This window comes from Thermobia domestica, chromosome 8 (genome assembly GCF_964235325.1).
Source record: "Thermobia domestica chromosome 8, izTheDome1.hap1.1, whole genome shotgun sequence".
Classification (NCBI taxonomy): Eukaryota; Metazoa; Arthropoda; class Insecta; order Zygentoma; family Lepismatidae; genus Thermobia; species Thermobia domestica.
The window spans coordinates 239,628,637-239,772,815 of record NC_137461.1 but is presented as its reverse complement, the minus strand read 5'-3'; positions in this window follow the sequence as shown (position 1 = coordinate 239,772,815).

Sequence of the window (144,179 nt, the reverse complement as noted above, 5' to 3'; positions counted from 1 at the left end):
ATGGGACTCGAGAAATTTCTAGTTTAGAAAACAGAGACTTTTCTTGTTGTATTTTTTGTCTTTCCTCAATTTTAAAAAAGGTGCTTGTTGTATCGATTTCGAGATGATAATCAAGAGCAAATAAGAAATTTCTGGTCTCGTAGACACATCTACATTCAGAATAGGATGAACTAGTGGACTTTCTTGGGGGTGTTTCTGTAGGGAACAGTTAGCAACGATAAGTATGAGCGCCAAATAGAAAGGACCCCGCTTAGAGCTTATGGAAATCCGGATTTCGTTACATTCGCTGGTATTGCATTATGTTGTATATTGTGCTCCCCTGATGAATAGTCTCAATGGGCACGAAGCCCTAAAACCTCGAGTTTTTGAAATATCAGCTGATTATTATCGTCATTCTAAGGCACACGCTCCCTTGTAAACTGAAAATAATAATTACGACGACATTTTATCTATGATGTATGAATGAGTCTAACTAGGGTTACTAGAGTTTTCTAGGTCGCTGATTCTAAATCCAAACTCATTTAACGTCCATCGTGCCACTTCCCCAAGGTCATTTGATGCTTAAAAGCGAGAAGGAACTTTGCAAAACTTGAATCAAGTAGAGCTCAACTAGAGTGTTTGATTGGTTGTTGATGTGGAGCTCATTGTTCACTCACTATATATGCACAACATCTAATGTCCTAGCACAGAACTTACAAATGAAATAAATATTTACGACAATTCGTCACTATTCACAACAAAGTCTATCCAAAGCTGATATCGAGTTGCGTTTATAAATCTTCAAAAGATTCTGAAACTTAACAATCGTGGATCAAAACTATTTCTATCGAATTGAAAACTGTGAGTACCTCCATATTATCAATAATCTTGTACACACGAAGGTGCTAGTTCAGTCTGATAAATCCCAACGTAATTAAAAAAAACGTAAAATCAAATTGAGGGAATTGCATTTTGCTTCACAAAATTCTCTGCTTTTACTCCAACCTGCATGACATTAACAGCATAAATACGATCTCGACTTTGGTGTGCCATTTGTGCAGTCTTATCCACCATCATTAAATAACTTTTAGATTCAGACTTTCAAATTTTTCCGACGTTTCTTTTTTTAATTCCCACATTGAATTCACCATGCAATTACCTTGAAATGACCTTGTTTGCGGTCCTTTGAGCGGGGCCTTTCATTCAGTCATTATGTAAACTAGAAATAAAAATATACCTTTCGAATTACATTCCGAATATCGTCTAATACTGACAAGTAAACCTTACGTTTGGGTGAATCGAGTTGCTGACTGAGACACATATGAGAAAGCAGTACTAAATGTGGTCAGTATTTCAGTGAAGTTGTAGGTGCGAAGCTCCAGGGGTTTAGGAGATACAGCTACCAGAACATCACATGGAAGTACAGAATAGTCTTCATACAGTTGGAGGTAAAAACTCTGTAAGACTTCTTTTAACCACAAAAGGTGAATAATAAATATATGGGTACATATTAGGACTAGGGGAAAGTCATATAGTAAGGGTATACCTGACGGCGGCCATCTTGAAATCCGCCATTTTGAATTAAGGTTAAGTTTTTAAAATAGGAATAGGGTCATGTGATACATGATTTAAGGTGGAAATTTAATCAGAAGAACAATGGTGACGTTAATTTCGATTTACGCGCAATTGATAAAAAGTTACAGGGAAATTAAATATTGTTGCAGCATATGTATTAGTCCTTTACCCCACCTTGTAAATTTTGTGTTAATGATAATAATTAAATAAAAAGCAGGTAGATAAATATTAGGTCTATGGTAAGAGTTGCCTTGATGGCGACCATGTTCAAATCCGCAATTTTGAATCAGACAAAAGTTTTAAACAAAACGCATAACAGTGACCCGTATTAATAGCAAATTTTACCATAAATCTAACGGTATAACCATTTTTGCTTTATCAGTAACCAGAATTTGTTATCGCATAAACAAGTTGCTAATTTATGGAAAATGACCAAAGTGAAATTGAGTCATAATTGAACTTGGGTCTTTCTTCCAGAAAAGTCTTCAATTAGTACAATCAATATGTAGTTCAGAAAAGAGTGCATGACTTGCACAAATGCTCTGCTCACAGTGAGCACACCTGACTGATTCAAAATGGCGGATTTGAACATGGCCGCCATCAAGGCAACTCTTACCATAGACCTAATATTTATCTACCTGCTTTTTATTTAATTATTATCATTAACACAAAATTTACAAGGTGGGGTAAAGGACTAATACATATGCTTCAACAATATTTAATTTCACTGTAACTTCCTACCAATTGCGCGTAAATCAAAATTAACGTCACCATTGTTCTTCTGATTAAATTTGCGCCTTAAGTCATGTATCACATGACCCTATTCCTATTTTAAAAATTTAACCTTAATTCAAAATGACGGATTTCAAGATGGCCGCCGTCAGGTATACCCTTACTATATGACTCCCCCCTAGTCCTAATATGTACCCATATGTTTGTTATTCGCCTTTTGTCGTTACAAGAGGTCTTACAGAGCTTTTACCTTCAACTGTATGAAGACTATTCTGTACTTCCATGTGAGGTTCTGGTAGCTGTGTCTCCTAAACCCCTGGAGCTTCGCACCTACAACTTCACTGAAATACTGACCACATTTAGTACTACTTTCTCATATGTGTCTCAGTCAGCAACTCGATTCACCCAAACGTAAGGTTTACTTGTGAGTTTTTGCTTTTCTTACTTCGCAGAGAGATATTTTCCAGTAAAACTGCCAAGGCGTTTGTAGATAGAGATGATAGTTTCAAATGCAAGTTAACAAGTATCTCTAACACTTTCATTCAAGTGGTCAACCCTTTGGGAGTTTGTTTGACAATACGACTCCAGTTACTAAAATCTTATGTGTTCTTACGTCAGCTTTAATTTAGGTTTGAACCTCTTATAAAATATTTCTGCTTATAATATTGATTCAAAAGCTAAAAAACAGCAGCTCATGTAGGAGATTGTTTCGGGTGGACGGCTTGAGAACCAGTACGAAGTATTTGTATTGTACGTACAATACGAAAAGATAATGAAATTATTCTGGGAGCTTGAGCACGATAGCCCCCTAAATATTCCATCGATAAAAACATAGTTGTTATTAATTATTAGTGCATAAATATGAAATACCATTCATAATGTAACTAAATACATATGCTCATTATATTGACAACAAATAAAAATCTGATGGTGATGGAGAAAACGTTCATGTGGAGTATTTAAGTTAAATGGGTTACACGTTATCCGCCTATATGAATAAGTTCTTCGTTTCTGAGTTGACAAGGTTTCCCAGTAAACTTCCCAAAAAAAGTGTCACTACATTCTTGATCCGCACCCCTTTTTAATAAACGTATATGATGAGCTTGAACGACGAAGATTAGTTTCCGACACAAGTGTTTTAAGCCAGGAGCTAACTTGTTATATATCTTCCTTTTACTCTTTTGAAAATCACTTATTACATTCTGTCTTCTATTTTATTTTTTAGATAATTGTTATCATTTCCCATGTGCATAGTGAAAATTTTAAACATTCTGCACAGAAGAAATCGCTAATACAAGATTTGGTCCCGCGAATTTTAAGTTTTCAAGTTATATTCCGTTAGTCTCTGGCCGTGCTAGATTTCGACCGGCAAGATTTCGAATATGCGAGATTTTTGTCTGCGAATTTTCGAGAATGTGCGCCACATATGTTTGTTACCAGGTTTCGGCTCCAAAGCATGAACAGATCAAGTATTAACTCTGTTGTAATTGATAGTAAACTAAAATAGAAGTATGGACGAATGTGTATAGATGGACTAATATAGCTTTCTGGGAAACTTTTTTTTATTTATTCAGTGCGATTACAGATCATTCCAACTTGCAAATAGGCCATTACTCTTCATGTATTGGCCAAATTGGATTGAGAGTTTGATAATATTTCTCAGCCGAAAATAATAATTTTCGTTATGCAACAAACCGGTAATTGTTTCTTTAAATGAATCAGAAAGTAGAAATGATACACGTTGTCGGGTATTTTCCCTGAAATTATGAAGTGTTGTGAACTACGTAGGAGGAAAAAGGATAAACGTCTTTTTGTTCCGAAGTCAAGCAATTGTAAATTCGTAAGACTTAACGTAACGTTGGTTAGGAAACTGAGTCTATCAAATACTACAGTATTTAACCCCCTTGTCAAAATCAGGTGAAAAGAATTTCACTCACTTAACCTTGGAATACCAATGTTCGTTCCAAATTATCTAAACTCCCAGAAATATTATAATATTTATTTATTTATTTATTTATTAGTGTTGTGTATTACTGTTAAGCACAGGCCTAAATGCTATGTTTTGTTCTCTCATCTTCCCAGCTATTTCCCCACATATTTCTTTTAAAGTTATAAATTTTACTTTTTAAAGTTTATTCCTTATTTGAGATACCAAAATATTGATGATAATACTTTTAGTTTCTCTATCGTGTCTCCTTTTTCAACAGAGAATCAAGATTTAGGATCAAAAATGGTTGGAAAAATCAAAATGGGGAAATTGCTCACTGTTTGATAGATCTTGTTATTAATTACAAGTAAAAGGGTGTGTAGGTATATAAGGTTATCTTATTTCTGAAAGCAGACAGCCTTGCTTCTCGCAACAATTTTTTTTCTTTCGAACTATGTGTTCATTTTGTCAACATACTTAACTTCCAAGATATTCATTATCCACATCATTATGTGAACGATGTTTTCTCATTTCGTAACTTATTACCCTCATATACCAACGTTTTAAAGATCAGTGAGAAACAATGGTCGTGAATGAATCTGCACCTCGACGAGCAGGAAATGAAATGCAGCTGATTTTCCAATACTTAAAGAGTGTATATATTTATTTTCTTTCCAGCGTTATCATATTTCATTATATAAAGTAATATGAATGAATGATAAGAGCTAGTCTAAAAATTGAAAAAAAAAAGTTAACAGGTATAGGTTTACACCAGGTGAAATTTTGAACTATATAACATACTTGGTGATGTCAGCGGAAAACGTTAGACACGGACCTAACGTTGAACATTATGCAACGTATAGGGAAGTGATTCCCTCATGTTGAACTGTTGCGTATTAAGTAACTTTTGTGAGTTGTCTGCTTCTACTCGATAGCAACGCTTAAGTAAATAATATATTTCAATACAAGGAGAATTCTTTTGATTTTCCTCACTTTCTCCCATTAAAAATAATATTTCTTGTCTCTATTTTTCTTCCTTTCCTTTTCTTGGTGTCTCTTTCATTGTAATTTGTTTTCATTTGACTGGTAATACTTGCATTTAACCAAGTGTACATTGATAACCGCCATTTAAAATGTATATCTTGCTTATTAAGGAAATGAGCGAGGTAAAGAGGCGTCCCCATTTACTTTAAATGAAAGGGATTTTATTTTTCAACATGGTTTAAACGTATTTCGCTCAGGTAATTCGAAGTTCGCCATGGAGGCCGTCGAGAATCTTGCATCTTCATGTCAGCTACTCTGTAAAACCGAGTTGTTGGGTTAAACCTTTTTTTCTGTTGACATGCAAGTGATATTTTACCTTACTAACGTACCTCTTTTTAAATCCTTATTCAGTGCACAAAATTATTACATATTATTTGTGATTGATCCATTCTAAGTAGGCTATTTTTTTTATTTAGTTACTCCGAAAAATGTTTTCTAGTGACTGTGTTGACTAGGTTCATTGATCAGGATATACAATATAACTATGTTTGTCGCATAGTTGCATAACAATCTATTTTTTTTCCAGGAGGAGAACACGATTGTCCACCGACCGAAGTGTTTCAATTTTTTTGTTACTATAGAAAGTGTTAAATATGCCTATTTCTCAAACACAGAGGTAGGGAAAATTGTTTTCGCTGGCCTTCTCAAATAACACCATATGCGGTGCACTACATAGTTTATTGTACATCACTTTCGTGGGAATATTTCAAGTCATTTAAGGTATGTCATTATTTCCTGCGTACTCAATTTTCCAGAGATATGCAGATTTTCATTTCCATTGACGAATACGTATACTTGCCTTTCTGAGTTTCATCACTGCTGTAGTTTTTATTATGTGAATAGTTCTTTTCAATATTTGATCTATTACACGTACAACTCTTTCTGCATTAGAGGTACAGAAAAATAAAAAATGATCTACTATATACAGGTAGCACTTTGGTATACGGTTGCCTACTTTCCATAGCAAAATGTAGAAGCAGGAGAAGAAACGCAGCGGTTCTTTCTTCTACAATAATGTAATATAAGTCTCTCTGGTGAACAACTAATCGCATTTCTGGAATTGATAAAAAGTGTAATAATCAAATATGCATTATTCTAGATAACGTTAAGGATATTACCAATTAATATAGTATACTGGTTATGTAGGGCTATATTTTACATACCCAAATAAATGCAAGGCTCGTTTTTTATGCAAAAAATTGTTATTTTCCAAAACATTATCTATCTTTCCATTTGCTTCCTCCAAGAAATTAATGCTGGCGTCATACCTGCTATACCTGCCATTAAAGCAACGAAATTCTAACCCATAACTCATACTTCCTCTTTACAATCATGAGGTAACTAGCATTATTATTATTATTATTATTATTATTATTATTATTATTATTATTATTATTAATAATAATAATAATAATAATAATAATAATAATAATAATAACTACCTTCATCAATAAACATATCAGTGATAATCGATAATCAAGATATTTTAGAATCCTGAAAGAACCAGTTTGGAACAGGGAATAAAATTTCTCGTTCCCGTCGTCACCAGTGTTCTGCCTTATTTAACTCGCAGATGTATTCTGTTATACATACATTGTGAATATGTGCTCCATTCTACTTTGCTCCAGGGAACTAGTGTATTTATGGGCAGGCCTATAAGAACAAAACACACTTCATGTTACCGTCTCCTTTAGCCTAACTGGCATAACCGTAGGACGTAAAAGTCGAAGATTTCTTTTTTTTTCACTCTGCATGTAGCATAAAGCAGACAAAAGTTGCATCGAGTTAGTGTAATTACAGTATAAACGAAGTAATAAGGCAATGACAAAAATATAACTCCCTCACTGCTCAAATCATTCATCAGCCTCTGGGAATAACCAAAGTCCCCTGGGCGTCGGTAGCCAATGGACACTTGTTTTTATAAGTGACTAGAAATTGCATCCTAGGATTCAAAGGACACGCATTGTACATGTGATATATACAATACTATTAACTTAAAACTGTACATAATAAAATATAAATAATTGATTAATATTTTATTGTTCTGTGACTTTTTATTCTTATTATGTTATGACTTGTAAAATAACACTTTTGTAGTTTGTTTTGTGAATTGAAACGTTATTATAGTTGATAATTCTATAGAATTTATCCGATGTCTCCTGGAAGCGAGTTCAGATTTCTCGTTTCCCTGAGATAGTTGAATATATCATACATAGGCAAGGTTTAGTATTCTGGTTTGCATAGTATTGACAGTGTTGTAAGTTTAATTGATTGTTTAATAACATAAATTTAAGAATTGCCTTAGCATTGGGAATTAGAGGGTAACTGCTTGAATTAATGAGGCAAGATGGATTAAGTGTTCACCTTCAGCCCTTGAGAGTGATGTACTTACTACGGTCTCAGCTTGTCCCATATGGACTGTTTGTGGACAAATACAGTGTGTGTTTAATTTTCTCTGTTTTCTCACGTTTCCTCCAACTTCCAGTATTTTATCTTTATCATCCATCTCACTATCACTATTAACATTAGCCTTGGTGCATAATTCTAGGACGTTAAAGGAAAATATAATTTATTTTTTTATTTATTTATTTTTTGATTTTAGAATTGGGATCTTCACTGTGGAAGCAAGCGCTAAATGAGCTAAAATTCGTTCAAATTAACCTTATCTGTATGTACATAGCTCAAGAACTTTCTCCTTCTTCCAAGTAATACCTTATAGTTTAGAAGACGAGGAACATGCAAAAGAAAGCCAATGTCGCAGTTGTATCAAATATATATTTTTTACACATCGCAGAGAAAATGAACATGAAATTATTGCCAGCATAATAAATTTAGATTTTCTGCCTGGAGGTCAAATCCTAATTTCTTCTGTAATGTCATTGCGTCGAACATGCTCCCCCTAAGGATAAAATGAACTCCCAGTCACAGATGGTAAAAGGAAACCCAAAAATCAGTATGCAGTTGCAAAGTTTAATACCTCCGTGTGTAATACCAATAGAAAGCATGAAATAAAATTTGTTTACAGAAAGGCACCATGCACACAAATAAGCCAAAGGGTGATAAGAGCGCACATTGCTCGACACTACTGATAAGCAACCAAAATGTAAAACTACTGATAAGCAATACATCAAGTATCTGACACCTTAATATAGAACCATGTCATCAAATTACACAATGAAGCAATACTGCAAACTTACATTGTGAAAATACCAAGAAACTATGAAGAAACTTTCACGAAAGGAAATATAAATTTATTTTGTTTCTCTTTGTAACAAAAAATGAACTTCTGTTACCACTGACGTATTTTTCCTGTATTAATTAATCATGAACTTCAAAATCCTTTCTTCAAGTATTATAACTTCTCACATAATCACTTGTGAAGTATAACATGAATTGAACAGTTACAAACAGAACACTATCACAGGAAAGAACACTATCTTACTTGTTGCACTGATCACAGACAAAGAAGATCACCTCTTAGGCACATATGCACGAAAACTGAAAACACAGTGCGCATATGTTATAAAGTATCTATTATTGTGCGTTGTTCTGCGTGAGAGTGTTCATTACAGACACCACAATACTTACTTTTCTTACGAATTGACGATGATGAATGGTCCTGTCCTGCAATATTGTTGGGTGTTTGGGACTTTCCTATTTTTCCTTTCCTCATTTTTCGGTAGAAATAGCTTTACTAGAAGTTTTTATCAGACGTAGCAAGTCATAGACTGATCAGACTTTTTCTTCATGTAGTAGCAGGAGATGATGTCTCACTGTGTGTATATGGATACAAGTGACGTGGTTGGTGATGGTTATTGAGATGTGGAGCTGTTGTCATCGGACACACATGAAACATTGTTGCATAACACATGGAGTTCATTTTGGGGCAATGATAGATCCTCATTTTTCACATTCCGTACAAGCTGACTCTCTTGATGGCATTGCCGACTGTCCTCTTCTATTTTAGATCGTAAACCCGCAGATGGACTGTAAGCATATGCAGGAACAGCATTTGCGAAAAATATCAGTCTCACGAAAAGCGCTGAGTGCCGTACCAACAGTTGCAGATTTCTCCCAGTAACTATATGTACAAGAACGTAATCAAGTCCCTTCCGCCAATCGTACAGGCTGAAGTATATTCCGACTTTTGTATATTAAGTAATATATTATAGATTTGAGTGCCACTTACGTTATACGAACTGTTTTGAGATCTAAGTACCACGAAACGAAAAGTTACGTAGATATTTTTTCTCGGAAATTATAACATGCTTAAGACTGCAATAGGTAATATTTCTTTCGAAATCTGCCTGGAAATATTTTAATGGACTTTAAAAGGTTAATTCACACCTCGTACTGCTTACAAATTAATTCTCCAGACAAATTCTGTTAAGTAGTTCCATAGAGAAATATGATCATCTTATTGTTCTGCAGGGTGTGCGTTTTCCCCCAAGGAAGACGGGGCCCTTATTTCCCCAATCACAGTACACACACATATATGTCGACTTGCTGGTAGACTAGCATGCTGCTCCGAAATTGTAAACTCCCTGTGTAAGCCATGAATTGCTTTCACGGCGGCTACCGGAGTAACAATCCTCTTTGCTTTTATTTTTCTTCTAAAGCACAATACACAATTCCTCAATATTATATCAAGCACTTTTTTTGATGTCACACATAACATTCATGTAACAATATACCTGTAGTTGTGATAGAAATTGTCTTTTTTGTGCAGCAATGCGTACGAGAGGTATGAACGTCCTACTATCTGCGGAGACCAGCAACTCAACAGAGCAGCTTCTGCCATATCGTTTTCTTATAAATTGTGCGTTTTCCTCCGGGTCGCATATTCGACGCAATGACCTTATAACAAGAGGAATGTCTGGTCTTTGGGAATATCTGGTCTTTGAGACAGGGAACGTTGTAAAGAGCCAAGTGCTTTCCGTGACTAAACACAATATTTTGCATCTATAAAACATTTTAAACCACTTTATTTTATTTTCACCACAGTCTCAAATAAAAAAAAACATTTATGAAGGAACCACAATACTAAATGAAAGCCGAGGCAAGATAACGCTGGCGAAGATAAAAACATTGATTTCTTATTGTGGTTTCTTATAGTTTCATAGTAAATAAGTGGCATTATTATGAAATTCAATTTCCCTTAATTTACTACGTAGGAACTAAATTGTTTGAAACGCTTCGGGCAATCAGAACCGGATCAAACAATTGTAACAGCTTTCGCAAATTGAAAATTATTACAGAAATGTACAGAAGTCTGGCAATTTAATACAAAGCAAATTTGTCTGGAGAATTAAGAAGCCATCGGAAACTTACATAGAACAAAAATTGAACGATAAAAGAAGAATCATAGAAAGGACATATTGCAGGGCTTTACATTCCACTATTGGATAATGCAATGTTTCTTTCCAGAAAGATATTGACTACTAAATTAAAACATAATTTTGAATAGAAAAAATCTAAATTTGTGCCTCTATCAGCACTACAGGAAATCACTATAAAGTCAACAAGGATACAAAATTTTGTCCCATATATAAACATTTAAAATATGAATATGAATTGGGTTACAAACACAAAATAATTTTGAAATTTTACTTGCATAAAATGATTTTGTAGAAGTTCAACCAAGAAGATAAGAGATTCGCTTTTCATATCTCATTCAGTTGTCTATGTTGGGTAAAATCGAGATGATTTCCAAGGCGGAATGAGAAACTGTAAAATGTATGTAATAGAACAACTACCAAAATAATATTTAACCAGCATATAATTAGAAAAGGTAAAAGACAAAAGTAAACGAAAACATGCAGTTTTACGTTCCAGGATTATGACTTTATAGACCAAGAGAGGTTAATGATTAAGGGGAGTGAATAATGATGGAAAAATTGATGAGTTGAGAATGTTGGTGATACGGGAGTACCCCGAGGAAAAGCGCGAATAGGATGTTGCCCACGAAACATTTATTTGGTGGGGGAACGAACCAGCAATTCCACGCAATAGATGAGTCATCTATCACTGAGCTACAGCCTCCATTAAAGGAATAATCTATCCGTGACTACGTTTGACCTATGAAATTGATAAAAATTTGCAGGGTTTCTGAATTTTGGTCTGTTCTCTATTATTTGTTAGAAACCAATGCAGCTAGTTCAGATATTAACGTAAAAAATATAAATGTAAAGAAGAAATCATAACCCAGTAGGCAAGAGCGCCGATTTCTCTGTAAATTTGGGATGGGGGCATTCAGTTGCAGAAAGTATATTTGAAGATTTTAAAGCAGATTGCATTCAAATTCTGCAAAATATTAAGTATTCATAATTACAGTGTGGAGGCCGTCATGAGCTTTAACGGCGACCTCGAAAATGGGATTTAAATAGAATAAATGCTAGCTGTATAAAATAACGTATAAAAAGAATTTGGAGCACAAACATAAAATCATCTTAAAACATTACTAACAGAACATGTTTTTGTACAAATTCAATGGAGAATATAAGAGAAATGATTTCTATGGATCATTCACTTCTATATACGGTGTCAAATGGAGATGATTTGCAAGGCGGAATGAAAAATTGTAACAAATATGTAAAAGCACTAGTATTGTAATTACATATTAGCCAGAATATAATTAGGAAAACCAAAAAAAAAAAAAAAAAGAGAAAATGAAATGTCATATTTCAGTTCACCGTTCTAAGATAATGCCTTTTAGACTAGGAGAGATGGATTGTTAAGGCAAGTGAATTATGGTGGAAGAATCAACAGAATGAACATGTGAAAGTAAACATGAATATGCCGAGAAAGCAAAAGGACACGAAGTTGTCCACCGCAAACTTGATTGGCAGGTAATCGAACCACGAACCCAACGCACCAGATATAAGCGTGTAACCAACCGGGTGTTCGAGGTCTCTGTTCGGGCGGCCATTTAATTGTAACCACTTCGTGTAATCTGGTCGCTGCTCATGGTTCGTGGTCCTACCAATATGTATTCTCCTGAGGCCTGAACTTACCTTGATCGGACAATGAAGGAACTCACCAAGAAGGGTTACAAATTGTTTCCAAATCGCTCGTCGGTCTCAATGATGAGATGAGCATTAGGCGCCGAGAGGTTCGGGTTTCTAGTCTCGGAAACCTCACGGACGATCAAACGGTCATCCAGACCATAACGCACACAAACATCATTCACACAAACAACGAAAACACCCTGGATTAAATAACACTATATTTATTTATTAGAATACTAATATTAAAAAATAACGAAAAGAAATGAACACAACATTTAACACAGAATATGTGTGATAATTTTCATCACAGAAATCACACTTTGCTTTATTAAATGCACTGTAGCAATTTATATATATATGAGATTATAATTCAGATTTCACTGCAAATGCTTCTCTCACAAACTCTCACATGACAAGTCACAAATTCAGAAGGTAACAAGTACAAAAAATATCATAAATACGTTATTAGTATTATAAAATTCAAATCCAAACAATGCACTGGATTTTCTCTGGCAACATCAAAATTAGAATGTGTTAATGTCTCCTTTATTATTTCTTTTCATCTTCATATTTTCCGAACTTAACTTATTAACTTTTCATCGGAGAACAGCTATTGCTATACGCTGACTTCCTTATACTGTATTAGTTAATATTTCAGAATCTCAAGTACTACTGCTAATGAAAGGGCCTCTCAAATTATTTTATTAGATGATAAATTATAAAGAAATAAAGTAGTACTCTATCTTATGAGTGAACGAAAGGGAACTATATTGTCCGTGAGAAGTGGCACGAAATTAGAACCAATTGCTCAAACTATTTCGAGTAGCTAAGAATTCTGAGATTGTTACTGATTGTAAAGTAACAAGTAATAGATTATTTAAAAACGAAGGAAGGTTTCAGGATGATTCAAAATTGAAGTAAATAAATATTTTTATGTATAAAAGAACTATGCTATCGAATCATTCCTGTAACAAGTGTGTATTGTGTTACTATTGATATGTGTATATTATTATACAAATAGTAGAAATGGATAACTCATCGTCTCACAGGCCATACATATTAACGTGAAATGTAGAAGTAAAACTCTGTTTCTCAAGAAGGTAATTTATGAGGAACGATTAGGCAGAAAGCCCAGTCTACGAGGGATAGAGAAGATACACATTTACCATTAAAATTGTGTGGCTCAATTATCGCTGGAATTAGAGAGTTGAAATCCGGAATATACTCTTCATTAAAAATCTGGGGAGAATATTTTTTTTTTTTTTTGAAATTTCCGCTCCAAAGGAAGGCTACTACCTAAATTTCTCGTAGCATACGGCAATCGCTACTTCAGTTTCTGTCGTAAAGTGTATGCAGATAAGTCTAGCATGTGGATTGAAACGTGGGAAGCAACTGTTGTACAATTACTCTCCTTTTACATCTTCAATCCGAGCTCGCGTAGTGTGGACCTTGTGGTGGACAAACACCGTGCTCGTGAGTTTTCCCGCAGATTTCTCTCCCATTTTTCATTCCACTATTTCACTCATTTTTGATCATCACCATCTCCTTTAGCCTTACCGGCATAACTGTGGGACGTAAAACTTAAAGATTTCATTTTTCATTTTATTCATGAAATGTTCCAAAGAAATCTAACTTTATACGTTTCAACAGTTAATTTAAAATATACAAATAATAATAATAATAATAATAATAATAATAATAATAAACCTTTATTTGAAGACCGGATATATTTTTAATTTTCTAACCCAAAGGAGCGGCGAGATCATTGCTAATCACAGCATGGCACGCAAGACTCCCTGATAGTTGCTTACTTCTTCTTCTTCTTTTTTTTTGCATGAAAGTAAAAGCATACCTGATGTAATCTCAAATATAGAATACTTTCTTTGAATTGGAAGGTGCAATCTTACTTTACGTATTTACTGACAAGAACGAAATATTGGAAAGTCAATACAATATTCAAAAAAATTAAATTCTTAGATGAACTCAGGCTGTACAATTAATAAAATCAACAGTAACTTGTGACTGCCTTCAATACTGCAGCATGTAGACAATTTTCGTTATCCTGATTGTTCAGGAGGACATTAGAGGATCTGTTGAAACAAGAGAAAAGGGACCCGTGTTGAATCGATCACTAATCAATTTCAAACTGAGTAATGTAGCCTTTTCTTACATTAATTCTTACTAATAGTAGCCGAAATAAATGGTAAATACTGGTTTGCTCTTTCAACACTACTCACAACCCTTCGATTTCAGAGCTATTTGTAGCAATTACAATACATTAAAAAAATCGAAGGGTATTCGTTTTCTATGCAAGTATTAAACAAACTTAAAAGTCACTTTTAATCAACTCGTAATTGATTTACAAGGAGCCAAAATATTTACGTAATTCAACTTTTCTTATAGATGTTTAATTTACAAACATTATATATGTAATAGCAAATATACTTTTAATAAAATACATCTCAAACTTAAAAGAATTGAAATGAAATCTTTGAGTTTTATGTCCCACAGTTATGCCGGTTAGGAGAAAGGAGACAGAGTAATGACTAAAAAGGTGGAATGAGAAAGTGGTCCGGAAAAATCCCACGGACACGGTGCTTGTCCACGACAAAGGTCAATTGGCGTTCGCTGGGATGAAACCCGGTACCCTAAGCAGCAGAGGTGAACGCTCTACCACTAAGACACCGTAGAAACCGTCAATCGTAAAAGAAAGCAATTTAGTAAGAACTATGGCTTCATACACACCACATCTGTTAATAATAATTATTATAAAAGTAATAATAATAATAATAATAATAATAATAATAATAATAACCATGCGCTGTTTCGTATGTAGAAAATCGCAAAGAAACACTTTTAAAAATATATTATTATTATTATTATTATTATTATTATTATTATTATTATTATTATTATTATTATTATTATTATTATTATTATTATTATTATTATTATTATTATTATTACTCAAAGCTCTATTTGTAGTCCCAAAAGAGGAAAGACCAAATAATCGTATTGCCAGCAAGAAGAAAGAACGAGAAAGGGGGGCGTCTACAGTGGGCCAGAGAAATTCGTGATGTACAAAGTCGGCGAGATAGGCAACCCAACTAACACCTAATAGAAGATTAAATGCGCCTGGTAGTAGCTAGTGATGGGCGGTGGGAATATTCCCGGTGGGAAGGAATTTAAAAATGGGAATATTCCCGGGTTTTTCCCTGGCCCATAAATTCCCGGGAAGGAATTTATTTCAATTTCTTTACTTTATCTTCCAAATTATAAGAACCATATGACTAATTACTTTATTTTAATATATTATGATTTACTTTCAGGTTTTAAAGAGTTTGGAGGTTTAAAAAAAATTAAATTATTTGACGATACTTTATATAACTAATAATATGATTTTTAAGTTTCATTTCCATTTGCACTAAATAGTAAGGTAATTGTATAGTATTGGGGGGCCAAAACTAGCAAAAAGTAGGATGATTTATGGAAGAAATGAGTTGATAGTGATGTTCAAGTGGTCAAGAGAGTATCGAACGTTTTCTTTTTAAGGCAGTAGGGTATTTATACAAAAGGAAAGGTAAGTGGAAGTGATTTATGCGAGAAAAGAAAGTGAATTGTTGGTAACAAAGATAGAAAACAACGTGCCATACGGATCTCTAACCCGCCTTCATTCGCTAACGCTCGCTGTGCAATGCTGTCTGAAGTTAATGTTGGTAACGTAATTTAACGTATGAAACCATAAAACAATCGCATCGGAATAGAATATCGCAAAAAAGTAGGTGCAAAAGCTGGCCCCCAATGCTAAAGAACAGCCAAAATTAGCAAAGTACTAATTTACAAATGATGAAAACGAACCATTTTGTAAAGTAATTTAGAATTATGTAGAAATAGAGATGAAGTATTATTAATAAACCCTGAACCACCATTAGTAATAGACATCGGTCTGTCTCCTCTCTCTGACTCGAATTTCTGAAGAGGTTCTCGGACTTCTTTTACATGTGAATTAACGTATGGAATTTCGAAAAATAAGTAGAATGAAAGGTCGTGTACGGCTATGTTACGTGCTAAGATATAAAGATAAGTAAGTATCTTGCAAATTTTTTGAACATAAATATGTATGCGCAAATGTTGATAAATTGGTGAGACATGTATCTTCTAGCATTTACCCAATCTAATTGCTTCATAACATTTATAAATTTAATGTGTTCATAATATCAACAATAGAGTCAAGTTGAGCAAATCCACTTACATATAAATTGAAATTGATAATACTATAATTTACTATACAATTTTTTCACACACACTTAATTGATAGAACATATTATAAATAAATATACATTTATGCTACTGTCTAAATATAATAAAGTGTTAATAAAGTAACAGAGTACCGTTCGCAATATACATTTTAAAGAATCCTCTGGGGACAACAGTAATAATATGCTGTGATATAAACATTAATTCAACTTTGAAATCATAATATATTAATAGAATGCAATTTTCTTTCTCATTGAACATAAATTCCCGGATAAATTCCCATTTTGGGAATCTTCCCGGGAATATTCCCTGGGAATATTCCCGAAAAATATCTTCCCGGGAATTTACCCATCACTAGTAGTAGCTAGCACAGTAGCGTGAAGTTGCTCCCAACTGTTAAAAGCACAAATCGTAGTGATTTCGTTCAGAAGTGGAACGAAACGCTGACTGACGAAACGACAAAAGGGAGTCTTTAGATACTTGTACTCACAGTACTTCTTATTTCTATGATACATACGTTAAACTATGCACAGCCACTTGAAAAAAAATACGGATATCAGAGGCGCTGATGAGAAGATAACAGTCGAGGGACTTAGTTAATCTTATAATTAACTCAAATGACGATTCTATAAACAAGTTTACTTAGTTTAAATAATTACACGTATCCGCGTATCAAATATTATACGGATAGATCATGCGGTACATATGGTAGTTTTTTTTTAACTAACTCAAAGCTTTGTGCTGAGTTTTGAAACTATTAACAATAGCCTTACCTGCAAATCAATTAAAGGTACGGATGGATTACAGGGGGGGACCCCAATCCCGAATGAAAATTTTGGGGTCTAACAGGGCCTGAGCTCCTAGGTTCCGGCGCTACTGATTCATTTGTAATACTACTTCGAAAGAAGAAATTGTTGATTTCGTTATTCGTTAAATAATTTTTGAAAATGCTAACGATTATTAATTTATTTGTAAATATTAAAAATACAAAATTCGGTAACACTCAAACGAGTTGTAGAACTTATCCGTATTAAAGTAGGCCTATTTCTCGTTAACTTGCAAATATAATTGACGGTTCATGATTTGCATAATATTTGTAAAATTTTACACATTGAGACACAAAAAGGAAAGAGGATAATATAGTGTCAATAAACAACACTTTAAAAATATACGAAATTAACGGTTAAGATCAAATAGAGAACCATTAACTGGATTAACTCTGTTGGAGGTAGTTTTCTCCATTAATTTTCGTTCTTTATTTTCAGGATTACAATATCACTGAATTTCTCCACTGGAGATTACCTTTCATTTAGAAGCATCCAACTGGAGCTCAGCCTTGTAAATGAAACATTTTAGAAATGGTAAACTGCGAATGCGGAAATCGAACCTGGACCGCCAAATTAGAAAACTACAACTCTTAGCACTCATTCAAAGCTTTACTTCTTCCCGCTCGCCTAAATAAAAAGCCATTTTTGTTTGTTCAAAACCGTAAGTTGCTAATAGTCATATTGAATGGGAAAATTCAGGAATATGTAATTGACTTGGAGGGCATTATATCACTGTGTTCACTAAATTATCAACATTGCAGATTATTTAGAAACAAAACAAAACTCATTTATTTTTAGTGAAATACGGCGAGTGTATTATACTCGTAAACAAACTAAAGACAAATTAATTACTGCGTAGTAATCGTGCTTAAGTGGTCAAGGCGCTCAACCAGTAATCTAAAGGTAGTCGAATCGAATCGGATTCACGAACGACTAGTACATTTTTTTTTACTTTACAATTTTTGATGGCGATTGACCTGCGATGACACAAGTTTTATTTTCATCTGGTATTTGAATACTCGAATGTTTCAATACTTGAACTATCAAATCTTCAATAATAATAATAATAATAATAATAATAATAATAATAATAATAATAATAATAATAATAATTATTATTATTATTATTATTATTATTATTATTATTATTATTATTATTATTATTATTATTATTATTATTATTATTATTATTATTATTATTATCTCATAGAAGATTAAAAGTTAGGATATTATTATCGCTAAGTGCATAACATTACAACCAGATATGAAACATTTGGCAAGAATATTTTGGTTTTGTTTAGTGTTGCTCACCAGAAGAGGAATTTCTCATCTCGTTTCTGAAACAAAATAAACAAAATTGAGACGAGAGTTAACATTTTACATTCAAGACGAGACAAGGCTAACTGAAATTATGGTCTCTCTTTGGAAATGGAAATCGAGACGAGACGAAAAGAATCGTAAACATTTCTCTTTTTATCTAGATTCTCAAAACAGTGTATGTCCATTCTTTAAGTAACAATACTTATAGATCGAATATTATACACTATTTTGTTACTTTGTGTTACGGAGCTCATTGAATTTATTATGGTCTGTGTAGGTACTTTTGCAGCAAAGCTTTTATAATTACTTCTGCATATATTAAAATTTAGTTTATTATATGCCTTACTGTTCCGTTATTCAGTTATTCACATATTCAGTTATTTTTATTACGCTTATCATTCTCGAAACGTACAGCAGAATAATTTCTACATGGATCTTCTGTGGAACGCTTTGGTTTAAAATTTTGCTAGTTGCAGGCTAGTGTCCTGGAGGTCTAGATACAATGAGAAATTCCGATTTATTTGTACGTTTTGCCTAATTTTAGCGAAACTTAAAAGAATATTATTATTACTATTATTATTATTATTATTATTATTATTATTATTATTATTATTATTATTATTATTATTGTTATTATTATTATTACAACTGAAAATTTAAGACCTGAATATTACGTATTAGTGCAATGTAAATATACGTACTGAAGTTGATAAGAAAATAAAAAGAAAGGATAACAGATAGTGATAGAGAAAGGGTAAGAGAGATTGGCGTCCGAAAGTAACCGAGAAAGGAGAAATGAGGTGTCAGCTCCTGGACAACGTTAATATCGAAACTTCGAATGCCTAAACAGAAATTAAGTAGGATTTGTCTTCACCACAATACATAGTAACACATTTTCGTTACATGCTTTCGTTTATGTATGTTATATGGATATTTAAAAAAATAAACATAAAAATATAAAAAAGAATAGTTCCTATTTACAAATTTTGGTTAAACAGATATCTGGAATGTGTTGGAAATGGCGGATGAAAATATTATTTTTTTGTAGCCGTCGGAGTAATAGTTAAAGACGTTCGGAATAATTGATCGGAAACAATAACGTTTCAAACACATTTGTGACTCATACTAGGACCTAAGCATTACCCTTAGGGGTCGTATAAACGAAATGTTTGCTAAACACGTTACGTTTTCCACCACAGTATGAACTAAGGTTGTAGACAGACATGTGACATTAGTTTGCTAGTATTTCCTCTAAGAAGAAAGCCGTCTCCACTCTAACTTGTAAGACTGAAAGAAATTGAGTATTTTTCATTTTACTACACATCAAAAATATGAATATTCTAGTTCATAAAAACAACTTACTGCAGCGAGAATCGAACGCGGTACCCCTGAATACGAAACGAATGCTCATGCCAAGAGGTTAAGACTTCGCTGTTAAGTAAGTGTCAAAAAACAGTTCGTTTATGAACGAAATTGCACACGTTTACGATAACGACGAAGCACACTGATTTCTGTCATGATATAATACTATAGTCGAGAGACTTCAAATTTAAATTAAAAAAAAATTGACATATAGTACCTAAGACCATTTTCTTTCCTGATTCACCGAAATAATCTCCGTATCTTACTACTATTGCAATTACAAATATCAATATCCAAAAATGTCTGAAGTTATCTTTTCCTTTACAAGAAGAAAGCAGACTTTGGTAAATTAACATGGAGGCCAGTTTTTGCAAGGTCATTGTGAACATTTAAAGTGTTCATATTACAAACTGGGAGAGCGCGATGGCCTAATATAGCATAGGAAAAGAGTCTTAAAGTTTTCGACTCGCCGCATATGTCATACGTTGCGCAAATATATTAAGTGACAGTGTGGCAGTGTCAGAAGCATTTGTGACTCACGTTCCAAGGGTTACGGGGTCGATTCCCGCTGTTGTGAACTTTCTTTCTGTTTTTTTGCTTCAACCATTAATGTAGGCACTTGTACCTACAAGCAAAATGTAAATTATCCATATGTTTATAATGAATTAAAACAACAGAAATATTCAAATCAGTTAATATCTTTCAATACTTCATGGTAACTGGCAACAAAATATTCGTAAATATATTGATATCACGAGTTATATTATCGTTGCCACAGTCATTGTGTAAATAATATTCTTATGCTTCGTGTCTACACCTATTGCCTTTATGTGTATTACAAGCACTGGCACATATGGCACGAGGGGATGAGTGGGACATATCCCTTCCAATCTTGGAACTAACGGATTGTGCCCCCAATAATCCGATTTGAAATTTGTTTTTGGGGAGAAATTTGATGAATTGTGTCCGATTGCCACAAAGGAAAATGAGATGAAATTCATATCCCTCAAATCTTTCCGTCTCACAATGTTGAAAACTCTGCACACTGATTCTCCACATTATTGTTTTTCATCATCATAAATATTTTGAACATCGCTTTAAAAAAATATGGGAACGGTCTTACCCGTCATTCCCCCCCCCCCAATATTGGAGACATATTTTCACCGCTTAATAGAAGGGGAATGAGGGGTATTCTGCTTTGGTTATAGTAACATTCACTATTATCAAAAGGATTTCCTTCTCATCCCATTTGTAATTTTCTCACTGTCAACAGATGCAGTCATGCAGCGTCAAGAATATTTTTTACACAACGAATGTGGTAACTATCATATAACTCGTGATATCAATATATTTAAGAAATAGATTACATAGTCACAATTGGGAAACACGAATTGCCTTATTTTACATATACAATATCTACACACAATTTGAATCACTTTGATCCACTCCAGTGCAATTTGTCATATGTCCAGCGCTATATGTATAGTGCAATTTGTCATATGCCTAAATACATGTACATAGAAAAAGTAGAACTTCTTGTAACCTAATTTTAGTGCATAAGGGCCAAGAGGTTTAGTATTTCGTAGCTGGTGAAATTAACCCTTCCAAAACTCTGCTTGCAAATCATCTACTTCGCCAGATGATTGAAAGGTGCGACCTTCAGAATGTTGTTATGAAACTTAAATACTTTAAAATTATAATTTTCATTCTGAGAAATGAAAATAATATTCCTTAAAACATATAACTGCTCCTGCGTTTGTTTCTTGCAAGAAATTAAACCAGAATAGCATTGTCTCTCCTACGAAGATAACAGAATTCTTACTAAGAGCTCAGACTGTCTTTTGAAGTCTGTGTAACCATGAGTTAACTTATGCAATAATAACAATAATAATAATAATAATAATAATAATAATAATAATAATAATAATAATAATAATAATAATAATAGTCACTACCTTCATCTGCAAATATACGTGTAGAAGTCGTAAATTTTAATATCATGACAGAACCAGGTTGGAACAGTGAGTGAAAATTAATATTTCCGTACCCATCTGTATTCTACCTTATTCAATTTCCAGACGCACATGAATTACATAGTATGAATATATGTATCATTCTACGTTTGTCCGATGGGTCTAGAGGATTTAGGAACTGGCCTATAAGTACGTAACATACTATAGTTTGCTTTGAAAAGACAAAGAAAATAAAGTTGTATCAAGTGAGAACAACTATAATACAAAGTAGAAAACAAGGTAAAGACAAAAATATAATCCCCCTCTTTCTCAAATCAAACATCAGCTTCTGAGGAATAACAATCGCTGGAACAATTGACTCTAAATTTTATACCAGAGTTCAAGGACAGAAAATCCGGAAGATATGCATCCTATAAAATAACTTAAAACTATACATAGTAAGATGTAAACAATTAATTAACTTTTTTATTCTTCTGAGACTTCTGTTCCATATTATATTATGACTTGTAAAATACACTCTTGTACTTTGTTTTGTGAAATGAATCATTATTAGGTTTGATAACTCTCTAGGATTTATTGGATACCTCCAGGAATCGAATCGAGATTTCCTGTCTCGCACAGATAGTCGAATATGTTCTAGATAGGCAAAGTTTAGTATTCTAATTTGTATAGCGTTGATAGTGTTGTCTGTTCAATTGATTGCTGTACCACAGAATTTTAAGAGCTGCCTTAAAAGGGTAACTGCTTGAATTAAAGAGGTATAGTGGAATAAGAGTTGACTGTTAAGCCCTGATAAGTGAGATCATTATTTCCGTACCAGCTTGTCCCATACGGGTTATGTTTATGGACAAACAGAGTTTCCTCGGTTTTCTCACATTTTCTCCCACTTTCGGTATTCAATAATTATCATCCATCACACCATCACTATCAACGTTAGCAATGGTGCATAGTCCTACGACGTTAAATGATAAATTTCATTTCCTTTTTTGGAATTAAAGAACTGTGGAATATGATCAAACACGTTCAAATAAAACCCATCTGTATGTACAGAGCTCATGAACGTTCACCTACTACTGGAACAGGTTGTATTTTAGAAGGCAACTAATATTTTTTTAAAAGCCCACCTCTCATATAGCTATTACTTTGATAGTGTTTAAACTTGTATATCTTTAGGTCCAGGAACTTTCCTCTAGGAATGCAGCTCACAGTCGAATCAAAGATATTATTTTGTTCGAAACATAGCAGAGAAAATAAATATGACATTATGCCTGCACAGTAAATTTAGATTTTCGGCGTGGAGGTCAGTCAAACGTTTATTTCTAATTAATAACAAACGGAATATATGGAAAATATTTAAAGATATTTAATAACGTTTTATGTTTTGAAAAGAAATGTTGACGTATCGCTCCCTTTCTTCTTAGAAAGCAAATTTTCGAAAGCACTGATACCTTTAATCATAAATAAAATAAATAAACCAGCAAAACATGAAACTAACATATACATTCTTTTTCTAAATGTTCTGAGAACACTTTTCTGCTAACATTATCCGAATGATTCAACACTAGTGATCAATGCAAAGGTCGTTTGGGATGTCATCACTATTTACATACCAGCCTTGCTCAACGTTTGCCAGAATATCATGCACTTTCTCTGATTGGTCCCCACATCCAGAAACATCTTGGAAATGGAATTTCAAGAATGAGAGCGAATATATTATTCATTTTTGTACCTATGGTTTCTTTTTGAAATGATTAAATATCAGTAGCACACTACAAACAGTTCAGTCCTTTTGTTTTCTTAGTCACCATATGAACATAAAATTACATATAAGGATTTTATTGAAAATGAAACAATTTCCCCTTTATAAGCACAATTTTGAAATACTTTGCAAATGTGTCTATTTCTTTTGTAATGAATAGCTTATATATTTCATTTCATCTGTTTAACTTATAAATCATGTGCAGTGCTATATTTTTATATGCATTTTAAACTCATCTCATCACAATCTTATTTGGCCAGAGTTAAAACCATGTGCTCTACCACGTAGCCACAGTAGCTCCCATACTTGTGCGCAGAAAGTTATAAAATCTTGTTTCTTTAGCCTGCGTTATTCTTTCTTATCTCAATTTGTATGGTACCTACCACAGGTACACTGCCTGTAAAATTTCTTTATACACAATTGCAAGCATGGAATTTAAAACCATCGAAACTGAATGTCAACAAATAAGCAGATATTACATTCGGCACTTTGAGCTATGGGGAAAGCACGGAATAATTGAATAAACTACAATAAATGATTGAACATTATGTTATCTCGAGAGCCGTTGCTTGCACTTCAATACGGTTTCTACTAATGGAATGTACTATTCATAAAAAAGTTGTACGAATACACATTTTTAAAATGTCATGATTAATTGATTAAATTATCAAATAAATTCTTAAAAACCCAATGAAAAATATTTCCTAAAGTTTTAAAAACACTTTTCTGCTAACTTTATCCGAAGGATTCAACACTAGTGATGAATGCTAAGGTCGTTTGAGATGTCATTACTATTTACATTCCACTCTTGCTCAACATTTGGAGGAATATCATGTATTTTCTGTGATTAGTGCCCCCCAGCGAGAAACGTCTTGGAAATATAATTTCAAGAATGAAAGCGACTGTACTATTCGCTTTTGTATCTATATTTTTTGATTGAAATGAGTATATATCAGTAGCATACTACAAACAAACCTATTTGGAGTCACAATCACTGTCTGAAGAGTCTTACATCTCGTTTCAAAAATCATGCACTTTATTTCATGCCATGTTTGTTTGTGGCATAAGACAGAAAGTGTATACATATTATAATGAAATTATAACTATCTGAAGCATAGCAAGAATCATAAGCTGTCAGTAAAGCACGTTGTATCACACACATAGTTCTCCAGTTATTATTAAGTTATTTTATTGAAGCATTAGATTATTTTACAGTGAAGATGCATCTTAAAATATGGAGAGTGGAAAAACCACTTATCCATGCAGGAAAGTACTTGATGAACTATGTTTTCTTCACATATCTTGACAATATCGAAACTTTGGAGGCACCAAGACTGGAAATATATTTTTAAGTGTATATGTTTCCTGTTTGAAGTTCCTAAATATACACAGTCTACTAATAGGAAAGCAACAGTCACGACTGGCCATTGATAGAACGCTTAGATCTGGTACCAAGAGCAGGCGATTTTAATCCTACGATATGTAAATCCATGGCGAACCACATTTGGTGAAGGAAGGAAAAAGATACAGATTTGAGCACAGACACAAATATATTTACATATGGAAAGTTAGAACGAGAGAAACAAACTTTGGGGCTACAGCCATACTCTGAATAAAATTGTCATTCTGAGAAGCATAAAAATCATACCCTCCCAGTCACGCATATAGAAGAAGTTCAAGCAATGAAAGGTATCAGTATAATTTCCAAAGATTTTCTATTATGTGCTAAAGGTGGGTGAGTGGTTAGCTTATTCATTTAACCGAAAGGTTTTTGCTTCGAAAGTTGTAATTGTGAAATTCTTTACACAGCAGTCATTAAGATCTTTCTGTCACCGAACATTACCTGGTTCTACCAAAGAAGGAAACATAAACATAAAAGGCAGTGATTCGTTCTGAGAATTCGATCTCCGAGATGCTTCTCACCCTTTTGGCAACTAACCGCAGAAAGCGTATGATATTTTGACAAACTTTGAGCAAAACTAACACGTAAACAGTGGTGACTTCACCAATTACCTAAACCTCCATCACCAGTTAAATTATTCGTATAATGATGAATTCTTCTTAGTTATTGGTTATACTCAACCTATCACACTTTGATGAATTTATGATAGCCGTATATTTCCGGATAGTATTTTTAAAGTTTTATAGTAATTATAGCTTTTTAAAGAAATAATTAAGTTAGTACTTTTCTCAATTTTTATATGTATAAACTTTCCTTGTGAACAGTTTATAAGATTAGTTTAAACCGCATCTAATTATGATTAATGGTTTTCGAAATATTTATGTATAGATATATATATATAAGTGCAAACATAAAAATACTGGTCAAATATATAGCTCTTTTAAAAGTCGGTTTGAAATAGAACATGCTTCTACTTACCGATTCATGCTTAGTATTATTGTCGGTACTGATCCGAAGTTCAAACGTGAAATGAAAGGAGCATATGAGCGGAGAAGGAAGGAAGCCTTTAAGATGGATTACAATGCATTTTGTTGGACCTCGAATATAGAAAGTGATGGAAAACAAGTAGAAGCTTTTGAAATTGGGGATGTTGAGATTTAGGAAAATTAGCTGTATCGAACAAGTAATCATTCATAGGGCATTATAAACGGTGGGAGATGAAAGAACAACTTTAATATAATTGACAGGAAGTAGGCTATATAGATTGTTTCGCAAATTCGCTAAGAAGAGACTTTATCATGACATACGTTCTAGAGAATATGCTTTCAGGAAAGAGAAAGAGGAGCAAAGGAGACTAAAATTCATGGACATTCTCTAAACAGAATAAGTTGTACGTGAAGACGTAGGAATTTTCTAAAGACGTAGGAATTTTCTTTCATAGAGAATGGAAGCTTCTCAGTAGCGAAAAGCCACATGTATGATGGTAATGATGGGTGTTATTATGTACCAAAGTAAAATACATTTATAGTTTTTAGGGACGAGAAAATGAGAACGTCAGAAAAGGTTGCTTGTTGCATTTAGTATGAATTTCGCATATTGAGATTTGTCGCGTAGCTTCAAACATCTTGGAGTATCCACATTTAGGATGCAATCAGAATCCAGTATCCAAATTTGAGATACTTACTCATTTGAATAACCTACAGATTTTTACCGGTAGTTACGTCTGCCTCAAGAACGGTGTAGCCGATGGCTTGAATTTGTATAAATATAAAAAAATAAAATTGACAATATGTTTTATATATGATGTTATTTTGTACATTAATGAAGAGATACATTCACTAAGTGTAGGTTTCGAATAATCATTCTCAATACTTTCTAAACAAATTACATGTTAAAGTTGCGGAAAACCTTGAAACTTCACATGATATTCTAAGAAGTTAAAATCCTTAGTTGCGTGTCTTCGGAATAAGTTCTTCTACTGGAAATTTAATATTTATTCCATTAAGGACTTCTTTTGCAAATCGATTGAAGTTCGCTTCCAGTAAATCTGAGAATTCATCGTAAAACGTTTTCCAAAATTTGTTGACTAATTCAAGCAGAGCATTCACTGAAATGAAAAGAGCGTAATATTAAGAACTGATTAAAAATACTAAAACAGTGGGTCTTTGATGTTTAAGTACTTACCTGTTTAATTAAGAAACCTGTTCTTGGAAACACACATGATCTATCTATTGGATATGATCAGGTAGTGACTTCATTATCTAGTCTGTGTAGTGGTGTGATAAACAAATTCCGTCGTACGTGGAGATCGTTGTAATGGTAACGTACAGTAATCCTAGTAGACATTGTCTTCTAAAAGCTGTGATTACTTTTATTTCTTTAGTTGGGCGATTATGTGCTCTAATTTGCAGTGATGGTATTAGTAAAATAACAAGTGCGTTGGATGTGTTGCAAGGTAGAGTGTCCAATGTGAGGGCTGCCTATAACAGTCACGATGAAACAACATCGCAAAGAGGAAACATATTCCGAAAAAACCCTGTGAAAATCCCATAACAGGAATAAACAGAATTGAAAATTAAAACCATTGTGTGAATATGGAACAAGGAAAAAGCTGAAGCAATATGCATTGTTTAGCATTAACATGTTTTTCTCATGATTCTGCCCTAACGATTACCACTCACGTAAAAGACAAAGACTGTATTGCCATTGAAGTTGGCATTTGCGTCTAATAGTTCAAATATAACTATTCACCTTGATGACAAATTCCAGGATAACGCTACTACATGTAGAGCTGTACCCATGGCTGTGTAATTAAAGAAATATAGGGATGGAATGAAGGTCTTTTTCTGCTCGACAGAAACCCCGGAAATGAATACAATTCAATTTCTTCGGTCCAACTCTGAGACTAAAATGTGACGAAGATTTATACTCCCATCCTCCCTCATGGACCTTAGGGAAGATGTAATAGGGACCATATAACAAGTGGAAAGATGTAATACATTAGTTACCCCTATTCAGTACCTCTATGAATCTTATCTAGATCACATCAGAGTTTCTGCGATAAAGATCACAGTATTAATCCCGTACGTTTTCAAGTTCTTTACATTTAATTCGTAAGTATTTGTCTTTATTTATTCATTAATAAAGTATTGTGTTTCACGAATAAAAGGAGGTAGAGGCTAATGAGAACTAAATCAAATTTAAGCAATTTTACGCAATTTAGTATACAATTTCAGATACTTCCCATATGATGAACAAGCCATAAACACATTTCAAAATATCAAAGTTAATTGCTTGGTTAGGTGCTTTCCAAGTACATCTTTGATATTTTTGAAATGTTGAACAAAAATCTGATAATCTGTTGTTATAAGTACTTTCGTGTAGTAAACCATAACGCATATACAAAATGAATAATTTATGTTGATTTCCCTTGTAACTTAAACAGTCAAAATCCTCTGAAATTCCGTACAATAAAAACATTAAAAAGATGAGCATAGTTTTAAACAGAACAAAATACCAGAGCATTATAAATCATGCAAACTCAATATTGTGTTTTTGCAACGTGAATACGCCAGATAATTATGTATCTTAAATTTGTAAGCGAAACAACTTGTGATACGACTCTTATTACTCAATGTTATATACTACGTAACACATTATAACATTAAATATTTGAAAGTATCCACAATTTAATAATGCGAGGGTAAGGATCTGAGGGTAAATAGATAACGCAGCTTCAAAGTACCTCTGTGTCGAAAAGGAACAAAGTACTTTGAATTAATAGATATGTATTTATGCGAACTCGAATATTTGGTTTACTAAAAAAATTACTTTATTTGAAAACTTTGAAATAATCCAAATAATAAGTTTAAACAAATAAATATGTTTCAGTACAAATAAAGTATGTCCTACCGTTTACAAAACATTGATTTATTAAGCTGTAAAGATTTCTAAGGATCGCTATATTATGTGAAATGAGAGAACCATTTTATAATACATGTTGCTGTCATTGCAATAGCATTGCAACCCTCGTATTGGTAGCTGACATTACATGTTCTCGCAATTATATATTTTAACCAATGTTTTAACGTTAAACGTTATCACTCTTTTCCATATGTCCTGAAGGATTTCATGTTTGAAAGTCCTCTAAACAACATTATGATCAACACATCCATTAAAACTCCAATAATGATTACTGGTTTTCAAGACTGAGCTAAGTCTATTGGAGAAAATAGAGGCTGACGTTTAGCGGCTGTGGTAAATAATAAGCCGACACTAGAGTCTTCGTCAGCGAATAAGCAAACCTTTGATGATACTGTAACTGCTAGTGTAAAAGAAGTATTTACTATTGAAGTTGTATGTACAATGTAAAGAAAAATGGCAATTGATTTCTAGGTTTTTGATTAATATTAAACAAATTTATGATGAAGGTACAAGAAAGTAATACTATCTTCATGAATATAGTAGTACAGAGAATTAAAATGTTTTGTAATGAAAAACGTAGTGTATTGCATAAAGATAAGACGAAATAAAATAATGCTAGGGCTTTTAGTTCGGTAGATAGAAGAATGCAGAAAATAAATAATAGTATAAAAAATAAATAAGAAAAGTAATTCTACAAAGACTCAAATTCAGAATGATTACAGTTACATTAAATTCGATATCATACTTTCTAATATAAACTTATAGTGACATAAGTGTTAAAATAAACACGTTTCGAATTATATGAACATATAGTAACAAAATAAACTAATGGTAAAGGGAAGTGTAAGTAGAGTTAGGTAAGTATATAAATTCGAAATATGAATGCTGAGTTAATACCAGAAATGACTGCTATTGATGAAATCATAATTTCCAGCTAAGAAACATAGTTGTAAGATAAAAGTAGTAACTACCGAATTAGACCAAATGAAACGTTATGTTAAGAAGGTATTGTGTTGCAGTCGGAAGATGGAGAAAGAGGTATCTTAATTGATGTGGTACTTTTCTAAACGAACAAACAAACAAAAAAAAAACAAATTCGTTACAAATATACGAGCAGTTCAATACGAGGAAATGAAATACGGAAGCTATAAGAAATATATATCCAAGATTGAGAAGTGTTTGACTTAATAGAATCGACTAAAACAACACTTCACACAATTTAAACACTTGTGTCACTTTGTGCAAAACACACTCATCTTAAATGTTTTTCATAATAAACCTCAAGAACTGTATATTTCCAGTCGCCCGTAAGTAATTGAGTTGAGAATGTTGAAGTTAGGGACGTTTTGCTTTAATTTATACAACACATACGTTGAAAACCAAGACTGCATTTATCCTTTATACTAATTATTTAGAAGATCCACCTATTATATTTGAGTATCAATTCACGTTTTTCACCTAATGGAAATGTTTAAGTTAGTTTAAGAATGTCAAACGGCATAGTGCATTAGCTATGATAGAGAATGCAAACACCAATTGGAAGTGAAATACACAAGGAATGTAGTTCGGCTCTAGCTGGTCTTCCGATAAAAATAATTGTTTATGTACTTTTCTATTTCTCTGCTAACACAAGTAAATAATCAAAAATTCTTTATTAATCAATTATGAAATCTCAAAGTTGATTATTTGCAAATTATTATGTGATTTATTTCGTTACAGACCTTGAATTGTCACGAAAAGATCTGGATTTTCTCCACTCAATATAGGAAAACCATGTTTTATAAAATTGTTCAGGTAATCTTTTATCAAAGGAAAACAGAAAGATGGGAGCTGAAACTACATTGTAACAAAAACAACGACAAATATATGGACAGATCTCTAATCAATTGTCTATGATATTTGATTACGGATACGACATATGTAATTTCCCTTTGCTATATGATTAAACACAGAGGGTTATATATATTAGTGTGAGCGTTTTGCAGTTTTGTTGGAAATTCGATGACGGCTAGTTCGGAAAAGGTGCTATTAGTGGCACCGACCTTACTGTTTTTTTTTAATTTTTGAACAACCCCTTACCTTGCACGAACGGACTTAAAGATGTTTAAGTGTTTGGTCAGGAAACACGCACAACAAAAATGACAGAAATGAAACTTACGATCATTTTTGAGTTACCTGATGGCTCTAATACAATTCTTTTATTACACTAAGCTTGTAGCAATGCCAGTAAATAATTTTAACGTGTTTATGAGTCAAAGTATAGCCATATTAGCTCAGTTTTGGAATTAATGTTCAGATTTTGCTTGGAATGCCAGTTTAACGATGATTATAGGCATGGTTCTTGATTTAACACGATTTGTTTTCGGCAAACTCTTCTCTTGTTATGTACACCGACAGTAAATACCGTATAGCGGTAGGCTACACAACTTCGTGGTTGCTCATTTTGGTCATGCTCTTCGAGCGTCGTCGCAACGTCCGGCTCCGGCTCCGTCCAGAAGATTCGGGCACCTCCCGCTCGCCTCGTTGGCTCCAGAACCTACACCGACGTTTCAAGAATATTTTCACTCGAAGTTCGGCGGTGCTATAAATATTGCGTAGTTCGGCCAACAAATCCGACATGCCAGGTTTTGTAGTTTAAGGTTGCTACTCTTTATGTTAAGACAGAGAGTTGGTGCCTTGTACCTAAAGTTACGGTCTTCTTAGTGCGATACGATTCAGAGACATTTTGCATACTTTGGTTTCCAAGTTCGGAATCAATGGAAAACAACATGAAGAAAAAGCCTCATTGCAGACCAACGCGGGAAAGTGTGAAACGAGGCTTATTTGGAATTCTAAGTGAAATTAGTGAAATGCTGTTATCCACATACGCTGAGGTTAAGCTGCATTATCACTGGTTTTGTAGTGGTTTAAGTGGTGACGAAAGTGTAGTTAAATTACCAGTGACTTCATTTGTAAACTAGTTGGACAAAGAGTTGTACATACTTGGTGTAAAGCAAGCACTCCTGTGGTATCAGAAAGGAGAGCTTTTGACATGTTGAAAACATTTTATAATAAGTGTTGCACCAAGGAAAATCATTTCAGTCGACAAGGACAAGAAGCAACACTTCGTGTAGGTTTTGTTGCACACGTGAAAAAGTCTCATTTTGATATCGCGTCTTGTAAATGTAAAAACGACGAAGATTGCAACTGTGAGAGCACGTTGAGATCTGACTTCGATACGCGACCAAGAAGTAAACATAACCTAAAGGGCATCCGTCTTCAAAATACAGCGTAGGCAACGTTTAGAACTGGAGCTTCAGACAGACAGATTCTTTTCTTCGCTTCTGCCGTACTTCAGGACGCGAGACTCATAACGCCAGAGGACAAAAATCTTGTTGACAGTTCTAAGTTACGAAAAGGAGAAGGTAAACTGGGTTAGATTATGGAGAAGGAAAAGGCTCATCTAGGCCGGGCGGTTACACATATTTAGTTCGACGGAAAAATGTTGCAACTCTTGTGCAAGAAAAAAATAACGGCAAACTACGAAGACGAGAGGTTACAGGAAAGCATACCACAGTTATATCGGAGCCCGGTTCAGAATACTTGAGTCATAATAAGTCAGCCAAGCAAAAATATTGCCGACTCTATATTGGAGCTGTTATAGAAGAACCAGTACTATGTGTCAAGTCTTGAGGCAGTCGGCAGTGATGGTGAAGCCACGAACACAGGATGGAATAACGGCGTGGTAAGTCAGATACAAAGATCCCTAGGAAAGGAACTGCAGTATCTCATTTGCCTTCTTCATACCAACAAGTTGCAATTTCGACACCTGGTTACCGAATCGGATGTTAGTACGACCGAATCCAACGCTTTTTCCGGCCCCATCCGAATAAATCAAAGGACTGTGAACGTTTATCGATAGTCTCCTTTACACCCATTCCCGTTGAATGGGTGTCTGAAGTAGAATAACCGGATGGTTTAAGCAGCGACCAGAAATATTTCTTTGAAATTTGTAAGGCTGTTAGTACAGGAATTTGTACTAGCGATCTAGCAAACAGAAAACCAGGACATTAGCAAATACACGATGGCTTACATTGACCTGTAGGATGCTTCGCCACTACATCAGTACTTATAAACCTAGTTCAAGTTTGTGTATATTTTCATAGTACATTGTCAAAGTATACGGTGCCAATTGGTTTTCAATACGGCGAAATTCTTCGTGCGAAATGGGCGACATGCATCTGTTTAGCATAGTTAAGCTATCACGTTTTTTTCTAGAAAATCTACAACAAATAGCTGATTCCGTTTTACAAAGAAAACGGATGCTACACTCGTTATAAGAACCTGCTGATAGCGTTTACAGCAGATGAAAATCTGCATATTCGAATGTTAGGCTGCAGAAAGATAAAAAAGAGCCGCAGCCAGAAGACTTCGAGATCAAGGCGCCCAGGTAACTTCATTGTTCCGAAATTAAACTTTAGAGTTGAAACTTACTACGACATGATTAATTCACCTAAATGTCTAACAGAGCCACCAATCACACGAATCATATCGGATCAGCAGCTTGAGGAAAACATCCGAACTTCAGCTACTCTAACAATAATATTTCATTACCATAGTTAAGCTGTGGAACGCGCAGTGAAGCTGGTATCCGAGGCAGTGTCGAAAAAGTGCAAGAGAAATCTACGTTAAAGCCAAACTAAAGTTTACAACAAGAATGTCCCGCTTCGAGATTAAGAAGAACTACGTAACCTAAGGTCAAATGTCAACGTATGCTTACTGAGTGGGTGGGTGGGAGTAACTCGATGCACAACCACTTTTCCCTGGTAAGTTCTATATCATTTTGCGTACAGAGCACAATAAGCGAAGAGTTGCAAAAGAAAACCGTATTACATCAAGGGATATTCCTATAAGCATTCCGAACAAAATCTGGACATTAATTCCACGAACTGAGCTTATATGGCTTTGCTTTAACTAACAAACATTTTAAAATTATTTACTGGCATTGCTTAAAGTTTCTTTTAATAAAGAAATTGTATTATACCCATTAGATAACTCTAAAAACGACCACGAGTAGCTTTTCTGTCTTTTGTGCAAGTTGTCTAACCAAACACTTAAAAAACTTTAAGTTCGTTGAGGCATAGTAAGGAGTTCTCAAAAATAAAAAATGTATGGTTGGTGCCACTAATAACACCTTTTCCGCACTAGCCGTCATCGAATTTCCAACAAAAGTGCAAAACGCTCCATTCTAATATATATATATATATATATATATATATATATATATATATATATATATATATATATATATATATATATATATATATATATATAAGTGTGTATTTGTAGAAGTGTGAAAATCTGACCTAGTATGGTGTGGGGCCTCCTTTAGCGTCCAAAATACCTTGGATCCATCATGAAATGAACGTATACAGCTCCTGAATCGTGGTGTGTGGAATTTTGTACCATTGTTCCGCCAAAACATGATCCCGTTTCTTAGGGGATGCTAGTGGAGGTTAATGAGACCGAACATGCCTTTTTAACTCAAACCACAATGGCTCAATGATGTTCAGATCTGGTGATTAAGGGACCCAGGGGAGGTATCATAGCTCTTGTTCATGCTCCTCAAACCATGATTTCACCGTTTCTGCAGCATGACAGTGTGCTAAATCATTTTGGTTGATGCCATCACCATCAGAGAACAAAATTTGGGAAAAGGGTAGAACCTGGTCTCACATAATGACCTCATACGCCTTAGCATTCATCATTTCATGCTGTTCTATGATGGGACATGCAGGAAACTACGATATAGCTGCCAATACTGTAACAGAACCACCCACATGCTTCACAGTATGGAGCAGAAAGTCTGTTTCATAGTATTGTGACGGGGTGTTTCATAAGTAAACACGATTGATTGTTGAAAACAAGGTGAAGGCTGATCCATCGGACCACATTACGTGTTTCCACTGCTCATGAGTCCACGTCTTGTGCTCCTTGCACCACTGGATACACCTCTTAGCATTTACTGCTGCGTCCAGGGGTTTAGCGATAGCGGCCCTACCATGAATTTTATGAAGTTCCCGTCACACTGTTTTCGAATTAACCAGGTTCTGTAGGCCACAATTGAGTCCAGACGTAATTTTCATTACAGTGGTCTTCCTTTTACCTGCTACAATCCTTCTTAATGCCCTCCGGTCCCTATCTGATAGGATTGTTTTTCGACCACTGCTGTGAATTGCAGACGTCATATGCCCATGAAATGTGTTTGTCCTCGTGACATTGGGCACAGTGACTTTCGATACCCCCACAATGTTCGCCACTGTTGCCACTGAAGCTCCAACCAGACGGACACCAACGATCATGCCTCTTTGGACGTCTGTAAGATCACCCATTTTACCACACCACTTTCACACCAGGACATTCACAGGTGAAAGGTTACTGCTGTCGGAAAAAGAAGGTCCACATGGCAAATTGAAAACAAAAAAAAAAAAACGGTCGGCAACCGCAACACGTGTTTTACAGTGGAGTGCCAAACTTACGTGTCCTCTATGAAGTGTTTTTAGATTTGTTTGTCTGTCCCCTATATATATATATATATATATATATATATATATATATATATATATATATATATATATATATATATATATATATATATATATGTGTGTGTGTGTGTGTGTGTGTGTGTACATATGTATGTATATGGGGCGTTTCAGATGAAATATCCGGTGCTTATAAATCAGGAACGGCTAAGACTGGAAAGATGAAACAGAAACTGAAATAGGAAAATGTCATAGGGCACATCACATGGTGTTGTTGCGTTGACCCATGGGGCCCTCCTTGAAGGGGGTCCACAGGCAAATGTCAAATTTTCAGATGAGGACATACATTTAATCATTCGGTAGTCCTTGGAAAACGATACAACTTTTTGTAGGAAACTATTTTTGATTTGGGCCACCGTTTTCAAAATGTCCGCAAAATGTGGGTCCTATATCAGATAATATGTCCAGTGCATGTGAAAAAGAAACCGCTGAGAATAAAAAGATGATACAAAACCTGAGATAGGAAAATGTCAAAAATTGCAGTGAATATAGCATGGTTTTGGCTGTATTGGACCAGCTATAATGAGACACTTGGAACACTTACAACGTGACATCTGACATTTTGGCGTTTGGTATAAAGTTGGGAATATCCTGACAAACAGATTTGGTAGGAAAAATCCGTCCGTGCCCCAAATACATACAGATTTTTTTTATGTAGACAATTAAAACATCTAGTGCTTATAAATAAGGAATGACTGAAGGTGAATGATTAAACAAAGGCAGCTAAGAAAATGTCATAGGGTAAACTTACTTAGGGTCCCTTTGTTTCTACAGGGCCGTTAACATGCAGCGCTGAGGACACAAATATTGTGAATGGGAACGTATGCAATATGATACATAATTTTAAACATATGAAACACATGCATGTTTTGTAGGTTTATTTTACTATGAGGCACATATTGTCTACTATGTGGAATCCTGCTAAAATTGATGAATTGGTCACCATTCAAATATGTGACCTTGAACACCATATGCTACTACGACATTCGAAAAAAAAATCAAAAGAGAAACAGATATTCTAAGAAAAGTCTGACAAGCAAATCCAATTATTCAGTTATTCAGTTATTCAGTCGCAACGTGTATTTTGCAAAGTTGAAGGAAATTTGAGGAGTGCGACATACGTATGTCTGAAATGTCATAAGTGAGCATTCACCCAGTATAATACTAGTGAAAAATAACACAAATAATTTTACTGGCATCCGTGAAGATCTCACCACCAAACATTTCTGTCACATGAACTATGATATGGGTTCAATTCTCTCTCATAAATTTTCCCTAATTTCTTTGAGCGGCAATGAAACGTGCAATTCTGGTATGATATGTTCGGTGAACAGATTCTAATTCCGCTCTAGTGATGCTGCGAAAAGCATTCACTATACCGTACTTCATATCTGCTACAATTGTTGGCATATCCTTGTACACCATGTCCCTGATCCGTACCCAGAAATAAAAGTCCATACAGGTGAGACGAAGGGATCGCGGAGGAAAGTGTTTAGGAGAACCTCTTCCTATCCATTGCCGTTAAAACATATTGTTACTCTGTTCTTTTAGAAGCGTGCATGATGACCAAAGTTAGCATCGAACTGAAAACACGTGTTTTGGCGATGACCGAATGGTATTTCTTCCAGCAGCGGTTCGAGATCATTGGCAAGGAAATCGCTAAAACGATCAGCAGACAATCCTCCATTAAAAAAAAAAAAAAAACATTTATGCTTCATCGATGTTGATGCATAATTTGTCCTAAGCAGTGTGGATTTTCTACTGACCAATTATGAGCATTGTTCAGAATAACTTGTCATTCATTTGTGAAATTCTCCTCGTCTGTCTACAGCATGTAAAGGAGAAGTTACAATCTTGCGTTTCCATGCCTTTGGCCTTTATTCATAGTCACGAGCTAAGAGTCCTTGATGTACAGAAAGATGATAAAAATGAAACTTATACTAATGAAGAACACGAACAACATTAGATGGACTTATACCTCCCTCACATGCAATCTGGATTTGTGTTGATAGCTGAAAGAACAGCAATAACGGTGTATTCGTTGCCCACAAGTCGAGAATTCCTAGACACATGCTGGGAAATATGTATTTTGTCAGTTCTGCCTAGCCGGTCATCCAAACGTCGAAATGCGTGCCACGTAAATGAACGTGGGTTCGGATATCATCATCTATACACAACTGCTGCTACGCTGTAATTCTGAAAGCATTCTCCAAGCACCATAAGCATGTCAAATGCTTCAGTTATGCTATACAGCATTGCGTCTACCACACCAAAAATTACACTACACTTGCCGCTTTCATGTACGGCTCTTCTATAAAATGTAAATGTAGTACAATATTAAATAACTATTCGGAGTAATATCAGTAAACAACTGGAATATCTGAAAAACATCTTAAGTGCATGGAAAATAAATACGTTCTCTGTCAGTGATCAATGTAAATGAGAATATTAAGTGGTTGATTTGAGTAAAGAGATTAAGAGCTCCAGCAACCCTAATGATCATAGAGAGTGAAAGCCACCTATTGTGCTCGTTTGATACCATATTGTTGCTAGTGAGGAATGAAGTAAAGCTAGTGAGGCGCTGTTGAAATCTTCACATGTCAGGGTGTGTGTCGTCGTTACAATTGTATAAACACGGGAACAAATGTCTAACAGAAAGTCATAATTTTAGTTATGGCAAACGTAAAACATTTTCTCTAAATTAAATCTTTTAAGTCTTTTGTTCTTTTGTTTATTCTAATTAACGAAACAAATCAGGAAGCTTAAAAACAGCATTAAATACCTAAACCACAAAAGTAAGGATTACTATTCAAAAAATATGTTCACTTATTCTGTTAGAAAACATCTTGCTATCCCTACGTCTTACCAATCTAAACCGCTGAATTGTTCTGATCTCAATAAACCTTGCATGAAAGGAATAACATTATGCAAGAATCATTTGATGTTCAGATCTTTCAATCATGAGGTGAACTACATAAATTTCCCTTTACAATGGTCTAGCCACAACTCCCCCCCCCCAAAGATGAAACATGTTATATACCTTTTGTGGAAGTAAAGCACAGTGTGTTCAATGCACTTTACGACATTTCCCGATCACACTATTTCAAATTGAAAACTGTTTTCAGCAAATTTTGTTTTTCTCGGTTGACCATTGAATAAAATATGACCCATCCATTGTATCTAGTTGCAAATTTGAAGTTGGAACTTAGATTATTCTTCAACGAGGACTTTGGGGGTCACCACAACAACATGTAATGTACCCTTTGACATTTTCCTATCTCAGTATTTGTTCATCTTTCTATTCTCAGCCATTTCTGATTTATAAGCACTGGACGTTTTATCTGATGTATAAACCACTTTTGCGGCCATTTGGAAAACGGTGGCCCAAATCGCAAGTTATTTCCTACAAAAGTTGTTTCATTTTCCAAGGACTACCGAATGAGGTTATGATTCAATAGGTGTTACCATTTGAAAAGTTGAAGTGACCACCTTCAAGGAAGGCCGAGATGGTCCCACAGCAATACCATATGATGTGCCCTATGGCATTTTCCAATCTCATGTTTTTGTCATTGTTTTATTCTCAGCCGTTTTTTATTGATAAGCACTGGAAATTTTATCAGAAACACTGTACATATTGTATTAGATGTTATTTTAGAGGACAAATAGAGTTCCCTAAAACAATTAAATATATATCGGCAAATGACCTAGTATGTGGCGTAAAAGGATTCCAACCTGAAAGAGGTGAAGTTTAATTTTAAAAGTGAAGATTTAGTACGAAGATAAATTTACAAGTGAGTTAATATGTTACAAGCAAACGAAATGAATTCTATTGAGAGCAATCATATTAGTAGAATCATTTAGTGAGACCTGTAGTTATAATTAAGACCCCTAAATCCCCGGTAACTGGTCAGGTTAAAAATATTGTTTAAAATAATGAATAATATAACTAGGAAATTGAGAGAAAATGTAATTACACATATCCTCACAACACAACTAGAAGATTCATTGCTAATTCAGGTAGCATCCGCAATAATTATCGGAATATTTTGTGGAAGGAAAGATAACGAATAAAATGAAGCAAACATACACGCGAATTGCTGACCGAATATTTGTTATGGAAATTCGGCGAAACAACTTCTGCAACAGAAATGATCCATTAGAGAATTATGAAGATAGAAAATCCATTGCAGAAGCTGTAATTATTAAAACGATCAAAAGCAAAGAGGATTAAGAAATTGAAATAAGGAAATTGAAATGAACAGAATTAATGTAATATCTTTTCCATAAAATGGAAAAGTGCTACATAAAAGAAATTAACAAGTTATAAACTGACTAAAGCTATAAAAAGTAGAAAATAGTAATAACGAATCATTGGAAACGTAAAATAAATACCTGTTTACATTTATTTAAAAAATAAAGTTTTTCCAAAGCAAACTAATATATTATTTCGGTGCACATAAAAAATACGACAGTTAAAGCCGGGCAGCTAGGCCACCCAATATACACCTTCTTATCCCATAATCGTGTCTGATAAAGAGATCGCCTCTCACTCCTCCTTTCTTCTCTCTCATACAAAAATTAACTAACAACATGAACGCAATTCTAATTTCAAACTACACGTGTATTAGTATCGATAAAATGAAATAACAAAACCTAGACGGAACAAGATTCATAAGTTGATTTAGGAACAAACAGAAACACACACAATGAAAAAATGAAACCAATGGATGTATATTACACAGAGGTTCAGAAATGAGGCAGCGAGAGAGAAAGAGAGAAGGCGAGAGAAGAAGATAAAGAAAAGGGAGAACAGACAAAAATGTGGAATTTTAAGCTTAGCAAGAAAAAAACCTAACATTATAAAAATCCGTTACCAGAAATCCAACAGTAATATAGAAATAACGTTTGTTTTTATATTTTTTTCAGGACGATTCGAATATATAGAGGATGCCTGAATTCATGGTCCTTTTCAAAAAGGATAGCATACGCAATTTCCAGTAGAACTGTAGCTCTCACAGACACATCTAAGATAATGTCAAAAGTTTAACACACATGGTTTGTTTCCGCGTGGTTCGGTTGTAAATTCGGTACTGTCCATTGGACATACTGATGCAAATCACATTCTAATAAACACAGTAGATAGCGTAGATCATATCTTCCATTCCAGATGACTAATGCAAAGCGAACAAAAAACAAATTACCGAAAAGAAAAAAGGAAAAAAGATAGATAAAATTGAATGAGTGCTACTTTACTGGTAATTTTTTTTTTATCAGAAATATCCTATATTAAAAGTCCAAACCGTATCATAATGAAAAGTTACAAATGTTGAAATGGAAAATTGGATGTTCCTTATAGATGTAGCATAACTTGCATGTTTCAAATTCCAACATGAATAAATCACATTGAATTATAGGAATGGAAAAAAAATTGTGTCGAATTGTATAAATAAAATTTTGTTTTCCAATAAACTAAGAGATTGCTATTTTCTAGTCTTTTCCGAAGATTTATCTGTTCCGAACATCCAGCATTACTTTCATCTCTTGCGGATATGACGTTATAATTTGCAAAGATAGAATGAACACGCTAGAGCTCAAACGGATCATAGTGTCAGTCGGATGATGTTGGTTACGGTAACATAATGGAATTACGACTAATAAAGCTGTCAAGCATAGCTTCAAACCCTGTTCACGCCAAACTGGTATTTTTTACAAAGTGATAGTGAAGAATCAATTTTTCATATTAGACGTGCAATGGTTAAGAATGTGGAAGCAAACACCTTTATCATGAAAGAGACGATTTACGAATGGTAGTTGGGAAACGGCAAGGGATTTACCAGGCATTTGAAACACTTCAGTGAACTGCAGTAAACACTTTTCGTGTTATCGTCCTCAAAAATAAATATGACTCTTTCTTTCTTTCTTTCATGACGTTTCCCTATCCTGTCATTGCATCTTTCCTTCTCCCCCTCCCCCTTACGTACACATGCACTTCGTGTGCGTGTGCACGTTCCGAAGTTAAAACGGACTGGTCTGGAAAATGTAATTAACTGGCAACTTCAGCGTCGAGTGTTTGTGCTCTGGAGATAAAATCTCCAGTCCTGGTCATCTCTGAAAGAAATACTGTTTAAACGCAACGGAATAAGCAAAATATCTTTTTTATCATCTAGGTTACCGAGTCTCAGTCGAATTACCGGGTCATTACGGCTTTGAATCCTCGACAAAGTGGTGGTCCATAAGCTAACCAACATCATCCGATTGACACTATGATCCGTTTGAGCTCTAGCGTGTTCATTCTATCTGTGCAAATTATAACGTCATATCCGCAAGAGATGAAAGTAATGCTGGATGTTCGGAACAGATAAATCTTCGGAAAAGACTAGAAAATAGCATTCTCTTAGTTTATTGGAAAACAAAATTTTATTTATACAATTCGACACAATTTTTTTTCCATTCCTATAATTCAATGTGATTTATTCATTTTGGAATTTGAAACATGCAAGTTATGCTACATCTATAAGGAACATCCAATTTTCCATTTCAACATTTGTAACTTTTCATTATGATACGGTTTGGACTTTTAATATAGGATATTTCTGATAAAAAAAATTACCAGTAAAGTAGCACTCATTCAATTTTATCTATCTTTTTTCCTTTTTTCTTTTCGGTAATTTCTTTTTTGTTCGCTTTGCATTATTCGTCTGGAATGGAAGATATGATCTACGCTATCTACTGTGTTTATTAGAATGTGATTTGCATCAGTATGTCCAATGGACAGTACCGAATTTACAACCGAACCACGCGGAAACAAACCATGTGTGTTAAACTTTTGACATTATCTTAGATGTGTCTGTGAGAGCTACAGTTCTACTGGAAATTGCGTATGCTATCCTTTTTGAAAAGGACCATGAATTCAGGCATCCTCTATATATTCGAATCGTCCTGAAAAAAATATAAAAACAAACGTTATTTCTATATTACTGTTGGATTTCTGGTAACGGATTTTTATAATGTTAGGTTTTTTTCTTGCTAAGTTTAAAATTCCACATTTTTGTCTGTTCTCCCTTTTCTTTATCTTCTTCTCTCGCCTTCTCTCTTTCTCTCTCACTGCCTCATTTCTGAACCTCTGTGTAATATACATCCATTGGTTTCAATTTTTCGTTTTGTGTGTTTCTGTTTGTTCCTAAATCAACTTATGAATCTTGTTCCGTCTCGGTTTTGTTATTTCATTTTATAGATACTAATGCATGTGTAGTTTGAAATTAGAATTGCGTTCATGTTGTGAGCTAATTTTAGTATGAGAAAGGAGAAAGGAGGAGTGAGAGGGGATCTCTTTAGCAGACACGAGTATGGGATAAGAAGGTGTATATTGGGTGTCCAAGTTTCCCAGCGTTAGCTGTCACAATTTTTCTGCTGCGGATTGTACAGTAAGGAACACTTCTGGAGGGTTCAGACATATTGAGATTTATGGCTAAAATGCTCTACCAGTTGAATCCGAAGCATTTGCCGGGAAGTATTGGAAACGAATTAACTATAAAAGAAGGCGGGTGACATAATCGCCAGGCACTGAACATTCCCGCGCACTTGGGCGAAATTCCCACTTCCGTCTATAGCATCATTTCTGCAAAACGAGATTAATCTCAGACATAGTTCTTAGCGCAAATATATTACTTGATTTTTGTCCTATTCGTAAAGATAAATTTAAACAAAAAATTAAAATCCTATCCTGTTGCTGTTGGAATGAACACCCTTTCAGTCGTTTGAAATTACTTTACAGAGTCTGAATAAATATTCTGTCACTTTAGGAGGATAGGAAGAGCTAATGAACTCTCCTTCAGTATGAAAACGGATACATTTAATCAAATGCTTAGTGGGAGTGAGCCCATTGGTATAGCGCTTTTATGATTTGAAGTTTCGCTCCGAAGTCATCTCATTTAAAAGTTGATGACAATGAAGAACGAGAGATGCAAATATGTTGAAAGAGAGATACAGTCGTATATGCAATTTTATAACTTGGAGAAAAATGATCGGATAACATACATGTTTTGTCGAAAACTTTGATTTTGTAAGTAGACATGCAAAAGCGCACCCGCACCTGAGAGCATCACACTACCACTTGCTGAATTCAAGTGGAGAACTCAGTGGAGAGCATCAGATGATTACGGAGGGGGAGAAACATCTTAAGATATGGGCAACAAACAATGAAAAAACTTTCAACTCACCTCGATGAGATTCGATCCATGAGCCTCAAGATTACCAAACAACGACTCTATTCACTCAAGCACGGGGCCACATAAACCGATGTGCTGCCATATTTCAGATATATAACGTTTGTTAATTACAAAACGTTTAATTGTAAGGGGCAAAGTTAGGAAAATTCCCCGTCTCTAATTTTTCTCTCCGTGGCACTAAATTACTCTTGTCCCAGCCTGTGAAGAATATTTTCCATCTGTCTAGAAACTTTCCTAACATTTTTCATATATTTTTAGCAACACAAAACATTTATCCATGAATGTTCTTCATAACTATACTTACACAAAACAATTACTTCTAATTCTATTAATTCCAGTGCCAAGTAAACAGAAATACTGGATATGAAATTCTATATCTCGCGAATGGTCTTGCAGAAAATATCCAAATTAAATGTTTCTATTTGGAACAGGGGAGAGCATACAGGCGGGGTTTAGGTAGCAGGTTGCGCTAATGAGATTTGTTTTGGGTAGGAAGGGACCTAAAGTTACATTCAAAATGGGAAAATCGTATCTTTAATTATACCATAATTTTACTTTTAAGAACGCCAAATGCGAAGGAGAACGAATGTATTTTCTTCGGCTTAAAAGAATAAAATTATGGCTGAACGTTGAAGTGAACAGACACTGACAATGTTTAGTAACAGTGAATGTTGCCAGGTAATGGCGTAGCCAGGAGATGTTTGCCATCCGACGTTTGTATAAGTTGTCACACTAAGTTCTAAGATTGCGGATTTATTCCAAATTTTTCGGTGAGTGGACCCCGTATTCATCTCAAATGAACGTTTAGTCAGCGACCCCCCGAAATCAAATCCTGGTTACGTCCCTGCTACCAAGTGCTGTACTCTCCTATGGTTGTGACATGCAAATCAATGTAAAATTCATTAGAGGAGGGGGAGACATCTCGCTAACAATTGAGACACTCTTTTTCTGGTGGGGAGGAGGAGAATGATAAATGTGAGAGTAATGTTACCCAAGCACTTCGGAGAAATAGTTACGTTTCACCTAGCACGGGGGATGCCCAAGTTACCAAGAGCTAGCTAAGACTCTAAAAAGGAGAAGGCACACTTTGCTAAGTAAACTTCATAGCCATTTTGGAACACTGAAAGATTTTACAAGTTTTATTCATTATAAACATATGGTGAATTAATATTTTATTTATAGTTAAAATGGTTATTAGTTGAAGCAAAAAACGAAACAAGGATTGACTCGAACATGAATCGAACCCTGGACCGTTTGCTTATGAGTTGCACACTACTCGCTCTGGCACCCCGTCAGTTGATAAATTTGCGCTTCGAACAGTGTAAATGGAGAGTAGAAAACTTTTGAAGACAGTCTTTCTCCCTTATTTTTGCCCATTGCGCTCTCCCAGTTTGTAATATTAACTCTTTGAATGTAAGCTACCTGCTTGCAAAAATGGCCCCAAAGTTCACTTACCAAATCCCGCCTTCTCCTTCAAGTTCTTCCCTTGTAAGTAAGAAAATTAGTAAACAAAACATTGGTATCTGCTGTTATAGTTAAGTTTTATTTGGAAGGACCCTGTATTTAAAACTACAGCCTAAAATAAGACATAAAGTACAGCTAATATTCAAATATTTCCGAAACATTTGATACTTCTGAAACATAAGGGAGAGGGAGAGGGAGAGAGAGGTGGACAGAGAGAGAGATGGAGAGAGAATTAGAGCTGCACATAACAGTGTCCCTCGGTTATAAATTTAAACAAATGAATGTTTTCCGTTAGGCTTCTTAGACGAGAAGTTAACTTACAGAACTTCCGTGTAGAGGGTTGCGGGTTCGAATCCACGTAATTTTCCCTGTTTTTTGTTGCTTCTTACATGAACTGGAATAAACGTGCTCCTGGAGTAATATCTATTTTTCGGACATGGTTTGGGCCCTACACGGTTATTCCATACAACTAACAAAATACGTATTCATTTATTTAATTACACTCTTTTCATTGCACTTTTTCCTTGCACTTCTCTTTTGACGTACACGTATTACTACCGTCGATATTCCGTGCTAAATTGTTTAGAGGGGTCTATGTCACAACCAACTTTTCTTCCCGATAAACGAGGCAGTTATTCCCTCATTTGACGACTACAATGTCAGTGCACAATTTTATTCAATTCGTTTCACTTCTCGCTTAGCGGACTTCAAATTTCAATCCTTGGGTGGGGGAACTTGCCCTTAAAACACCTTCCCAGCCGCAGCATATAAAAAAACCGCCTTCGTTTAGTTTTTGCGTATTGTCCGTTCACATAGTCTTGTTTTAATTTCTCATGTCCTGTAGGTACAGTTCTGTTCAGAATTTCTGTCGCATGTCTTTAGAAATTACATAAATGATAACTCTCTTTCTTATGGTCAAAATTGTCACGTGTTTTTGGAAATATGCAGAAGAAGGAAATGCATATTCCAAAAAATGGTTACTTTCATTGATACATATACTATAATTTATTAAATATTCCATAGCAAGAAGCTATTACAATAAGTCACAATAAAACTTACAATAATAAGATTATTAACCGAAATGACATAATTACACTACATTCATATAAATCACAATTTAAATATATAATTATTACGTCAAAGCAAAACTATTGGGTTAATATACAGGGTTCGGAAAAGTATCGGAACGGTCTAATACACTGCTCAACAAAATGAAACTTTTTGAAAGCTGTTTTTGATTTGATACCTGATTTTATATAATTTGAGGTTGCTAATTACGAAAATGAAATTAGTTTCCCCCCATCACGTCAGGTTTTTTCACAAATCGGAATACATGATTGTGTAAATTGTGCTATTTACTTAGCAACGCTGCTTATATAGAGTAACATTATGACTATATATTTCTAACAAAGGAACATTATTTTGCATCAGAACTAATATGAACATCGATATTCTAAACAATTAAGGTCATCAGTGACGTAACAAGGGGGTCGAACAGGACTTGTCCTCCGGGGGGCCGGATTGGGAGGGCTCAAATTGGGCAAATATTTAGGGGAACGTGTTGGTTTAGTTGGTCAGGGGGACGCCAAGGCGCGTTCTTTCCCCGGGCGACAACTATTAACGCCGCTGTAGGTCATTGACAAACAACTGATCTCATTTTTGTATCTGCCTTTTCACTTGGAAGCTCCTAAAACTAGACTTCCTTGTGAGTAGTTCATGAATCTTCACGTACCAACGTTCAACAATAATCCGCCAACATTGTTATTCTCCAACGTCTCTGATAGTGGAATTGAATTGCTTTGATGTCCTGGTGAATCTTTCATAATGTTCTTCACTTTAATCACCGAAGTTTGAAGGAAAGCTGTCTAAATGTGAATACAGAAAATAAATCTTAAGACTCATTTTGTACCCTAATGTTTTAAACTTTTGGAGCATATTAGACACAATATACTTGTAATTTTCGTCTCTGTTGTTCCCGAGAAAATCATGACACACTTCTCTGAATGAACTTCATGCTTCCTTTTCAACACTTATCATACAATGTTCAAAGTCTGACTGATCTAAGACTTTCTGATCTGAGGACCAATGAATATTCCTTCTTTTAATTTAGCACTTGAAAGTTTTGGGAATTTTGTTACTAACACTGGAAGCACTGCCCATCTTTATTCAGACCTTTGACAAATTGTTTCATTAGGCGCAGTTTAATATGCAAGGTGGTAATATGACTTTTGAAGGGTCTACGAGGCGGATGTTTTTCACATTCTTACTTCCTATATTGCGACTTTCCATGACAGGCCAATCAATTTGAGTCCAGTGTTTATCGTGTTCTCTTCTGTTCTATTCCCAAAATGTGGCATGGATATTTGGTGTACCCTTACTGCTGTCCACGAACCATACATATCACCTTCAGATCGCAGCACAATAACCACTGATGATTCTCGTATTTTATTTATTTATTTTTTAAAAAAAAAACGTTTCCATATTTTCGTAGAATGAACGAATAATGAATAATGGGTATACAGAGCGTTGTTGGTTGCTGTTTTTAAGAAGCAGATCGTTCAAACTTCTCTTGTTGGAATCAATGAAGAGCCTCCATTCTTCTGCATTATAGTTCTCGCATTATAGCTTACACAGCGCTGTTATTGCGTTCCCAACGTGTAACGCGTTGGGATATCATTAAGTGCTACCAGATACTGTACATATTTTTTCAATGTTAGCAGAATAAGTAACTGCACGTCTTTTATTACAAATTAAAAGATAATCAGAAGGATATGGTATATAAAGTATCTTTCTATATTTGTAATTATAATCAGTACTTTTTCCACGGCTATTTTTCTTTCCCCCTCTCCCCTATTTTAAGAAAATTGTACGTGATAGGGCAAAACTAAGTACATGTTTGAGTTTCTCAGGTCAAAAACATTAAGAAAACCTTAATAGTTTCTAAACAGCAAAATCATTGTAGAGCAGTGATATCTATCAAAATACACAGGTCAGCAAAACAAAACAAAATAAGTTTTATATATTTTTAATAAAGCTATCTAATTACACCAGAATCAACCCCATATCGTCACCCCACTCTGGGGACCAGGGAAAAACTTTAAAATTTTGAATGGGAACCCCCGTTTTTTATTGAATATTTTGATTCTTCAAGCAAAATCACGGAGATTACATCTAGAATTCAAAACAGTGTCTTCACGGATGCGGCTTGAATCTACACACAAGAAAGTAGGAGTACCATTACATTATGAACACGCGACTTAACCGTCCCGTAATCTGTGGCCATACAGTCAGAGTGCTGGACTTCGGCGTCAGAGGTCATGAGTTCGATCCCCGCATAGAGTAAAAAGTTTTATGTGTATTTTTGTACCCAAATAAGGAATTCATACATTTTAACTTTGATAAAAATAATCTATTTTTCCAATAACTTGAACGTAGTACCTATTTGCTACCTTGGGATGCTTAATTAACGTGAGCCCCCCGCCTCTCACAAACACTGAAACATGAGAGAAATAGTCCAAAAATATTCAAAATGGCACCTGCCCGCTTTTGCCAATGTGCTAACCGAAAATTCACTTCTTGCGAAACAGTTTCCAATACCTCTGTTGTTATCAACTTTGAAAGATTTGCGTATTCTCTCTTTCAGCTCGGCAATAGTTTCCGGTTTGGTCTTGTAACCATTACTTTTTTTAAAAAAATCCCCAATAAAAGAAGTCAAGAGGGGTTAAATCAGGTGATTTCGGTGGCCACACTATTGCAGATATTCGACCAATCCACCTTCGAGGGAAAATATTATTTAGCAAAAATCGTACATCAAGCGTATAGTGCGGTGGAGCTCCATCGTGTTGAAACCATGCACGTTCAAATGCATTTCCAACGATTTCTTGTATTGCATGTATTATTGTGTCATGTAACATATTGAAATACCTTGCACCATTCAAATTTCCGTCAATAAAAAGTAGTCCAACAATACGATTACACAAAAGTCATGCGCAAACGTTGAGTTTCTGCTGACAGTAGCTGTGAGAATCTCTCATCCAGTGAGGATTTGTATCAGATAAGTACCTCATATTATTCCTATTCACGGAACCATTTAACTCAAATGTATCTTCGTCAGTGAAACAAGTCCAGAAAAAAAACTATCATCATACCGTTGCGTCATAATTCAAGTCTACTGTCAAAGTTATCTTCTGAAAGTTCTTTTACTAATTTAATTGTATAACGATGATATTTTTGCAAGTTGAGAATATTATGAACTGAACGTTCACTTATTGCTAGAAGTTGGGCTATTTTCCTGGTCGTTGTATCACAAATGTCTTGAAAATATAGTAACACTTCCAATGATTTTTCATCATTTGTCGCAGTTTGAGGTCTTCCAGATCGTGGTTCGTCTTTAACCGAACCCGTTCGTTCAAAACGAGTCACTGTCCGAAACACAGTTGATTTTAGATAGTTTTTAGTTCTGCGTGAGTGTCATTGAATAAATCTGCAACTTCCTGATATGATTGTAGAATATCTCCAAATCCCTCATCATAAGGTTAGTTACTCTTTTTTTTTTTTTGAAACAGGTATTGCCGAATAATTAGCGGTCGAGCTAAAGAAACAACTCAAAATAGACCTTATAAACTGATAAAGGTTAATTTACCTATGGATTTGACAGCAAAGTACAAAGCCGAGATTTATTCTCAACAAATATATATGCAGTTTAAACTCTGCAAGCAAACTGAAGTCTGACCAAATGGATGCCTTCTACACAAGTTGCTCGCTATAAGCGTGAGAACTGAAATTGAGTGTTATTCCCTGTGGCCACACAGTCAGCGTGCTTCCCTTTACGGTCCGGAGTTCGATTCCCGCTCAAGGGAACATTTTTTGTTAATTCCAAAATAATAATTCAATACGTTTCAACTTCAATTAGTACTTTATTTAAGTTACTTTCAATACAAATTTTGATAATTGTTTTACAAACTAGCTTTATGAAGTGGTTCTTAATAGTAGAGTTATCAAGATTAGAGTTCATAGTGTTTTTCAGAAGAAAACCACCTTTTTTGTAGCAATTTGTATTTTTTACAAGTTAATAAATTCTGGAGAAATGCATTATTTTTAGCAAAGTTAAAATGTATGAATTCATTATATCAGTAGAAAAATACAATAAAAATTGTACTCTGCACGGGAATCGAACTCACAATATCTACATACGCAGTCCAGTGTGCTAACCATATGGCCACGAACTACGGGACTAAAAGATCGCGTTTTGGTGTATTGATAGCCTTCCTTTCTTGTGTATCGATTCGCGCCTCATCCCTGATGCCACTGTTTTCAATTCTGGGTGAAATCTCTGTCAATTTGTCTGAAAAATCAAAATATGCAATAAAAATGGGGGTTTCTATTTAAAATTTTAAAGTTACCCCCATACCCCGAAGGGGGTGGCGAAAGGAGGTTGATTCTGGAATCACTAGGTAGCTTTTTTAAAAATATGTAAAACGTATTTTGTTTTGTTTTGCTGGTTTGCATATTTCGAGAGATATTGCACAATTCCGGGACTTTTCCGCTCCCTGTATATAAAACTATTGTTATCATAGTATAGACATCAAATCCAGTTCCTCCCAGGAGGTAAAGTACCATGCACCGACAAGACGTTACCACGTTGGATAGAAACAGATACGTGCTATATTAGATAAGACGTGGAGTGAACTTCGCCGGAAACACAAGAAATGCGTCTTCCCACTTCCCTATTGAATTCAAGACTTCTTGCACCCCAAGCACCAATGATTTCAATGGCGATTGAAGTGAAGACAAAACTTTCGAGAAGGTTGTTGTATTTCCTTTGCTTTTCAGTTTCCTTGCGATTAGCAATACACAGCGTTCATTACTGACAGAGGGAGAATTGAATGAGCGTATGTGTCAGCACATATGAAGTCCCAAAATAACCATTTAGATCTCATACATGGAACCAGTGTCATCCCATCCGGTCGCTTTCCATCAGAACGACAGCAACCGGACGGTCCCCGTATAGAAGGAATTCCAGCTATGTTAAGGGCTCCTAGTATTACATTATTAACGGAAAAGTGTCGGGAGAATCTACCAGCGCTCTTCATACATGAAAGGCCGTGCAGGCCAGGTTGGTTAGCCACATCTCCACAAGCTGGACAGCGATGAGGCTCACAAACAGCCAAACCTAAACGTAAGGCAACAGTAATTCGAAAGATTTCACTTGGCAAACGCAGGCCTAAAGGTGGAGAAAGTATCGCCATCAATCCTGCACGCGCTTTGGAAGATGAGGCAGCAAGGAGCATGCCTTTATCTTCCGGAACCACAACAGATTGTAACAGAATACTGCAATTGAGATGCAACTGGTGTATACCAAGATGACTTATAAGACGTTTTGCTATTTTCTGGGGGCTTTCGAAAAATATTTCAATAAAAAATTATGAAAGAAGGAAGTTATAATTAAAACAGAAATCTCCGAAACTTTGATCACTGACTTCTAAGTTCCATATTCGTAAACGTGGTAAACGCGCTGCGAAATTTGCAAAGATATGGAATTTTATGGTCTATTAGAAATATAACGTAAATCTTTCATAATGTTAGTTGGTATACATATAGCACAGCTCTAACAAGCAGAGGTATTAAAAATTTTACACCTAAACCAATTATTAAATAGAAATAAGACACAAAATATGGGAAACGATAAGACATTTTGTGTCAGTGGTTTCCTTATAATTGAGTGAGTGTCACTAAAAAGTACCCAGTGAGTAGCTATTAAGTTGTTTTCGTAGAGTAGTTGGTTACAACATGTTCGTTGGGTGCTTTTCCAGTATTGTGAGTTCAAATCCCATACAATACTGTGACTTTTTTCTTTTTTAAAAGAAAAACCTGACTCTGTGAATTCGTTAAACAATGTTTTGTTCTAAAATTTTTGCGAGTATTTTTCTCTTCATTAAAGTTTTTTTTAAATATTTTCAAATAATCAAAATTATGTCTTTAAAGAATGTTACAATGATCAAGCTCTTTTAAAAAGCGTGGGTCCTTCAGGATTCATCTCTTTTCTCCATTTTGCATTTCATCATTATCACGCATCTCATTATAGTCGTCTCCCTTAGCCTCAGGGTATAATGGTGGGACATTAAACAAAAAGAAAAATAAAATATATAATTACGTAAATCATTTCCCATTATATGAACATGAACTCTAAGGTTGCTTACCTCAGGACAACTTATGACTAGGCTCCTGCAGGGATATTAGGCTTGTATACTATGCTATGGTTAAATATCGAAAAACTCGAACACCTATCAGAACAAAAATATTAAGATATCGAGAAGCGATATTTTTATAACTGATTCAGCGTTTTAAGGATAGGTTCCATCTATTCCGACAACTTCTGTTCAAACCAAAATTGCTAGAAATAAAGAGATTTTGTTACATTGTTGGTCGCCATAGAACAAAAGCGTAATAGAAATGACAAGCAGGTTTTCGATTTAATATCTCAACTAAAAGGATCATCTCATCATTATTACTCCACTGAAACCGGAAGAGTTAAAGAGGTGCTGGTAGTTCCGGATTAGAAATTGCTAACCATAGAACAGAAATACTAAGAGATATCGAGAATCGGTCTTTCGGAATCAGTGAAACGTCCCAACAAAACAATTTTTATTTCAACTTATATTTATATGTGAACCCGAAGTTTCGGAAATCTACCTCACAACACTGATAACCATATCAAAATATATATCTTAGAACCTATTCAAGATAGACAGATTAATTTCTGGATATGAGCAAGATGATACTAGATCCATCACCTTCGAAAATTTTGATTTTGAGAAGAAAAAGATCAAATTCTACCATATTTTAAATTCCAATTATCTATTTATAAAATAGCCAAAGTGACATAATAGTTGAACCGTTTCAAATTAACGCGTGGCTTAAGCCGGCTGTGTTTTTTTTATCATTTAACTTTGATTTATAAACGTATCCTAATGATAGGAAGATTGCTCAAATGCACACGTATGAGCAAAATTATTGAAGCTTCTCCTTAAGCTAACGTTGTTTAAAAATATCTACATTTCCTTTATATGTTCGAAAGTTTGGAAAGTTTCCACAGCAGGAAAGGATAATGACAAACACATTTGTAATGTTTATATTCCATATTATTTTAAAATAAAGGAATTAGAAGCAAAAAACTTTAATTTGGCCAATATTACGAAAATTATGAACTTGATTGAAAAGAGTGCTTTTCTAGACTGAGGAAGAATTCTGTAATTCAACGTAGGATGGAAACCTCTTTGTCACTGACAGTGCGCAGAATGTGTATTCATATCCACAAATAAAACATTTCCTATACCTTCAGACTCCATATAAATAAAGCAAAAAGTGATATAACCAGGTACTGGGCAGTAAGTGTTTGTGTGTGTGTTGTGTGTGTGTTGTGTGTGTATGAGAGAAAGAGAGAGAGAGAGGGGGAGGGAAGGAGAGAGCGTTTCTTTTACAAATCCGACGTTACCCAAATTGGAACCTAGCCTGAAAAAGACCTGAAAACGGCTACTGTACTTTCATATTTGCATAATGCGAACATTGATGAAATTTAGGAAACCAATGTCTTAATACAAATGTATCCCCACCCCTTACACGTTCGCAATTCAAATTTACTACAATGACGGACTGATCAAATTATTTCAAACTATATGAGTAATATTGTGTACAGTCAACTGTCCAATAAGTTTTCTACAAAAATAATACGGACAAATAAATGATGTGAAAATACTGTTTGCATCTGCTATGTTATTTTCACATTGTTATTGAGATCACTGGAGGGAAGGCCAGTAATACCTCACTCACATATGTTGGTAGGATATTTCAAATGCCAGGTAATTGAATTCGGCTAGCACACAATCGTTGTTGAGTAGGACACTTCTTAATGCTGCCTTATTATTTTTCTGCATGGAACTGACGGATTTCTACATTACGTTGCAGCTATTTTCAAGAATGATGCCTTTTTACTGAGAAGAAAATGCAAGCTACAGTACCGTGGATTTGAACCCGAGTCCGCCGAACAGGAATCTCGTGGTTTAACCACTACACTATATACATGTTGACTTGAGTTCTGGAAAGCTTCGTTGCTATATTATGAACTTACGAACCTTTTTCATTATGATTTGTATTTTGTGATTTATGACAATTCTGTTTCTTTACTACTGTCTCGTTTCTTTCCTCTCGTAGCACAATTCAAAGTGTTTTAACAGAACGCGTGCATACTATGATAAAATATCTAACAAAATTGCTAACAAGGTGATTAAATTACATGTCATATATGTAAGTGCAAAATAAACAAAATGATCCCTCGCTGTTACGTGTAATAGATAATTTTGTTTTTGAAAATAATTCCTGGAAATAATTGAATAAGGACGCTACAAAGAAGTGGTTCCGTAGTAGTGTGGTTAGAGTGGCTGTTCCGAAGGTGCTAGGTTCGAATCTGGGTATGGGGTTTTCTGCTTTTTTCCTAATTATCAATTTTTTCTGACATTGTCCTTTTCGTGAGAAAAGATATTATACGTTTCCACTTGAATTGCAATTTGGAAGCAACAAGTTGTGTGATGTTTGTCGGAAAGTGGTACGCTATTTTTATCAAGTTAAAAACGAATAAAAATTAAATGTATCGCAGAGTCTCGTAATGGCGTATTGGAAAACTCCTTCCTTTCCACACAGCAGTCCCACTTTCGAGTTTCTTTCTATTATTTTATCCTGTTGAAAATGAGTGGTGAAATTTCACTGAAACTCAATGGAGACATGAATTAGGAAGCACTGTCACTGAAAGTGGTTCTTGAGAAACTTTAACGTAACCTAAGTTGCAAATAACCCATTAGCGCCGTGCGTGATCATATGATCACAGCAGTTAGTACTTATCAAAACAAGTCTGGTGTAACTTGGTGTCAGTGGTTTCTTTACATGATATGCATTGCCTACTAGGAGAAAGTTCTGGTAATACAATTCAAACAAAACAAGTTCCATATTGCAGCTTCAATGCAATCTGGAGGCACGGTTGTTGGCATTGCACTAAAAATTTCATAAAAACGGCATTGTCCTCACAGTAGATATTACAAGATATTCTTATATTTTATCCTTTGAAATTATTTTGTGCTTGGTTATATTTTAGAGATTCCAAATGTTGTAACACTGTACATTTCACTCATCTGAAAATATTTGGGGCATGCTTAATCAAGTTTTTCATCAGTGTGATCGTATGAACAGGAGAGGCTTTTAAATAGATTTTTCTCTTTTACGTATGTATGTAAAAATGTCGATAGTACAGTAAACTTTTGCAGATAAATTAATGTAGAACAGTTTGAACATGCTTTCATTTCATTTGTTTTATTCTTTTCAGTTCATTATTATTATTATTATTATTATTATTATTATTATTATTATTATTATTATTATTATTATTATTATTATTATATGACCTTTGCTACTACTGTTACTAGTATTTTTTTGCTTTCATTAGAGAGGTCTTTCACTTTAACAAATCCTTCATATTTTGCAATCGAATGACGTACAAGACATACAAGTCATATATATTGAACTCCCGAAACATAACATCTTTTCGGATGAAGATTCAGGAGAAGAGAAATGCAGTGATTCAAGAGAAGATTCAGGAGATTCGAGAACCTTACAGGACGCCAGTTTACCAATCACGCAGAAATTGTTTTCACAGATAATACTGGACTTGGTGAAGATGACGTGACAATAATGTGGTCACAACTGCGTCAGTATGTCACGGGGCTCAGTCTGTTTATAATGTTGAGCGATGTTTCCAGAGTGAAAAGAAAACACGCATAAATCGTCTATATTTATTAGAAGATTACAACAAGCGCATTGAAAATACTGATCAAATAGACCAGAATATCTCATCGCATTGAAATCAGGTCCGAATGGTGGTTGTGGGCGCTTTTCACTTGGATGATTGATGTACTTGTGCGAAATACATGGCTTCTGTTGAGCGAAATAGGATAAACATCTCACGTTTATAATTTTGAACTTATTTGCAGAAATATAAAGCCGTTCCTTTAGGTTCAGGAGGTCCAGCTATTTCTACGTTGAGAAGTGAGCAATACTGTGTAAGTGGTTATGTTCATTTTGATGGGGTAGACCACTTAGAACTTCGCTCTAATCGTAAACCTTGTGTATATACCCTGACAGTTCTTGCGAAGTGGTTAAAATGAAATGAGGGCTTGTACGTACAGACAGTTTCTTTTAAAAAATCCATAAAGTCCATGCACGCCCGAAGGTGGGGTCTGGTTCCCCCATGGCTCACGAAAATATATACGTAATATAGCAAACTACTTATATTCAATACCAGACTAATATAGCAACCATGCAAAGCACTCCCTAGATTTATTTTCGGGTCCCCATGAGAAAGTCCCATTGGTAATGGAATTCATAACTTGCAACCCCATAATCCCAATACTGTGCTTACTTTGTCTTCTAGATTGTAACAGTTTCTAAGAAAATAAACGATTTTTCTTTTACGTATGCGTGAATAATTTAACACGGCATTCATATACTCATGCTATCCCAATGTACTTACTTAAACGCCTAGCGTGTTCATATGATCACGGGGTCCCCTAACGAAACAGCTTAAGTCACGAACTTAAAATTTCTCATACGTGGTCTTCACACCTAAATAAGCCAAAATTACCAATTTCACCAAAATTGAAAACAAAAAATAATTCCGGCGTTCATGTGTTACTGTAAAATGAAATCTTGCAGGTTTTCGCCCCATGATTATGCTGAGTAGACTAAGGGAGACTGTAATGATGAAAATAATGAAATGATGAAATCCAAAGCTGGGAGGAAACGGGAGTACCCTAAGAAAATTCACCACACCTTGATTGTCTATTACAGAGACCACTTGGCGTGAGATGGGATCGAACTAGCGACCTCACTTACAAGAGGCAATCTATCATTGTGTCATATCGGTCCCGCAATACTTAATGTAAAGCAGCTATTATTTACGCACGTTGCATAACTACAGTAAATACTTCAATACTAGTAAAGTATATGAGTATATCTGATGTATTTTGACACGTATCTGGAAAGAACCGAAATTGTTTTGCAAATACAGAGTGGGGGGAAATTCGACCCTTGCTGGCGCTGTGAGAAGCCATGGTCCCACTTTTCCCCCTTCATTTTTGCTAATTCCGTAGGCAGGTCTAAGCTATTCAAGTGTTATTTCTTGACAGATCCTTATTATTGATTATAATATTAATTCAATTCCAATTTGGCATTTTGAGGTATTTGTTATAAACGTGCACCCTCGGAAATTGTGGATCTAATTGTCTCAGAACTTTTCTCAGGACAGAAAGTGCAACAAAACCTTATATCAATTCTTATATATATTTTTACAAACTTTGAGGCCACACACCCGAACCCTTCGCCTGGTTATCCCATGCTCCCACAGATAATTTTAGTGTTTCACCCCTGCAGTAATTTTTTCCATTGGTAGTATATGCATATGCTAAATTTGTATGAAATTCCTCCAGGAGTATGTGGTGTATCGTACGAGCTACCAAACTTTTTTTTAGTTAAATTCCCGCACTATATTTGAATGTATCACACTAAGAATGAAATATTATAAAATAAAATAAAATCTTTGAGTTTTACATCCCACGCTTTTGCCGGTTAGTCTGAAAGAGACGGTGGAAACTTATAGTATCACTCGACTGTCGTCCCTGTGCAAAAGTTCACCATAATCTGACATGAGACAATGAGTGAAATTAACGTTGTAAGATTTGAAATCTAATTTGTAATATTGCAAATAAATGAAAAACATGTAACAGAAGGTCTCATATTTGAAACTAAATTCGGCTGAAACTGCCTGATCGTATATATGTCTCAACAGAACTTGTGGAATGAGTACAATAAATGATGCTAAAAAAACAATGCGCTTTGCGTGGACTCGAAACCGAGACCCTACACGTACAAGCCCAATACACTAGCCACTCACCTAAGAAACCTAACAGAAAGCATTACTTTGTTTAAATTTCTAACCGAGGTAAACTTATGGTCTAATGTGCAGGTCTAATTCTCTTTCTCTCTCTCTCTCTCTCTCTCTCTCTCTCTCTCTCTCTCATGTTCTAAAAATATTACATGTTTCGGACATTTTTTAATATTAGTTATGCTGTGTATCTGATTATTTGGCAGTTGTTTTATCAGACGGTTCTTCCAAATAAAACTTAACTATAACGGCAGTAACGAATATTTTCTTACTGATTTTTTAGAGGGGGAAGGACTTAGTCTCTTCGCTAGCTCTTGTCAACTTAAGAATTGCAGGCTCCCTACCTGGGCCAGGGGTTACAATCCCTCCAAGTGCTTGGGAGAAATTACTCCCACATTTATCATTCTTCTCCTCAACACCAGAAAAAGACTGCCTCAATTTTTAGCGAGATTTCTCCGCTCATCTAATGAATTCCACACTGATTTGCACCTTACAAACGTAGAGGAGTTCGCGATTTGATAGCAAGGGCGTAACCAGGATTTGATTTCGGGAGGATTGCTGTCTAAACGTTCATTTGGGGGCAGTCCAGGGTCCACCCCCGGAAAAGTGTTCGAATAAAACAGCAATCTTAGGGTAAAGACATACCTAAGAGTCCTCGCGATCGAGGTTGAGGTTTTAGTAATGGTCGCTACCTAAATATCTAGGTTTAGATGGATAAAAAACGCACATAGCGAGGAGGTCGTACCCTCGCTGTAAGTCCTGAGGTTGAGGAGAAGCATTACTGTAACATGTCTGAAATTATTGCATAAAAATCACTGCTAAACAACATTTTGAAATTGAAAGGACCAAACAGTTTATAAAGAGGGATGGACACGAGACGAGACATGAAAAATACTAAAGTCACGTTTCTTGATTTGCAAAAAATATTTGAGTCTCATTTCTTGTCCATCTTTGTCAATAAATCATAACCTTTTAGATTAAAAAAATAACTTAGCACTCATGAAAGAAACCATTTCCCAGTTTTTTTTAATGTATATCTTCGAGTTTCGATTTGGAGACGGTATTAACTTCAGCAAATGAAGTTTCGTCACTGCAATTCCATTATCCGACATTTCCTCCCTATGAATATCTGTCTGTCTTTACAGGTATTACTTTGCATCATATCAGTAACGAATATAGATGAAACACTTTTTTTTATTACTCTCGGAAATAGGTAGAGTAGTGTTTGTAAGCATAGATATAATTGATAGTAGTTTTTTTTCTTTTAAAATTCCACAATTTTCGGACTTCAGCCCGAAAGCCCTCTAGCTGTAACAGTCGCTGCTTGATATAATAGTAAGCTACAGTTTAGTTCTCAAATAAATATGAATACCTTATCTGACATTCATATTTCAGTTGCTATTTTCATCCATTCTCTATTTAAAACGTGCCTATTACGATGTTGTTTGTGATTCTTATCCCATACTGCTGAAACATACCCCACTAGTTCTATTAATATATCTTTCATAATCAAATTTAATAGTGCAGCAAAACCACTCGAGCATAGACATACAGAATCCTTTGCAGACGAAATTCTAAACAAATGAAGACTTCATTCCGTGTAGTGCTTCAGGGCGAACCAACGAAAACGAGAGCAACATGCTTCCACTGAACATCAATTTAAAAACAAACTCGGTTATTTATCATCGCCACCACGTATTCACCCTCGCGTTCGACCTCTATTTCGCCATGTTGCGTGCATCTTCTGCATGGGCATATTCATTTGAATCCATGTATTTGTGCCAATATCGAGGGTGCGATCGCGATTTAAGCCTCGACCTCGATCGCGAGGTCTCTTCGGTATGTTTTTACCTATAGGCCTTATTTTAACAACTTACACAAATGTCCAAAGTTCCAGACCTACTTGCTACGCCACTGCTTTGTAGTATCTATTGTTCCTAAACATTACCAGTCTCTGTTCACTTGCACGTTCATCCATAATGTTATTCTTTTAAGCCAAAGAGAATATATTCGTTCTCCTTCGCATTTGGCGTTCTTAAACGTAACATTATGGTATAATTGAATGTGCGATTTTGCCATTTTAAATGTAAATTTCTGTTCCCTCCTCCACATAAAAAAAATCTCATGGGCGCAACCTGCTCCCAAAGCCCCTCCTATATGCTCTCCCCTGTTCCAGAAAGAAAATTGAATTTGGATATTTTCTGCTAGACTATTCGCAAGATATAGAATTTCATATCTAGTATTTCTCTTTACTTGGCACTGAAATTAATAAAATTGGAAATGATTGTTTTGTGTAAGTATAATTATGTAGAACACCATGGATAAATGTTTTGTGTTGCTAAAAGTGTAAGAAAAATGTTAGGAAAATTTCTAGTAGTGTTTCTCTCAGACATTTTTTGGAGAGCACTGCCCTCCCTGAGCTTTGTTTGTGCCCCTCGGAGGAGACCAAAATAATACATCAATAATATAATAATAAATACAATAGTTCCAGCAGCGCGCCCGGGAATTATAAGTGTGCCCCCACAACACTTTTTCCGAAAGAACGACTGGTTTCTAGACTGATGGAAAATATTCTTCACAGGCTGGGACAACAGAACTTAAGATAGACCGGGAAAGAAAAAACTAGAGACGGGGAACTTTCCTAGCTTTCTCCCTTACAAACAGTAAGTAACAAACGTTATGTATCTGACGTATGACTCCCCGTCCTTCCGTGTGGCAACGTGGTTGAGTGAGTAGAGTCGTTGCTTGGTGATCTTCAGATTCAGGGATCTAATCTCATGGAAGACGGTTGAAAGTTTTTTTTTATTGTTAGTTTCCCATATCTTAAGATGTTTCTCCTCCCCCGTAATCATCTGATGTTCTCAACTGAGTTCTCCACTTGAATTCAACAAATGGTAGTGGGATGCTCTCAGGTTCGGGTGAGCTTTATCATGTGTACTTACAAAATCAAAATTTTAACCAAATATTGATACTATCCGATCATTTTGTCTCAAATTATGAACTTGCACATGTGGCTGTATCTCTCTTTCAACATATTTGCATCTTTCGCTCTCCATTGTCATCAACTATTACATAAGATGGCTTGGGAGCGAAATTTAAAATCATAAAAGCGATATAACAATGGGCTCACTCTCACTAAGCATTTTATTAAATGTATGTGTTTCCACACTGAAGGAGAGGTGATTCGCTCTTCCTACCCTCCTGAAGTGACAGAATATTTATTCAGGCGACTGAAAGGATGTTCATTCCAACAACAACAGGATTCGGCTTTCATTTGTTGTTGTACTTTGTCTTCTCGAATAGGACGAATATCCAGTAGTATATGTGGCATAAGAACTACACGTCTAAGATTTATATTATTTTGGAGAAATGCTGTAGACCGTAGTGGGAATTTCACCCAAGCGTACGTAAATTTTTACTGCCTGGCGATTATGCCACCCACTTTCCTTTAAAGTTAGTTCGGTTGCAATACTTCCTGCAAATGCTTCGGACGGACTCAACTGGTGGATCACTCTTGTCGTATATCTCCATATCGGTGTACTATCCAAAAGTGTCCCTTACTGCACAAGGTATTAATTGTTTTAGATTTATACGAATTCAAAAGCTTTTATAAATAGTAGTGTGAAATTGTTTTGTGGTTTAAGTGCTTTTCAATAATGGTAATAATAATAATATTAATATCTCCAGATTTAGCGTTTTTAATATTTTCTACATTGTATGGTTGCCTTAAGCCAATACATGCTCTCATTTTCTTTATTAGTGAGTTTTTGAAAAATTTTCTTTTCTATTTTATATAAATTTTGGCAAGTTCTCGTTAATTGAAAATTTTAGACACAAAAGTAAATTAAAGGTAGAACATTAGATTACTTTAATGTGAGTTATCTTTCAAAACATTAGTGAGGAAGTACGTATTAATCGCGTATCGTTATTACTTAAATGTTTTTATTTATTATAGGTAGCATTGCCCCTTGAGAATAGTTTATTAAATTAGCTAAAATTGCATCAAAATATTACTTAGTAAAAAAATGTGAACCTTTTCCAACTATATATCAGGTGTGTTAAAAAATCACTCCGTATATGAGTTGGAGCGAATCTCAACTAACGTTTTTCATAACTGAAATTGAAATTTGAAGCGAACAATATAAAACACCTGTAAAGGTTTGTAAATTTTTGGACAGGGTTAATTACGAATAATCGAACAAACTGTTGAGCGATTGAGTGAAGTGAATAGTGTTCCTATGTTATGTTTATTGTAAGGTATGAAGTTGATTACTGTCAACCTCGACATTCTGTTAGGTTGTACTTTCTAAATGCCGAGTATTACTTAATAAATTGAACAAGATACTACTATTGAGTGTAAAATCTTTAATTATCTTTCCATGGATGTTTAGTATTCAATACAATTCAGATACCTAGCTGGAATGGCGTATCTAGGGGGAGGGCTTAAGAGCTTAAGCCCCCCCGAAATAGTACTTACTATAGTAAAGTATATGAAATATCTTGCAGAATTGTCACATTTTTAGGCATAGCACTCCCCCCGAAAGATAGCAAAGCCCCCTCCGAAACAAAATCGTAAATAAGCCACTGCCTAGCTGTAACCTATCCCAGCTCAAAGGTTCTGTGACATATATTCTTCTGCAAGCTCATTTATTGTACCATATAAATGTATCATTTGGAAAATCAACTAAATTTACTACCGTAAATATCACTTTAGATTTAGCCACTTTTGGTTCTTAATCTATTTAGTCAAATCAGCCAACTAATATTCACATTTTCATTGATCACTGACAGAGAACGTATTTATTTCCTATGCACTTTAGATGTTTTTCAGATCTTCCAGTTATTTACTGATATTACTCCGAATAGTTATTAAGTATTTTACTTTGCAATCATACGTAATCTTCATCATGAGAAGTAAATAAGACATATATTCAATGAGTGATTAGTGACTGATATTTAATAGATATTCACTGTTTGCTATATATATATATATATATATATATATATATATATATATATATATATATCAACATTCGTTTAAACAATAAATCGCTTTTATAGTCACCTGGCGAAAGTAAAGTGTTGTTGGAGAAATGTTTATTAATTCGAATCGTCCACAAAAGAAAATTTAAAATTCAGCTTATATATATATAATTCTTTGCTGATCCATGGCACTAATTTTCAAGAATAACCTTTTAGCTATTGTTTATTTTTCTTAGTTTGAGATATTTACAATAGGATATATGTGAACTTTGTATAACGCAAAACATTATTTTTTGCGTAGAATGCCAAGGGCACCAAAAATGATATCGTCAAATATGTAGCAAGATGTGGAACTAAGTAATACCGTAATTACATTCCCCAATTTAATCCAGTCAAAGTATGTACAAAAGGCAGTTTACCTTCAAGAAATTGCAATAGAAATAAAACATGCGCCAAAATGATGCTGAGCAAATTCTTAAAAAAAAATGAAAAATTGCTAAAGAATATTCTGTCTGGAAGGTAGTTAAATCCAATATGGCCGCCGTTGGTGGTTATTTACGACGTACGTAATAACAAAAGGAGTAATTATGTGACTGTAACAAAATTACAGGCTCAACTTCGCTGATAAAAGTTGTTCAACATTATATATCCTTTGGAACGAGGCATTGGACATATCTCTTACACGCAGGTTGTCACAAAAGTTAAGTGATATAAGGTAACTGTTATTATCAGAGTTACAACAAAATGTAACAAGATAAACCGTCTCCAAGTATTATGTTTTCAATCTAGAATGATGGATACTTTTAATCAGCTGAGCTGTAATATTCGTTTGCGAACGAAAACCCCTGTTCCTAACTGGTGATTTTTATTTCCTTTCCCGTGAAAGACCGTAAAATTTCCGGAATTCACAGATCCATTTCCTTCCCGCCTAACTTCTTGAACTGGTACTACGTCCATCCTGTATTTCTCTAACTCACTTGTTACGGATTTTAACGCGCCTGCCCTATAAAGACTTCTAATATTTCATATTCCAAATGTCATGTCCATTTTCTTTTGCTGAGGTCGTGCCAACTTATTAGTCCTTGTCCGAAGCTTTTCTGAATATTTCTGAACAAGTGCTTTTTAATAGGATGAGGTTGTTAGCCTTACCAAAAACCCCAAGCTGTAGGACCACTCCTAGTCCACTGTCTTCGACTGCTTATTCAGTATATTTGCTGCTAACCTCTATATCTAGAGGCCTTCTCCTCGATCCGCAACCTGAGGACGGGCCATGACCTGGTGACAGGAACCCACCTTACACGGCTCTTGCAATAAGTTATAGTAATTTTAAATTTGTCGCACTGCACCTTAGATCAACTGAACTACCACTCATAAACTTTAATCTAGTATTTTATTAGCTGAGATTCTTCATGTTTAAAACTGAAAACCTACCATATTTAAGAGTATGTTAATTTATGTTTTGGGGCAATTTACTTGAGTAGTATAGGTGGGTTACTTCTTGCGCACTTTCCCCCTGTCAGTACTTTGGCAAATATTATTTAATACAGTAGGTTAGTGCATCTACAATTCTAAAGTGAGATTGAGTAGGGTGCTTTGCGCATAGGATTTTCGGACATTTAAAATCATAAAATCTTACATATAAAACTACATTATACTATACATAATTAAATTTTTACTCTATTCCATAATGCCCCCTGAGTATTTATAACTTCTGTCATTATAAGATAGAAGAGTTGTAGTTTTAGATGTAAGATTTTATAATTTTAATGTCATAAAAGCCTATGCGCAAAGCACACCACTCAATCTCACTTTAGAATTGTAGTTGCACATACCTTCTGTGTTAAATATTTGCCAAAGTACTGGAGGGAGAAAAGTGCTCTAGAAGTAAGCCACCTATCCTACTTACTTGCTATAGAAATTACAAAAATTATACTCATTATTACTGAAGTAGAACAAAAAGTCATATGATTTGGTGTTTGTTATATTTGTAATTTGCTATGGATTTACTAGTTGTAAAATAATAATAGTATACCTAAATCATAAATTAATATATTTCATTTTCAAATGATTTCTTTCAGAGGAAGATATATTTACTGGAATATTGTATTCACCATTTATTTGATTACAAATTAAGCTCTAAATATAATATAACCACTATTAAATAATCCTAGTGTAACATGATACTATAATTACTTTTATAATTAATACTAGTTTCCTGTGATGCAAACATGAATCTGTTTCTTTTTCCATGTAGTATATTTTGTGTGAGTATACTTACTCCCAACACTGTCTCGTCCTTGTAGTATATCAAAATGAATAAATACGTTCCCAAACTTTGGTGTAAAAGTAGCATTTTCCGCTCTTAAATATGTTGTTCCGTTGTGGCTTGCAGGACGTAGATAAACTTTGAGAGGCGTAAAAATATCACCTACATTAAAACATATATTATTAGTACCTTTTGAAGTAGTAAAATCGTGCTTGGTTTTCTTATTAAAATATTGTTTACAATTTCTGATTTCCATGAAAATCCCTTTCAAATTTAATTACAATTCCCATGTGACTGTGACCAACTTTTCCATTCTCCTTGGAGGTTTCATAAATACTATCTACTTTACCATAGACTTGTAATGTAATATATATATACAGGGTGTAAAGAAAGGTTGTTTACAACGCTTGGGAGGTAATTCTACAGACGGAAACAAGTAAAAATGTCTATGTAACACAATGTCCATCACGTCCTCCTAACCGAGTTACGGACGTCCAAAAGAGTGGGAAAATGAAATTTGAGGGCTAGTTCTGGCAAAACGACAAGACATAGAAGGGTGGTGTTAGGCATCCCACACAGACTTTCAACATGGACCATCCAAAGATACTTAGATTAGATGTGTACAAGGCGAGTGCAAGGGATTCCCCAAAGGATTCGAAGCATGCCGCGGACGTTATGAGGGGAGAATGAGGTGAGTGTGTGTGTGTGTGTAGTGTTCATGCATACAGAAACGAATAGCTGAAATGTGTATGCGTATTCAAGATTGTATTGAAAATGCGTGGTTGCATAACCGTACAGGCTAGAAGCGCAATTTATACAGGATTAATCAAACCATATTTTCGAGAAAGCAGAACGGCAGTCGGGCAGTGTGATAGGGACATACAGCGCTCTACATGCGGTCGAAATTTGTGAAAATAGAAAGCGCTAATGAGGAGGTGATGCAACGTTTACGATAGAGGAAATGAAACCTGTTCCGGTGATACTACTCGTAAAAGATAAGCTTCAGCTGATTACTACAACTGCAATAGAAACAGCAAGAATGAAAAGCTGAGTAGTTAAGGCTGAATTTGACCACTTCGTTAGAATGTGAAAAACCTTTGATGGTATTTACAACCAATCTATGGATCACACAAAGTTGTGAATTCGGATAATTGCAGATTATCAGTGCATTGAACTATGCATTGGAAAAAATAAAATATTCCTAATCATTGCCATTGTTGTATAGAAAGAGCATTTGATTGAGAAGTTACGGTTTTCGATAATGAACCGAGCTTGAACAGTGGTCCTACTTGTTTCTTATTATTAAATCTTTATTTAGTGACTAAACTTTTCAAACTCTAGTTAGAAGTATGAAAGATATTGCGAGACTGCACAATTTTAAACTACTTCTTGTTTCGACGAAATTATCCACACAATGAAGCGTTCTTCAGGTGGAATACACCCGCAAAGAGATTCACACAGTACGGCAAGGTGCAATGACACAGCAGCAGTGGGAACTGGCATCCGGAATTGAACATGTGGGTGAAAGTGCAATTCGATGAGCATTTAATAATAATAATAATAATAATAATAATAATAATAATAATAATAATAATAATAATAATAATAATAATAATAATAATAATAATAATAATAATAAATTATCCTCTCTCGTACTTGACGCGTCGGGCAATCAACAGCGCCCACTGTTTTATGAAGCAGTAAACACCTCTGAAGCGAAAAGTTACCAGGTGATTTAGGAATAGCTTTGTTAGGAGTGTTGGAAATCTGGCAACCTTGCCTGTCATTACGAAAGGAAGCAGAGTTCTTTATAACCGATAGACTATGGCTTATGTCTGGTCGCGTTTCTTAAGCGTCACGTCTAGCTAGATGTTTACTATTTATTAACATAATTTGATACAATGCAAATCAATTATTCCAAGTTTTATCCATGATATGACAAGGTTACTGTGGAATTTAAGGACTTCCGATTGCAGATTAGGGCTAATCTAAACGCATCCCACAAGGTTTGTCGGTCTTTGAAAATCGTGGGGAAACGAAAGAAAAGAGTCGAATTTTGAAAATTCGGCCACACATTGAACATGGAACTCTATGAAGTGATCTAAAATAATTGATTTCCTGAAAGGATATTCGATACCTTTGATGCCAGCCAAACGATTGTAATAGCTTGTTCTATCAAATGTCTCAAATGTTATTGGAATCGTTTCTTATTGAGTACCATAAGTACTATGTGGCCCACTTTTCAATACCTGAATATTTTATTCAGTTTTCATACAAATTTCATAAATCGGGGTGAAAAGTTGTGGGGATCTTTGAGAAGGGCCTTAAGTAAATAGCAGAACTCTATGCTTAGGTATCGAGCCTTTTAAGGTAAAACACTGGAAGGAAAATAATTCAACACGAAGACATTAGCGTTGATTTTGCATTCATCTATTTTATCCACACCATGAGATATAATCCAGATTTACTACACTTATTCGCATTCAACGTTCATGCTACACGTATTCGCAAAGGTGAATTTAGGAGCTCATTTTCGTTTGCGAAGCTCAGAAAAAAAAACAAAAACAAACTATCTTCACACGTATCCAGCAATATATTTGTAGATTCATATGTAATTACATTACTTTTGAAAACAAAATCACTCGTTAATTTTGACCTACACAAATACCGCTATGTATGACAGGATCCGAATGTGTGTAAGTTTCTCCATGATTCAATACGAAATTGCGTCCCCTGGCTGCAAGTGACGTACTTTCTTCGTTCACTAAGCAACATGTGTGGTTCTGTCTCTGGTTTGATAGTGCGGATAAGGCTTGTAGCTGAATTCCACAACTAGTTGGAGCTGCATTGATAGCTGATGCCATCGAGTAAATACTATTTTGGTGCTTCTGTGTGAGTGTTTGTGTGCGTGTGTGAGTGTTCGTGTAAAGTTTATAAGGGCCTCAGTGTATGGAATTGGGCAACTGATAACTCGCACGTGAATGATAGTAGACACAATAGAAACAATAATCATTTAAATAGTTTCACCGCTTATCATTGTGGTACTCCTAGAACCATGAACGACAGTGCAACTGATAGAATGGTGGACTACTATTTTACTGAGCTTGCTGATAAGCATCTCATATATGCCGAGGCGAGAAGTATCAGCCGGGAGGGAAGGCGTCTGTATGAAGAACGGTTTCAGAATAGATTACCGTCTCACGTCTTCTTTCAAACCATCGATCGCCGACTTCGGGACACAGGATCAGTACAAAAACCCAGACAAGAAGTAGGACGAAATAGAAGTGTGCGAATTGTTGCATTTGAGGAAAACGTGCTGGAAGCATGTACGTCTCATCCTGAAACCAACGCGTGCTCCGTAGGTCAGGCGCTATACACAAGTCATACGTACGAAAATATTCAAAAGAAAAATGAACTTGTGCGGAAAAACATACGTCTGAGAATTCGGATGATTGCAGATATGACGAACATTAACAAAGAGACAGCAGGACAAATTTTGCATGATAATTGAAACATGACAGAGTTTGTGCAAAGATTGTCCAGAAAAACCTCTCTCAGAATCAGACAGACATTCAAAAGACAATTTGCTGTGACCTCATGGAACGACTCATAGCAGAACAAGACTTGCTAACACATGTCATCACATGAGATGAAAAATGGATTTTCCAGTATGGCCAAGAGACTAAGCGTCAATCCATGAACTGGAAGACTCCCACATCGTCAAGTATGAAAAAAGCACTAATGAGCAAGTTGAAAGTGAAGGCAAAGCTCATCGTTTTTTTTTTCGATATCAGGATTATCATCATGAATGAATGGGTGCCTCAGGATCAAACGGTGAATTACACCTACTACAAAGAACTTCTAATGATAAGAGAGCGGATTTGTGGAATAAAGATGCATGGATCCTCCACCAAAACAATGATCCTGCCCATAATACCCTTTCTGTGAAGCAGTTTTTATCAGCCAAGCGCATTCCTGTGCTCTACAATCCTCCGTATTTCCCAGACCTGGCTCCCTGCGATTATTATCAGTTCCCATAAGTGAAAAGTGCATTGAATGGAACACATTTTCAGTCTGTGGAAGAAGAGAAACGAAAGCCGTCAGAGTTGTTGAACAGCTGACGGAGTTGTTGAACAGCTGTTGAACAGCCGTCAGAGTTGTCATACATCTAATGACTTACAGCATTGCTTTGAAGAATGGAAGGCACGTATGCAGCGGTGTATAGATAGGGGAGGGGAGTATATTAAAGAGGATAACAGTAAATTGTAACTTTCTTTTAATACATCACATTTATGAAACTAGTCTCATTATTTCATTGCCACACTTCGTTTCTTAGTCAGATAAAGAGTATACATCACAGTATATGTTGCACAAAACTCCACGAAATTAATGCTAATGAATGATATAATTTTGGACGGAATTGGTGCTTTGTCAACTCCAGTTCCTAGGTAGCTACATCTTTGCTATTTGAGATGCACAAACTTTGTGAAGTGGTACTCGAAATTGCAGAAATTAAATAGTGACAGTTAATTCTATTTTTTTTTTTCGGAATCGCCGTTAAGTGAACTCCAGTTTCCGGCGTATTCAATCTTTTCTAGGGACTGCTTTTTTGTTGTTGTTGTCTGACATGCACAATATTCTGGGAGTAGTGTACAAAACTTCACAATATTCGGTCTAGAGCTCATATGTATTTCTTCGATTTTCCGTCTGGATACAATCAAGCCTGGTACACAGTTCATAAATTTAATTTGAAAAATGTTCAGTTTCTTAAGGTGCATAAAACACGAGATGTTGTGCATAAAACTGCAAAATATGTGCATAGTATTTTGGTGAAAGGTTTGTTTGAATTGGTTTCTGATGTACTCCAAGTTAACTGACCTAGCGAAATTTTTATAACATTTGATAGAAGTTAACATTGAGAAAAGACGCAAAGTTCGAATATAACATCTATTATTCATTTGTCGAAAGATGTAAAGTTCCTGTTAGTATTTTTGATCACTTTTAAATAAGTACAAACTTATGACAATATTAACTTGAGTGATATTATTTACGATGTATCTGAAACTTGAGAAGACACAAATTTTGGAAACATAAGTGTCTATTATTCAAGAAGAAAAACAATGTAAAGTATTATTTCAATAAACAAAAATAAAGAAGAAGAAGTTGTAGCCTATAAATTAATGCATCTATACTGAAAAGTAAGTTAAATTTCGGGTTATCAAAAGAATTACATGACATTGAAGTATCTGAAAAGTCTATAGTAATTAACGTAACATTCATAGATTCACATTAAATTCAGTAATAAAGTTGAAATTTGTTACACATTCTGTTATACGAGACAGCAAATGGAAGACAAGAGGTTGACATTGCGACGTGATATACATTAACTGTTGCTAGTCATAAGCTAAGATGGTAATAATTTATTGTGACCTTTACATATGAAACCTATATTTCTCCAATAGGCCATGTAAATGTTAGTTTATATCACAAATTATATTTCGTTATTACTAAAAATTGATTTTCTTTCTTTGCAAATATAGTAGCAGTTTTGACATTCCATCTTAAGCAGCAGAGGTAAGTATTTAGTTATAATTATTTATTTATAATTTATAGTCTCTTCCCCAGATTGTAAGATATTGTTAATCTCGTTTAACTAAGATAACACAATCATAAGTGATTACTCCATCCACGGGAAGAACGAGTAGTGTTAATAACAGTTTAAATTTTGTACCTTTTTTCGGAGCAATTGTAGATCAAAATTGAGAATGTGTTTAAATTACAACAAATGAACAATTCTTCTGGCTGAAACCTGGAACCTTTAGTTGATTTCTGTAGATTCCAGAAATGCATAATTTGTGATTTGTTTTACTCAACTGAAAGAAACTAACAATCTAAACTAGCACCTTTGTACGTTAGAATGGATAGAGGAGCGAATAATACTTGCAAATGTATAAACTTTTTGATATACAATGATGGAAAATTTCTCCTGACTGATAACTAGAAAGATTGGTATTTCTATAGGAGATGCAGCATTGCAATACATTTCATTTTGTTAAACTTTATTTACAAAGTGTTAAAAAGTATTTCGAAAGTAAAGAATTTTGGTGCACACATTTCGTTAAAAGTTGTTTGTTAAATGAGATTTCATTTTTGCACTTTATAGACAATTACGTATCATTTACAACCTTTGTTTGATACTATTTGCTTCTAATGAAACAGTATCTTGTACTGTTTTTTTTTTTTTTTTTTTTTTTTTTTGAAAGCATCGTGCCTTAATTTTTGCTAACATCTTTGAAGAACATTATGGAAAAAATACCACTGACGTCGTTCGAGATAAATAGTAGCCTTGGCTTCCATAACCACACATATCCAGCTGAAAAGATATTGAGAAATTCCATAAAAACTGAATATTTGTTGGAAATGTGAACCTGAAAATCATACTTTTTCATACTTCGTGAAATTAGTATTTAAGAAAGTATAAGTATGGAGTAAGTCTGAATTCCAACTTCACATTTCCGGCAAATATTCAGTTTTCATTTAGTTTTTTAATATCTCTTCAGCTTCGCACAGCTGGGAAGTCACAGCTTAAGTTGTAGATAACATAACTTACTGACAATATTATGTATTAGATATTTAGTGACTATTCTGTCATAACTAGGAACAAACATAAATATGCAAGTAGTGATCGTGGATTTAAAATTAATGTTAATTTTAGTTTAATCATCAAGAATAGCATTATCAAATATTTTCCAAGTATTATATTTTAAATCATTTTTTATCGGCTATAGCTTGTGATTTCATGTGATATTTTTGTCAATAAACGATTCTGCTGAAATCATGAAATATGTTAGATGGCAAAAATAACGCTGATGTGAAGTTAAAGGTTTGAAACTTGTTGTTGACGAAATACACTAAAGGTCTAAAGGACATCTTTATATATCATTTGAGAAACACTTATACTTAATGCGTTCAATATTTATTGAACAAGCTATTCATCAGCAGTCTTAATAATCAATAATTTTACTCGTGTGCGACAGACGCAACAATTACGAATTTAAATCCTACACTAACAATTAGAAAGAAAATGATGCAATTAACAACGGTTATTCAGCATGAAGCAATTTCTTACTAAATTCTAATTCTAAGTCTAAATTAAGTTCCCAGATAAACTAAAATTCTATCCGAAATTCTAAAAACAAATCTTCTAAATAAGTCATAGTAATGTCAGTTATGTTTAGGAAGACTTGAAAGAGTATAATCCATGCCGACTAACAGTAAATAAATCTAAAATAACACCAAAACTTTAGTCTGAGTATGGGCGGTGTAAGAAAGTTTTAGCCGAGTAAGAAAATTAGGCACTTGATTTTTCTTTTACTGTTGGAATAAATTAAGCATTAATTTAGAAAGATAATGGGAGAAACGGGGTTGTCTTCGTGCAAGAAATAATAATTTGTAAGTGAGGATTAGCTAAATGGGTACAAAATTACAAGTAAGGGAAAATATATTAGAAAAAATAATCACAAAGTGTTTTTATATTAATATTTTAATATAACGAAATACACTAATATATTGTTCAATCTGAGTTTATCAAATTTCGGAATAAACTTCAAACAGTATGTGACTATCAGTAATATGAGATTAAGTTCGAAAATTTGCTACTTTAAACTATAATATAAATTGACTATACTATAAATTAATTATTGAATAGCCCTTGTTGAATACTGAAGATGCAACGCTATTTGAAACATGGTTTGCTAAACGATGTGATTTTTTGAATGTATTGAGTGCACTGAAAATGCATTAGATGAAACTTAGTGTGTTGATAACGAACGAAAGTGATATGAAATTATAACTAAATTACTACTTAAAAGGCAGTTGGGATATAACGAATAGTAAGTGAAACGGGTAGTAAGGGATAGACAGAAATAAGGTAAAAACTGCTTAAAAAACGGGCTAAGGCAAGCAAACCAAGATGGACAGTCAAATTTAACTCAGCTATAGTTCAGGTTATTAGAACTTTTGCACAAGATAAAATTGTCCTTACACTTAAACAGCGTGAATTATTTTGTATAGCTTGTTTCATATATATTGGTAAAGTACTTACTGGCAGTAGCATTGAAGCGGCCTTTTCCTGAAAGTTGAATACCACTAATGTTACCAGTAACTATTAAATATCCCTCCAATGTGAGGATTGGTGCTTTTAACTTCACTTCTGCACGTGTTTCCAAAGAATCTTCTACAACGATACTGAAAGTAGCATATAATGTACATATTAAACAATTTCTTGCAAATATCTATATCTTCTAAATTTTTTGCTAATTCGTTCCTTCACTTCTGCACATCAGTACCCTTTTTAAAATGTTCTATGCCACCAGGAAATTATAATATGATTTTGTCCATGCTTATGGATTTGGTTGCCACCCTACATAAATCTAAATCGTTTATGAAGTATGGAACTTTCAATTTAACTTGAATTACTGCATTCGTATTTGTAGGAATCACTTATATGTTCTGTATATAGAAATACAAGTTTAAACAAAATTTTTAAATATTAATCATTAAGGTGCAAAGTATCCATTTTAGAAGCATTACATCTTCTGCTTTGCTTAGATTAAGATAATAAATATATTTAAAGTGTTGTTATTCAATGCTGTCCAACGTGGCCTGTAATCAACATAATGCATTGAAATTCGGTAAATGTGATAATGATACCATGAGGAAGTGATTCACTATGGAAAAGATAGCACATCCACTTTCCGCTAACAGGGAAAATGTGTCGCTCTACAGAAATACGCACGTTTAAATAATCCTGAATATATTGATAAGACAATTATCAAAGTCGAAGAAGTCAAACATGTGAAATGAATACAATGCACACAAGGTGAAGTTCAGGTGACGCAAAATGAAATAAGTGGTGCAAAGTTGTTAACTTTACAAACAATATGAGGATAACAAAAGTGAAACTTTATTTCCATTTAATGGTAACAAAGAGTGGAATGGGAATAGCTTTATTCATGTTTGGGGTTACAGTGACCAATTTGCATAGCATGCTTATTATGGCCATCAGACACATCGAATACAACTGGCATCCGAAAAATGGCATGCGCAACAATTTGTCAAAGCAGTTTCGCTAGATTTATAGCGACATGTCTCCTTATGGTATCCTTGAGATCCGCCAGGGACCTTACATTCCTGTGGTGGACCAGAGCTTTCAGATATAATCACAGTTAGAAGTCACACTAATTTTGATGGGATGATCTTGCTGGCTACACATCTGGAAAACCTGGGGATATGAGATTAGCACTGAAGGTTTCACGAAGCAGATCTTTCACGTAGAGACAGATGTGTGATGTTACCCCATGTTGCATTAAAACAGTCGTCTCCAAACAGTTTCGTAGCTGTAACGCAAAAATCACATGTCACACTAAAAGTTTCCTATAACGTGCAGATATCACGATACAAGTGAGAATGTCTTGGGCTGTCATCTGCTCAAAGGAAAGCTTCCAACAATGAACTATTAGGTGAATCCACGCCACAAGTCAAGATGCAGACCGTAATGGCTGGTACTGCACAACATGCAGGTTATAAATGACAAGTCTGCGTCTTGAATGTCTCTTCTTCTAGTGTAAAATGCACATCAACAGTCAACAGGATACCCAAGAACACATGCCATTCACTTTCATTCGCGCCAAAATCCAAAGAGCAAACTCAGGTCTTTGCCGCTGATCTTTTGACTTCTCTTGGCGTACTGTGTACATCCATAATGGATACAACTGTAAAATGCCCGTAAGAACTTTGCTCACTGTTGAAAATCCAATGTCAAATTTCGGTGACATCGGACGAGCACTGGTAGTGGAATATGGAGCACGCGTTGCGTGGTCCACAATAGCAAAAGCAACAACATCAACAACCTCCGTTGGAATTTGTCATTCTCGTCTTCGTAAAGCCACAAGCAATTCAACAGTTGTCTCGAATTACACTACTATCTTCTTTAAGCAATTACTTGATAGCTGAACTCTTGTCACTCTTTCCAGATGCCAAGATTCCCTCAATGATGCACTGTAATTTGCTTCCGTTCTCATAGACCAATTTTACAGACAGTACGCCCGGTCTCTTTATCAATGGTCATATTGTTCTTCACGCGATTGTGTGTATAAATTGTGAGGAGCCTAGTGTTACTGCCTTTACAACGCAGCATTTTAAACTGACAAAAAGGGATCTAATAATTTTGCCAGAGTAAGTTTCTCACATTCTCATTGGCATTTTTATCAAGTTTTATTGTAATACGTTTATTATAGCTCGCACTAGACAACCGTGAATAGCAGCACCTTAATTATAAGCATCTAGTTTTTCTTCTTTGAGTCTACTGAAGGAGAAACTTTTTTCCGTAAGGATTTTTAATCTCTTAGATATGGTTTGAACGGTTTACGAATAACCCGAGTGACACTTACTAAAGAAGAATAGATAATAATGTTATTTTATAGTATATATATATATATATATATATATATATATATATATATATATATAAGTATTTAATTGATTTTTCCCTGAAATACTTAGGGTACTCTCAGAGTAAAATCAATATAACTGCATTGATAAATGCTATGGAATTACAACCTAAACATGTAATTCGAACCACATAGGGGGGACAATTGTATTGACAGTTAAAAAAGAACGATCGAGTGCTTTTTATTATAATTTTTGAAATTAACATTCATTGTAAAAAATTATATATTTTTATCTTTATAATTGCTGAAGGCAAGAAATATAATCTGATTTATTTCATAACAAGAAACATAATTGATACTAGCTTCAGTTATTTCTGTTTATATATTATTATACTCAGATCTTAGTACATCACATTACTAGATTACGTCACAATGTAGTATGATTATTTTACACTTAGTCACGCTTAATAGTGTGTTGGAATATGTACAAATTATTTCCAAAGAATACCGATGAAGAGTTTAATTATTTAAGGCATAATGTTGGATACTGGAGTGATTCCAAGTTATTATCTGTTTGAAATAATTTTCTGAGTACTGGTCTCCTTACATTTACATTATTGAGATTGAAAAAAGGGTTGGGGCAAAAAACATGGCAATTATTTTTTTCTTACAGATATGTGAGCGGATCACAAACTTCTATGTGTCGTGTGCAGTGTTGGGCAAAATCAATTAAAATCAATTGCAATTGAACAATCAATTGAAAGTAATTGCTCTGAAAATCAATTGGAATTGATTTCAATTGCAATTGATTTGAATTTGTAATTGACAATTAATTTCAATTGCAATTGAATTCAATCATACAATTTGCAATTAAATTTTCGTCAATTGTTAATTGTTAATTGGTCACCAGGCAATTGAAACTTTTAATTGTTAATTGTCAATTGCAAAGGATGCAATTGAAACATTCAATTGTTAATTGCAATTGACAATTGAAACTTGTAATTGTTAATTGTAATTGTTAATTGCAATTGAAATCAGCAATTAAAACGGAAGATAAGAAGATGTGTGTATATTGTATTGTCAACTTGTTACTGTTTTACATATTTCAAATAAGGTACTTATAAGAAATGCTGGATACCTACCATCCCTTTCCCCCCTGGGAAGAAAGCCGTTAAACTAAGTATTTTTAAATATATTATGTTTATGGTTCTATCCCCCTCGAAAGAACTCTATATGCCCGTCATGCGTACAATAGGAATAAGCACGAGCTAGTTCGAGCGAGTTTTCTTTAAAACTCGACTCGACTCGAAGCAGACATCTTTGAGTTCGACTCGACATCTCGGCTCGAAAAATTTCCCCCAACTCGACTCGAATTCGGATCGAGTTTCCAGTCGAGTCCAGCCAATTCGAGCTAAATCCTTTGTGTAGTTCCAAGTACTACTATCTTCAAGTATCCTACATAGACAATATAATTATCAATGATACTACTACTATTACTAGAACTAATTATTATTATAACACCGTGTACATGTATAAACATGGAATATAGGCGGTTTGTATCGGAATACTAAAAATTAGTTAACTGTCGATCTCGGTAGTCAAGAAATCTTCAGGAGGCAAGGACATCGTTCACGAGGTTCTTGGCTTGAGTTCAGGAGGAGCAAGTATTCGGGCTCGAGCCAAAGATTGTTAGAAGTTATGGGACTCCAGCCAAACATGTTTAAAACTGCTCGACCCGAGTTTAGGGTTGTCAACGACTCAAGCGGCTCGCTCACAGCTCATTCACTTATCGAGCCGAACCGAGAAGTGAGCCGAACCAACAGCTCATCCAACAGAGCCAGCTCGAGCCGAACCGAACCGAGCTGATTGCTTACCCCAACCGAGCCGTTCGAGCCATTGGCTCAGTTAAGCTAACTCGAACCCAGCCTATGGACTCGTTTCAACGGAGCTGGTTCGAGCTATTGGCTCCAATCGAGCCGAGTCGATAACTCGCCTTTACCGAGCCGGTTCAAGCCATTGGCTCAATTGAGCCCAGTCCATGGGTAATCCCAACCAAGCCAGCTCAAGCTGTACGCTCAGTTGAACCGAGCCGGGCTGGTTGGCATCACTATTCCGGTTGGGCTTCTACTTTGGCTAAAAAATTATACCGTGCAGTTCTCAGCTTTGATGGTAAGAACTACAAAAAATTATATGAAATCTTTAGTTTTACGTCCCACGCCTATGCCGGTTAGGCTAAAGGAGACGGTTATGATGGGAAATGAATGAAATGAAGAAAGTGGGAGGAAACGGGAGAACCCCGAGAAAATCCACGAGCACGGTGTTTGTCCACCACAAAGTCCAAACTGCGCGAGCTGGGATCGTACCAGGGACCTCAAGCACCGGAGGTGAACGTTCTACCACTGACCCACCGCGCCCCCTGGTAAGAACTACAGTATATAGTTATATTGGTGCTCACGGCGTCATTAACTTGTTCCACCACCAACGAATTTCGAGATACTTTGTTTTGCATCTTTTGTGCGTGTTTTGTGTCGCTTTGTGCGCCTATTCCCACATTTGGTGCATCACCGGAAGTGGGTCAAAATTGACCTACAAATATGACGGAACAAATTATTGCTCTTCCGCCACCAATGAATTTCGAGGTCGTTTCCTTCACATCGTTTTGTGCCGTTTTGTGCGTCTACTTCCGTTTTGTGCGTCACCAGAAGTGGGTCAAAATGGGCTTCCAAGATGGGACGAAAATGACCAAGAGTTCCGCTACTATCGAATTTCAAGGTCGTTAATTTCACACCGCGTACCCTTTTGAGCGACTATTTCGACGTTTTGTGCGTCACTGGAAGACGGTCAAAATGGGCCTCGAAGGTGGGTCGAAAATGACCACTTCTCCACCACTACCGAATTTCGAGGTCCTTCCTTTTGCATCGACTACTGAATTTTCGTGCTGTTTCGTGCCCCCATTTCCACGTTTTGTGCGTCACCAGAAGTGGGTCAAAATGGGCTTCCAAGATGGGGCGAAAATGACCAAGAGTTCCGCTACTATCGAATTTCGAGGTCGTTAATTTCACACCGCGTACCCTTTTGTGCGCCTATTTCGACGTTTTGTGAGTCACTGGAAGACGGTGAAAATGGGCCTCGAAGGTGGGACGAAAATGACCCACTTCTTCGCCACTACCGAATTTCGAGGTCCTTCCTTTCGCATCGACTACTGAATTTTTGTGCTGTTTCGTGCCCCCATTTCCACGTTTTGTGTCTCACCAGAAGTGGGTCAAAATGGGCTTCCAAGATGGGACGAAAATGACCAAGAGTTCCGCTGCTATCGAATTTCGAGGTCGTTAATTTCATACCGCGTACCCTTTTGTGCACCTATTTCGACGTTTTGTGCGTTACTTGAAGACGGTCAAAATGGGCCTCGAAGGTGGGACGAAAATGACCCACTTCTCCGCCAGTACCGAATTTCGAGATCCTTCCTTTTGCATCGACTACTGAATTTTCGTGCTGTTTCGTGCCCCCATTTCCACGTTTTGCGCGTCAACAGAAGTGTGTCAAAATGGGCCTCAAAAGTGTGACAAAAATGACCCATTGTTCCGACACTATCGAATTTCTAGGTCGTTTCTTTTGCATCGTTTAGTGCCTATTTTTTTTTTAAAAAAAAGTTTTCTGTACCTACTTCCCCGTCTTGTGCGTCACCGGAAGTGAGTTAAACAGGCCTTTAAACTGGGAGTTAAATGGCTAACTGTTCCGCCACTATCGAATTTCGAGGTCGGTTGTTTCGCATCGTTTAGTGCCTGTTTTGTACGTTTTGTGCGTCACCAGAAGTGTGTCAAAATGGGCTTCCAAAGTGTGACGAAAATAACCCACTTCTCTGTCACTACCGAATTTCGTGGTCCTTTCTTTCGCACCGAGTAGTGAATGTTTCGTGCCGTTTTGTGCCCTTATTTCCACGTTTTGCGCGTCACCAGAAGTGTGTCAAAGTGGGTCTCCAAAGTGTGATGAAAATGACTCACTCCTCCGCCACTACCGAATTTCGAGGTCCTTCCTTTCGCATTGACTAGTGCCTGTTTTGTTACGTTTTGCCACTATTTCCACGTTTTGTTCGTCACTAGAAGTGCGTCAAGATGAGCCTCCAAGGTGTGACGAAAATGACTCACTGTTCCGACACTATTGAATTTCCAGATAGTTACTTTCGCATCGTTTAGTGCCTTTTTAAAGTTTTCTGAGCCTATTTCTCGTCTTGTGCATCACCCGAGGTGAGTTAAACGGGGCTTTAAAGTGGGAGTTAAATGGCTCACTGTTGCGCCACTATCGAATTTCGAGGTTGGTTCTTTCGCATCGTTTAGTGTGTATTTTGTACAGTTCTGTTCGCCTACTTCCACGTTTTGAGCATCATCAGAAATGCGTCAAAATGGTCGTTCAAGGTGTGAGGAAATAGGGCCATTGTTCCGCCACTATCGAATTTGGAGGTCCTTTCTTTCGCATCGTATAGTGCCTGCTTTGTACTGTTCTGTGCTCCTACTTCCACTTTAGTGCGACAACGAAAATGGGTCAAAATGGCCTACAAGTATAGCGGAATAACTTAATGCTGTTTCGTCACCATCGAATGTCGAGGTCGTTTTCTTCACTTTTTTTACATGATTTCTGTCGCTTTGTGCATCAGTGGGAGAGGGTCAAAATGGACCTTGAAAGGAAGTTATACATTTTTCCTTTACGTTGGTCTACTTTACGTTGATTTGGGACTTTTAAATTTTATTCAGTTTTCCACTGAAAAGTATCTATAATTCAACAAGGAAATGATTATTAATTATAATTATTATCTACATAATTGAATTCATTGTAATTTGTTCCATAACAAACACTTTACCATTTCGTACTAGCTGTTATGCCCGTTCTTCGCATGGATCAGATAAAATATCAATGTAAACGAACTGAACAACGGAAGAACAATTAAGAAACATTTCTAAAATTGGATATATTTTGTGTGAATATATATCCAACAACGTACATGTGTTTTCATTGGGAAGGCCGATGGGGGCTGAATTTGAACGTATACACTATCGGGGGTGTCACTATACGTCTGAGCAACCCCAATAAATATGGATTCGACACAAATTCTACTACTTTTACATGTCCCGCTGAACCACCCCTCAGACCCTCTTGGTTCGTATTGTGAAAAAATATCCTCTGGCCCCCACCAACCCCCAACCAATACTGCGAAAACTATGAATGTGACACTAGCATCTGCCATTTTCTACTACTTTTTACATATGCCGGTAAATGTCCCTATAATCCTCTGGTTAAAATTAAAAAAAACAATGCCTCTGGCCCACAGCCGATGGGGGCTGTATTTGGAAGTCAACGCCTGTGGAAGTATCACCATTCATCTCAGCGACAGCGAAAACTATGGATTTGACACTAATATCGGTCACTTTCCATTATTTTTACATGTCTCGCAATTCCCCACCCCCGGTGACTCTCGGCCCGCATACAATGGTGGCTAAATTTGAAAATCATCGCTAATGAAAGTATCACCATTGATCTCAGCCACCGCGAAAACTACGGATTTGACATCGGTCATTGTGGATTATTTTTACATGTCTCGTGATCCCCTTTATAATGCCCCCTTTCTTAGCTGATGTGGGCTAAATATGAAAGTAAACGTGGTCTTGAGTTTCACTATTGAGCTCAGCTATCCCGAAAACTATGGATTTGACATTAATATCGGTTATTTTCGATTATTTTTACATGTCTCGGAATTCCCCCCTCTGGTGACCCAAGGCCCGCATACAACGGTGGATGAATTTGAAAGTCATCGCTAATGGTAGTGTCGTCATTGATATCAGCAACCGCGAAAACTATGGATTTGACACTAATATCGGTCATTTTGGATTACTTTTACGTTTCGGTATCCCCCCCGTTGACCCACGGCCCGCAGCCGAACACGGTGAATTTGGAAGTTAATGCGATCAGAGTTTCACCATTGATCTCAGCGACCGCGAAAACTATGAAATCGACACTGATATCGTTCTAATTTTACATGTTCTGTTAAACGCCCCCCTGAGACCCCCTGGTTCGAATTTTGTTGGAAACGCTTTGCCTTGGTGTGGGACCTGGACCAAGGTATCTTTGACCAACATTTGGTAACTCTCGGTCGACTTTTCTGGTCCCCAGGCCGGTCCCGGTAAGCGTCCCCTGGAGACCCCCTAGTAAGAAATTAAAAAAAAAAACTCTTCGTCTTGGTCTGGGGCCTAGACCAAGGTACCCGTGACCAAATTTTAAAAGTTTCGGTCCACTCGTATCGTCCACAGGCCGCACAAAGATAGACAGACAGACACACGACAAACTCTATTTTATTTATATTAGAAAGGTCAGATCCGCAGTTATTGTATTAGTGCGGTGCTTGAACGATTGATCGTAGAAATTCAAACTCCGATGAGTGATAATTTTATAGGCTTGTTTTATTACAAGTTTAAACTCTTTAGTCAGTAGAGAAGAGGTCGTGAATCATGAGTCAGAGTTGATGACAATGCGTTTTGGTGGGTCTGTGGGTCACAGTGGGTAAGAGTGGTTTATGGTGGGTGGTGGGTCAGAGTGGGTCACGGTGTGTCGTGGGTCACGACGGGTGGTGAGCCAATTGGTCGTGGCTAAAGTTTTCATTGCCCACGTCCTCTCTGAACTACAGTGTTGAAAATTAATCAGTGAAAATCAATTGCAATTGATCAATCAATTGAAAGTAATTGCTGTGGAAATCAATTGCAATTGAATCAATTGCCAATTAATTTCAATTGCAATTGAATTACAGAATTCAATTACAACTACTTTCCACTGCAATTACTTTCAATCAATTGATCAACCGCAATTGATTCTCCTTTTTCAATGACCAACTGCAATTAACAATTAACCATTACTTATTTCAATTGTTAATTGCAATTAACAATTAAATTTACAGATTAATTGTTAATTGTTAATTCAATTGAAATTTGCCCAACACTGGTCGTGTGGAAGTTCTGTATGCATAGTATGTATGGAGACGAACAGATGGCTCTGTGGTAGCTGGTAGTAGCACAGCGAGGGCTGTGAAATCAGTCAGTTGGTGAGAGTCGTGCGATATTGGGCAGCGCGCTTACATCAAAATTGCCGTTCTCCGAGGGAGAAATGCTATGGAATGTCACAGTGAATTAGTGGAAACCCTTGCGAATAATGCTCTACCATGCCGGACAGTAGCACGGTGGGTAGGAAAGTTTCAGCAAGGACGTGTGTCAACCAGTGATAAGCAACGTTCGGGACGACCTGTCAGTGTGCGGTCCGACGTGACATGTGTCGTCATCGAGCAGCTCCTTGATGAAGACAGACGGTGGACGGTACTGTATTTGGCGGAGGCAAGTGGTATGGAGAAACACAACGTCCACATGATATTGCATAATAAGCTGCAACTACGCAAAATCGCATCGCGGTGGGTACCGCATGCACTGACAGAAGTTCAAAGTTGGATGCGCTATGCAATATGCTCCGACCACCTTGCACGCTGGCAACATGACGGCGATCAATTTTCGTCACGAATAATCGCTATCGAAGAATTTTGGGCCAGAGCATACGAACCAGAACTGAAACGTCAGTCCGCGGAGTGGCAACATGCTGGATCACCAAGGAGACAGAAGTTCTGCCAGAATCCTTGCCCAGTCAAATTGATGGTGATCGTCGCGTATGACGTCAGGGTTGTCATTGTTTGCCAGTTTGTTCCACATGGCAAAACAATGAACGCACATTACTACAGGGACTTACTAGTGCGACAGGTGGCGTTCGAGAGAAACGCCCGGATCTTGTGGGCAATGCAATAATCATGCACGACAACGCTAAACCACATAAATCAGGGTGTGTAGGGAAGCTACTGCGACGTTGGGGTTGGCAAGAAATGGAGCACCCACCGTACTCTCCTGACATTACGCCCTGTGACTTTGATCTCATTCGAAAGATTTAGGAATCACTACGTGGTAGGCGGTTTGCTAATGCTATGCTCGAACAGGTGACCCGATTCGGAGATGGTGCGGCAAATGCTGAGGCGGATAGTATTCAGCGCCTCCCGCATCGTTGGCAGCGAGTGGTGCGAGTGGTGCAAGTAGCAGGTGATTACGTTGAGAGTCTTCAGGCCCAGGTTTGTCATGTCAACTGTATGCGTACTGTGTTATCATTTTTTCGTACCATGAAACCCATATTGCCTGTATACTACCGTAATAAACTAGTGTGTTACGATATTTCAGTGCTATGCATTGACCACACATGTAGTTAACACCTTGTCCTTTCGTCTGTACATGTCACATTTTCCCACCGGACTGCTATCTTCAAGAATTAAAAATAGTGCCATTACTTTTGCCCCAACCCTCGTATATATATACATATATATATATATATATATATATATATATATATATAGGGGGTGTTTGTGTTACATGTATATTGCAAGGATCCCCACATCACAACAGACGAACGTGTCAACTCAACACGTGCTATTAATTATAAACAACATAGCAGACAGCAAGCCAACACGGAAGACCGAGGAACACCGAAGCAGACGGACCTCATGGAAGGACCCGAGGAGGACAAATAAAAGGAGGACCACCGAGGGACCCAGCATCAATCGACAAACTGATCGCCTAACCTTTACCTTCCTATGTCGCTGTGGACTAGCAGCACCTCTTCCTTACCCTATGTCGCACTGGGCTAGGGTTCCATCTTGAACTTATAATCCAAGCCTAACCAGCAACCTGCCAAAGTGTTCTGGAAACTGTCATGAGTGGAAGGGGCACCCGGCAAAACATTTAGTATTCCTTCACTTGGTCATTGAGGAAGAGACATTGAATTAGAGACACTTGTATTTATTTTGTAATAAAAATTGGTAAAGGGGAAAGACACCCGGTCTACCATTTGACTCTACCAAGCATTACATGGTGGAGGCGCGGGAAAAATATAAAGGAAAAATAGAAATGCTTTGAACAACATTATACTTGCAAACATAAAATAAATGTAAATATATGTCAACCCAGAAATACATGGGATGATAAGATTCATAGTTTACAATCTATGCGGTATTTCATCACCATCTTGGAAACCATTGCACTATGGAAAGTGATTTTAAATGTGAAAGAAGATAATTTTTATATCTAGATTCACTCTAATATGCCTTTAAGTCTATTTCTGTAATCCAAGTTTCCTTATACAGTACACCATTAAACATATATAAACATAACACATTACCTCATTACTTCAGGTAACGATGATCACACTGAGAGAAGAAACAGTATCATATATTTAATGAAAGTAACTTCAGTGTCGGAATCACTGTCTCCAAGTCCGACATCTAATTCTACAACTGATTATATAGAAAACTGTAATAATATCATATATGCAACATCTGTGAAATTCCAGTGAAAAGCGACTGCACAAGTATTGTAGTCGTATGGCACAAGTAACAACGGAAATTGCAAACGCAACAATAATCTGGATAATTTTTGCAACTAGATAAAAAAAACAGACATATCTCAGTGCAATACGATATAAATCAGTTATCCACTAGAATTTGTCTTCATTCCAACAAACAGAATCCATTAAGTTTTCTAAGAAAGAGAATAATTACTATCTGGAAATGAAAATGATTGGCTCTTATCAAGCCATTTCTTGATAGCTATTTCGACAAGAAAGAAATAGCATCTTTGAAAAAAGATATGTTATACAAACCTTAGTTACTGAAATGCCTTGCTGTTGAATAACCATTTAATTGAACTGATTTCGCGAAGTGATAACTTGAAACTATAGCTACTCTATACACTAGAGTTACACATATAGACAAGAAATTAATTCACTGGGCATTTATATATTGAGTCATTCATGAATGACTTTTTTCTTTACCCGTTTAACTTCTACCTCAGCCTATCAGACATTATGACCTCGCAACCAGCTTTACAAAACCTGTGAGCGAGGTGTGGGGATCTTAGTTCGAAAAAGTTGAGGTATAGTTTTAAGTTTTCGGATTGATATCCACCCGATTGTAGCTAAGCAACGACTATGATCTGACTCCATACCAAGTCCTAGTGAGTTTGTCTACTGCAACTCGCAACAATTACGTCGCTTCAGTTCGTTTTTTAAGTTCGCTTCAGTTAAGATAAATAACCAGTAAATAACTTTTGGTTATTTATCTTTCTTGTCATATGAATTACTTTAAGTCTATAATCATATTCTAATAAACTGGATCATACCTTGTTAAAACTAAAACAATATCTCTTCCCCAGATTTAAAGTTAATTTCGTCTTCTCGAAAGATTCATAGGAAATTAACATTTCATCCTACTATGCTTTTAGAGATTTAAAAATGTTTTAGGAGAGAAAATCGATACGAATATTCACGTTTACTCTTGTAAAATAAAATCGAAAATTTACTAGATTTTCTAATCTATATTATAAAAGAGAACGCACAAATCCTTTGTTAGCTCATCACGCTAATACGGCTGAACCAATTTCTTTTATTTTTGGGGGGTTATTAGGATTTGGACCCTAGATGGTTTTTATCATATCACTTTAATTTTTAATTACCAGTGTCTTGAGATAATTGACCATTCAAGTGCCCATAACGTACAAATCCTTTGTTAGTTCATCATAGGTATAAAAATAAACGTATTTATATGCAACCCGCATGACCGTGTCACTCGGCGGGTTAACATAAATGACAGGCGCTATAATGTTAACATTTACTGCAATTTGAAAGCGAAAAAGTAAAAATTATCTAAGTAACAAAGTTTATTGCGTTCCGGGGTGACCGCAGCGAAGCGGGGTGAACGCTGCTAGTATAAAATAATCAAGAACAGTAATAGAATAACTTTTGCTTTTTTTTAAATCATACAGCAGAGTCAATACTAGATAAAACGTTACTGTATCACCTTTACTGTATTATTACTTTTTTTTGTTGTAGTATTATTTAAAATTTAAAATAATTTATTCATTTTGAATATATATAAAATAAATATACTTGTATTAGTTAGATAACTTAGCTGCAGTAAAACAAAATAAAATAAACTTTTTATTAAAGCAGATAAAACTATGAAGTAAGATGTATAATATCATGAGGTAATGAATCTAAAGTTATCTTTCTAACCAATTTTCTAAACCATTTTTCTTCATTCTAGTTAATACGAATGTTAGGTTTACACATTTAATGCAGAGGAACTGTTTTAATTGTTTTTCTGAGTTTTAATGGCAATATTAAATATACTACTTATTCATATTTGCACTTAATGTTATAGTAATCTCTAAAATCTCTAATTGTTATACTAATGTGTAAGAAGAGTAGCGATATCTTTTACATTCATCTTTCTTCTTGGTAGTGTTTAGTATAGAGGGCGAGTCGATTAGTACATCGCTAACTGTGGCGAAAGATGGTGTCATGACTGTATAAACGGTGACATGAATAATTACTCTAATAAAATTAGTTATCATCAAATGTTAATCCTGATAAAGTGATTAAACTACTAAGAACTTAGTTAACAAAATACAATTTAATAGTTCTCTTCTTAAAATAGTATTCTAATTTCCGAATGTTTAATTCCGTTTTCCTCCTAAACATTCTTTACGCAAATCATATTGATTCATTGGCTATATAACAACTGAAAAGAATATTTAAATTAAAATAATATGTTTACATATTATGGTAGGACTACTACATATTAAGAAATAATAATGACTTAAATATTGCTGTGCTTAGCTTTCATAATTCATATTTAACCTACATATTAGAGAATTAAAAGATACGTTTAAAAATGGTGATAGAGAAGTTGTTATTCCAGAAGTGAAATATAGCCAAAACGATCTTAAAGAATACTTAGAATCTTAGACTATATCTGTAACACTAGCAGAACATTGATTGGAAAATAGAGTACAAATAGGAACATATAATAAACATGCAACAAAACTGAGTATAAAAACAGTTCTTGGTTTTGAGTATGGAAAAGTTTTAGAAAAGAGCGTATTACATTTGGAAGACAAGCTTCCAAAGTTTACTATTTTGGTATAACCCAGGTTTATTAAAGTTAGATGGTGAATCCTTTGCTGCAAGCGATGAATATATACAGAAGTAAACATCATCTTCTTTAGCTTAATCGGCATATCATGGGACGAAAAACTCAAAGAAGTAAACAGCAGTAAACTAAGTAATCACTTACTGCGGATGCAGAACTTAAACCTAAAATTTTATAATAGTCGTTTAATATATTATTTTTTTCCTGTAACAAGAGATAATATGTGTACAACTGAGATAAAAAATAAAGGAAGATAATTATAATTTGATTCGATTTAGTAATGCAATAACAGTAATGATTTTTAAAACAAAGCACATTTATAATAAATATATATTTTATATTTTGAATAGTAATATATATAAATTCATATCTGAAAAAGGTAGGATATTACAATTCCGTTTTCATTGAGATTAACGCTAGGAATTTTAACTGGTTACAAAGAAGTCAAATGGACAGGGAATTGGAAATTACGTTTAAAAATGTTAACAGTGCACAAGATGTTTTATACAAATTTTGAGAAAAAAACATATGCAAGTGAATCACATAGTGGAAAAGTAATTTTAGAAAATTTGGAGATAGGAATGCTTACAATGAAATTGGAAACTAATTAGGAGTGAAAGGTAAAACTGAGTTTATTAAAACAAAACATTGCATATTATTTTACATGTATCAATATAACGAGAATGATGTAGCAATTATTTGATTCCTATGTAAGTACTCAATTTTACTTGAGACAATATGATATCCCTGGACTTGCAACTAAAGGTTTTCATCTGTTAGTTGTAAATAAAAATTAATATAATTATAAATATGATCATTGAGAAGGGAAACATATTTATCTTGACAATGATGGGAATGAAGTATTTTCAAGAGAAAATATTAAGTAAATATATCAGATGAGGCAGAGAAAGATTATTAGAAATGTATTTAATTTTTCCCATTTGGAGAATACCATGTGGAAATACGGAAAAGTATAACGATTAAGAAGAATTTGGTAAACATTATTCAGTAAAGTTGATTAGTTCTAGCAGAAGATGGAGCACATTTGTAAACGAAAGAAGAACTAAAATGAATATTGTGGATTTTAAAGAAGTTGCAGTTGATGATACAATTTGTTATGGAGTTTCAATTCGTCATAAGAATTTTACATATGATTCGAGGAATGAGAAATTTACTGCTGAGTCTTACATGTGCTTTTGTTGAAACGTATAACTATTATTTTTTTATTTTCCCTTAACTGTGTAATGCTCCATCTTGCAATAGTATTTTCTTTAAACACCTTTCCATATATATACCGTAAAATTTAAATGTTTTCTTCCAATTCATTTCCTGCATTGGCATAATCCAGATGTTACTGTATCAAACTCATACAACGATGTTGAAGTTATTTGGTGCAGTCCCCCTGAAATACACGAAGAACTGAACCTGCGGCTCAGTCAAACGTCGCCATCTCGACTTGCGGAATCGAGAAAATTTATGTTAGGTTCGTGACGAAACATGTAAGATCACAAGAAACTAAATATTTGCAATGTCATGTAAAATGCTGAAAAAGACATGACAGTATAAATTTATTAACAAAATCGGTAATACAAAATGCAACAGAATTACATACAAACAGTGTTTTTACCAAGACAATATAATATTCGTTCTATTACAAACATGCATCTGAAGAATTATTTTACAAAATTTTGCACACTAATAGTTCAATATTCAAATGAACTTTCAAATGTACATATTTTATGTCTCAATAAAAAAGAATTTTGCCACATTTAATTATGCTTACACTCAGAGAATTTAAATTTAAAGTTTCAGGTAAGTATTAATAATTCCTAATAGTAATAATATTGTTTTGTTAGGTTAGGTTACAATTTATAACGGTAGGTATAATCAGAAGTAATTGTAGTTCCAGATGAATTCCAGGTAGGTAAGGTTCATTTTCAAAATGTATTTGGTAAGTATCCAGATAAGTAAATTGTAATAATTCATTAGCCATTAGGTTTGCCAATAGATATAGATATCTTCGAAAACATATGTGTTTTTAATTGTTAGAGAAATTGCAATAGCCATTCTTATTTGTCTTTGATCAGGTACGTTGTAGAGCTAGCTTTTTATTTATTGGTTTTATATAATAATTAATGTAGCAGATGCAGCAAAAAACATCAAAATGGCAGAATAATCACGATAAGTATTGTGTTAATTCTCCTTCCCCATATCCAAAGAACATTTAATTAATGTCGATTATTTATTATCTATCTATCTATCTATCTATCTATCTATCTATCTATCTATCTATCTATAGCACCAAGAGGTCTCTGTGTAACGTGCTGTAGGCAATAACTATTCGCATTTATATGACATTTTTCTTGGTCTCTAAAGTTACTACAATGGTTACCTACATCAGTTTAATGCGTTTCACAACTCCAAATAATATATTCAATGTATATAGTAATTTTTTGGCCAAATAGAAGATGCATCTTTTTTTTACTTTGAATTGCATATATATTATTGTTTTGTCTTTTTATACTTAAATAAGTTCATTTTATATTGTTATAATTATAATGAGTCCTATCTACTACGTTATCAACCCACAGACAAAAAAGTTGGTTATTCTGAAGACAAAAAGTGGAGGTGTTTCATTATGTTCTATCTGGACTTCTTTTTCCCAAAACAGAAAAATGTATTTTATATTTTAAACCATTGTTGTGTCTAAAGTATTTAGAATTTTCCTGTGAAATTCCAGGGTTTCATAGCTCTTAGTGTGGGAAACCTTCACAATAATTGAATTTTCCCCTGCTCTAAAATTGTATGTTTTATATTTAAAAAACTACATTTTCGGCAATTATCAAGGGTTCTTTGTAACCAAAATAGCTATATTATATGTTAATTTCTTTTTGTGTGTATGAACTTTATGCATACATTTATATATGGGCTAAGCATTTCTTCTAATTACTTTGACAGAGTATGAAAAAGGAGAACTAACAATTTTCGAAGGGATTTGCATATCTACATTGTTTTTCCAAGTGGTTTCTAAGTAACGTTTTGAAGTTGCCAACCTTACGTGTTTTCGACCTACGATACTGACGAATCAGATAATTCACCCATATCACGTGACCACTAGTGCGTTGTTGTTTGATTGTGAACTTCTCATTCAAGACATGGAAACATTGAGTAGATAATATTTTTTGAAGCGCAGCCAACATTACGGATTTATCTTAACCAATCAAAAGCGGAATGTTCAGTGGGGAGAGGGAAACTAGTTTCAGTTGTATTTTGATGACTAAGATTAGCGGCTGCAGTGAATGGCGCGCGGGGAAGGGGAAAGGGGTGGCGGAGTGGGATGGATTTTTAAGAGCTTTTAGAAGGTAGGAATTAGACGCTTGAATGAATCTTTTGATTCTCATTAGTCATAATTTTTTCAGGTACAAGCTTTTTAAAAATAGACTGTCTTTATGCTGTTGAATATACATAGTACTGAAAGTGAATGTATTTGATAGTAACATAATAAAAGCGTTAACATAATGACATCAAAAATTCAACAATAGGATGCTTATGTAAAATCGGAAGATTGCATATTTATATACGTATATATCGTCTGTGTATTTCAGAATAACTGAAAAAAGAAATATTGAAGGTTAAATGGAGGAGAATGTAAGAAAACACACAGGCACCTCTATCTGAGAGCACCCGTACATCGCTTTTAAAGTGAATCGGGTAATCTCTATAGAATTGTGATACTTCCAAATTCTGGTATTAATTGGAAGTGGTACACCCAAACCGAATATTCATTTTTTCTGAACATTGTATATTTAGGTCAGATTAGGGATGCACTTTAAAAATTTAAAACACACTTGTGTTGAACATTTTTGTAGAAAAATCTTCGATCTTCCTTAAAGGTATTTTAAACGCTTGTCGAACAGATTAATTATAACTAAAGATATTAACTACCAAAGATTAATCTTAGCTATCTCTGCTTTCATTTCAAGAAGAAGAGAGTTGGTTTCTAATAAAATTACGAAAATTAAATAAACAAATCTGGTAGTCCCAGTAACTTTGTGAATCAATGTAAACGAGATTATTGATCCATGGGTCAATTTGACACACGACTAGTGTTCCAAGGTTCTTCGAATATAGCATAATATATGACTGAAAATTCGAAAGTTTCACGTATTCTTGTGGACCACCACACTTTGACAGACTTAATAGCTTGTTTGAACATAGTTGACAGTTGTTTTCATTGCTGACCTATTTTGCCTTTTCTGCCATGACATAATAGAACTGAACACGAAGAAAGACTCTATCTAGTTGTACTTCCGAGAGTAAACTGTCTGCCTCGTGTAGCAGAGTTTCTCTGACTCTCGTTCTCTCTCTTTCTCTATCTGTATGTAAGTATGTGTGTCTGTATCTTGTTTGAATGCTTCCATCCATCATCATTTTTGTTTTTGTTATGGATTGTTTGACGCAAGTGTAATGAAAGCGATTAAAGATAATTTGAATGGTTAATTAGTTTTAGTTAAACTATATCAGAAAAATTATATCCCGATAATTCATATGTGTTATTTCTCGGAATTTTTGGAACGGGAAATCCATTAATATACCTTAGGGGACAAGAAGAGGAAAATACATACGTAGCCTGGCGTCAGACTTCAGTTCATTCAAACGCTAGCTACGGAAACATATCAAACTTGGCACTAAAAAGATTAGTGTTTGCGAAAAATAAGTAGCATTGATTAAAGCAACAGAGAAATGAAAATGAAACCATGGAATGAAATTGGTGAAGGAATATAGTAATTGTGAACTGAATAAATTGATAACTGAAGAAAAATGAAATAAAAATTATCAACATAAGTAACAGATATCCAGCAATAGCTAAAATAGACTATCCGAATTATTTCACAACTCACCATAAAATAAACTAAATTGATCAAGTGTCAATCTCTTATTGTTTTACTTGTAAACCCATTTCCTCTTTGATAGTCTCTTTTCTTATGACTAGAGTCCCGGATGTTTATTTGCTTACATTACCAAAAATCATGTATTTATTTATGTGCTAGAAATGTTTAAATGTTAGGGATGGCATCGAGACGAGACTTTATACAGTCTCGGTCTCGTCTCGGTTGATAAATAGCGGTCTCGGTCTCCATCTCGTCTCGAGTCAAAAATCACAGTCTCGATCTCGATCTCCTTTTGGTCAACACAGGGATGGTATCGCGACGAGACGAGACGAGACTTCATACAGTCTCGGTCTCGTATTGGTTGATAAATAGTGGTCTCGGTCTCGTCTCGAATCAAAAATCGCCGTCTCGGTCAACAGATGCTTGTCTCGGTCTCGGTCTCGAAGACCAAGTCTCGGTCTCGTCTCGAAAGTCTCGAAATAAATAGTGTGAAATTAAAATTGTGAACGTATTATTATCGCACAGTCTGTCGTTTCCGCTTCTTATTTTTGCCTTCATTTTTATCAGAATTATGGTATGGTGTACATCTTCATACCTGATTTGCTAGCGCTAATGGTTTCCAGGCGTGTATTCCAGGTTCAATCGTCAGCGGGTATATCATTCCTGGGATAAAACCCTAATAGTAAGCCATATTTACTTTCAGCAATAGACTTAGTCTCATATAGCTTCAGAACTCCCTATACAATTAAATTCTATTAAATTAACTCCAGTAGTATACAGTAGTTTATTTACTTCGTTTGAATCAGAATTGTTCAATTCCTCCTAACGGATAACGCAACCTATAGCAGCATGAATGTATTTAACCATACCGAAATTGAAATTTTACAATATCTCATTTATTATCAAATGCATTCTGCTTTGACTGTCATTTTAAAAATAGCATATTGTAGTATACCAGTATTGACAGAATGACAATATAACGTTCATTATCTGCACAAATAGGGTAAATTATTATATATTTTGTTTCAGATTGATCAAATGCTTTAATACCGTTTCACATCTCAATGTTTAATTGATACTTTATATCACGAACTTTCCGAACCTGTGGTAGGAGCTACGGCACTCATCTTTGCTATGTGTGTTCTTGGGTTGGATCACCAAACAAGTTAGATTCAAAGTCGCATAGTTCGCGTCTCACTTTAAGTACAATATTTCTTATACAAGTCCATAAGGTCGTTTTGCATTACATAAGCATATATCCAGTGCCGTAACTAGGCAAGAGCAACTGGGGCAGTGTCCCCTGGCCCTCACCCATAAGCGTCTAGAAAAAACCAGCCAGGCCTACAAAATTTCTACTCTGAGAATTGAATAAAGGATAATAATGTAATAATATAAGACTAAAAGCATCCTACTACTTTGTAACTACTTAGTATAGTTTGAAAAACAGTACTATAGGTCCTAGTTAAGGAACCGGTCTTTCGCTTCTTCTGTAAAATTACGAAATTATGACTTAGTTCAGTTTACCTCTGAGGTCCAGATATAATAAATAATCACCATCATCATAATCAACCATTCTCAATCCACTACTGGATGAAGGTCTTTCCAGGTTTACTCCACAACTATGTATCTTGGGCAATTCTTTTCCAGGTTACTTCCCAGTGGTTCTTGGACGTTTCCTAGGCAGTTTTTATCTCTTGGGATCCAGTCTAGAATTGTTTTCGTCCATCGATCATAATATCTTCTTGCAATACGTCCAGCACATTTTCCAGCTCATGTTAAAATTGTTTCATTAGTACCAGTCATTAGTTGCCAAATAATTTATTTCTATATATCTGGGCTACAAATAGTTCAAGTCCGTTACTTTCAAAGCAGAGACACGCTACTTTTTGATCTTCGGATCTGGCAAACACTGGCTGAATTATTTAATCAACACAATGTGAGTACCACCATTTCGTCTAGCAGCTAGTATGCTTGACTTCGGTTCGTGTGGTACCGAGATCGATTCGTAGTGGGGGTAAAGTTGAACGACCAAAGTGGTTCGGATTACATTATAATCAGTAGCTGCACGTCTCCTTTAGTTGCCCTGGCATAATCGTGGGGACGTTAAACTAAAACAAAACAAACCAAAAATGAACACAATGTGTATTACTAACCGTAAGCCCTTGAAGAATTGCATACAGTTATATGGTATGGGCAAGGCGACCAGACGTCCCGTTTTAGCCGGGACAGTCCCTTATTTTCAAACGTTATCCCGTTTTTTTTCTGATTCTCAAACGGGACGCTTAAATGTCCCGTTTTTAAGCAAACATGACCCAGGTGTCTCGTAATTACTATTCAAAATACAAATGGTCAATGCAAATTCTGCACTCTTCCGTACCAATACTCATTGGGAAGGTTCAGCCGTGCCTAAAACTTCTGAATATTCAAATGAAAATTGAGTGTTCTGTGGTTCAAGTGGGGATTGAGTGAGAATTCTGAGTGTTCAAGTTGTTAAAAGTATTGTTGGGTAGTACTTAAGTTAGAAATGCTGTGTTATCATTCTTACTTGTGTATTTTGTAAATTGAAAACATTGCTGAGTCCCAAAATGCAATGTGGAAGTCACCCTCCCCCCTCGTCGCCGATTCGTATGCGTCCCGTCTTTGAAAGTAAAAGTTCTGGTCACCTTGGGTATGGATCGATTTTCAGGTGGCCGCTGGTCAAACTAAAGCAAGTGAAATGTAATTAGGGTGTAATTAGAACTTTAATTAAGCACGATTTTAATCTAAAGTGTACACTAGGCCTAAGGCTTAGTGGGATCAACTAGTATTACTGAAAATTTATGACTTATATTTAATTTCAGTTAGAATTTGCATTTACATGTATTGCTGTAACCCAAAGACTATGAAAACCGTCTTCTTTTGAAAGCACTATAGAATACACAATTGCACTATAAAACAAATAAAGAGTAATTTTAAAATATTTTGCAGCTTAGCTACGCTATTTGCACTATATTTAGAATAATATTTAGCAATTTATTTCTGTGGGCAACACGGCTTAAAATAATGTAACTGCGACTTGTAATTAAAACCACCAAAAACTATTCTTGTAATGTTATAGAAGCAAAGCAACAATCATTATAAAAATTTAACACAAATACGTCATTTTAAACGGTTTGAAGAATAAGTGTTTTAAATGGCATTATGATCATTTAAGTTTTTTGGAAGCATCTACATGATAAGACATGATATGCCAGCATGTTTTCGAAGTAAAGTCTAGATAAAATTAAATTTTCCATTTTTTGTAACTTTGTTCCTTCATTCATTCCAAATACATTACACCATAATAATAGTATTTGACGCTAAGATACAATATTGATGCGCATTGCACCGTCCATGCCATTTGAGTTATTAGAGATCTCCAAAATGTTGATGCTAGTGATACTGTATTGTCCTTTGTTACACTGAATAATGTATGCGGTATTGTGGTTGTATTTTAATATCTAAATTAGAAATATGTAATACCTTACGCAGTGAAATTTGAGAAAATACAACTTTATGCTGCGTTAACAACACTGCTAGGTTATCTACTGGTATTGCAGCGTATCTAGAAGAATTTCCCTTCAATATTTCACACAACTTATTATAACATTTCAGCATTATATATATATATATATATATATATATATATATATATATATATATATATATATATATATATCGCGGATCCAAAGGGGGGAGTATAGGGGCCATAGACCCTTTGACGCTCAGATATACACTCGATAAAATGGGCTTCAATCCTACTTTCTTTACACTGGATAAAGCGGCAAATTATGGTTTAGCCCCTCCCTTGAACATATCCTGGATCCGCAGCTATATATATATATATATATATATATATATATATATATATATATATAAGGGCGGATCCAAGGGGGCTATAGGGGCTACAGCCCCTCTTGACCCTCAGATATACACTGGATAAAATGGGCTTCAATCATGGTTTACACTGGATAAAACGTCAAAATATGGTTTAGCCCCTCCCTTAATCATATCCTGGATCCGCCACTGTAAAATTTGGCACTCTTATTGAAAAATATCTGAATTTTTCAAATTGTCAAAGGAAATAAAAGAAAATTGCTGTTTAGCTCGCCTTTTGGGGTGTAAACACAGAAGTTCATTTTCCTTATGGGAGATTCAATGTTAAATTTTGGAAGCAGTTTTCTCCAATACTTATTCGTAAAGATTTTGGGGCAAATGAGTTGTATTTGCTACAAAATGCAAAAACACTCATTTACAAAGCTAATAAAGCCGTCTCAAACATTAATTTGGGAAGGCCACCCTTTTGGGGAGCAAGGGGCGTAAAAAGGTGGTGGGTAATATGTTAGCAAAATATCAAAATTTATTTTCGGAATTCCAGTAAGCGTCAGATTAATCACGATTGTCAATGACTTATAATGGAGCTACAGCCTTCTTTCAAAAATAAATAAAAAAAATCACCATAAATATCCTTAGTAGGGACTACGAAAAGAAGGTATATTTTGTTAATTAATGTGAAATTTAGCGTGGTTGTAGCAAAAAGTTATGAGTTTTCACATCTGGAATGTTATTTTGGTAACGCATCGCCTTAGGAGGGCACAGGGGGCTGAATAAAAGTAAGTTCATTTTATCTGTCTTACACTTAGATTAATGAAATCTTTAAGCAATTTAGTTAATGACGACTGAGCCAAGAAAAGTGTTGTTTTCGAAAAAGAATAATATGTTTTCTTGGGTTTACAGTATAGCCTTACTCAACCTGATCCTTATTCCTCGCGAGACATGTGTTTTTACTACAATCATGTGTCCATAGTATACGATTTCCTGACGTGCTTACATGTGCTCTATACGAGTAAGCTACTGCGTGGAAAGTGGGATCATAAAGTTATTGTGTAAGAAGTAGGGAAAGGATATAACTTTTTCTGACTAAAGAAAACAATATTGAAGCTTAAAGGTCATCTATTAGAATCTTAATTTTTAAAATATTACTTCTGATTAAGATTGTTTTCGTTCGTGGTACGTGCGGCATTTTCCATTGTCCTTTTGTGTTCTATTTCGACCTGGTTTGCTTAAGTGTGCAGAAATATGCTGGTGACTTGTATGTGTAATTTTATGCTATAAGAAGAGTCCTTTTTTTTTTTTTTTTTTTGAAACACAAAAGTCTTTGATTATATTCCAGTGATGCCAAAAGAACGAAGCTATATCCTCAATCTGGTACACTGAAAGACGATATTCATTTACACTAGATTCGAGATTTTTTAAAAATCAAAACATTCTTCTACAATAATAACAAATTGCACATTAATTGTAAAGCATATTTATTTTCCTTCTTGCCGTACGTCTCTGCTAAGGATATTTATCATAAATTATATGATTTTTGGAAGGGTGGCTGTAGCCCTATATCAGACATTGGCACATGCAAGGAGCATCGTAATATTAATTTTATATCATTTGTGATTAATCTAATGCTCTCTGGAATTTCCAAAATAAAATTTGAAATTTTTATAAATATCCACCAAAAAATCCTTCTACCCCTGTGCCCGAATAAGGCGGTGCGTTATAAAAATAACATTCGAGATTTCATAAATGCATATTGTTTGCTACAATGACGCCAAATTTCACATTAATTAACAAAAAAAAAACCTTCTTCTTTTATGTCAGTAATAAGGACCTTTATGGTGATTTCATTTTCATTTTATGGAAGCGGGCTCTAGCCCCATATAAGTCATTGACCATGCAAGGAGCATTGGAATATCAATTCTGTGACATTTGTGAGTGCTCACTGGCATTTCCGCAACAAAATTTGTATTTTTTATAAAGATCCATTATTTGTAGCTTCGTCCCCTGTGCCCCCCTAAGGCGGTGGTTACCAAAATAACATTCCAGATGTGAAAACTCATAACTTTTTGCTACAACCACGCTAAATTTCACATTAATTAACAAAATATACCTTCTTTTCGTAGTCCCTACTAAGGATATTTATGGTGATTTTTTTTTTATTTTTGAAAGAAGGCTGTAGCTCCATTATAAGTCATTCTTATATGTAAGGAGTACTGGAGCATTAATACTGTGACATTCGTGATTAATCTGACGCTTACTGGAATTCCGAAAATAAATTTTGATATTTTGCTAACATATTACCCACCACCTTTTTACGCCCCTTGCTCCCCAAAAGGGTGGCCTTCCCAAATTAATGTTTGAGATGGCTTTATTAGCTTTGTAAATGAGTGTTTTTGCATTTTGTAGCAAATACAACTCATTTGCCCCAAAATCTTTACGAATAAGTATTGGAGAAAACTGCTTCCAAAATTTAACATTGAATCTCCCATAAGAAAAATGAACTTCTGTGTTTACACCCCCAAAAGGGGGCTAAACAGCAATTTTCTCTTATTTCCTTTGGAAATTCAAAAAAAAAAAAAAAAAAAATCAGACATTTTTCAATAAGAGTGCCAAATTTTACATTAATATATACCGGTACATACATACATGCACACACAAACACACACACACACACACACACACACACACGGCGATATATATACGGTGTCTCAAAAGTCACCTGACATATGGTAACTCTGTTATTATCAGAGTTACAACAAAATGGAAGAGGGAAAACCGTCTCCAAATATGATGTTTTCAATCTAAAGTGAAGGATTTTTTTTTTTAATCGGACGAGACGTTTGGACTGTACACTCTTTATACTCCGAATGTTAAATTTAAAATGCAACGTTGCCATTTACTTGGACCCATAACATAAGAAAATAAAGTTACTGTCTTTTATGCTAATGTGTCGATACATTCTAATATAATCCTAAGTTTGCTTAATTAATATAGACTGATGTAGACGCATTTAAATTATCTTAAGCAATCTTATGAAGTTCAAGCTTTATGGCAGGGAAATGTTATAATAACGGGGCCAAAATCATTTTATTTAATACCGGTGTGTTAAAATCAAATATACCTATTTTATGGAGATATGTATCTTACTTGTGCTGATAAAAGTTCCGGAAATTTTGAACCCATTAGAAATATTTCGGAAATATCGGCAAAAACCAGAAAATATAATTTAAAAAACTATTTCTTTGCCTGATGTTAATCTTATTTGCTGTAACGTGTCTGCAGCGTATATACAATATATTTCGCTAGCAGGAAAAATACTTAAAGCAACATGTTTTAATTTTACCTTACAGTTTTCTGATTTCTGGTAAAAAAAAAAAAAAAAAAAAAAAAAAAAAAAAAACTCTTTATTATTTGTATATTTTTTGAACAACTCAGAAAGAGAGATGATTTTATTTACACATACATATACACCGCACAAGTGTAAATTTGATGTGCGAGAAATATATTAAAGAATTTAACATATGAGACTATTTTCAAATTATCAGACTCAACATTCAGTTTCTGAATATTTTACTGTTCTTACAATATTACGTGAGAAAATACGTTAGAACTTAGTCCAAATTTCTACTTTATAACTCTGTCCTAATGTCTAGTGCGTGTGGCATATGCTTTTCAATATCAATAAAACATGCGTACGTAACATTCAAATATAATAACTATAAAGTGTGTATATCCAAATTGGGAACAAAAAATAAAATGGGATACTTACAAGAAAATTATCTCTCACACAAAGATTAATATTTCTTATGAAGACTTATTCTTTATTAAGTCTTTTATCCTTTGTGGCATCCTATGTACGAGTTTAGCACATTTTGCCTTCAAGTCAGATAGCACAATTTTTTGATCTCCTTGATCACTTGAAGTTTGGTTCTAATGTGCTTCTTCTCTAGCTTTTCTTTCATGAAGCTCCAAAAGTTTTCAATCGGGTTCATATCAGGACTGGTGCCTGGCCACGGAGAAGCACTAATTTCGTTGTCCTCGAAGAATTTTGCCACAGCCTTGGCCCGGTGGCATGGGGCTCCACCATGCATAAAGATGAATTGTACGTCATCAAACCAGAGTGCAGTCTGGGAAAGCAGTTCTTCTTGAAGAACTTGTAGGTATTGGTCGTGATTCATTGTCCCCTTTACTATATACAGTCTTCCAGGCCCGAAGACAGAGATCACGCCCCAGACCATGACTGAACTAGGATGCTTCACGGTTTATTAAAGACATTCTAACTTGAATTCTTCCCAGGTCAACGTCGCACATATTGTGAACGTGAACATTTACCAGACACAAAGATACATGATTCATCACTGAAACACACTATTCTCCAATCGTCTGCAGTCCAATATAAGTTAAATCAAAATCAAGCCAACTCAATCAACTCTTGGCCTCGTGCCCATTCGAGGCGCTCCTTTGCCATGATTGGAGTAGACTCTAACATTTGTTTTCTTTCTTGACCGTGCGCTTTTATTCCCTCGGCACAAAGAATCGTTTGAACACTTTCAGGCAAAATGTCTGCGCCATTCTCAGCCATTTGTATGCTTAGGTCTATTAGAAGTTGCACTTCTGTTGCCCAGCGCCAATCTTTTTAGTTTTCTGATACCTCTTAGCGATAGCTTTGGTTTTCGCCCACACTTCCCAACCCTATTTTGGCTCTTGTTCATTTCAACAGAAATTCTACTCACATATTTTTGTTCTATCCCAACTCTTCTAGCAATATATTGCCGTGTATATATTATTTGCACCAGAAGTATTTTGGTAACTTCCATTTTACGCGGAGAAAGATCTTTTGCTTTTCCCATTAAGCTGCAATTACTGGACTACACAGAATAAAAGATTGATACACGGAACACGTCACGATCAATTTAAATGGGCCCATTCGAACTGTTGAACGCTTTGAATGTTGCTAACTTCTTACGACAGCAACCACAACACTTCAGACTGTAACTTGTTGATAGGAACCACGAAGACTATCTACAACTGAAACGCCACTTTCAGAATTCCCCCTTCCCCCTCACTAATAACATCTGCTGTTCAACGGTGATATCACCACTTCAACTGTACAGTAAACAAACGAAAGATCCTATATTGGTTGTTTAACCATTAAATTAAATGTTTTAGAACTCTGAAATTAGGACTCCTACATCAATTTTCAATTTTTCGAGTGTGTATCTAATAATTTGAACACGTCTGTAAATACTGGTAAAATAAGCGTTCTTCGCACGGGGACAATACATTTCATTTTGGACATAAAGGGTACCAAAACTATCACCAATGAACTGGGACCCCAAAAACTATGAATTCGATATTACTATTAGTCATTTTTAATTACATGTCACCCTTCCCCTTCAGGAGTACTGATAATGGCTGAATTTAGATTTAAACGGCATCAGTAGCGTCAATGTTCATCTCAGCGACCCCAAAAACTATGGATTCGACACTAACTAATGTTTATCATTTTCCATCACTTTTTTATATATATATATCTCCCTTTCCCCAATTTGCGGGGATGAATTTGGATTTAAACGGCATCGAAAGTGTTACTGTTTATCTCAGCAACCTCGAAAACTATGGATTCGACAATAATATTGGTCATTTTCAATATATATCCCCCTTCCTTCCTCCAAGTTGCACCTTCAAAGTGAAATGATAAAAACCATCTTAGGCCCGAACCCCATCTATGTTGAAAATTTTATCGAGATCGGTCGGGTGGTTCAAAAGTTAAGTTACAAATATAGTCACTTTCATTTTTATACAATTTGTCACATTAGAAAACAGGAAAATTTTGTGCATAAAGTTTATATAAAATTGTATATTGAAATATTAAATAATAATAATTGTATGTATTAGCACATGGGTATTAGTGAAATTTGCCTACTGCTGTGTCTTTTAAGAAGTATTTTGGTTAAAATTAATTACATTTCACCAGATCAAGAGCACATTAAGAACTCAGTTTCATTCAAGAACCCTATTTGTTGCAACAGAATCGCTTCATGATGGTAGTATGTATGCAGGTCTTACAGTCCAGCAATAAACGACTAAACAGCACAACCACGAATAAACGACTAAAAAGCATATAAAGGAAATGAGTGCAGACTATTAATTTTCAAGAATAATTACGACAGTTTTATTTTCGATTACTTACTTTTTTAAATATTCACAATATTGAAGTTTCTCAACTTATACTTTCGCACATTTGAGAAAAAAAAAAACGGTTCCATTACTAGTAAAATTAACCTAATACAAAGATTTTTGTTATTTTCCCAATTTTTCCGGAAAGAAACCGAAAAAAAAAAACTGTTTTTTACCAACGGGTTCAAAATTTCTGGAAATTTTACAACACTAGTCAGGAGACGGCCTGATGAACGTTTGTTGTCAAACTGTAGTAGCCGTCATCATACCGGTCCGACTCCGGGCATTATGGTATGGGGAGGGATTTCGTATGATCACAGGCCCCCGCTAGTGATTATTCCTAACACCATAAGAGCGCACGTCTATATTACAATGGTGATCGAACCCGTTGTTCTCTCGTTTATGAACGACGTGGAAGGTGTGCTATTTTAACAAGACAACACTTGTCCCCATACCTCAGCTGCAACTCTACGTGCTCTCCAAGATGTTAATGTGTTACCTTGGCCGGCAAGATCTCCAGATTTATATTCAATAGAACATGTGTGGTGAGTATAATTACTTCTCTTCTTAGTATCTTCAATACTATGTTTAAATATTAAGCTACCTAAATATACAAACATAAAGAAACAAAGAAATCGGACGACGCCTCCAGACCCATCTTCAACCAGCAACGACCATTGCCGATCTGACCTTGCAGGTGGAGCAAGTGTGGAACGCAATCCCACAGGATGACATCCCACACCTCTATGATCGATTTCCTGCTCGTGTGGACAAATGCATTCAACAAGGTGGTGACTACACTGAATACTAACGACAAATATCGTCCTCTTACGTCTTTCGGTGCAACTGCATGCTGTAAGTTTTTTACTTCAAACTTGAAAAAAATGAAATGAAATCTTTAAGTTTTACGTCCCACGGTTACGCCGGTTAGGCTAAAGGAGACGGTGATGATGAGAGATGAATGAAATGAAAAAAGTGGGAGGAAACGGGAGAACCCCGAGAAAACCCACGAGCACAGTGTTTGTCCACCACAAGGTCCACACGGCGCGAGCTGGGATCGAACCAGGGACCCCAAGCACCGGAGGTGAACGCTCTACCACTGAGCCACCGCGCCCCCAACTGCTTCGAACTGGAATAAATGTAATAACACATATACATGATTATTCTATGCAAGTTTCATCCACCTATCATAACTCCTTCTTGGTGTTGGGATTTCCATTTCCGTCAGTGTACATTAATTTGGTAATTTGAAATTTGTTTAATATAAAGAGTAGACCATAGCATTAACTTTCTGAAGCAATGGGCGAGATTATTCAACGATATCGGTTACCAGAAAAATACCCTCCCCCCCAAAAAAAAAGCAAACAATAAACAGTTTTGATCGGAATTACCCCTATTTGCGGACAATTACACAAAGTAAACTTAGTGAGAAACTACACAAATTAATGGCGCGAGTTAATATTTAGAGGCAGTTTATTTGTTTTTACGTATTTTTGCACATGCTTGTACGACCCTACTTTTCAATAGTAGTTATGAAATAAAGTTTATTACCGACAACGTTAGTATTACAATAATAAACATTATAGATTGAACATTAAAAAAATCAAGTATGTGAACTGCCTAATGAGAAAATACATTATACATACAATGATTTGGTTTGGTTTGATTGAGTTTAGCTTCCCACGCGTATGCCATGCCCGCTAAAGGAGACGTGGACCTGCTGATTATAGTGGAATCCGAACCACTTTTTTGTTCGACAGTACCTCCATCGGGAATCGAACCCGGTACAATGCCCACCGAAGGCAAGCGTGCTAGCCACTAGACCAAGCTGTTTCTTTGTATTGTTTTATTTTCGTCCCAACTGGGACAATCGACCAGAAGACCACAACCCGCCTACACGGCGTAATCCAGATACGACAGGGACATGAACACAGAAAGAACTAACTAGGACACAGATGAATACTAGTGAATGGATTTGCTCCAAATGAAGGTAGAAGATGTAATCAAGTCTGCGAAGAAGATATTGTTGAGATTAACCGTTCACATAGCTAGACAAACAGATGGAAGGTGGACATTAATCGGACTTTTACACTGGATTCCCAAAGAAAAGAACGACCAGACATCCGAATATGAAGTGAGGACTGACTGGATGAAATCAGTTATTTTTCTGAGTTGCATGGATGAGGAAAGCTCTAACCGAGATATGCGGAAAGGAATAGGAGAGGCCTTCATCTAACATGTGGTTTAAAAAAAATAATCATATAATGGTGATGAAGTTTGTTTGAACTGCTAACTTCACCTGAATTGATTCAATTTTCTTCTGCCCATAGTATGTAACTCATGAGAGAAAATAATCTCTAAATAGGGTCATTTTGCCGGGAGACACGAGAGTAGTGCAATAAAGATTTATGGGAAACGTTTCTTTTAGATTTGGCGGCCGGTAGTTGTTAGGTATGTGTCTTCCTCCCTGGAACTGGGTTTTGTTGGTAAAATGTTGTTATTGGTTCAACCATTATTATTAATATTGCAATTTTACATTATTTTAATTAAAGACACAAACAATGAAGTGTTATTTTAGAGACTGTGTCCCATATCCATGGACGAATAGTCATCTTAGTTTACGTACTCATGTGTTTCGGCTTGTTATTATGTATTTTGTTTTATTTCTGTTTACCTGTAAACCTATCTCATCGCGCTAGTGCAGTAACACTGATACTCGAATGTCCCGCGTTCAATATCCCAGCGGTGGCATGGATGTTTGTAATTATGTTAAATAGAACATGATGAATAATCGTCACGGGCCGAAGTGGAAATGTTACTAGAATGGCCCATTCAAATAGTTTACCAAAGTTTTTTTAAAACACATTTCATTGCAAGCTTCTACTAAGATGTCGGTGTTACTTTATAGTGTTTGCGCGTGTACAAGCAGTTGATTCAAGTCATTAACGAATAAACACTGGTACAATGAAAAAATTGATCACAAACAATTTACAGCACTTTCTTACATTAACCAATGATTCAAAGCATGTGAGCAGCCAGGATGGCGTCATTCCTGCCCCAACACAATTATTTCTCTTTTCACATCCTAAAACGTTTAAAGAAGAGTCTTGGATACTATAAAACAAATTAAAACAAATCGTTCACAAACGACGATTTAAGCTAATTTTGTATATTGACCGACGATTTAAAGGTTGTTGGGGACCAGGACAAAGTCGTTCCGGCATTTTAAAAATAATCCCGGACGACGGATTTTAGTTTCGAATCAAGCACGTTTCCAGGTTTTCTTTTCGGAAAGGGCCCAACGTGAAGCCTCGTAAGCAAGTAATTCTAATATTTTAAAATATCAATTTGTTTTCAAAATAATAATAATAATAATAATAATAATAATAATAATAATAATAATAATAATAATAATAATAATACACAAGTAATAATGTAAGTGTTTTACTCTTCTTAAATTTTTCTTACCTTTCATTTTAAGAACCGGTTTACTTTGAACAAACTACATTGTGATACGAACAAAATCAAATAAATATTTTTGAAAGATATGTAACTAAGGAAAACTGTCCGCTGTAACACATAACAAAAGTACTGGTAGCAAGAAAACGATGAGTGTATAGTTCTATTACATTAAAGTTATAAACAGAACGGAAACGAAATTTCAGTCATTATTATTATTATTGCGTCAACACATTACCCAAGATTTGGACACTAACTCAAAGTAATTTGAAACGAAAGAATCTCCAAAGGGTAAAAACAAGTTTGTTAAAAGCATGCTTGAGTTTCCGAGGGGACCCGAGCCCCCAGTGACCTCTCTCTGGATACGTGCCGAGTTCATAATTTTCGAGCTGGATGAGGTCAACGGAACACATTCGATGCCCTTAAGGTTCAAGTTAAGTCCCCACCTTTGAGATAGAAGTAGGAGGGTTGACATTTTAAAAATAGTCGAAAAAAAACGATATTAGTGTCGAATTGATAGTTTTCGAGATCATTGAGTTAAACGGCAACACTTCTGATGATGTTCAAGTTCATCCCTACCCCATGGCATGGGAAAGGGGTTCTTTTAAAAAATAACCAAAGACGACCGATATTAGTGTAGAATTAATAGTTTTCTATGTAGATGTGCGAAGCGCTGCTAGTCTTATATACAGTTAGCTCAAAACTTATTGATACACTTACAAATTCTACACACACACATACAGACACACAAAAAGAAAAAAGGAACTTAACGTGTCCTAGAAATGTAAATAATTTAGAGAAAACGCTTTTTCTTCAAATTTGACTTTACAAATGAAGTAATAAAAACATTGTCCGTTTCTACAAAAAAGCAAATATGAAAAACTTGACTATATGCTGAGACACTTCAAGTTTCGGGTATAACAGTATATCTCAGGGTGAGAGTCTGTAACAAGGATTGCTACTAAATTGTCCTTTTTGTCACAGTGCTTACATTTTAAAAGACTGGAACTCAAAATTGTGTGGCAAACCAGGAAGATAGTGTTCCAAAGGCACAGCCCATATTCTTACACAATACTATACACTCTGTTCGCCGTTAACCTGTATTTCTTATGTCCAATCCGTACAGAGTTTCCGGCAACTTCTTTCTCAAGATGGATCTGATTCATATGCTGATCTTTCTTAAATGCATAGATCAACGTTTCCCAACCGGCATGCCGCGACACACTGATGTGCCACGAATGGACCGCTGGTGTGCCGCGAGGAAATCGAAACAAAATTATTAATTCTATAGCAACCAAATTTCAAAACATAGGAAAAAAATGTATATTTTTGTATTTCACACTACTATGAATTTCTACCATGGAAAAAATTATTGTAATTGTAATATATTATTCCACATCTATTACTTTGTAGCAGACAGTATTTCAGCTCGTACACATTTCCACGGTTAGCTGCTATGTTACGCTTCAATTGAGAGACATACTAACACCGAGAAATGGAAGCACTTGTACGATACGCGTCAAGTGAATGTTCGTAGAACACTCATTCGCATGTGAATGACAGAACAATATGTTAAACAGTTGTGTTTTGACTTCGACCCATCGCAAGCTGTGTGATTGCAATAATATGCACCGGTTTGGGTTAAAACAGCAAAGTACAAGACGTTTGTTCGTTCGTTATTTAGTGATCTTCGTTCTGAGTGAAAGATTGGATACAGTTTTCGAAAAAGAAAGCGTATTTTTAAAAATCTGAGTCCTATAGTTCATTGCAATTGTTTTGTATTTTAAAATTAGAATAAAAAAATAAGCATAATGAATTAGCATGGGGGAAAGCCAGTGATCGAGCTTTTATATCTGTGAGCAGGAGATCAGTAATCACAGAAAAAAAATACCATGGTATTTTATATTTGCAAATAATAATAATATCTATGAGTGTGCCGCGAGAATTCAAGTTACACACGTAGTGTGCCGCAAGTTGAAAAAGGTTGGGAAACGCTGGTATAGATGAACGTGAAGATAGTACTACGGTGAGTTCCAATCATGAAACTAAATCTTCCGAGCCATCTCTCTATGTTGTTGTTTATCTTTGCAATTTGTCATCTATATTAGGAAAAATATCGTATGGCTAGTTGGAAGGTTATTAATTTCCTTTTTTTTCATGAAAATATACATGAAAGAATGAACAGATATACTTTTTCTAAGTGTATGAATACTTTGTACACTAACTACCTTGTACAAAATTTGCACTTTCGTTACTTAAACTTAGACATATTAGTGATAGTAGGCCTACGTATAAAGATTATCGTTAAAGATATTTGTTTTTGAGACAGTCTTCCGTAGAGATATACTAAAGAGTTGCAGAACCCCTAGACCCTTTAGAACAGTGATTCCCAACCCGGAGTTTCTTAGAGTCTTTTGTGTTCGAGCTATTTGCGAGGTCATTTTTGGTTTGCCTTTGTCATTTTTGACCAGGACTCTTTGACTCGGGCCTTTTTGATCCTGGGTCTTTCGGTCTTGAACCCTTTTCAACCGGGCCTTTTGGCATCAGGCCATTTTGACCGGGTTCGTTTTAGCATCAAGCCCTTTTGACCCGGTCCATTTTGTACTCGGGCCCTTTTGACTGAGACCTTTCTGTCCGGGTTCTTTTTGCCGAGCCCTTCTGACAGACTGTTTCGAAGATAGACATTTTCTGAGCAAACATGTCAAGCAAGTAATTTCTTGCGATATATTGCTTCATTTGACTTCTGAAACGTAAAAGAAAAAAGAAAAAGAAAAAATAAAGAAAGAAAAAATAAGGCCTACCTATTATAGGGTTTACTTTACATTTATAATACGAAGTTGGAAAATCTAGAGTTCCAACTCTGGGATGAGCTCTATTTTTTATTTTTTTATTTTTTTAAAAATATAAATAGTATCCTATTCCGGGAGAGGCGATCTCTCCGATCGCCCTGCCCTAGATTCGCACCTAACTTTACATTATATGACTGTACATAATGAGATTAGAAATCAGTGTGTGTGCAGACCTGTCTGCTAAGTTCAAAATATGAATATGTATCCATTTATGTAATCAGTGAGATGTAGTTTTTGTTATTATTATTATATTATACTATTTTATTATTAAACATGTGACATCTTTTGTATCATAATTGTACTTTATTATATAATCTATGATCAACAAGACAAAGAAAGTATGATGCTGAATAATGTGTTTTTTTTCTTATGCCTCGAGCAAATACGTTCATTTCGGTAAAACAAAATACTTAGGAATGTATAAAGTATAATAACTATTCCTTAGTTGTGGAACTTCCCCTGCTGTTTTTTTTTTTTTTTTTTTCACTACAGTTCAGAGCTAGGGATATTTTTTCCGGTATCATTTTTTAAAGATATTTTTCATCAGGGTCATTTTGTCCTGGCTATTTTTCACTATTTCACAAAATGCAACTTGACGCTGTCTCTGATCGTTTTTGTCCTATGGAGATCAGTGTTGAAACGGGAACTGATAGTGAATTTTTGGTTTATTCCTCTTTCGCCGAATGATTTAAGCCCTAATTATTGCACATCTGAACAGTTTTCCATCTTCGATAAAAATTTGTTTAAAGAAATTTATGCTTAGAAAGCTATTTTGCGTATCTCGCTTTCCACTTTTTGTAATCTGATTTTTGTGGTGGTACTAAGTATCAATTTCCATGGATCGCTATCATGATTATCTATCAAATATTCCACTTAGATATTTCAGTACGATACATTTTTCTTTTTCACAAAATTTATAAATTGAAAGTTTACTACTTTCTTGATTGGTTGTCACCTTTCACTATCTTTTGTTACTTCATTATGTTTTAACTTTTTAATTTTCTAATTTCCTCGTTCAAAGCAATTTCTGTAATTATGTAACGACAAATACAGTTGAAAAAACAAACAATGATGATAGTGCTTCTTATAAATTCATGAGGTGTCTCCATTTTAGACGGCCATTGATGGGAAAGGAGCGGTTACGGCCTTATTATTTGGTACTATTCCGGTATTCCCTGTAATAAAAGTGATGGAATGGCATGGTAAAAGCATCTATTCAGTTTTGTCGGTCACGTGATATTAGTGGCGTGAGCATAAAGTTCGGTGTTTTAACCTTGAGCAAAATATTATGAAAAAATAAACCTCTACTATATTATATACTGCGTACGCTACTTCCAAACACTGTACGATGTTCCCACGTTATTCACTACATCACATTCCACGTGCCAATTTTCATAAAGATAACTATTTCCGACACACAAGATGATTAGAAAAATAGTCTGCGCACCTTTCATTTGAAAAATGAAAAATTAAAAATGGTACGCACAAGATCATGCCAGGCAAATATTTGGTTGGTGATTTTTGCAGTTTTGAGTGTTCTTCCCCATTGCTACTTGTACGTATATAATGTAAACTTACGCAGTTTTACTTTGCTCTCCTTATAAAGTTACCAAGAGAATGCCAGAATGGTGCTAAATATTAACGCCCTGGCCAGTTCCTTTTCATCTCTGTCCGTCCCAAGTACATACAGGGACAACTATTAAATTAACTATATGTAAAATACACTTTCACTTTTCATCCTCGTTTGGTTATCAACTGCATCTCTTAAATCGTAAAAGTAGCTTTGGAAGGAAAATGTGAAGGAAATTAAAAAGTTACAATATAGAGAGGACCAAAAGTTAATGAGAGGTGATAATTTAAAAAAAAAAAAGTTTTTTTTTATTTTTATTTTTTTTTATTTTCAAATTTTGTGGGAACGAGAAATATTCTATACTTAAACATCCAAGTGGACTGTTTTATTCCATAATCAGCATAAAGCTCCACAAATACTGAAGTCATCACAAAAATTAAACTACAAACAGTGGAAAGTTAGGTGGGAAAGATCACTTTGGCAGTATAAATTTACTTGAAGTGTTTGCCGAAGATTAAACAGTTCACAGGTGTGCGAAATTTTTCACTTCTGGTGTTAGTAGAGATAAGATTTCAGACTAAATCTATTCTTGGGACTCTAAATCAGTTGGAGAAAGATCATATTACCGTTTTTACTGTACGTTGATCAACTTTGAAATCAGAAATGATTTATTTCTATTACTTTCGGTTTGAATAGAGGATTATGGAAGAAGGATCCTATTTTCGGGACACAGAACCGATTAAAAAAAAAAAAATTCTCGCTATCTGTTAGAATTTTCCTTCTGATATCTGTCAACGGATAAATGAACGGATGGACATAGTCGTTCTATTCGATTTCTTACACTTGTGCATATCACCAGTGGCATAGCGTCATAAGGAGGGGGCACAGGGGGCACGTGCCGAATTTTCTCTCTTAAAATATTCATTTCTAGGTTTCTGGGCCAATCGTCGCAAGATAAACATGTGTGTAAAACTGTTTTCTCACCTCGTCCGTAGAATGTATATACATATATATTCTCAATTTATTCAAAAGTAACAATGCTGTGGTTGTTTTTCGAAAGGAAGAGAATTACAAATGAAAGAACAATGCCAAACAGATTACTTAAAAAATGGAAGATGTTTTACATCTTGGCAGAGACGTATGGTCACTTGTGAAGAAAATGAGAAGCATTGGTTCCTATATTTATCTCACTTCTGAATCTGAGCTCAATTTTAAGAACTAGATGACTCAGTGTAGCATTTTCAACAGCGTACTCCAGCCTTTCAGATTTGTATTAAATTAAAATGAGCATTTTTTTTTTTTAAATCTTCAAATATGAATTAATGTTACTTTCTTTTGTGATAAATATTCTACAGAAATAGTGCCCACTCCTACCATCGAAAGTTTTGATCACCCTATGTCTGTGTATAAAACGCGACTCATTTGGTGGTTTGAGTCAATTCAAAGATGCAAGATAATCCGTTGTCCAAAACATTTTGCAGTGTAGTGAAATACAGCGTAAGTTTTACAAGCACTCTTTTGCTCTTCTATGGTTTCACAGGGACTTCGCACGCTAAATAGACACACACATTTATTTTTACGTAGATAACAATGCAAGACAAATTAATGCGAAACAAAAATGAAAATAGAGTGTAAATGCTTAAGTCTGTATATTAGGCAGACTACACATGTTAGATTACATATTAGATTAGTTTATACTATTTTTCTCCCTTTTTTTCTAGCTACGAGGTAGAATCCGAACTACCATAATACATTCAAATTTCAAGGCTCTCCAATTGGCATTCGAACCCGGGACTCCGTGCACGATCTAAAATTAGAAATTTCAATTTGTTCCACTTCTAAATACATGTGCTCTTCGAAATATATGTCAAAATATTTAGATTATTTACACATTACAATATAATTATATTAAATACTAGTATGTGGTTTAACAAAGTTATGCTATGCCGGTAAAAATTATTATTTTACTTTTTTTTTTTTTTACGTCCAACGTTTATGCCCCAGGGCTAAGCGAGACTGTGGTGATGAGAAGAATGGTTATGATGGAGTTCGATAACTCACGTTCGCTCAACTACAATCGTATGAAGTGAGTGTGGGAAAAATGAAATGAAATCTTTAAGTTTTACTTCCCACGATTATGCCGATTAGGCTAAAGGAGACGCTGATGATGAGAAATGAATGAAATGGTGGGATGAAGAAAGTGGGAGGAAACGGGAGAACCCCGAGAAAACCCACGAGCACGGTGTTTGTCCACCACAAAGTCCACACGGCGCGAGCTGGAATCGAACCAGGGACCCCAAGCACCGGAGGTGAACGCTCTACCACTGAGCCACCGCGGAAGTGATTGTGGGGTCGAGAGAGCGTGATGTCAAAATGATGTAAACGTGAGGTCAGACTGGTAATGTGAGCATGAAGTCAAGTTAGAGTGAGGTCAGAGTAGCGATGTCAGCATGAGGTCGAGTGATCGTGATGTCGTAATGATGCAGTCGAACTCCTCGTAACTAAATTTAACTCCACTTTCAACATTCATTCTTGTCAGATCACTCGGATTTTATTCTCTTCTTTAATGTTTGCCCTCCAAAATTGACGTCCATTCTAGATTTGAGAGGGAAATGCCCCCCGTGCCTCCTCCTTTGGCTCCGAAACTGAATCAGTGTTTATTACCTTTATTCCGTGGATGAATAGTGAAAGCATCACATTGTGAGATGTGTGCATTTGGTTTACTACTAGTTCAGCGGTTAGTTATTATGTTGCCTGATGCCATTGCTAATATTATGTTGTCAAATCTTTTTGTTGTAATGTAATTGGCGTGTTTTGTCTGAAGTACAATTATCTGCTATGTGTTATTATGTTATTACATAATATACCTTGTATATTCTATATATACTGTATATTTATGATTGAATGAAAGAAAAGATCTAGCAACCTTAACTCCACGATAACAAATAAGAAAAAAAGATACTTCACTTTTGTTACTACACCTGTGACTTTGGTTTGAGATCAAAGTCTATACGTATTCTATTATTCGTAGGAGAATTATTTGTAAGAATTATTTGTAGTATAGTACGAAATCAGTATTGCTTCCGTAGTTTATTGTATCCTTTATGGAGGATTCTGGCAATTGGTAAAGTTTCGGAGGGAGAATGGAGTTCGAACTGTCATTCCAGTAGGCCTAAAGACACATGCTTATCTTAAGAAATTAAGCCAATCCTTGGCGGCTCAAGATTGTCGTCTACAGCTTTGCACGTACCTAGCTAGACATGTGTCTAGAACAGTGGTGTACAACTATAATGTGCCTGAGGGCCATAACCGTCTTTACTAGTAAAGTGGAGGGCCGCAGCAGCTGCTGCTGCTGCTGCTGCTGCTAATAATAATAATAATAATAATAATAATAATAATAATAATAATAATAATAATAATAATAATAATAATAATGTAAAAGTTATAATTATTATTATTGATTGATTGATTGATTTTGAGTTTATCGTCCCGTTCAGCAGCGAGGCTATATGAGACGTGGACCTACTGATTAACGTGGAATCCGAACCACATGAGCTCCCGCCGGGAATCGAACCCGGGTCTCCCGCGCCAAAGGCGCGTACGCTAACCGCTTAGCCAAGGAGGAGCTCTATTATTATTATTATTATTATTATTATTATTATTATTATTATTATTATTATTATTATTATTATTATTATTATTATTATTATTATTATTATTATTATTATTATTATTAATAATAATAATAATAATATATTACACTAGAAAAAAAAACTAAAAAAAACGTATTTGAAATATTATATACCTATTCAATTCAATGTGAGAAATGGGGGGCGCGGTGGCTCAGTGGTAGAGCGTTCACCTCTGGTGCTTGGGGTCCCGGGTTCGATCCCAGCCTCCGCCAAGTGAACTTTGTGGTGGACAAACACCGTGCTCGTGGGTTTTCTCGGGGTTCTCCCGTTTCCTCCCACTTTCTTCATTCCACCATTTCACTCATCTCTCATCATCACCGTAAAACTTAAAGATTTCATTTCATTTCATTTCAATGTGAGAAATGAAGGTGACTAGTAGCGTTTACAAAGCCCTGGATATCTACATTCATTCCTGTCGTTGTGAGCCGCAGGAAATGCAAAAGAGAAGAATGTCGAAGGCAGTTTCTGAAGCGATTCTTCATAATTTTCATGGTGGAAAATGCACTTTCACACAAATAAGTACTTTCAAACACTGACACTCTTTCCCGACCAAGCTTCATGATTTAGTTAAAGGTGTTGCCGTGGATTCTCGCGCCTTTTTGTTGTATATAATCGCTAAATGGATGTCTTATTTCGAAAGAAGAGTGGAAACATTAAAAGAATGAATAAATATAAATGAAAATAGTATCAGTAATAAGAATTGTAAATCGTGAAAGCTTTGTGGGCCGCGCAAAATGGTTTGGCAGGCCGCCATTTGGGCAGCACTGGTCTAAAAGTTAACTTTTAGAATGGTTCATAGGCTTCCAGTTCCATGAGTCCAAATCTAAGGTATGAAATGAATATGTGTTAAATATAATTACGATTAAATTTATTAATTCTTCATAAAACAAGAGTTTTAAGGAGATCCGGGTTCATCCCTAAATACACCCTTGTTCACAGAGTTCATTTCGAACTTTAAGTTACTAGGCTACGAACTGAATAAAAACTTAGTCACAATTCCAACAAAGAATGCCCATTTGTCTAACACTTTCCACATTTTCTTACTCCCTCACATACTTGCGTATTTTGTGTTTTCAACTGATAACCCATTGAAGCACACTATTCTACAAAGAAGTGTCCACACGCACCGATATTTTCTGACATTTCGTTTGATGTCACTAACGCAAAAGGCAAATCAAAGATTTCTGCTCCACCCACCTGCTCAAGCAAATCTTTCCACAGAAGGAAAGACCAACAATGCACCCGTCAATCAACCATTTGAGTGGTGGCATTCCCTTTAAAGTGAAGATAATCACCCAAAGCAGATAGCAGGCAGATTTTTTTTTCGACAATGCAAACAAAGAATTAACTGAAGCTGTGCGTTCAATGCTTGATACCGAAGAAAAAACAATATTTTGTCGTATACATGTATAATTCCTGGAAAATATTTCGCAGTTTATAACACCACGAAGCCTCTAAATACTGCGCGGGAAGAGAAAGATTGCCGAACAAAACAAAACAAACAAACAAACAAAAAAAAAAAAAAAAAAAGAGTACGAGTAGTTTAAATGAAGTGATTGCTTTCATGAGCCACATACTGATTATACGAACTATAACTTCACTAGCTCCATAGACCATGTTCGATTGTTCAACTAAAAACATAATAATGTGGAATTTGTCGGGTGTAACCGAGGAAAAAAAAAAGCACGTAAGTAAAATTAACCCTGCCCACTTCTCAGAAATTACTCAAAGTTTGCACATGGTTAGTGCATCGTTAGTACACGTTAGTGCACCGAACACTTAACGTTAGTGTTATCATAGTTAAGAGAGTTATTTGTGAAATACTTGGGCGGCGCTAACTTTAAATTTTTCAACTTTTTTGTAACTTTTACATGACTTATCCCGCCAAAATGGGACAAATGCCAAAGTTAGTTCATCGTTAGCACATCCTAAAATCACTAAGCACTAATGTAAGTGCTATCAAATTGTGGGGTTAATAACGAAATACCCAAGCAGAGCCAAACGTAAATTTTCAAACTTGTTCCAGGAAAATATGACAAACTCAAAAGGTTAGTGCCTCCCCAAAAACAAAACACTAATGTTAGTGGTATCATAATTAGAGTTATTTGCGAAATACAAGGCTAACTTTAAAAATTTCAACTCTTAGTAACTTTTAGATTAATCATCCCACGAAGATGGGCCAGATGTCAAAAGTTAATCGTGAGTAATTTCCAAAACACTAAACACTAACGTTAGAGCTTTAGTTTAAAAATTAATTGTCATATAGTTTAAGGGTTATTTCCGAAATACCTGGGTGGGCTAACTTCAGGCTTTTCAACCTTTACTAACTTTTACATTAATTATCTCAGGAGGATGGGACAAAAGCCATGCGTTAGTGCATCATTACTATTTTATAGAGAACAATTGCGTTAATGCTAGGGATGGATACGAGCGAGTTGGAGCGAGTTCTCATTGAAACTCGACTCGACTCGAAACAGACATCTTTGAGTTCGACTCGAAAAATTTCCTCCAACTCGACTCGAATTTGACTCGAGCTTCGAGTCGAGTCGAGCCAAAACGAACCAAATCGAGCCAAATGTTGTGTGTAGTTTTAAGTACTTTTTCCAAGTATGCTACATAGGCAATATCATTATTATCAATGATACTTACTACTACTACAACTTATTATTATTATTATTATTATTATTATTATTATTATTATTATTATTATTATTATTATTATTATTATTATTATAACACCGTGTATTAGAGGTTGCACTGGCTCAAGCCCGACCCGGCCCGCGGGCCAGATTCATGTCTACTAAGCATATATCACTTCGGGTCCGGGTCGTAAATTTTAAAATATAAACCATATTTATCGGGCCTTCTTGGGCCAAACTTTGTAAATATACTGTACAAGGATATTTATTGGACCGTTCTTTCTGGAGAACTTTTAAAGCACAGCTTCAAAATTAAACTTCTAACTGCTGTAAATAGAAATGTAATTTTGCTTTCATTATTAAGTTTCTGTAATTTGGTCTCATTTGAATAACACGCGAGCTCGAGCCGGGCTCGGGATTAAATGCTCAAACATATTTCGGACTCGGGTCGGGCGTAACATTATAAATTCACGGACCGGGCACGGGCTAAAAATTCCGGCCCGTGCAGACAGGACCGGAACTAAGAAATTTTGCGCCCGGGGCAAAGACGTATATCTGTCTTAATTTCTCCCAATTTTGCATCGAAATAGCGCCCCCTACATACTCCCAACCAGCTGGGGGGGCGCGGTGACTCACTGGTAGGGCGTTCACCTCCGGTGCTTGGGGTCCCTGGTTCGATCCCAGCTCGCGCCGTGTGGACTTTGTGGTGGACAAACACCTTGCTCTTGGGTTTTCTCGGGATTCTCCCGTTTCCTCCCACTTTCTTCATTCCACCATTTCACTCATCTCTCATCATCACCGTCTCCTTTAGCCTAACCGGCATAGCCGTGGGACGTAAAACTTAAAGATTTCATTTCATTTCATTTCTTAACCAGCAGCGCCCCGGGGCAAATGCTCCGAATTGACTCCCCCTAGATCCGGCCCTGCGTGCAGACCTCTACCGTGCAGGAGTAAAAGTGGATCTGAAAACGTAGGGGAAAGCTTCACATCACGCCGTTCCCCGTAACTATCTTTCAGCATTGTATTTTTTTAGAAATTGGGGGACGTGACACATTTTCCGGAAGTGGAGGACGACGTCCCACCGCATTCCCCCGCACTTTTACCCCTGCTATCGTGTATAAACATGAAAGATAGGCGGTTTCTGTCTGAATACTAAAAACTAGTTGACTGCTGACCTCGGTAGTCGTGAAGTTTAGGAAGCAAGGACATCATTCACGAGGTACTGGGTTTGAGTTCCGGAGGGGCAAGTATCGTTAAAAGTTAGAGAGCGCCCGCCAAACATGTTCAAAACTGCTCTTCCCGAGTTTAGGATTCTCAACGGCTCGAGCGGCTCGGCTCACAACTCATTCACTATTGGACCGAGCCAACAGCTCACCCAACCGAGCCGAAACAAGCCGAGATGATGGCACACCCCAAACGAGCCGATTGCTCACCTGAGTCGAGTCGGTGCCTCATCTCAACCGAGCTGGTTTGAGCTGTTCACTCAGTTGAACCGAGCTGAGCCGTTTAAAATCACTACCCGAGTTGGGCTTCTGCTTCGGCTCAAAACTTCGAAAGTACAGGTCTCAGCTTTGGTGATAAGAACTACAGTACATACTTATATTGGTGCCCACGAGATTTGAGACTGTCTCGTTATAAAAATCCATTTTCGTCTTGTTAATCGAGATGAGACGAGGTCGAGCACTGTCCCATCTCATGAGCAACACTAAAAGTATTCCACATTATTGCTTACATTTCTCATAGCTTTCGCTTTCCAGTCTAATCAGACCATGATTTCAAAACGAGTTAAAACGAGCTATACGAGCGAGCCATTTATCAAACTCGACTCGACTCGATACTCGAGCTCAAAACAGTGACTCGGCTCGGATCTCGACTCGAGAAAATTACCTTTGACTCGACTCGAAACTCGACTCGAATTCGCTTTGAGTTTTGAGTCCAGTCGAGTTTTAGCTTGACCTGTGCCCATACATATGAGAGCATTAGCTCGGCTCACAACTCATTCACTATTAAGCCGAGCCAACAGATCACCCAACCGAGCCGAAACAAACCGAGATGGCACACCCCAAACGAGCCGATAAATGCTAGTTAATGCTATCATAGTATAGTTGTTAGTGAAATACCCAACCGGAGCCATAGATTTTTTTAAAAAATTTACACTTTTTGTCCCATGAAGATGAGACAAACGGCAAAAGCTAGTGCATTAGTGTTTCGCAAAACACTAAACACCAACGTTAGTGCTATGATAGTTTAGCAGTAATTAGTGAAATATCTACATGGGCGAGGTTAGCTTTAGATATTACAACTTTCTGTAAGTTTTACATTAACTAGCTTGAACAGTAGATAACCCATAAGTGATGGACAATAAATGATTGAAAAATCAACTTCTAAAACCAGAATTAACCTCACATTTTCTGTAAAGGGTACACATTTCAAAAGAGAAGAAGACCAACATTTATTAACGAATTATGAATTAAAAAAAAAAAAAAAAAGAACTTTAATTTACTTCAATGTACGTGCAGTGATAACGAAAGTTTTCCAGCTATGAAAACCAGTTCTTACGTTCAACTCTTCATCAGGCTTATCAACATTAATATTTACAATCGCTCGCATTAAGCTTTGGTGTTTGTCCCACTTCTCTCGGACAGTTAGTAAAATGACTGAAAAATGTAAACTTAGCTCAGCGGGAGTACTTTGGGCCCAAGTATTTATTGCTTCGTAAAGCACTAAAGATGCACTGATCTTAAGTGTCCATCTTCTCGCTATCTATTACTATTATTGCTGTATGACGATCAATGGTAAAACCGGAAAAGATTCATTTGAATCACTTCCAGTTTGAGCAAATGGTTCTAATAACCAACTAGTTTCATAACTTTTGATCCTCTATAGTTTGGACAACATTGATGATGCTCCATCAAGTAGTTCTTGAGTGTTTTTGTCTCCCGGATGGACACACACACGGACATCGTAAATATACAAAGGAGTTTTGGTAAACCAAACTCCTTAATAACAAATAGTAATGCCATGTGTACACCACTTGAAGCAGTTTGCTTTGTATGGTGCGATGTTTTCTCAATACTGAAACCGGAAATTTTAGTATATTTCTACCACTTCCGCTTTTAATAGAGAAAGAATGTATTCTTCAGACGCTTAATCGATTATAAAGAAACATTTTTCTGTATCTGTTACCATTCCTGCTGTATGGAGATTAATACTGAAACCGGAAGTGGTTAATTTCTAGAGTACTAACTAAACATATTGAACATGTTATTGAAAAATTGAATCAATCCTTACAAAAAAAAAAAAAAAAATACTGGTTCCCGCTATACGTTACCATTTCTACTCTGTTGAAATAAGTATTGAAACTGGAAGTGGTTAATTTCTGCCACTTCCGGTTCGTTTGAAGATTAACGAAGGAGATTGAAGTTATTCTTGGGACGCTGAATCGACTGGAAAAACTCTATTCTTTCTATATTTTACCGTTTCTGCTCTATGTAGATCAATGTTTATTGAAACCGGAAGTTATAGTGAATATAAACCACTTTCGGTTTTAGTAAAGAGTTGCGGATGAAACTGAAACATGTTCTTGAGGGGACTAATCGATTGTAGAAAACTGCTTATCGCTGTCTATTACCATTATTGCTGTATGGCGATCAATGGTAAAACCGGAAAAGGTTTATTTGAACCACTTCCAGTTTGAGCAGATGGTTCTAACAAACCAAGTAGTTTCATAACTTTTGATCCTCTATAGCTTGGACAAAATTGATGATGATCAATTAAGTAGTTCTTGAGTTTTTTTTTTCTTTTTTTCTTTTTTTTTTTTTTTTTTTTTTTTTTTGTCTCCCGGGTGGACACACACCCAAGAACATGGTAAATATATAATGGAGTTTTGGTAAACCAAACTTCTTAACAATAGTAGAAAGACTGACTACGGTGACTTCATACAAGGAAAGATGTTAAGAATTTTGCGCCGGGAAATTTGCGCCCTACCCTAGAAAGAGGGTGAAATGCTCCCGCGATATACTTGCACCGGGAAGTTTGCGCCCTGCGAGAGATGAAAGAACCTGTTCGAGCTCACACATTGCCGGGGGGCGGATATTACAGAGTAAAGAATCCTCCCCCACGGACGTGCCACCTGTGAATTATTTTCATTGGCTGATTGTGATAGCTTGGGACTATATTAAGAGGACAATAAACCTCAATTGTAAGCCCAATGAACACAACGGATGAATGCAACGGTGTGTTTGAAGTGAGTAGCTCCAGCAAGTAAACATATTCTATATAGGTCGATTTTCTTGATAATATTACTGAAATAATTTTACATTCACTTTACATTTACTTTTCTATATTTTGTGTCCTAAAAGGCCAAATGCCAAACATCCTTGTGTAGATTAAATTACACTCACATGGTTAGTTTAGTTAATCATATTAATATATATATATATATATATATATATATATATATATATATATATATGTGTGTGTGTGTGTGTGTGTGTGTGCGTGTGTGTGTACAGTGGCGGATCCAGGATATGGTCAAGGGAGAGGCTAAACCAGCGTTTTCCAACCTTTTTCAACTTGCGGCACACTACGGGTGTTACCTTGATTCTCGCGGCACACTTATAGATATTATTATTTGTAAATATAAAACACAGTGGTATTTTTTTTCTGTGATTATTGATCTCCTTCTCACAGAGAAGAGATCTCTATCACTGTGTTTTCCCCGTCGTAAATCATTATGCTTATTTTTCATTCTAATTTTAAAATAGAAAACAATTGCAATGAAATATTGGACTCAGGTTTTATAAAAATACGCTTTCTTTTTAAAAACTGTGTCCAACCTTTTACAAAGAAGGAAGATCACTAAATAACGAAGGAACAAACAAATCTCTTTTACTTTTAAGACACAAATGTAGGTAATTTGTCGGAAGGATTGAATGATGTTTTAAATTTTAAGTTACGAAATAGTCTGCAATAATAAGGAACCAATAAAGGTCATAACAATAATAACACATACTTTTTTCAACATTAGAAATGGACAGAACAGTAACCGGTATGAAACTTAAATTTGAAGATTCATGGTAATGTAAAATACAAATATACATTTTCCCCTACGTTTTGATTGCTATAAAATTCATAATTTTATTTCGATTCCTCGCGGCACACCAGCGGCCCATTCACGGCACACCGGTTGGGAAACGCTGGGCTAAACCATAGTTTGCCGTTTTACTCAGTGTAAAGCACGGTTGAAGCCCATTTTATCGAATGTATATCTGAGCATCAAGGTGGGCTATAGCCCCTATAGCCCCTATAGCACACCTTGATAATGATATATATATATATATATATATATATATATATATATATATATATATATATATATATATATATATATATCATTAACTTACACTTTTATTGTATATATTGCAGTATAATAAAAAACTGTATTCGTATGGACTGCTCTTTAGTGAACTAAAATTGAAATTAATTATTAATTATTATTATTATTTTCGTTTAGTTCGGGAATTTATAATAGATGAAGTGACAACTTCTGAGATAACGAAAGGCAAGCCCTGTGCGGTGTATCATGTGAAGAAGCAGTGTACTAAGACAATAACTTGGCTGCGTGTTAGAGAGGAGAAAGACAACTGCAGGAAACAGTTAGTAACAAAGGGAAAATAAGAAGTCAATGGAACATAAATGTCAACCAGACGTCGCTAAAATAGAAGTTCGAGTTCAACGGATGGCAGCAAAGAAGAGAGCCAGAGAAAGTGAGGAGCCTCTATCGAAGATCTACCACAAAGAAATGAGTACACTGTTTAATCGTGGACTGGATTTTGTGACGGAAGTTCCCGATTACAACAGCTTCAAAAGAAACATGAATTATATGTGAGGCGACAAGAGCGAGGAGATCTTCGAGACCCAAATTCAAGATTGTAGTCCCGCGTGGCGTAGTCGCTAACGCTCTCGCCTTTGGTGCGAGCGATCCTGGGCTCGATTCTCGGTGGGGACACTCGGTCGAAAAAGTGTAACAGATTTTTCAGGCCAGCCATCTTGAGTGAGGTTTTTCCTGGCTTTTCTTCATTTACACCAGGCAAATGCCGGGATGATGCCTAACATAATGGTCCCAGGCCGTTTGCTTCCTTCCCTTTCATCGGGTAGTGTGTTCGCCGAGGGACATCATTCCTCATGTACGTGACGGGCTTAGTGGCCTCAGATGCCGACAGCCCAGAAATCTAATTCTTAATCATAATTCCGGATTCAAGATGAAAGATCGTGTTAACCGAGAAAAACCTGAGGATAAACCATAACTCAAGCTTTCTTTTGCTGGATGAAATACACGAACAGAGAATTCTTGTTTTCTCAAGTAGGAAAGGTCAGGAAATATTACATGAAAAAAAAATAACTTCTTTTTTGATGGAACTTTCAAATTGTGCAGCAAGCAGTTAGCCCAACTATATACGTTATACGCAGATGGTGGCAGTATGGAGAATGAAATAAATATCATATCATCTCCGTAGCTTTTGTTTTCCTGCTGGACAATAAAAGAGAACTTACGACTTCCTTTTCAATAAATTAAAGGAGTGTTTACAGGGTTGAACTGCTCAAAAGATCATGCTTGACTTTGAAGAGACGTGTATTTTTGCGTTTGTTTCCAACTTTCCGGATTGTACGATTAAGGGTTGCAAATTTCATTTGAGCCAATGCTTGTGGAGTAAAGTGCAAGAACTAGATTTGGCATCTATGTATATACAAAGAAAATGAAAATGAAGAGTTATCTGCATGTGAAACACTTTAGTTATTGTTTCCCGGCAATACATTGAAGATGATTGGCTAGCAATATCGAGTACTATGCCAATAGAAGATTAAGTTACAGCATTTATAGACTACTTTGTGAACGAATGGATACAAAATGTGAATGTGCTGATCGATGTTTAGAACTGCGAAGGTGAACGGCATCGAGCAAATAATGCCATTGAAGGGTGGAACAACGAGCTCAAGAGCAGGATTAACTTGCATCCGAATTTCTTTGTGCTTTCAAAATCACTGAAACAGGAAGCTGAACACAGTGCTTTGCATTATGATAGAATTTTTCTCGGTTTAGAGGGGGGGGGGGGAGGAAAGAGAAAAAAGTATATGTAGGAGGACTAGACAACTGAGTTGAAAAAAAAAAACAGCACAGATATAAAACAAGTTCGCTGAAAAATATTGTTCAATGTCTGAGAAGTCTATCCTACATCCAAAGAATTGGAGTGAAAACGAGGAAGCAATATAAACACGCAGTAACAAGGATAAAAGGGAACTAATTTCTTGGTAAAGAATAACAAACGATGATAAAGGACAGAATTTCCTACATAATTTTATCAAGGCACAATAAAAATAAATGACAACGGGTAGTGTTCCCTGAATAATGTTACCAAGGCATATTATTATTATTATTATTATTATTATTATTTTATTTTGCATTAGACAGTTGATGTTTAGTCCTTAAAACATTTCAGTACGATTAGACGAGATATTAGGTTACAAATCTTCTTCAGCCTAACTTCTACTTTGGAAGGGGGAAAAGTGGTAAAGGTAATTTAGAATTCCTTGAATTGTATCAAGACGTGCAATAGACTTAAGGTGTTATACTCTTTTCCTTTTTACATATGCATTCAGTGACTAAATGATATCCTTCCCTACTGGTGTAGTGACTAGCACGTGCTCCTTATGTGGGAAGGAGATACCGGGTTTGATTTCCGGTGGGTGAAATTTTGTGATTTTAACTGTCCTCGATGTTTCTGTGTTCGTTTGCTTGTCATATCCAGTAGTCCTGATAAGTGGTAAAAATGGAGAAAAAGGTCAGAAAGTTTTTTTAATAACCAAAATAAAATATTGTATAGCGCTTACCTTTGGAGAGTGTGGTCTATGAATCGATCCTTGTTTCCACCAAGTCAGATTTTTTTTTTCTTTTTGAAATATAAGATTTCATACGCCAGGCAGTTTACATACTTGTAATTTTGTTTAATGATTAATTTATGTTTATTCTTGTACAGTCACAAAAGAAAGTATTCTTCAGTTGACAAAATTTCACTTCCTAATTACTCAAGAATAAATTAATTTATTAGAGTACCGATTTTGGCAAGTTGTCAAATTATAAAGATCCAGATTAATTCATTTGTTCCCGAATTATTGGGAAAAAGAAAATTTTTCAACTGAAGAATACTTTTTTTTTTCTCGTGTGTACGAGTAACAGCCTGTACAAATGTAGGAAATTAAATGAATTTAACAGTGTAACAACTTAGTGTTATGTTCCCTTCTCACCTACATATGTGTTCAGTAGTTCAATGGTAATAAAGTCTGGTTGAATAAAGATCACTTATACATGGGGCATGAGGACTCAGGTTCGATCTTCGCTCCCACCAAATATACTTCATTATTTTTACATTTCGTATTGCAGGTAGTGCAGAGATTTATAATTTTGTTTACTGGTCAAACTACAATATTTATTCTTGTAATTGTAATAGTCTGTTCAAATGTATGAAATGTATTTAACATGTCAGGCTAAAAAAACTCTAACCTGTACGTAAAAGTATTCACTGAACTATTTTTCAGTGATGCTTCTAACACTGTTCACATTAAAGTGATGCGCTGTGTAGACGGCACAGGCTCAGCTAATGCACTTTTTAAAAGTTGCCGTCCTCTGACTCTTTTAGAATGGGTACGCAGGCTTTGTGGTCTCAGTAGAAGATCAAGACCATTAATAAGATATTAACATACAGCAGTTTGTTACATTATTAGTTTGGGGTTTATATTAGAAATTGAAAGCTAAAAAAATACGATTATAAATTTGAATTTGAATGTTAATTTAATTTTTAAGGCTACTAGACAACTAAAACTCTAGGGTCGGGCACGAGTGAGTTCGAGCGAGTTTTCATTGAAACTCGAGTCGACTCGAAACATATATCTTTGAGCTCGACTCAAGAACTCGACTCGAAAAATTTCCTCCAACTCGACTCGAATTTCAGTCAATTTTTTAAACACTTTGGCTTTGATAAGCCAACAAACGTTAAGTGCCATTTCTATGCTACTTTCTCCTACATAAGAATAAAAATATCAACTCCTTGGTAATAAATATCGAAAAACGGTAAGTGATTTTGAGGCATTGTTTCTCATGTTAGTGCAACAATACAAACATAACGATATGTCTTCTTACTTTTGGTTTGTATAGAGTAGTGTTGCACATAAGTATGGAGAAAAAATACTTGTATTTTGGCGAATATAAGATATATTTAGATTTTTTCCTTTTTGCTTCCAGTTGAAACTCGTACAGTATACAGACTCGTATGAAACAGTTCGGACATCCCATGATTGATCTGATCTCACTAATGTCCTCGTTTAACTACTAGCCGGCTACGAGAGGAAACATTCGATAGCATGTTATCTTCCCCATACTGACCGACCTGTATGAGAAGTGCTTGCAATTCGACCATGTGATAGTTCGAGTGAATATTATATGTTGTCTTTATACAGAGACGACAAAGAAATATAAAGAATGAGAAAAAGAAGTTTACTGAGAAATGTCTTGAACGAAGAAAGCTGAAGAGAAGGAAATAAACTTAACGGACACCATATCATAAGTGCATCTCAGTACACCGTCAAAAGTAAGCCAACTTGACTTTTAAATGCGGAATTACAAATTATGATTTTAGGTGTGGTGGTAGCACTGAATGTTACGAAGAGACCATTCATCGTGCACAGAATCTGGTTCTTATTATCGATGTTACTAAGAGACCCCTCTTCTGTTACAAATAGACCTCTTTCGTTACAAAGAGACCTGTCGACCCCAGAATAGATTTCCTGACAGGTCTCTGTGTAACGTTTTCGTTACAGTTAGACCGGTTGGAGATATCTATCTATCTATCTATCTATCTATCTATCTATCTATCTATCTATCTATCTATCTATCTATCTATCTATCTATCTATCTGTCTCTCTCTCTCTCTCTCTCTCTCTCTCTCTCTCTCTCTCTATATATATATATATATATATATATATATATATATATATATATATATATATATACATCATTATTATATATTTTATCTATTCTTCTCATTACTGTATATTTTATACTATCTTGTTTTCATTTTCTTTTCTCAGACATTATTCTCTTTACAGGGATTCGAAATCGTCAATTACGTACCATTAATTATCTGCCCAAATTAATTGTCGTTTATATGTGACTGAAGATGTTGGTGCATAGATGTACATAAATACCGTACCAGATAAGTATAGTAATCTTTGAAGTGTTAGAACCGATGAGAATATTAATGCTTTACAAACACATCAACTGCATTATATGAATGTACTATTATCATAATAAATTATCAAGGTAGTTTATGTAAAATCAGTTTAAATGTTTCATTCAGTAAAACCAGCAAATTTGAATTGTTTTCATAATCGGTAGTTACTTAAAATTTTATGAAGAAGGCATATTGTTAGGTGGTACTGGAACGTTCGGGAAGATTAGCTTACCGAGCAGATATCTTTTCGCTCGAGGCCATTTTCTTTATGTTTTCCGCTTTATAACAAAGAAAAAATTAATTTTACAGTAGTTGTAATGTTACCTGTTGCAATTTTCCCTCTCAGAAATGAATATGACTTATGATTTTTACAAATCTATAAGTAAATAAAGAAAATTGTTGAAAACTTCCTTAACTTAAATATCAATTTTCTTTTCGCGTTCAACTATTCATTCAGTTTATTAAAAGACAGATAATCAATAATTTAATACATTTTTCTTCTTCTATTAATCTATGCTTTAATGCCCGGGTGCTACAGACCACAAAACTCATCGCCCGCATCTTCTAAATACGTACATAACGCTAAACATAATTAAAATTTTAAATTGAACTTTTCTAGAAATTCAAATAAACAAAATTTAACTACAAAACACGAATGAAAATATATGCAATGCACGGTATAGATTGAGAATACCGGGGCATTACAACTATGTAAATAGAGATTATTAAATAATACAATTAGAAGCATATTGAAATTTTAGAGTATGAGCAGAAATTAGTTAGAGAGAATTTTAATTAAATACAACATACGAAATTGAGAAGTTAGAGAGATTAAATGTACATTTGAGATAAGTAGTTTGGTTTAACCTGAAAATATATTGTTTCTTCTGAAGAATTTACATACTACACGACAGATAAGTGGTAGATGGAATAGTTAAAAAAAAGGTTGAACATTAACTGTACTGGTTTAAAAGATAATTATCAAATTGATCAAGAATTGTATTGATAAAATAAATAATTATCTTTGTTATTTACTATACAGTAATTTGCCTTTCGCTAGGGAAGGAAACATATATAAAAGTATCAACAATTGTTAATTTATATGTTTTAGAGAAAGGAAAATTTCCTGAAATATATTGTTGGAAATATGGTCAAACAAAGAGCAACGTTCAAAAAGTATTATTAAATTTATACAAAACTTCCGAAACTTCATCTCAACGGAGTTATAATGCAGGTTTTTATGAAGAGATAAAAAATAAAAAATAATGAAATACATCGTCTGAATAATTTATTTAATCAGTTTCAAATGTATCAACCTTTAATAATGAAAATTAAAGGATACATTGTAAAACTCTTTATGCAAAAGTAAGCTCTTAATATGAGAACTCAATAAATTTATTCTTTGTCGTAACTTCAAAATAATTGAGAAAAATGTAAACTATAATATGTAAATGATACTAGAAGTCAATTCCTGCTTTTTTTAAATAACTATAATCATTCCACGGAATTTAGGAAATCATTATTAGAAATAGAAAAAAACAATAAAAAAGACATCACTATCAACATACTCATTTGTTACTGTATTTTAATTGTTTAAGATTTTATGTTTTATAAATGTTTTCTGGTATATTTATAGTTATGTTTCATATATATTTATGGTTCTTATATATCTATATTTCGAATATGACGGATGTCAATACGTTAACATTTGTAAATTTGATTCGCTATCTATCATCCTTAAACTATTAATGTTATATATGATAATATTTATCAAGTGAATTGGGAATGCGGCAAGGTTTGTGTTTTTCTGATACTTAAGATACGCGTATGTTATAGAAAAGTATTCTTCAGTATTCGAAAGTGACTAAGGTAACTGCGATTTTAGCTGAGGAATATTTAAGGCTTTCATCCGCATTGAATGATAGTGAATAGTTTTTAGTACTAGTCTAAGAATATGACACCCCTTTGTTACGTATAATCCGTTGTTGAATTTAATTTAGGAGCAATAAGGAATTTACGACGATTTTTTATTGTTAGAAGTATATGTCCTGATGGAAAGCCGCAAGAAATATTTTTATATTACAAGTCACGTAACAAAGGTAATTAATTCACAAAATTTACGTTCTTCCTGTTTAGTTGTCCGCATATGTGTAACAGAAACAATTTTAAGTAGACTATATACACGTACTATCATCAGTCGAATGAATGACTCATATGAGGGAGTATATAATTTTCTTAATAGCTCGGTAGCCATACCTAACAGCAATATTATTAAATAGGAAATATCTAAACTAAATTAGAGAAATCAAAGCAGCATTAGAGAGATACAGAAAATAATGCAAGGAAAAGCATAATAGTGGTGTGTATGTAAGCAGAATATTAACTTGCAGTTTATAAGTTCTTATTTTTTGGTCTTTGATTGTGGAATGTTGCGTTGGTTGACCAGTATATAATCCGTAAATTATATAATATTTTACAAGATAAATTATGTAATCAACATTAATAAAAATCACAAATAAATTTCCCCTTTCTAGGTATATGTATATGATTATTTTCTTGAGTACGTAGGTTCCGGATTTTGAGTTTTTTATGGAGAAGTTTGTATATATAAAATTGGCAAATAAAAAGCGGCACAGGTACATATACTACTCATGGAAACTATGCTATATTCACAACTGACAGCTGTTTTGTCTCAGAATCAAGTTGGTGAAGCAAGTACTGAACGTGCTAAGAAACTGTCTCTAAAGCCCAACTAGGTTTCACAATTCCCTATTAGAAATTCCTGTTTGAAATTCCTTTGAACAAAGCAGAAGATTAATCTTATTATCAATAGACTACGTTCATGTCATCGCCTTGCTGATATTCTTTTCATGTATAAAACAGTATTCAATTATGACTGTACCGCACGGCAACGTAGTACCATCTACGATTTTGCATATAGAATCTTCCCAATCAGTTGTATCATAATTGACATTAACATTCTCTCATTAGCCTTTGCACGTGGAAAACCGGTATATCCTGCATCCTTATGTAAGTTTTGTTCTTGCCAGATGGAATTCTTAATACTATTTGTCACACTTGTATCAATGGAAAAGAACCCCGTACATATTTGCCAATTCTTTTCGATTTGTTTTACAATTATTGTTTCTAAAGAATCCATTATCACTGTTTAGTATTAGGATTCTTTTATATTTCAAAAAATGACACAAAATAGCCCATTCTAAATCTGTAATTAGATTTAGAAATTTGCACAAAAACATGAAAATACTTGGAAATGTCCTGCAAAGCGGCACACAAAGTTAAATTTTCCCAGGATTTATTTAATTTCCAAAAGTTTAGGTCGAAAACATATCAATTTGCCTTCGCACTTATACAATCACTTTAAAGGTGGTGATAAGTGATACTTATTTAAGTTGAAGAACGTAAATGTTAACGAGAAAGAATTCGGTATAACTTATACTGCCTAATCGCAAGATCCTTTTCCCTATTATACTGGAACTGCTTCTTATTACGTGCAAGTACTCTTACAAAACACTTCTCTCGTTGTAATCCCTCGTAATAAGTGTACGCAGCAAAGCAAGAATCTGCTTGCTGCCTAATTTTGTACAACCTGGAAACCTTGAGATGTATAACTGAGCTTACTAGCATCATTGCATTTTATTTTTGCTGTAGTATCGATGAGACTAGCCTATGCATCATATGCAAACGCAATGTCTCCCGAATATTGGAAATACATATCTATAAATAAGTGATTTTATTGTCGTAACGATTTCTTGGTCATTAGGCATTCTCATAGTGTTGACGTTATGGATAAATAGCCATGAACATCTAAAAATTTTGCCATGCAAAGTAGAAATATTGCTAACTCATTTGTAATAAACCATGAAATATCTGGATTGAATTTTAAAAAGATCCAAATTATTTTCTAGGAAAGCTTTTGTTTTTTACAAAGTTAATAATCGTAATTGTCCTTCCCTCAAGCAACCTTCTTCTAACCTGTTTTTAAAGAATGCAAAAGCCTCTATTGGGCTCTCTTAGAACAGAATGCTTTCACGGCCTTTCATGTAGAATTTCCTCGTGTGTCATCATTTACTGTCCTTGAAACAAGTTCTTTATATAGAAAAATAAGTTATACATTTTCTTACTACACATTGTACTTATAGACCGAACAAGCGTAACCATCTTTTCTTTATGTCTATTTTATTTGTGCATACTAAAAGTTACCTGTGACTTTAAAGGTTCTTCTTTCTGAAATAATAAATTAACTTGTACTTTATTCGTCGGAATTAGGCGGGTACTTGTTATCTCGTCGGAAATATGTTAAAACAGAAAAAAATACACACAAAGTCAAAAATAAAATATACACTTTTATATGTTAGTTTAAACCACTGCCCCGGTTAAATGCCAAGACAGAATGTTTTGTTTTCCTGAGTATAAGTAGATCATCACATTGTTCAGAAGAAGATATCTAAGTTATCTTACATTATAAAACAAAGAAGACCAAGAAATAAAATAATACTAATTACATGTTTAAAAATAGTATAAACCTTAAGACTTGTTTCAACATATTTTTCATTGTTTAGTTTGTAAATTACATATTCAGGTCTAAACGCATATCATTGTATATAATCTCGTGATGGTATGGAGCATAATTATAAATCTATCTAGCAATGAATGTCATTAGAATAGAAAATATTGACTTACTGAAAATCTTCAGCCTCCACATGTCTACCACCACGGAAACTAAGTGATTTTGCATGAATTTCAACTTGCACAGGGTATTCTATATGTGCAATTTTAGCATCAGACACAAACAGTGGATCCAGTGGACCTATCCCAAGATCATTGTCTCCTGTAATTTCACGTATAGAAACAGTAATTATGTTAAAGAAGGCAAGTATATTTATAGTCTTTCCTGTAATATTACTTTCGTGTTAATTTATAATTTTAAAAGAAATTGTATAAAATCATCCATCTTCAATACCAACTGAAATTCAAAATAAGATGCAAGTCGGGAATTTTGGAAAATAGTTTTATCCACACATTTGAAATTACATAAATTTAAGAAGCTTGTATAATGTACAGCACCATATCGAAAATCCATATTTACATTATTACAGTATCTTTAATGAGATTGTGAAATATCATTTAAAGTTTTCAATTTAGGTTGAATAGTCACATTATATTCAAAGCGAAGACTGAATATTTTTTCTCATCTAGTCCAACACCACATGAAAAATATAAACAATTCAAATTCACTGATTAGATCATACACAAGTTGTTCTTTTTAAAACATTATACTTCTTTGCATGCTGCATATGGAAATATACAGTGGATAATCTATTTTGTTCGCACATCAAAGTTGCAGCGTAAAATATTTTTTATTTTTTTTTTAATTTCGCTAACACATATTGTTGCTCTTATTTCAAGAAAATTCCTTTTTCCTTGTTCCTTCTTGAAATAAACAAATACCCTAATTTATTGCTTGTGAGCGCTTGTAATTTCTAATAATATTACTAGACGTAACAAACGTACAATTTTGTCCAAATACTATTAATGTATGATGTGCTACTTTCTATTTTCGATCAAAATCTTAGTCAGTGAGCGATTAAGGCACTGAACTAAAACTCACAGGGCTCTTAAGTAACTTCAAGTTTACTCAGGTACACAAATGCTCATATACTCAGATAATTTTAGCTTCAGATACAAACAGTTATGTAATAGATTTCCATTGCAGTAGAGTCGTGAAAATAATATATATAAATTTAAAAAATATATTTTATCAATTTTATGCTTCACTACTTGACAATCCTGTCCATGTGTGACACATATATATATATATATACAGGGTGGTAAGTAACTCTACCGACAAACTGTGGGAGGTGATTCCTTATATGAAATGAAAGAAAAAAGTTCTGATAAACATAGGTCGAAAAACGTCTCCTTTCAGAGTTATGAACCGCCCAATATTCAAAAAATATTTTTTTCGAAACGCCCTGCCTTAGAAACTATAAAACCTATCCCAAGCGGTTTAAGGAATTACACAGGAACTAATAAGCAGACTATCTGAATATATACGTTTTACCATCCTCGGCTATCGGCGAACCGAACGCGTAATTAGTACTTAAAGGAGTATCTCTATACCTTAATTTCCTTTCTACAGTTCGTTTTTCTGATCACGGACCACGGTAGAACATACATATTTAGATAGAGAGCTTAGCAGTTCCTTTGTAATTCCTTATACCGCTTGGGATCGGGTAATTTGTAAGTCAGAGCGTTTCGAAATCTGAATTTTCGAATTTTCGATGGTTCATAACTCTGAAAATGAACGTGTTACGTCCGATGTTTATCAGAACTTTTTTATTTCATTTCATATAAGGAATCACCTCCCAAAGCTTGTCGGTGGATTTAGCTACGACCCTGTATATATATAGTAGAGAAGAGCTTATCGATGAGCTGAGAAAACATTGAGCTTTTCACATTTCTCTTGAGAGTTGCTTTTGAGTAAACTAATCTATATCAGATCATGGTTTAAAGTCAATTTAGTAACCTAAGATAGCATAACACGCATCGGCAGTGTAATTTATGTTCTAAGAATCACACTCTGAGTGTCGCGCTAACCTAAGGAATATCAGCATTTTGTATAATGTTTCTTTATGAAATTCAAATACCAACGTGCTTTAACTCAGTTATCAAGTAACGATTGTCAGAAAACAGAAGTAGGACACTACGATGGATCGAAATGAGGTCTAATTGTAAACCATTTTTATTTCTGCAAACATGATCTATTCAGCCATGTACTTCGCTCTTTGGAACAAGAGGAAAACATTCCTTTCCAAAATATACGACATACGAATTTGCTATTGTCATTCAACATTATTGTAGATATATTTAAGAATATTCTTATTTCTTTGAGGTAAATAGCGGCATCAACTGAAATTATCACATTTGTTTTAATGGAAGTGAATATGTATCTTTAGATAACATAGTGTGAAATTTGCATGGAAAGAATAACAAAATTTACATATTTGAAATTCATTGCAAATCAAAGTAAACTGCGAACTGTGAAAGGACATTAAATACTCATCATAGTCATCAACAAATCTAAATAATTATCACCAAAAATCTTGAACGTTCAGGTCGCACAGATATATCCTGTGGGTACAGATGATGTGAATGAATGGAGTGGTGGAAGAATGGGAATGTCAAGAAACGAAATAACCTTGAAAAAACACGCACATGATGATTATTCCCCTTAAAGTGTACTAGGGCGAGCTGAGATCGAGCCAAGACACCATCGACAAAGTATAAGCATTCTACTAGTTTTTCTTTAACAAAAAATATTAACTGATTTACCGAAAGTTCTTCCTCAACTTAATTTCCGTGAGTATTACTATTTTACTTCATTTTACACTTTTTCTTATTCCTTGACAACAGGGATACGAATGCAGGAACATCGGGGACAGTTAAAGTTCCTGAAGTCTCCCATTGGGGAAATGAATCCGCAACCAGTTACACTAATGGGAACGTGAGCTAGCCATTACACCAATGGTTAAAATACTATATTGCCACCGACCCTAATAGTATGCACGAGTAAAGGAAGAAGGTAAAAGTAAGTTATTGTCGTATTCAAGTCCAAATAGTGTTTCGCATATCACAGTAAACACTAGAATTCATATCACATGTTAAGTATACAGCTTAAACTAGAATGAACCATTACCGTTATGATGACTCAATTGTAGAAGCGTAAGATGTGCTCATAGATCGATCCTTGACAATGTTAGTATGTCGCAAACCAAATCGTGTATGTGAACTTTCTCGAACTCGTTAAATCTACTTCCACATTCGTATACAACCACTCATTTCATAGAATTTGACTTCCATTTGCATTACGAGCAAAAACATAAGAAGCAAAAGTAAAAACTTCAGTTCACTTACGTTTCATTAGTAAAGAGAAGAAGATGACTTTCATAATTAGCAAAATATTCTCCGCCAATAATGGATATTCGACCACGGCAAAAATACCTTAGGCAAAAATCACATTTGTTCTCTAATCTCATGTCTCCAAATTTCGAAAATAAAGGCAAACTACTAATTTGACACTCTCATTCAGAGGAAGAATGAGCAAATACGTACAGTGAAACTACAAAGTCTTCCAGTTTGAACAATACGCTCCTTATATTATAGAACATGAGTATACCTTGTATTTTACCGGATAAAATTGTGAAAATATTGTATAAATCACATTTAATTCAAGAAGCCAGCCGAACAAGAATATATATGACATCTTTGACCATTGTAAGTCATCCGTGGAATTATACTCTATTGAAGATTTTGGACGTATATTGAAAGTTCGGTGGCCATCTTGGCCACGGTGCTTCTATCTCGTTTTATATATCACCATTGTACTCGTGAAATATTAATAGACTTTTTCGATTATCTCGAAATCATTAAAAGGTAACATACATTGCTGCTCGGTAGGATGCTCCAATTTCTTTTATTTTTTGAATGTTTGATATTGGTTCCATTTTTGTCAAAGCTATAATAGGTATATTTCTTTATATTTATTGAAAACACCAATCTCGACCAGTTTAGTTTGCAAACGTTCAGCGGAAGGTTTCCAGGTACTGAAAGAGTTATGTGTAGAATTGAACTCTGCTTAGATCCCAGGTGATACCCTTTATTAGGTAAACACACATCTTTTTATTCCGAAGGAATTTGGCGCAAACGTACATGAGATTTTTTTGGCTGAAGATTTTCTATGTAATTTCACAAAAGAAATGACGACGCAGCAGTATGAGAAACATATCCATTTTCTTCATCCATTTTCCGCACTTATATGTGTGAGCAGGAATTTATCCTTCTATGCAGCGACGAAACCAAGATACTGCAATCGAGTAAATGCTGAACCTGTGACGCAGCTTTCACTATCTACGATTGAGCCGAGTTGAGAAAACAGTATTAAAAGTATATTGTTTTACTAAAATGACAATCTTCAAATTTGGTTTTTAAAACTATGTATTTTGATAGTAAACATGTTCACATTGCAAATATATTTTGCAAGCATTTTACCAATATTAGTATTCCTACTATTATTATAGCAAACAGATAATAAAATATTGTTCCTTGAGCATTATTATCATTAATATCTATTCCACCTAGAGAAAAAATCTTGAGTCCTATGCTGTAGAAATTATTATACAGTACAATAGCTGAATGGTAGAGCGCTGCTTGAAACTGGAAAATTATGTTCGTAGTACAAAACATTGTTTGTGATGTTTCGTTGCCTTCCATTAACTTTCTTCTAGACTCTCGTCCTATCATTTTACTTCATCATTCAAATTCATTAATCTTTCGTCTTCATTATCTTCAAGATCATAGTCAAGAGGCATTACACTGAAATATTTCATTTTCAATTTTAATAAGTCTACCTCTACCAATTTGTTTTAAAATGGCAATTCTTTGCTCTAAAAAAAGATCTTAACTGGATAATAAAAATCTATATTCATTTGATTTAATTCCACATATGGGCAAGAGTTTAGGAGTTTTCCCAAAGAGAGGCACATGTTGGTTCAGAAACGTTTGAGCCTATTAACTTTGATTGTTTGGAGGGAAAACAATATCTCGAGATTCCAGGTTGGAATCTCAAAACCAACCTTTGCAATAGGTATGAAATTTGCAGATGCATTTTTACCTTTACCTACAATAAGGTCTTTTGAAATGCCATAAAAAAGGAACTTTTTACTCGTGTCACACAAAATATGGAAGGAGACTATGGTCAATTGATTTGTGTTAGTGAACAAGAAAATCCATACGCTGGAAAAATTTTCATTCGCAACCGTTCCGTACTTATGGGGGGAAAAGGGGCACTGATAGCACAACAAGTTGAAGATAATGAGACGAATGATTGCTCGAGTTCGATGAAAATATGCGTAGAACCACAACATACACTATAACGTGACATTATATTCGACAATACTTCTGGCATGTGAGGGCAGAGGCGTAGCACATAACGACAGAGAATTAGCAGCTAAGCGCAAGTGAAAATTGTCGTATAATTGAGGAAAACGGAAAAGGAAGACGTCAGGGGAATCGTACAGTAATAATACGTGGTCAAGTAATCAATCAGAAACTATAGACAGCCTGTAGAAGACAACATGAAGCAGAAATGTAAGAGAAAAGCTAAGCAGGGGCGTCTTAGTGACTGACTCATTCCCCTTGTAACGTCTGATGTGTGTAGATTGTTGTGTAGATGTTGGTATTCATTTTTGTATTTTTGTGATAATGATGACATAGAAGTAAGACAACAATATATGCCCCTGTGTGAATGCACAGCAAAGTACAATACACCACTACACATAGAAAGATCAGATCAGGAAGATGGGAGCCGTTGTCCATTTACCTTTCTACTCTCCATCTATGTACTTGGCCATGTTCATGATATATTAATTGCATGTCCATGCTTATCCAATTCCATGATATATACGAGTCCATGGTATATGTTCACACCTTCTATTTAACATTTGAAGTACGCTATACTCCACGCTACCCGAACCTCTTCTATGTTGTTACGTGCTACGCATCTGCCCTCACTTTTGAGGGTATTGTTGAATGTAATGCCACATTGCAGTATCCGTTTAACTGCGCTTCTATGCATATATTCATAGAACTCCCGCTATATTTCGTCTCATTATCCACAACGTGTTGTGTTGGCAGTGAGGATATTATTCGTCCCATAAGTACGGAACGGTTGCGATCGAGGGGTTTTTCCCCTATGGATTTTCGTGTTCATTAAGGTATACCGTTTGACCGTAGTCTAGTTCCGTACTTCATCTGACACCAGATAATGTTTCCTTGTAGATGTAGAAAAAAATAACATGGATTGATAAACTTCATATTTCAATATTTCGAAGCTATATACACACTTGCTTGTTTTGTAATTTAGTTTAGATATTTGAAGAACATTGTCGTATGTAGGGGAACATATCCAATGAAAGAAAAGACAGTGAACAAAATCCTCAAATTCATAGTAAAATAAAAAGACAAAATAGAAAACAAACAAGCATTAGCGGTGACTACGAACGTCATTGTTTTGTAAATTCAATTATATCACTTTACAAAGATCTCAGCGAAAGTGATCATGTTAGCTGAGTGGTAAACCGCGAAGATCAAACGAGAAGATCGTGAGTTGGATTTACTTTTCAGTCTTGTAGAAATTCCATTTTCATCATGCATGAAAAAATATATGATATATTTACGTTAACATAAATCAGTTGTATATTCCTATAATCATTTCAGGATATAATAATTAGTAATTATTATGTTAGCATTATTATTAGTAATTATTATATCAGTAATTATTATGTTTAAAATACAACATCACAGATGCGGTAGGTATAGACACAACGAGTTTATAAAACATGTGAATGTTAAATACAAATTAACCCTGCGTTAGGCGCGTATGATTCTGTTGCAAGATTAGGCGCGTGGGTGACAGGTGTCACCCACCTATTAAAACATACTGCTGCAGAAATAATTTATTTTTTACAAACTGTAGACAGGGAACACACGTATGCTACTGCCGCCACATCAAACACCAACAATTAAAAAAATGAAATGAAATCTTTGAGTATTATGTCCCACGGTTATGCCGGTTAGGCTAAAGGAGATGGTGATGATGAGTAATGAAAGAAATGATGGAATGAAGAAAGTGGGAGAGCCCCGAGAAAACTCACGCACATAGTTCACTTGGCGGGGGCTGGGATCGAACCCGAGACCCCAAGCACCAGAGGTGAACGCTCTACCACTGAACCAACAATTAGCGTTCAGCTACTGAAATGTGCGACTCCGAGCACCAACACAAAGTGTTGCCTGCGTGAGACAAAAATCACTGTGGGACACTGTAAGAAAAAATATAAGAGCAATAAATACGTTCTATATTGTATTTATCTGCACCTATTTGTCATACGGAGGATACGTCTCAATATTTGCATTACAATATATGATTTACATTTTTTAAATCTAGCCAGTGGGGTAAAGAGAACATCAGAGAATAGCTTAAGTCGGATCTTGGTTCTCAAAAAATATACTTAATACCTCCAAACGCTCTTAATTAATTCCCGCTCCAAAACGGTCAAATTTGGACACTGAACTTGTGATTTTGTAAGGAAGCAGGACGGATTTTCTTTACTTAAGTATTCAGTTCAAGACTCTGAAATGGTTTTGTATATGGAATTGGTAAAGCTTTAGTCTCAATCTTTCTCTCTCTCTCTCCCTCCCTCTGTGTGTGTATCTGACCGGGGCAAGTGTTCCTCACTATAAAAGCATTCACCTCCTGTACGTAGGGTCTCTGGTTCTATCTCAGCCGACACCAAGGGGATTTTGTGTTTGAAAGACACAGCGTTCGTGAGTTTTTCTCGGAGACTTCTCGTGTCCTTACACTTTATTCGTTCCACCTTTGTACTCAATTCTCATCATCACCGCACCAATTAACCAAGCCGACACAACCAATGGACTTAAATTCGACAGATTTCATTTCGTTGAATACATGGGTTACCATCAAATTGTTTGGAAAGGATAATCACTGAATGTTTATAATTAATTGACACAGGGTGTTTGATATGTCTTTTAGTACATTATTAGTATTTACTACCAGGTAGAATATTTGCAAGTAATATACTTTTAGAAATAGTAGATACGTACCATTCATACTGTGCTCTATCACCACACCGAGCCCCTCCTTCACGCATTGTGTAAAATCTGGTTCATCTCTGTAGCAAGGGCTGAGCCACGAAGCTGAATAATGAAATAAAAAAAATACTAACTTAAAGTATGAAAAAAAAAAACTTTAAACTAGTGAACTTTATGTTGTCCTGAAGGGACAAAACCACGACTTTCTACATTCAGAGATAGATCAATTTGAGTTAGCATTGAATGGCGTAGATGAGTGCTGTAATACCAAAATAGAAATTTTCCAAAAGAGAACTATGAACTTCAACATCTGATGCAAATAAAATAAGTAGAATTTTCTTCACGATCAGCATTAGAAAGTACACTTCATATAAGGTTTTGGTTGCAATCATGAAAGAAATTCTAAGTACTCATGGGATGTTGAAGTTCAAAGTTTTCTTCTGAAACAAAAATACATTTTGGATTCGATTTGGAGTTACATTATTTGGCATTTAAATAAATGTATTCATATTTTTCCAAACGAAATATATTGTAAATGGTAAAGTAGAAAAGTGGAGTACACTTCCATTTAAGGAAATACATATTTGTAGTTGTTAAAAGCGTTTCAAAGTTAACACTTTACACTTAACGGACGTCAACACAGACATTATGCTATGATATATTTCACAAAAACTTTACAAGTCACTAAAGTGTATCGGGGTGAGAGAGAACGGTAAGAACCAATCCACCTCAGGCAGCAATCGAACCCGTGTAGCCTGCTATTTGTTATAAGCGTTACTTATGAGGGAAGGGTGCCATGCCACTCAGAGATAATTGCATCAAATTCGGTGTAGAAGCACGTAATGGGAGCAAATATGAACTTGTGGGAGCATTCGTTTCGCAGGCATTCGGAATCAGAAATAATGGGCCTACAGTTTTGAAGAAGTATGGCCAACCAATCAGATATTGATGGAAAGAGCCTTTGCTCGCTGTTGTGACCAATGCAGAAGTTAAATAAAGTAGAATGAGAACATAAAAGATGAGTTAAATAGAAAATGCACCAATGTACCCTCTCAGTTCAATCCGGTGATTGCGGGGATACTAATTCATCAACTGTTCTTTCCATTACCCACCTTATCTCTAGAAAGAGGAATTTATAGATAGATAGATAGATAAGAAAAATCAGTCTCATTTGTTTCAAACTAAACGAGTGTTGATTTTTGTTGTTTTCTTACTTTTGAAAACAATCCTTGGTACTATGTATGTCTAGTATATTTTTAGTGCTTCTGTTAACAATGGTTTCACAATGATAAAAACAGTATATAACTCACTGTACGGTGTATTAAGGTTAATCGCGGTATTTTATAATCTTGTTCTGACCAATTTGGAAGCTAACTTTACGAACATGGAATGTGTGAGGCAACAAAGGTGAATACGTTCATGTCGATCTTGTGTTTACATTATTGAAGTGCAGTGTTTGTGAAACATTGGAGTTTCGAGTGAGTTTTATTTGGAGTTTTGAACACAGTTGTTACGAGGCTGTTTCTGTGAAATACGTTTTATTGTTTTCTAGTGATGAGTACACCAAATTCAAAAATTTCCTTTATTCCTTGCGTTATCATAGTTGTGTTAATGAAGAGGCGTATATCATCTGTCGGTTTTATCAGTCCATCTTAATAGAATAAAAACGGTATTCCAAGACTTTTTTCAATCGATTCAGCGTGCCAAGAATAAGTTCCATCACCTTCGGTAACTCTCTATTCAAACCGAAAGTGGTTCAAGTTAATTATCCTGCCTGAACGTTTATCGCCATAGAACAAAAACGAAAATAGATAGAGGAATGTAGCTTATTGAAAACGATTCAAAACCAACGTACCATGACAATCCCGAACATTTTTTGTAAACAGGAAGTAGTAAAATTTAATATTACTTCCGGTTTCCTTATCTTGGCTCCTTGTAAAGAGTAATTTTAATAGCTTTCTGTTTATTAAAAATAAATACAGACATTATTTAAAACGTAGATATCAAGAAGCCAGGACAACACTACAAGTTATCAATTACTGCTGAGTTCATCTTTTCAGTCTCTCCTTAATCTAGATTTATGGGAAATTCATATTTTGATTGCACAGTAATTTCAATGGATCGTAATATTTAAAATCCTTCCTCTTCGAGTCTTCAGGTGTAGAATAACATTATCTATTAGAGTTACAAGTTATATTTCATTATCTCCACTTTCGAGGAAAAAAAACAAACAAGCAAATGGTTAGCTTTTCTATTCTTTTTAATAGTCCTCCCTTAACATCATAACTCTATCGTCAATAAATTCTTCTTTCACTATCCTCTCTTTCAATAATTACCAAGAACTATTCATACACCTTTATGATTGCCCAATTCACTACCTCAATAAAACATTGTACATCCATCGCTGTTCAATACCCTACTAGTTTCCCATCAAACTTCACTAACTCCTACCAGATGTAGATTATTTTATTTCATTTCGCCTTTAAGATTTTCTAATTTTTATCCTTGTAACATAGTACGTACCTTTCATGTTCCTATCGTAAGCATTTTGCGTTGGCACGGTGGCTCACTAGTAGAGCCCTTACCTCTGGCGCGTTCCCTCGGTGGGGGGTTCCATTGTTTGATCTCCGGCCAAGTAAATTTGTGGTAGGCTTCATCGTATCCGTGGATTTACTCACGGTATTTCCGTTTCCTCTTATTTTCTCATTCCACTTATTCTTTCCCTCTTATTTTCTCTATCCACTTATTCTTCCACCGCCATTCACTTTCTTTAATCATCGTCTGGCGTTAAACTGAAAGAGTTCATTCCAGTTACACTTCCTCAACATCTTGAACTAGCATGACTTTCTTCTCCTATCTGTATTCCCCGTGGTATTACTTTCTCGTCTAATCGTCCTTTTCAAGACATCCCCCTCATACAAATCCGAATTAGGATATTTTACCTCCCAAACTATATTACGTTTTGTGAAAGGTTGTTGTACATATGTTCTGTTTCTTGTGTCAGCAAACTAGGGAAAATAGAGTGGTGGCTGCTCTTTGCCTTCCATGCCGCAGTATTCCAACCGTTAAATTCACCCTGGCCATGCTTGAAACTAATGTCAAAGTTGATGGGCCAATACTATAATTTCCGCCAACTTGTCTATTGGGAAACTGCTGCATTCTCTCAGAACAAAATTTTCTCGCGACCCAATTTAGATCAGTTCTGTGGGGCTGGCCCTTGTTGTACTGAACTAGTATCTACACAGCTGTATATTTAACTGCAATACGCAATCCTTCACACAAGACACATAAATGTATTTCTGAAGATTGTGTTTACCGAGGGGGATGTCACATAATCTAACCATGAGAAGTTGAGAAACTCATATAGAGCAAACTTAATTACCAAGTTAATTAAAAGCAAGAATAGGAACCGCGAAAGAAGCCTTTAGTAGGAAAATACTTTGTGTGGACAATTATACTCTATGGGACAGAAACAGGAATATTACGCAAGAATGATTAAAAACGACTGGAAGCTTCCAAAATGTTGGTGTGAAGAAGAATGAAAAGAATTAGCTGGTTCAATCAGACAACGAATCAGAGGGTGTTAGAATTGGTGTGAGAGAAAAGACCAACTTTAAGTATTATAGGAAGAGGAACAGAAACTCTTTGCGCCATACGGAGCTCTATCATCAAAGACACATTAGAGGGTATGATGGTAGCAAAGAAAGAGAGTAGGCAAAGGATAACATTATTTATGAACCATGTCAAATAAGAAAAATGGTGCATGAAGACGAAGGGGATAAGGGAGAACCGTGAAACATGAAAACTTCTGAGTTGCGGCTAATGACCTGCCGGTAATGCCAGAATAGTTCTAAAGATAGTAATAATAATGGATACAGTACAATAATCAGTATTAACATTTCACCACAATAACTATAAAGACATTTTGTATATAAATACCGTACAATGAGAAAAATCCGTTGTTCCGACAGC